The following is a 110,737-nucleotide window of genomic DNA, read 5'->3' as shown; positions in this document are numbered from 1 at the left end:
TTTTGAATATTTATAAGGATCTTTTATCATTCTACGAGTAGGAATAAAATAAAAAAATGAAAATTTTAAAATAATTTATTTTTGTTTACCTATAATATGTTACTTTGATTTAAATTTAAATAAAAATTTATTCAAAGGTAACAATTTAAAAGATAAAAATAAAAAATAATTTATTTTTGTATAATTAAAATAACTTATTTTCTTAATTTACATAAATTAAAATTTAAATAATAATTTATTTTATAATAAAAATTGGTTTGACTATACATATTAATTATGATATTATTAGAAGTAAAATTAAAAATTATTATGATATTGTCTTAGACACTATAAAAAATATAATCAACTTATGATAGGTCTTTTACCTATCATTTTTACTATAAGTCATACATAATCTTTCAATGTGCAATTTTTTAAAAAAAATAAGCCAATATTTATTCTCTATAAGTTTATTTTATTTTATAATTTATTATCATGTATGTTTTAAAAATAAAATTTAAAAATATTTTATGCAAAATTCGTTATTTCTTGTGATTTAAGATTTTAAATAATTAAAATTATCCATCAAATTATACACATATTTTTTGATAATTTGTATAAATTAAATTTGTAATTTTATTTGCAATAAAACATTATTTTTTATGATTTATTATTTAAATTTAAATTTTATAATACAAGTAATTACTCTTATATACACACACACAAAAAATACAAGTAATAAATGATATGTAGAGTTCTTACATTTACCAAAAATATTATGCCTTGTATTATTTTTTTATTATGAATCTCATATTTACAAATATTTTTATTATGGTCCCATACTTATTTTTATCCCCGCATGAGAAATTGTTTTTTTTTTTGGATGACCCGTGTTGGATTTTAGTTTACAAGAATTATCTTTTAAACAAATATATGGATGAAATTTTTTTTGGATCCCCATTAGATTTTAGTTTACAATTTTTTTAAAAAATATATATGGTTATTGTTTAGGATTAATGCACAATTTAGATTTTGAACTATAAGTTCAAGAGAAATTTAAACCCTAAATTTTAAAAAGGAGCATTTTGAATCTTAAACAATTAAAATTAAGATAATTTTACTTCTACCATTAATTTTTAATAAACATTCATCAAGTTTATTTGAAAAAAATTGCACTTTAAACTCTAATTTGACTAACATTTGTTAAAAGTTAACAATAAAGTTAAAATTATTCCAACTTTAATTATTTAAAATTTAGAATGCATCTTTTTAAAAATATAGTATTCAAATTGCTCCTAGACTTATAGTTCAAGGTTTAAATTGTATATTAATCATTTAGTTTTTTAAAAAATGCATCATAATCAATAATAATTCAGTAACGAAAAAAAGTACGTTTTGTATATTATATCAAGTTTTAAAAAGTTTTTGAAAGAATGCGTAAGTTTTTTAGTTTGAATTGATCAATGAAGGTAAAAATTATAAACCATAACTAAATGCTTTTATGATAAATAAAGAGGCAGAGAAAAAAATATATGAAAAATAATCTATGTTACATTTTTTCCTAACAAAGAATGATAATATATTTTTTATCAATATTATTATGAGATTTCATTACGTCAAAAAACAAATAAGAAAAAAATATGAAAGCATGCTTATAACGAAAGATTATATTATGCTCCTATTATTGTTATTGATAGCCCGTCAAAACCCTATCCAACAAGAATAAAAATAGTCAGCTTGACATATTCTCATTCATACCCATCATAATTTCTATCAAAAACTACTTTATTCATTATTATAATTTATAGCTTTTTTTATATAATTTCATCATCATTATCACCACCATCATTATTATTTACCTTTTGTATTCTTTCTTCTCATATTCCAGGAAATTTGTAATATTATTACGGGTTAATATATAATTTAAACTTTAAATTATAGGTTCAGGGATAATATGAATCATAAACTTTTATAAAAGTGTATTCTGTACACTAAACAATTAAAATTAAGGTAATTTTATTCTTACCATTAACTTTTAATAAATCTATCAAATTAGGGCTAGAAGTGCAATTGTCTTTAAATAAATTTGACGAACCTTTTGTTAAAAGTTAACTATACAGCTAAAAGGTTATTCTTTGAGTCCACCAGCATATCAAGTTTATTGAAGAAACCCATAAAACTCTATCGAGAAATTGGGATATCACTGTTCGGCATATAAATTGAGAGAGAAATATAGTGGCAAATCACTTTGCAGAGCTCACATTGCGTAGCTCACCTGGGTTTCATAGGACTTTTACTCCGTCCTCCGATGTCCTCTGATGTTTTATACTCATTGCTTGTTGCTTCTAATAATCTGAATCAACCTCAAGCTGGCTGTGTCGTTTGGTATAAAAAAGAATTATTTGGATTCAATGATACATTACCTGTTCCAAGTTGAATCCTTTATGAAATGGTCGCTCAAAAATGTATAAACTATACATTCCCTTTATTTTTTTTATAAAACATATTCCCTTTATTTTGTTTATTAAACAAACTTTTATTTTTAGCTTGTTTTCATATAAGTAAAATTATATTTTTCAATAGATATTTATTACAAATTTTTTAAATTATCACCCCTTATAATTTTATTATTCACATTCATAAAAAATAACTAATAAAAACTTAATTATTATAATTAATAAAAAGTATTACAATTTAATTCTTTAGTTTTCCAACACTAACTAATTTTATTGTGTGATGTAATTTATTTTCGCCTTTACAAATTGCATTATCTACAGTGACACTCGTGAAAATCTAACAAAGTCAAAATCCCACCGAAATTAGTGCAATGACCATGAGGCGAGTGCGAAGAGCCCCAAAGATTCCGAGTTTCAAGGAGATATTCGTCATTCCAATAAGTAGCTTCTTTAACACCTGGCAATTACCAACAAATAGCAATCATACGTGGGACCCTTCTCTCTTTCTGATCACTGACCCTTACGAAAGGACCAGAGGAAAATTCAAATCGAGTTTTCAGTACATCACCATCTCAGGATCCGATTTCAATCATCACGTGGACATCCAACCCGGAAAAGTAAACGGGTCCTGTCAGAGGACGCCACATCAATTCAAAAAACGAAGGGAAGCGTCACGGTGCCAACATGCCACAACCTGCACGGACAAATCACGTTCTTCCACGTGTCCAGAACTTTTACGAGTTCGCAGCCTTTCTTACTTACTACGTGGGAAGTCTCTCTTGTGCTCGTCAGAATCTTACTCAAATTCCCTCGTTCCGTCACTCGCTCTTCGCTCTTGCCGTCCCCGGATCCCGGTGGAGCGTTCCAAGATTCGAAGTCAAAGCGAGGATTGACTATTGAGAATTCTGGAAAAAGATTATGCGGATACAATGGGGAATTCGAATATCGATTTCTAGCTCGTTACTCCGCAGAAATATCCCCGGGCAATGGAGCTTGGAATCGCCGGTTATGTGATCCGGCGGTTCTGATATTGATCATGACCGATCGGGTCACTTGGCTAAGATTGATCTCGCGGAAGCGGAGAATTTATATGAAGCTTCCGGTTTTATGAAATATCCCGTTGGTGTTTTCTTGTTTTACAATATCGGATAGATATTTGTTGAAATTTTTGGCTTTTGTTTTCGGCACTTCTTTGTGTTGCAAAAGTGTGAGCTTCATCCTCATCTCTGGTTGGAAGGATGTCGTCAAAAGTCGTGTATGAAGGTTGGATGGTACGGTATGGCCGAAGAAAGATCGGCCGATCGTTCATCCACATGAGGTACTTCGTGCTTGAGCCCCGTCTTCTCGCGTACTACAAGAGAAAACCACAGGATAACCGGGTTAGTTCACCATTTTGCTGACAGTTCGTTCTTCGAATTTTTAGTTGTTATGTTAATTTTGCTGAAGTTTCGGTTTATGGTGCTTTCTTAACTCTTTTTCGGGATTTTCACGTAAGAAATGACATCTTGTTAGAATCTTTTCATATATTTGCGTAGATAGAAAATGGGTCCTTTTTTTTCTTTTGCCTTTTGTTTTTAGATTTAATTTTAAGAACATAATGATGGTTTTGCCTTTCAACTGTTCGAAATTATACTTTCAAAACGTTCTTCTTCTTCTTCTTGGAGAATTTCTAATTGTTCTCTTGTCAACTTTACTGGGACGCGGTTGTTGGAGAAGCTGGCCACAATGTTAGCGACTAATTCTTCGTCTCTGATTTATTAGGTTCCAATCAAAACACTGTTGATTGACGGTAATTGTAGAGTGGAGGATAGAGGCTTGAAGGCTCATCATGGACACGTGAGTTCACGAAACTTTTTTAATATTTTCCTTTTTGGTATAAATACATGCTGTAGAAGGAGCCTGATGGCCTCAAAGTGTTAGTGGACGCCTGGATGGCGTATCTCCAAAATTAATTGTTTGCTTTGCATGATTTTATACTTGTCCTACGGTTCTTGTATTTCTATAGTGAGTATAATGCTGTTGGGAAATAAAAATGTGCGAAATGGAAAACTAGAACGTTGTGGAAATTGTATGAAGGCGTATGTGATGTAAAGTGCATGCTAGGATAATGACTAAAATATTAAATGGTATGCAGGAAGGTAACGGAGAAATATGATCTTCAACATAAGATGAAGTTCTGAGTAGAGAACTTTGGCTGACATGGTTAACTCACAGAATCTGTTATCTCAGACAAATTACAATTTCATCTTAGATTAAAGAAAGACGAATTCCCATTATACAAAAAGGAATTGCAAAACGGCAGGCTGAGACATTTTCCTTAAATGTAGCAGCAAAAAAGGAAAGATCAACATCAACATTAATTATTAATTCTGATGCCAAAGGACATCATAAGTGGGGCACTGCCACAGAGATTTTTCTCATCACTCCTACCAAGACATAAAAACCTGATAAGAAGGAAATGCTCCATGCTCTGATGGCATGCAAATTACTCACCAAATACACCAACTTGTGTATTCCAAGTATAGCCGCTTTCAGGTGCTAAGGCAAAAGTAAATGTCATTGTTTTAGGCCTGTGAACTAGCAACATCTTATCTTATTTATATTAATCCCACTAGGTTTTGTTTCTCAGATGGAATATGTGACTTTACATGGAAATATGCAGGAATTATCATCAAGTTAGGTCAAAATAACTTGATAAGATGGCTATTTTACTGGCATCTGAGCAGGGTTCCCATTAGCTTGCATTTTCTTCTGCATGCAGTGGATTAGTCTTACTGCATATGTTACTGTTACTATTTTAATTAGTTAGTCTGTTTATGCTGTCTATGGACATGCATACTATTATCAGTACCCATACAGTGGAATTAGCAATATGCCTGTTCCCCTCTTGATGCATTCAGTTACTAGCGGTCATATAATTCTGAGTCATAAGTGGAGAGGAATGAGTGTTTTCATCTTTTTTTTTTTAATGAATATTTCTGGAAGTGCAAAAGTTGCCTCTGCTATAAAGAACTGTTTGGTAACTAGTTGCACAGGTGATTTTGTAACTTTCTAGCAAAGTTACTTCCACGTTGCTTTGGTCAACACCATGTTTTGACTAGAACCAACTGATTACCATACACGATAATTTGACCTGGAGATGCTGCTTTCTGAATAGCATAGCCTGTGTTTCAGTAGTGGTCCTCTTTGTATGTAGTTTCATTTTCTTAGAAACCATTATTTCTCTTCTAAGTGTTATCAGATAAACTTGTAACTCTGTTTCCTGATCCCTCTAATTTTGACCCTTTTCATATATTTTTTTTCCCTCTTTTGTGCAGATGGTTTATGTTTTGTCTGTTTACAACAAGAAAGACATGTACCATCGGATGACAGTGAGTTTCTTTTTCCAATATTCATTTAATGAGCATAAACTTATACTCATATGCCGTTGGCTTGTATCAGATCATAGTGATTTTTGGGTTCCTTTTTCTGTCATTTGTGTCATGCAAATATTTATTAGTTGGGTTCTAATTGCAGATGGCGGCATTTAATATTCAAGAGGCACTAACCTGGAAGGAAAAAATCGAGTATGTAATTGATCAGGTCTGTTTCAGCAAATTGCATTATCTTGGCTTTCTAAATTTGATACAATATTCATATTTCTACCTGTTGGTTAGGTTTTATATCTCCCTTAGATATATTAGCTTTCAAATTAAAAGAAATTTCTTAATGCATTACTTGATGGTTTGTTATCTTAATTTATATTCTTTTAAATCCATATTGTTAGGCCATGCTTTCCAATTCATATAGAATCTCACTGTTCAATATTTAATTTGTGTAGCATCAGGGAGCACAACCTGCAAATGGCAACAAATATGTTTCTTTTGAGTACAAATCTGGGATGGATGATGGGAACACGACTTCTTTCTCAGACCATGAAAGCCTGTAAGTATTTTTGAGGTTTTCTCTTTTCACTTGAATAATGAAGAAGGGTGCAACTTAAAATGATGAAATGCAATTTGAATATTAGTGGCATATGTTGTGATTTAAATTATGTCCATCTCCCTTTAGATATTGTTGGCCGAATCTGATATTCATTCTTTGGAGATGCAACCATAATAGGACATTTGATGCATAATTGAAAAAGATTTAGCTGTCTTTAAGTTTATTATTATTATTATTTGCATTGCAAATATCTCCATTCTTAAATTATTTGTGGAGTACTATTTTATATTGTGTATCCTTCTACATGTTTATGATAGTAATTATATTTTATATCTCTTCTGGTTAAGTGTTCAGGAGGATGATCTAGTGGCACATCCCAACTTGTTAAGGAGGACAACAATTGGAAATGGTCTTTTATTTGCACTTTGACTTATTCGCTTAAATTTACTTTGCTGGAATATGTATTTAAACCTTTTATTTTGTGATATAAAGGTCCTCCAGCATCCGTTTTTGACTGGACACGGGAAATAGACTCTGATTTGTCAAATCAAAATAGCAATAATCAAGCATTTTCAAGAAGACATTGGCGTCTTTTGCAGTGCCAAAATGGTTAGCTACATTTGGTTACAGTGTTTCAATGATTGACTATTCTTTATTTACAAATTGATTGATGTCTTTGCTTTTTGGGTTGGCAGGACTTCGTATTTTCGAAGAACTTCTTGAAGTTGATTACCTTGTATGAAACTCTTTTTGTCTTACTTTCATTGAATTGTATGATTTTACCATTTCATTGGACGTTTTGGTCGAACACAATCATCATCAATTTACTCTCTACGCAGCCCAGGAGCTATAGTAGAGCAATGAAGGCAGTTGGAGTTGTGGAGGCCACATGTGAAGAAATTTTTGAGCTTGTGATGAGCATGGATGGATCACGGTTTGAGTAGGCGTTCTGCATATTTATGTTGGCTTCATGGTTGCTGCAGTTTGACAAATTGTAGTGTTCCTTTACTTTTTGAGAAATATTGCCATGTTTATCACTGGAGAGTGATTATTGATTGTAGATTAAAATATTACAATAGCGTCTGGTGATGCTTCTAAACTTTCTAATTTCTAAACATGATGATATGTTGAAGATTGAGAGATGGTTGAAGGAGAGACATTGTTCTGACGAACAATTCAGCTGTATAATATGCGTAGTTTGAACAATTTAGTGGGTTAATAGGGTGGCTGTTCCAGTTTTTATTTGATTTCTAAGTAGCTACTGCATTGGGAAAAGTTGTATTGATAGTATCTTATTACTACATGTGTTTGTTTTAAATATGATACTTTCTAACATATTTCCCTCGATATGATTATTAATTTCCTTGAATAATTTTTTTATATTGCTTAGAAATGCTTAAGCTTCCAAGCCTTGTACCTTATGCCAGTATAACTACTTGAGGCTTGCACAGGTCAAGCATGCCTTTTATTGTACTTGTGTTAAGAAAATGAATGAAAGGATCCTTTTTTTTCCTGCTGAGATATTTTATGTCTCATAGAGTTTATGTTGTGGAGAAATTTTGTAGTCTCATGATGTTTGTGCACGTGTAGGTGGGATTGCAGTTTCCAAGATGGTAGCTTAGTCGAGGAGGTGGATGGGCACACAGCAGTTCTTTATCATAGACTTCAGCTTGATTGGTTTCCAATGTAAATACAATATACATTTTCTCTTCTTCCTAGTATGTTGAATTTGTAGTTTATACAAGAGTAAACATGGGCTAACAGTTGTGTAATGACTTGAAATTTCTCTTATGCACAAACTGCAAAATTACTTGAATTTTATCCCTCCCAAGGCAGAATCACGTGATACTTTTTGATAGTTTTCTTAACGCATATAAAATGCAATCTTAGAATATATTATATATGTACTTGAATGTTGAACAAGTTAAACATTTGAAGAGAAAATGGATCTTTTTATTATTGATTAAATGAAGTCAATACATGATGATACAAGAACAACAAATATTTTCTATAATTGGGCTAAGATAGATTTTTTCCCCTTCTGAAATTTGAATTGGGCCTGAAAAATCTAAACTTAATCTGGGCCCAAAAATTTGTTTTTTTAACTAGCTTTAGTTCTAATTATTTCAATTCTGGACAATTATCTCTGTATTTCCCATCAAAGTATTCGCAATTGTTTATTTTAAAAATATGGCTTAGGATGGCAATTTTTTACAAGGTAACGTCATTTGCACTTGTATGCTCAATGTCTTTATTATGGCAGGTTTGTATGGCCCCGTGATCTTTGCTATGTACGCTATTGGCGCCGAAATGATGATGGAAGTTATGGTAGGTACCTTGCTATTTTTGTCCAAAATTGCAGTATCTATTCTGAAAATTTGCACTAATGTTTCTTCTTTCTGTAGTTGTCTTATTTCGTTCTAGGGAGCATCTGAACTGTGGTCCACAACCAGGATATGTCCGTGCCCATATTGAGAGTAAGATTGTTCTTTTTCACATATCTATGCACGCACACACATAAAGAGTCTATATGTTAAAACCTATAGTTCCTCTTTTCCCCCCTGGAATTCATTCATTTCGATTGATTTATTAAATCCTAACAACCTTTCATCTTATCGCTGCTTAAATGGATGTAATATCATAGTCTTGAGATAGGAATAGTTCATCAGTTGGAAAATGTATGCAAAAGCTACTAAGCTGCCTAGGGTATCTGTTGCTTAGCCTATTGTAGTTGTCATATGTGGAAGATTTAAGTTTTCCCTTTCTGACTTGAATGATATGTCTGAAATATTGCCATATTTGAAGAGATGCATACGAAAATGAAATATGGGTGGTCCGGTCTTGTTACTGTAATCTTCATTATGGTACATGTTGACCAAGGGTGACCAATCAAACTGGATTTATTTTGTTCTGAGCCAAGAAGTCAAGCAATGATTTGGGTCCCTATCCAATAAATATTTTTAGAATTCTCCAAGAAGGTCATTCTTTTAGTTTAGGAACATGGGTTGTTCATTCTTTTGTGGCCTCAACTGAAGTGACAGATTTTTTTTTTTCCCCTTGTTTGGGGTTGGGGGGGGGTCCATTTGAAGTAACACTTGATCATTGTGATAACTTGATGACTTACAATTTAAATGTGATTAATAGGATGCACTTAAAAGTTGAACCTAAGAGAAATTAATACTTCTCTTTCTGGAGAAAATAAGTTGTCTTCATTCATAGCATGCTTGAAATGTGTGCCAAATTTATTTTTAGGCTTAAGAACTGTTTACTTCAGGTGGAGGATTTAATATTTCCCCTTTAAAATCTCGAAATGGGAGGCCAAGGACTCAAGTTCAGCATCTTATGCAGATTGATCTTAGGGGATGGGGTGTGGGTTACATGTCGTCTTTTCAGCAACATTGTCTCCTTCAGATGTTAAATAGTGTTGCTGGTGAGTTATTTCCAACCATGTGTTTGCTTTGAAATTCTTGTGGACCGTTAATGCTATTTCTTTTCTCATCATAGTTTCACTTGCTGTTGAGTTATTTAACATTATGTATGCTATTTTTAGTGTTGCTGGCTTCTTTCATCTCTATTTTTTGCAGAAGGTTTGAGGATTTTATGGGGCCAGGAGTGATAAAATGGTTGGTTCTAGTTTTTCACTCAAATTGAATTTACTTACATAGTATGCTAAGAAAATCTGGTTGATTTGGATTAATCATAGGTTTTTGTTTTCTATAAAAGCATAAATTCCTTCCTTATCACGAGAATAGATCTGCAGATGTTTTTGTCCGTAGTCAATAGTACTGGGGCTTAAGTTTAAGACTTGGGCGACTTATACTTCCTATTGCCCCTATATTTTCATGGTAATGTTATCCTGGATATGTTTTGATTCTACACATTCCACTATATGACCTTTCAACATGCAAATATTGCTTGTCCTGCATAATATTGATACGGTCTTTTTCTTTCTTTTCTTCTTCTTTTTGAACAGGTTTACGTGAATGGTTTTCCCAAACAGATGAAAGGAATGCTCCTCCACGTATCCCTGTTATGGCTAACATGTCCTCAACAACCATTTCTTCAAAGAACACTCCCAAGGGCCATGATTCTTCTGTTCATCCAACCTCTGTGGATCAAATGAATGCTGCCAGTAGAAACTCTGTCATGTTGGATGAATACTCTGATGAAGATGAAGATTTTCAAATTGCAGAATCTGAACAAGAGGTCGTTTTTGTATTCCCACCAATCTGACCTCTATAATTTTGGTACAAGCTACATAAATTCTAAGCATGAATATTTTCAGGTATACTCAAATGGGATTGAGAATGATGTCAAAAGAACAGGTGGCTGCTTGCTATAATTTCTTTTTTGGAATTATTATAATGACAAATCATACAGACAAACTAACAGCAGAGATTAGAGGAAATCTAATCTTTTTTTTTTTTCCCTTTAAACTGAAGCTGTTGTGGAAGAAGAACCAGCAACGGAAATTGACTTGTCTTGCTTTTCGGGTAATTTACGTCGTGATGATCGTGATAATGCACGTGATTGCTGGAAAATTTCGGATGGAAATAACTTTAGCATCCGAAGCAAGCAATTTTGTTTTGACAAGTCAAAGGTCCTTTCCTGTTTTCCTGTTTTGCCTTTTGACTTGAAATCTATTACCATGTTTGTATGTTCTTATTTCTTTGTGGCAAACTGTATATAGATTACTGCAGGAAAGCACCTGATGGATCTTGTCGCTGTTGATTGGTTCAAGGACACAAAAAGAATGGATCATGTGGCTAAGTGCCAGGGATGTGCAGCGCAGGTGAGTATTATAAAGCTAAATCTTATTTTCTATGCCTCATGCTTCAGTTTGAATATCAAGAAACTGCTTGATGAACTATTGTTCCTTGTTCTTGGCTTCCAATGATCTTTTAAAGAAAGGTTGTATTTTATAACCACTTTGGCTTGCTTAGTTGACAACCTTGCAAATTTGTACTGGGGCCATTTATAATTTTTAACCCTAGTTAAGGTGGTATATGTAAGATGCGGAAGTTTTGTTTTGATATTCATCAGAAATCACTTTGCATGTGGATTTTGGATACCAAGAATTTGAGTATGACCTTTGAATCTTATATGTATTCTGTTACTTGACGAAGATTCTTAGAAAGTATAGAGACCTGCTGTAGGCCTGTGTATATTCGCATAGATTTTTAGCAGTGCTTTTTCTCATTTTTAAATAATTTATTGAGTTGATTGATTGTTTATTACTTTGGAGGATACAATTCATTGTTCTCTTTTGGAATTTATGTAGGTTGCATCAGAAAAAGGACTGTTCTCGATTATCTTTAATCTTCAAGTGAGTTTCTTCTTCTGAGTCAACTTCAAAGCTGGACAATATTGATTTTTGAAGTAAACAAACTGATGGAACCCTCTATTCTGATAAGCTTTAAACAAGCAAAAACCAGAAAAATACACTACAAATGGGACTGAAAATAATAACAGCTGGATTACAAGCAAAATAAGGAACTGAAAGTACATGAAACAGCAACAAATTCACTCCACCAAACAACAACACAAAATATATATTACTCACTCACATCATAGACTAAGCAGAAGATAAAATGATGAAGAAAGATGACTTCCTCTACCCCAATACACTGGACTTTTGAGAGGCCAGAACTCTCCTCACCACTCTCAATATTCAAAATACTCCCCTCCCCTTCTGGCAGACATGGAGGACTCCCCCCCCCCCTTCTTTTTCCCTTACAGCCAGGACCCAAAGAATAACCTTTGACCTGGCAGTTTTTGTTTTTCCCCCGTCTGTCATTATCTTCTTAATTTGATCCTCTAGGCCTTGGCAAATCAGCAGCTCTATCACAAACCCATTGTTTGACTTGTAGGTGCCCGGATCAACACACTATAGTATGGTATTCTATTTTGTGACAAAGGCATTGGTCCCTGGGTCTCTCTTGCAACGCTTTGTTGATGGTGATGATGAGTTCCGTAATAGCAGATTGAAGCTCATTCCATCAGTGCCAAAGGTATTTACTAACTTTTGTCACCAGTGCATCGGAAAATTCTTGTTTAGGACTCTAGTGCTGTTGAGCCCTTATGGCCTTTGCCCAATTGCTTTTGTAAGTTGTAGATTTGTCAAGCTTTACCCTTGTGGTCCATCAGAATCATCACTGATGTGCTTGCTTACAGAAGCATTCAGATGCTTATCTGCATGCATATTCTGGGGTGCCTCTCTTTTGCGCCTGGTTTGTGTAAATTTCTGTATGCGCTGTGTTTGTATGCGACCATCAGTTGATCATTTTTCTATATTTCTGAAGTGGTGATCCACCCCCTCTCTTTGGGGTTTTTTAGTTTTTTTTTTTTTTTTTTTGGGGGGGGGGTGTGCCTTCATGGATGCATTTGGGGATTTGATGGTTAGAGTGTTTGTCACCTTACCAGCAAAATGCCAAAATACCAGTTCAATCCACCAGATGGTGTAGGAGGACGCCTTTTTGTTTTTTCCGGTTTTGCATCAATTCTCTCTCCTATTTTGTTCAATAATTTTCTGTTTTCCTTTCTCAGTTTTTTAAAACAATTTTAACTTTTTCTTAATAGTTTCAATTTATTTTATGTCAATCGTCATGTTTCCTTGTATCTTGTTAGTTATGACTACTGTTCTGACTCAAAAGGCTACAAAGGTATACGTTGATTTTCTGACCCAAAATATGCAGGGCTCATGGATTGTGCGCCAAAGTGTTGGGAGCACTCCTTGTTTACTGGGAAAGGCTGTTGATTGCAACTATATTCGTGGTGCTAAGTATTTAGAAGTAAATGTTCATTAAATCTCTCAATAAATTATTCTCTTTCTGATTGTAGGAAGTTTCTTTATAATGAATGGTGAATGCTGTCTTCCTTTTCTGCTATGATTGATAAAATCATTGGCTTCAATTTGTAGATTGATGTTGATATCGGTTCTTCCACGGTTGCCAATGGAGTTTTGGGGCTTGTCGTTGGTGTAATTACTACATTGGTGGTTGATATGGCTTTTCTTGTACAGGTATGTTTCCTTTCATTGTTATAAATTTTACATTAGTAACAGTGTACGTGTTAGCAAGAAATGGCATTTTAAGAGGTGGAATCGGATCAGACCTATTTTCTTGCTGAATTTAATTTGGAACTTTCATACTGATTATGGGAGTTTAATAACTTCGACTACACAGTTACCAAGTTAAATGTAGTATGTGATGGAGAGTTGGTTGCTACAATAATAGTTTGAAGGAGAGATTTAAGGAAAAGAGGTTCCTCTATCTTAAGTCATTTAGTTCTATGTTCCTTGTATGTTGGATGGGTCCGAGAAAAACTGCTGGCCCTGGGGTTCTGTTAACATCCCCAGATTAAATGTTTCTGCTAGAATTCCGCATGCAGTTTTGCATTTGCAATGAATTTGATTGCCAATTTTTGCTAGAATAGGATGGATTTGAGTTGTTTTGGTGCAAGATTTAATTTTTGGAATGTAAAAATGTCATTATTCTGCATATCACTGTCCTGATAGCATGCATGACTGTGTGCACGAGAGATGAATGAAAATGATCATGGCACTCCCTCCAGTCCTTGTTAGAAAACCCTTCCTCATGATTCTCAATATAAGATCCTTTGTCTAAAACACTAGTTTTTTCCCCTAAATATCCTTCCTGATGATTTTCCAGATACCTTGAAAGTATTATAGCTTATTTCAACTTGATTCCTTAGTCTGTGTAAAATTGTATATCTGCCCAAGGACTTCAGTACTTCACAAGTTTCATCCATGCATTCAGCGGTGTCCTGCGAGATGTTGGCGTAGCTATTAATGTAAGCTATTAATTTCAGGCAAATACTACTGATGAGTTGCCAGAGCGGCTTATTGGCGCTGTTCGCATTTCCCATTTAGAGCTCTCATCTGCTATAGTCCCTAAGCTGGATTCAGATCCATCATGAGTGATCAACAAGACGTTTGCACAAAATCATTTGTTTCCAATATCAATTTGTACCATTTTTAGTTCTATTCTTTCTGGGATTTGGGTAGGTTCAGTGTAATCTGATTGGGTTTCACCATGAAATGATTAAAGGAAAAGAAAGTCCCTCTCTTTCGGTTCATGGATTATATTTAGATTCAGTTCCTTTTTCATATAAGAAGATTTAGTTCTTTACATCTTTCACGAAGTTTTGATTTAAGAGCATTAATTTTCAACTGATACATGAGAAATCTGTGATTTTTAATTTGTAAATTTCAAGTACTAGTCGTAATCAGTGAGCGGTCATGTCATGCCTTTGTTAGTAAAATCTTGTGCACATAAACGATACGCGCGCAGCTTCTTTGAATTTTCCACGATTCTAACTTAATGGGGTACTCGGCCAAAAAAAAAAAAAACATTAATGGAGTACGATGTCAACTGTTGCTGCCTCCCTCCTTTATTTCATCATGAATATGCTAGCGAATAGTGTGATACGTGTCGAATATTTGCTTTTGCGAGAATAAATTATTCACCAGTTTCCACAGTCAATTTCCTACAACGGATCGCATAATCAACAAACTTTCCCCTAAGATGTCAAAAAGTGACGTTTTTTATTATTATTAATAATTTGGATCTAGACGCGAATGCCATGGTTGCGAACAATTTTCGTGTCAGTGAAAAACTTTAAATAACATTTTCATTTTCTCACCATAGACTCTGAACATATCGTATGTTAAAGACGCGTACACAAACCTAAAGCAATTTCTGGTTCACATAATCTTTGAAAGCATCCAAAGCAGCCTGAGAACTACTCGGGAAGCCATGCTGAAACTTCTCGCTCAATTTCTCAGCTCTCCTCTTCATTTCTTTATCTCCCATCAACCTCTCTATTCCCTTCACTATATCATCTTTCTTCACCTCTGCCAGATTATCAGATACTTTGTACCCCACCTTAAGGTGCTGCACCACCAACTTGGCATCATGGTATTGGTCGCCCCTTATGGGCCATGCCAAAAATGGGACCCCACGTCCTAGGGCCTCCACTGTGGAGTTCCACCCACAGTGGGACAAGAACCCACCTGTTGATGGGTGACTCAGTATCAAGAGCTGTGGAGCCCACCCGCGTATTATCAAGCCCCTTCGTCCGACCCGACTGTCCATCCCGTGTGGAAAATACCCTTCTGATTCAGGTTCATCCGACCCGGGTTTACTTCCCACCATCTCAGGAGGCGGACCCATCCTGCCCGCCCCGGGTTGGAGAACCCATATAAATGGTTGGTCCGATGACTCCAGAGCTCCGGCTAGCCGTGGATACTCCTCCATTGTAGGGCCCACCTCGCTTCCAAATGACACGTACAGTACTGAGCCTCGTGGCTTTGAATCCAACCATTGGACCACCTCATCTTCCGTGATGCTAGACCGACGGTTCGTTCGAATCTCCCGATCGTGGAGGAGGGAACCGGCCGATTTCCAATATTTTTCCGGGAGCAGCGGACCAACGCCCCAGATCGGTTTGCCAGTTTGGTTCGCTACGTAGTCGATAAAAGGTGCCTCCAGATCGCTACACGTGTTGAACAGCAACGCGATGGCTTCGCGAACCTCTTCCACCCATGGTGGTTGGCCCCCGGGAGGGGGCGGTCCCATGCGTCCTGGTCCACCGGGAGGGGGCGGTCCCATGTGCCCTGGCCCACCGGGAGGGGGAGGTAAAGAAGCTCCGACGCCTGGTGGTGGTAGCGGTGGCGGGCCGTGAGGTCCCTGTTGAAGATCCGAAAGCGTTAGAGCCATTTCTTGGGGTAACCCAGGAAGTAATCGGATCTCGTCGGGTTTTAGGTCTTCCGGGTGGGCTTTCCAGATTGCATACTCCAAGGCGGCAGAGCACGCGCCGGAAGTGAAGAACGCCACCCTGGGCACATGGAATTTGTTGAAAGCCTCGAGGATCCAACTCATCATGACGTCGACGATGGCAACAGTGCGCCTTGCTGAGTTATCGAGTTGGGCAGAGAGAAGGTTTTGAAGCTGTTGAAAATAGTAGCCTTGAATTTTGTGAATGGAGTGAAATGGGTGCGAGCCCTGTTCCGGTGGAGGCATGGGAGCGGCTGGAATTTCCGCGACGTGAAGTAAAGAGTATTGGTGGAGAGACGAGGGAAGGAAGGAGGAGAGGTTGGAGGAAATGACGAGAGTGACCTTGACATTTCTGGAAACAAGATGCTTGCATAGCTCAATGGTGGGGAGAAGATGGCCCTGGCCGACGAAGGGTACCACCCAAATGTCAACCGACATGTTGTTACAAGGTTCAGAGCGATGAGTTCTGATTCTGAGACAGCGAACTTTATAGGAAGGAGATGAGGGAAGAAGACGACGATGGGGTTTTACTGGTAGAATTGAGGAACTTTTTGACCGTTAGGTGTGAGGAAAAGCAAATTATGGAAACTGGGTTCTTTACTTGCTTTGGTTTGGCTTCGTGATGAAGAAAAAGAGGTAGGAAGCAGCAACTTTATGAGCTTCTCGTATGAATGAGGTTATTGGTCTCTTCGGATGAACAATCAGACCTGGACGGCCTCTTAACGAAACTTTATCTTCGTGCGCTTTCACTATTGTTTTTTGATCGATAAATTAGGACCACTTATATTTTAGGAAGAATTTCAATTAAGCTCTGGCATTAGACTTAATTTCAGATAGATTTAAAAATATTTTAAAATTTTAATTCAATTCAAATAAAAAATCAAAAACATTTTAACGGTAAAAATATTAAAATATTACATTAAATTATTAATTATTAATTTTTTTATTTTATTTATTAATTTATAAATATGAGTTATAAATTTTATAAGTTGATATGTTAATAATTGTATAAAATTTAACATCAATTTTTCAATCATAAATAACAATATCAATTATTAAATATTAATTTTATTTGTTAATTTATGAACATCAATATTAACAAATTTTATAATTTATTAATATTAATTATAAATTATTGACAATCGATACTAATATTAATAAATTAATAAATAAAATTAATAAATTAATAATTAATATTATTAATTATTTAAAATATAATTTATAAGTAATATTGATAAATTAATAATATCAAATAACTATAAAACAATGAGAAAGAAAAGTCAAAATGTTTATTCTCCTATGATACAATTACAAAGACTTCGACCTTTCTTTTTGTAGTCAAAGAAATTACAATAATTCAACCACATTCTATTACAAATGAAATAGACTTTAACGTAGTAATGGGCTCGAACCAATATCTCATACAGTTTTAATACATGAAAGGTATTTTAATCTTTATATTATTAAATATTTTTTATTTTCTTTGTATTGAATTGAAATTTTAAAATATTTTTAAATTCACTTGAAATTAAATTTTTTTTGAGATCCTTAACTGAAATCCTCCCTATATTTTATTTTATTATGACTTTTATTTTTGCAGCAATGCTCTATTTCTTTTCGTGCATGCTGTACCTGCGTTTTCTTTTTCGTGGGATTTTATGCATAGAATCTGGGGAAAATGACAATTAAATATCGCACATGGCCATTAATTATAATTAAAAATTTTAAATTATTAAAATTTCAATAATGAATCATGATTTTTACTTTTAAAAAAAAAATGAGTTTACAAAATTATCTTTGATTACTATTATGAGTTGAGATTTGTTATTAATCTTAATTAAAAAAATTAGGATTCATGTTGGAAATGTGATTAACAATAAGTTCAACTCATAATAGTAATTTTAGTAGTGTCTTTTTTAATTTTTTAAGTGATTTACCTATATATTAATAAATATAAAAATTTATAAGTGATTAGTTTAGCTAAATTTTCAAGTGATTATCTATATTTATAACTACTTAAAGTTTCACAAATGAATTTTAATTTCATACTGGGAACAACTCATTTCTAAATATGGATCAGATTTTTTCAATTAAAATTAACTGTAACATCCCAATTTTTATTTTTAGGAATTAAGTAACAATACAAAGGAATTATTTTATGGTAATTAGAAATTATCATGTAATTATCTGAGCTAAATTTTAAGGTCTTAATTCCAATACATAATTTTTTAAAAAATGAGAGTTAATAAGGTTAAGGGGGATTAAATTAAGCTATGTAAATTACTTTTACACTTGAGTATTTCTAATTATATAAATATTATTAAAATTATATTCAAGAAAAATATAAAAATTAAATATTTAGCCCTTGGGATTTTATGAAAGTCTTGGAAAATTATAGAAAATTATGAAAGATAATTTGATAATTTATAATATCATGGTACATGATTTTTGAAAGCAAGTGGAAGAAAAACAAATTAGGAACATGATGAATGTGAAAAAAGAGAAAGAATAGAGAATAGAAATGAATGAGTGACGAAGAAAGAGGAGCGGGGGAAAACAAGGGATAAGAAGAGGCAGAAGATTTGAGTTGAGGGAGCATAAAAAAAGAAAAGAAGAAGAAATTATGGGTGTCGTGGGACACACATCCAAATTTCAAAACCCACCATACCCCTTCTCTCCTCTTTATTCCTCCGCACCGTCGAACAGAGGAAAAGAAAAGGATAGAGTGAGCGTGCGCAGCGATCGTGGGAGTGATTTTTGGTTCAAAACTCTATTATAAGATATTTTGAATGAGATTTTAAGTTTTTTCAAACTATATGAGTGCTCTGAATATTTTTTTTAGCCACATAGTCTCTTTAAATTTTAATTTCTTGACTGTAAAAAACTTAAATTTGGTATACTTTGAACTTATGCATATTTCAATTGATTGTTTAGTTTAGTGGATTGATGTTTGAACAATAGTCTGTGTGGTTTAGATTTATCCAAATTGTTAATTTGAGAGATTAAGGTTAAGTTTTAATTGAAAAAATTGTGATGCATAAATTTTGTGGTGTTTTATTTGAATTTAATTATCTATTTTGGTTTAATGAAGGTTATATAATGATTAAATGAATTGGTTTTGAGTTTTATGATTGAATGTGAATATTAGTGATTTTTGTAGGTATTATAGATGTTGGAATTTTAAAATTAAGGATGATTTGGAAAAATTATCATTGTTTAATACCTATAATGAGTGAAATGAGGTTATAGAGTGATAAAATGTAATAAGGATGGAGAAATTTATTTATGGTAGTGAATTGAAATTTTTTTAAAAAATAAAGTTTAGAAAAAATTGAGATTTCTTTGTAATGATTAAGAATTTTTTTGAATTTAAAATGATTGTAAGGTGTTAGAATGATGATTTGTGGCCATGAGACAAATTTTTTATTTAGGGATATTTTGAGTGAATTTATAGAATGAAAAAAAAAAGAAAATGATGATACTAAAAAAATTATAAATTAGATGCTCCTTACTTATTAATGTTTCCCAGAATGTTAGAATTTTAATTCGTTCTCCTCCCTTTCGAAATGGTACATAATAAATTAAAAGTGTAAGTTATCTCTTCTAACTTTAAAATTAGAGTTGTTTTATTCTTTTTCAAACTATATATTACAATACTATGCATGTGTAAATTGTTTTTATTGATGAAAATTGTGGTAAAAAAACATTATAAAGAATAATTTATTAATAAAGTCACAAAATAATCATGCTTTAATTTATAATTAGTGTTGCTTCACATTAATTGTATGTTTTATTGAAAAAATTTGTGAATCTTGTTAAGAAATTATTTCGTTATGATTATGAAAAAAATTATGAAATGATATTTTTAAATTTTTTTGTCAAGTGAAATGTTATATTATAATATTATTGAAAATAAAAAATTATAAAAATGAAACGTACAATTGCACAATGTTGAAATGAGATTGTTTTATTTTTGTTGAGTGGGCCAAAAATCCCCTAAGAAATCATGCCAACCTGGAGAAGGGCTCTTTCAGATTGTTAGTGGGCCAACAATCACTTGTTTGTCTCTTTAAAAAAATAAAGAGAAGGGCTCAGATTCTTAGTGGGCTAGGAAAAACGACTAGGAGTGTAGTAAGGATTTAACATCAGGACCATATCAGAATCGTTCTAGTAGTTAAGATTTTTTTTTTTTTTGGCCAGAAAGTTAAGAAATTGAGACAAGGGATAACTTAAGGTATTTATCACACATTCCTATTCTATAAATAGAGGAGGACCAATTTTAAATAGTATTGCGGTTACTTTGTTGCTAAGGCTTGTGCCGTTAAAAGGGACCCAATAAACTGTGCTGCAATTGAGGCCATTCATATTTCTTTGACTTTTGATGTGGATCCATGCCTTGCAATTGCTGGAATCTCAAGCTGACGGAAGAATTTCAAGAGCAACTTCCTTAAGGGATGGCATATCATCCTGCTGATGTACACACATAAATTTATTCCCCACGCTTCTGAGGACCTTCCAGGGTCCTGGATAGCACCTATTTAAAATACAGCAAGTTCATAATAAATTAGTGACTTGAGCATTTCAACCCTGCGATTTAAAAAGGTCTGGCATATGAAGCAAATATTGGAAAATCGACCAATCTAACAGTGTAACAATATCATTGTCAGAAATTTCCTCTCTCTCTTCTTGCAGGATCATAATGATTCACAAGAACATTGCAATGTTAACATTAACAACCTACTAAGGATAAAATGCAATTCAAGTAGCTGCCAGACCTGAAGAGCGTTCCTCCATTGCGGCCCTTGAAATTATGAATGTAATACACGGTTTCCATCACAGGCAGGAGGGTCTTATTAAGTGCAGCAAGTTTTGGATAGAAAAATGATGGATAATCTTTTCATACATTCAAGGACAATCAAGTTTCTTTCACTCAATTAAACCATATGATGCTAAGCACCCTCTGCCACCTTTCCTCTGTTTTAATCATTTTGGAGTCAAAAAAGGGATGGGATAGGGATCAAACCCAAATACAAGTAGTTCGTTGGCACTCAAGTCTTGGTGAAATATCACATGAACCAACGATCTTGAAATCCAGATCTTCTATATCCATATTATTCCATTTCTCTTTTCGAACACATAACATGAATATAAAGATCTGATTTGAAGAGTTGGTCTATTGCTTCATTATTTAGTTCCACAACAATGCATGACAGATTTTTTTACCAAGAAAATCCTTAATAGAAGCTGGATAGGGAAAGGTGAGACCAGTTCAAAATATAAAAGGGCATTGTAATTTGTCAAAGGATACACCCCGATCTTATACGATCGAGTTCTCCATTAAAAATGATCAGTTTCCTTGCAGTGTTCAAGACTGCCTCTTTGTAAAGTTCTTCCACCACAAGCATTTCTGAAATAGAATGGAGCAGTCATGAAGCTTCCATTACGAGTATCAAGAAAAATAAACGAAGTTTGGATCTACCATTGACATTAAAATACGGATAAGCCACCAAGAAAACTTCATCTGCTGGCTTCACTCTATCTGCCATTTTCACTTTCTCAAATAAACCAAAATCTTGAAAAAATGATGGCTTTGTCAGATAGTCCAACTTAAAAGAAGCTCCAGCAAAGACTGATTGTCTGGCAAATTTAACTTCGCTAGCCTCTGGAAAAAACTGATTTTGACAAGTTTGTATTCGTCAATTTCACACAGGAATATGAAACTGGGGTACGACAACAGCTTTTATCTAACCATCTCAACAGAACAAGACAGACTTTGAAAGGCGGCATAAAATTTGTAGATACACAAATGAAGAAAGACGAGACTCCATAAATGATAGCTTCAGAGCCACTTGAACCAATGAAAGCGGTAGTGCCCTAAGGATAAAATCTATGGTGTAGAGACATAATTAACGTCATGAGCTCTGAATAGTGGTCTAAAGGCAAAGTTACTCTAGAATAAACTTCCAAGTTAAAGTGACATAAATGCAAGGAGCAGTGCTTTTATGTGCAGAAAAAAGGCATTATTTTATAAGGATGCCCTTGGGCACAATGAAGAATGCTGCTCAGAATCTAGAAGATTACTATTCTTGTTCGTGAGGCTTTCTCTGGGCTAATGAAGCGGTCACAAAATTCTCGAATCAATTGCATACTCTCAGTCATCTCTATTCCGCCTTCGCCATCACCTGATATTGTCAAAATGGGAAAAATTAATCCACAAACAAATGGTAGCAAAGGGGAAAATTGAAAATTCAATAAAACTTGATTAAATAGCAAAAAGGAAACTTAAAATATCATAGGTGAGAAGAACCTGGCACAGACTGAAGTCCAGCTGTGGGGAATTCAATCTCCTGTATAAGATTGTTGTTCATTACTACCTTATAATACTCCCCTCCTTTCGTGTGTGCAACTCTCATTCTTGATTAACAATGAATTAAAAAACCTTGTGTAACTCACCATTAGCTGTTTGTTATTCTTCATGGCCAGTTCAACTGCTACTCTAATAGCCTGTTGGTTGAATTACAAAGACAGACACAAATTTTTAGTGTTCCAACAGCATCTCTCTCTGCGTGAACATGGCAGAGAAGCCATAAATTTTACATTAGTCTGGACAAGCAATAATCACCTCACAATCAGCTATCAAATTTAAACTTAAATTCATTATGCAACTCCTATATTCGACAAAATTTAGTAGCGACCTTGCATGGTTAGGCCTAATTTTAGTCTTTCAAAGGATTCGAATGGTCTTATTACTATCATAAAATCACTCATACGCAATTCATTTCAAGAACTAAAAGCTAAATGATATTATATTATGAGACGAAATAGTCAGTTTATTCGATATTTCATACGAGTGAGGGATTGAAACTTACTTGTTCCAGAAGCTCGCGTAATCGTAGGGAAAGGCACATCAGTCTTCTTAGAAGACGCACTACCATCTCCCAACACAGAAAAAACAGATAATCTACGAAGTCTAGGTATCCTAGAAGCAGTAATTCCTCGCATGCTAATAAACTCATCAAGCTTCAGTGAAGGTGTTCCCGAATTGACAACCTACAAATTCAAATAAACAATCAGGGAAAACAATTACAAGCATGTAAGAAGCTTCGCCACACAGGAGGATCACAATACGTGCGTACTATAAGCAAATTAGAGATTTAATTTATTTTCTTAATAAATACTCATGGAGTAGGATCACGATGTGGAGCAATGCGCTTCAAGTCGGATCTAGGTTTCATGGGAACCAAAGAGTGAAGAGAAAGAGGAGGAACAAGGCTTACCTTGGGACTTGAAATTGGAAAGGAACGAACTGGAATCGGAGAAATAGAAGAAATGGTGGCAGTGGATGAGGCCATTTCAACATGAACCCATCATTCTCCCGGAAGCGCCAATAAGTGTCTGAGACGAAGCGGCGTGACGGTAACGATATATCCGATTACCTTACGCGGGAGAACTCAATCTTAACACCTGGCAATAAATAAACTGTTTTCTTACTTTACCTGTTTTTATATATAAAATATTTTTAATTAAATTTTATATATTAATACAAGTTTGTTATTTAATTAAATTTATGTAAAAAATACAATAATTTTTATTTTATATTTAATAATATCGTAATGATAGTAGGAAAAATATACAAGTAATAATTTATTTTATTTTTTAATATAAAATAAAATATTTAATTATTTAAAAATATCAATGCCACCTCTTATATTGAAATAAAAAATAAATTTTTAAAAAATATCATATATAAAGATGGAGATAGTGTTTATGAGTTAAATAAACTAGTCTCTAGAATAAAAAATTTTAAAATACATTTCATTTAATATTATCTTATTTAAAAAATATTAAATAAAGAGAAAAATATAATAAAAGGGAAGGTAACATTAATGCAAGTATAATTAATAAAATTTTATTTTTACCAAAGTATCTTATATTTTAAGATATCAAATCATTTCCAAAAAAATTATAAACTAAAATAAATGAATATCTTGATAAGAATTAAATGAAAGGTTAAAACATATTTTAAAAATCTAACCTATCTTTGAAAAAATAAATTTTTTATTTTTAAATTATATAAATTAATTTACTAGCTTATGCATTTAAAATGGGAGGAATAATATTTTAGGATTCCCACCCCCCCCCCCCCAACAGATCAAAACATAATTCATCTTTCTCCACATAAGTCCAAATCTTTATCATAGACCCGTTGCTTACCGAGATGAATAGAATGGAACTGGTTGAAAAATTAATGATAAAAATATATCATGATGTGATATTGTAGTTCATCATGAGGAGTCATTATTTTAAAAAATTCATATAATCAAATTTAACCTTAACTTTTAGGTCGAATTCAAGCCGGCCCTGTCAAACTTAGCTAAAATTACCAACTATACATACATATAGAGTCAGTAATTTCAATAATCGAGCTTATTCAGATCAAGCTCAATTTGAATTGGGCTTAAAATAATCTACATTGTTAAAAAAGCTCATATAGTCAAGTTTAGCCATAACTTTTTTTGGTAGGTTTGGATTAACCCATCAAGCTTAGCCTGAATTATTAACTCTAAAGAAATGAAATGGAATTGGTTGAAAAAATTAAAGTAAAAATAAGATGATGAAAGGGGATTGGTGGGAACATTCTAAGGGAGAATAAATAATTTAATTCATGAGGTTAAAAATTATGATTTATAATATTTTTAGAAAGTATGATAATTCTCACATTCGTAATGCATATTAAAATTTTTTATCATGCTTATCATGAGAGGAATGATGATTTAATTCATTTTTATCTTAATTTTTTAATCAATTTCATTATGTCCCTTTCTAATAACCAAACAAGACCTTAAGTTTTTTTTACATTTAGCATAAATTATTAGATAATTCAGTCCATTTTTATTCTCTTTTGTAATCAATTGCATTTCTTTTTTTTTTTAGCAAAAATCAATTACATTTCATTTCTCTTATTTCCAACTACAAGCAGATAGGCCATCGTCTTTATTAATAATCATTGGCAGACTTGATTATTATTATTTCACTCAACTCTTGTGCCAAACAATAATTTCCTTACGAGAAAAACTCATACTTAACTATTATTGCCACTGTCATTATCACTGAAATAAATATTTGAAAATGATAAATTATATGAGGTGACTGTAAAATCTCACTTTTAATTTTAGGGAAAATGACATTAACAATTAAAAGATTGAATTAAATTTAAATAATGATCAAACGATTTAGAAGTTCAAAATATAAGGATAAAAAATCTTTTAGTAGATTGGTTTACAAATTTAGTACTCACACTCTATGAATTGCAACCATTAAAACAAGTATTTGCAAGTAGAATTTATTAATTTATATAGAAAAAAACTGTCAAACATATCATCATTTTCAGTAGTTTGATACTCCCATTCTTTTATATGCAATCGCCAAACATGAATGTACAAGTAAAATTTGTTAATTTGTGAAGGAAAATGATTTTCAAGCAATGATATATTTGACAAGCTTTTTTATAGATTAGCAATATCTCTTATAATTTTTTGTTTTGAGAGCTGGAAATCATGAAATGAAAGTATCAATTTTTTAGACCAATTCATTGAAAGACCTTTAATCCTTATTTTAAATTTCCAAAAATTTTATTTAAGTTTAATTCAATCTTTTTAATCCTTTAATAACACTTCCCCTCTGTTTTATGTATTCCTTCAACATTAAGTAGTGGAATTAAACAAAATTATGCACGTCCATTTTGTTGCCAGGAGAAAGGTAAATATTTTTAATACATTTTGTAGGAATTGGGGACTACTACACCAGATTCAAATATTTTCACTTTCTATCTTGTCAAGTCAAAAAAATATTGAAAGTAACTTTCTTCAACATGATTTTTTTATTAATAATATAACAGCCCTCCTCAAGATCTCACCGTCACCCGAGGCGCTGGACACTCTTCCCCCAGGCCCCACAACAGGGCGACCCCACCCCTTACGGTGAGCATCAGGAGACAAAGGCTTTCTCGCAGTAGTGTGCAGGATTATTCCCCTTGCGGAGAGCCTCCCCAGGTTCGATCCTCCAACTTCTCTTACATAACAAAGTTGAGGCTGAACCTGGTACCATTGAACCGCACCTTTTAATGTAACAGCCCTCCTCGGGATCTCACCGTCACCCGAGGCGCTGGACACTCTCCCCCCAGGCCCCACAACAGGACGAACCCACTCCTTACGGTGAGCATCAGGAGAGGTTCAATGGTATCAGGTTCAGCCTCAACTTTATTATGTATGAGAGGTTGGAAGATCGAACCTGGGGAGGCTCTCTGCAAGGGGAATAATCCTGCACACTACTGCGGGGAAGCCTTTGTCTCCTGATGCTCACTGTAAGGGGTGAGGTCGCCCTGTTGTGGGGCCTGGGGGGAGAGTGTCCAGCGCCTCGGGTGACGGTGAGATCTCGAGGAGGGCTGTTACAAATAAAGCTATATGATCAAATAATTAATTTTCTAAAAAAATTGATTTCTCCTTCCCACCGTATTTAACAATGGCTTGCTCTCACTATCTCTTCCAGAAATTCAAAAGTAATCAAATAAGTGTGTGTTTGAATTAAAAAAAATTTATAACTGAAGTTAGAACTCAACTAAGGTTAGCACATGGAGATTGGGAGAAAAGTTTGTAATTATAACGTAATTTATATTTGAATACATTTTTTTTAAAGTTAGTTGGATAAACTAAAATTTATTTAGATAATTTGATTCAAAAGCCTGTTGCGATATATAATGACAAAAATGAATGTGAGTTTTCTTGTATATATTTTTGTGATTAATTTGATATTTTTAGAAAAAAATATTAAACTTAAAATTCTAATTTTTTAGAAGAATTACATTAAAAATATAAAACACATTGATAAATAAAAAAATCTTAATTTTAAGAAGGTAGAATTGAATGATAAATATTCAATTGTGAAAAGCAAAAATACTTAAATATATTAAAATATCCAATAAAAAAGATTATTGATATCCGAGTAATATTTATAAACACTAGCAGGGAATTTTTTCCCCTTAATTCACTGGTAAGAGGACTGGTCCAATGGGTCTTGAATAGAATAACCTATTACTTATTTTTTATATCAAAATGCCACTTTTTCAAAATTTGTGGTCACCTGGTAGTAGGGCTACATATGGGCAGGGTTGAGTAGATGATGGACCCCATGGCACGGGTGACATAGCATTAATGGCAACGAAGCCTGAGGATGGTAATCATGAGCATGGTGACATAAAAGGAGCCCAATACTTCCAATCCAACGTACCTAAAGACCCATTGCAACATATTGGAGGTCCAATGACAAGAGCCCGAACCAAAGCCATGAAGCAAGCCTTGTTCAGTCTTGTGCAAGAAGTTCAAGAGCTTGGAGAGCATTGGGGCACTCCGCTCAAGTCCAAAGGAGAGCATCTATACGTGTATAATGTATTTAAGATCCAAACTCATGAAGAGTCAAGCCCAAGAGATGCAGACCTTAGCCCAATGCAAGGAAGACTACAAGTTGAGCCTCTTGCATGTAAGGAGGCATGAAACCCTAGTAAAGAAGTCAAGGGTGGCGTGATTTCAAATCCTTTATGATCCCTTGATTGTCTCCTAAATTATTTCCTATTTTAATGGTCCTTTGATTTGATTTTCTATTTTGAGTCTAGTCAAAGATTAGAATTAATTATAATATTAATTTCTAATTTTGTAATCCCATAATTTTAGGATCACATCTCCTAAATTATGTGGCTGAATATTTTATCATTATTTCTCCTTTTAGTATTAGGAAATTAGGGTTTTAATTTTAGGAAATATTTTTCTATGAGCCTATATAAATTAGGCATGCTCCCTATTGTAAACAACACAGAAGTTGAATGAAATTATTCATTTTAGAGTTTATAACTCTTGTGAGCCTTAGTGCTCTGTGGTGGTATCCCGTGTGAGAAACCGACGTGATCAAGAGCGTGATCAACTCTTGTGGTGTCTTCGAAGGTTGAGGTTCCTAGAGGCAGGTGCTTTAGAGGATCTTCTCCTTGATCATTATCCTATTATTTACTTCATACCTTTCTTTATTTCCGTCATAAATTTCATCCCTTTCTTTTTGTTCTTGTGTTTTTGTTGTTTCAGGGTTCTATCCCTAAACTAGCACGATTCTGCTTCCGCGTCCTTATCAGTAGAGCAACCCCTTAACCTGATGCCCTGCCCTAATTGTGTTTGGGCAAAAAAATCATGCCCAAAGCCTGACCCTACTTGAAAGATGCCCATTCTTGGAGGGGTTAGGCGAATAAGGTCAAGCAATGATCAGGCCCTTGAGCTAAATGTCCAGTACTACACTTTTTGGGCACTTAAAAGCCTTTTGTTGAACCAAAATATATTAAGATTGGGCTCATAATAGCTACCAATAAACCATGTACAACAACAAATAATGAGCTTAAAGTAACTTAGACAAGAAATAAACAAACCTAAATAAAATCTAATTCATACAAATAAAACGAGATTTCCTCAATCAAGCCAATCAATTGAAAAACAATACATTCATGAACACTAAACAAGTTAAATATAATTATAAAGTTTGAGACAGCAAATTCCTTGATCCCTATACCATCGTCTATTGCTCTTCCTCCTTCAAGGTTGAACCATAAACAACCTGAAATAAAAGAATAAGAATTAACCAAAACATCAACAAAATCAATAGGCAACAGATAATTTTGATTTTAACCAAAACAAATATCTAACAAAGAAAGAGAAACAAACTAGAGATGAGCTTTAGAGCTAAGGAGACCGAATACGAGCTCGAACGAGAGACAGTGGTGATTGGAGACGCACTGGAGCAAGAGAGAGTGGCGACTGGAGATAGAAGAAGCTTGAAGATGGAATGGCAACTGAGAGAGGGAGACAGACTTGATCAAAGACAGAGTGGCAATTGAGAGAGGGAGATGAACTTAATCGAAGATGGAGTAACAACCGGGGACAAGATGACCTTGCCTTAATCGAGCGAGAGAAACCGGAGATGAGACGAGGTGGAGCAAGATAGACCAAATAAGAGAGGCATAGATTGAACCGATGGTCTTGTTCAGGTGTTTCAATTTCATATTTGAGTTAGGTCTTAAGGTTTTAATATTTTTTCCATTTATGCCCTCATCAATTTACAAAATGACATTATATATTAATAATTTTTTTAAAAAAATAATTATACCTCAGGTCGGGTAAGGCCAATTGGTTGGATACCCTAACCCTAAACCTTACCCAACCTAAAGATCAGGTTGAGCTAGATCATGCCCAATCAATCTCGAGCAAGTTTTTTTGGGCTTAGGCTGGGTATTTTTCCCTCAGGCTGGGTCGGGCATACTGGGCCATTGGGCATTATGCACAGCCTTGCCTAGTAGGTAGCAAATATCCATGATTATTATGCCTTTTAGAGAGAGAAATTTGACAAAAAGCTTAAAAAACATTAAATACTATATGTACTTACCGATAAGCATTGAAAAAGCTCTATCAACCAGCTTTACTAAAAACAATCTTAGATGTTTTCCACTTATTTGCATCCAAACAAAATTTTTATCTCGTAATGAACTCTTAATACTCCCAACTAAAGTTCGGGTCATCCCAACTTCAGTTGGAAGATAATTCGAATATACAAATCAAAACATAAAAAGTAATAAATCTCAAAGTTCTAAAATGCAAATTGTATAAGAATTTACAATGATAGTTCCCCTATTTTTAAAAGCAGGGGAAACAAAATGGGGCATATTAATTATTATATTGGACGAAGAAGAAGATTAAATATTTTTGTACTTACCAAATGTTACATAGATACATCCCTTCTATGCAAAGCATGTCACACTTTTTATCATTTGATCACTCAATGTTCTGAAAAATTTAGGGCAATCTCATAGATATTTTGGGAATGTTTTTAGTTTTTTTAATGTAATTACATACTTTAAGATCTGAACTTGAGACCTTTGAATATGTTAATTTAACTTTCTTGCCCAATTGAATCAATTAGTCATAAGTGCAAATCACACTTTTTGCATGTATGTGTTAGAGGTTAGAAAGCAAGGCACTTTTAAAATGGCATAATCTCTCTAGCTTTTTAACCTATAATTAGCTGAGAAATGTGAATCCAACTGAACAATGGATGTTCTAATAAAATATATTGAAGTCGATATGTAATAATTCAAAAATTAAAGTCAATTTAAAATTTATAATTAGATGACACATCTTTTATGATGTGTTAGCAGCTTAGTTGGAATCCTTCTCGGTGTCTACCTTTAGGTCCTTCATTCGAATCCTCTTGGTACAAGAAAAGAATTTTATTTTTATTTCAGCCTTTGGTGAAATTACCTTTATGCCCTTGGAAAAATATAACAACATATTAGAATTTATCTTCCTCCCTATCTGCATTTTTGGGTGCTATCATAAATCAGAGAGAGAGGGAGAGCTTTTTTCTCCCTTCGTCCTCTTTCATCCCTCTCCAGTCTACCTCCATTGTTGAGTCCTTCGCTAGCGAGTATGGGTACACTAAAATCTTCCCCTTCTTCCTTAGTCTATGTTATAGTTGGAAGGCGAGAGAGAGAGAGAGCTATACTTTTTTCTCCCTTCTTCCTTCCCTTTGTCCATCTTGTTATCCATCGGTGACCGTGGTGTGCCCGTCATTTGTGCTAGTGGTCAAGCTTGTGATTCTTCCTTCTTTTCTCCTGCTTCACGTTGTCTACTGTAGCCGGCATCTTCTTCCTTTTCTATTTTGTGTCAGTGACGTTTTGCATGTGTAGGGGAAGTTCGAATCCTTCAATTCATTTCCTTCATAATGGCAATTGCTAGGAAAGAGGTTTAAAGAGTAAGATATTGTATGGTTTGGTTTTGAATTCACACGAGACTTTGATTAAATTTTAAGGAAGGAAATATACATTAGATTGAGCCATTGAGTGTGATTATTGTACTAGTAATTAGAAAGGAAGCTAATTCTTGCACATCACTTTAGTTTTAATGTTCCCTCGGTTCATAGGTTTTCAAAAATTTAGACCTATATCAAGGATGAAGGAAGAATATTGTAAAGCGAAGGGACCATGAACAAATTGAGAAAGAAATGGGTGACATGATTGTAGGATTCAAATGGGTTATATATTGATAAGAAGATTCATAGATGTGAAAGATCCTTCAATGTCAAGTTATATATATATGTGCTATTTCGTGTTTGGTGCTCGAGTATTAATTGAATTTTTGCTAAAAACATGTTGAAATTGTTCAATAGAACTTAGTTTTTGATTATGAGAGAAGGATCTATGGGATGATTTTTTTCCATTGAGAAAAGGAGCCTAATATATACATGTGTGTGTGTGTCTTGTTCTTTGGTTATATCATAAATTTGTTATCATTGCAAAGATTAAGTAGTAATTAAACATGTACTAGTAAACTTATATGAGTAGGGCAATGGAAGTGTGAAGGAGTGCCCTTGAACCCTATGGGTTCCGTTAGCATTGGAATGTTGTTATGTTGTTTTTAGCTGCTAGGCATGTATATTTTTATTCTCTTACATTCCATAGAAAATCCTAATAAAATGCATAAAGAAATAATTATATAGAATTAAGTATTATTCAATCTTCATTGCTGAAAAAGGCCTCTAAAACTAAAAGGGTTTTTAGAAAGTATTTGGATACATATTTGAATGTGAAATGCCACAAGTATTTGATGAATATTTGAAATTGAGATTATAATGAGAATCCTTTTATTTTTTAAAGAATTTTTTTAAGCATATAAGAGTCTATGGAAGAAATTTTCATATATTGAAGGGTTGATTTTTGATATACTTGGAAATACTTGTGAAGAAACCAAACACAACACGCCTGTTATTCGTAGCCTTTGAGCTACACCTGTTATTCATGGCCTTTGAGTTGTGCCTGTTATTAGTGGCCTCTGTGCTACGCTTTTTATTTGTAGCCTATGTGTTGCGCATGATATTCATGACTTTAAGCTATATCAAATTTGTTGCTTACCCTTATAGACTATGTATTTATGCTTGGTTTTTGTGGTCCATGAGCTATGCCTAATTGGTGATTTACCTATATGGGTTGTGTGCTTATGATAGAAATCTTGCATTATGTGAATTACTCTAAAGGAACTTGTTTTTAAGAGAAAGTGTTGTTTTTTTCTTCTCTAAGTTTCCATTTTTGAAAATCAATTCTTATTGTGAATTTTTGGATAAGTTGATGCCAAGATTTCTATTATAATGTCTATTTTGTTACTATAATGAATTCAAAAATATGTTTCAATCACTTGTTGATTTCTATCTTTGATACCACAAATGTATTTAAATGTGATTATCATAAATTAATAATACCACTTAATTGTATTGGTAAACATGCTTCCATGTTGATTTATATTGTCTTATATGCACTAAAGATTTAAAACATATAAAATAACACTCTCTATTTAAAAATGTAAAGTATTTTTAACCGAATTTTATCCTAATAAAAGTAGTTACTTATTTTCAAACTAAACGTTTTTTTTTATATTTATCCATATTTAATAAAGTATTTCACCATGAAAAAAATATAAAGTAATCTATTTAAAAGAGGCATTTTTTTTAAAAAAAGTAATGATTATGTCTTAAAAAAATTAAAAATGTCTTACATGTTTTAATATCTAACCTCTAAAAAATGGCTCATATTTTTAAATAGAGAGAGTATAGTTTGATTATTTTAATAATGAGCATTGTTATCATGTGCTAACTGAATTATTTGTATTTTAAATAATAAAAACGTACCACTTCCTTCATTTGCATTATAAAGCGAATTCCCTTGTTGTATAACTGTAATAAGTGCTACGGTAAAGTTCAATCTATGGTAGGCTTGTTTTATGATTTTGTTGTAGTTAAGAGTCGTTAAAAAAAAAAAAAACCGTAGGCAAGATATCCATTTCTTTAATTTATATTATTTAAAGATTGAGGGAAGAGTTCTCATATTTTGTTCCAACTAAAATTTATAATTTTCCTAAATATTTTTTATTTTTAAGGAAATTATTGATCAAGCTTACAAAGTGAGTTTTTTTTTTTTTGGTATTTCATGCCCATCACACTTATGGTTGGTGGGACATGACTCCATTAGTAGAGTTTAACTTGAAATGTTGTTTTTCATTGAAATAAAATTTTTTTGAAAAAAAGAGTTTAACAGAATAGGTGAGGGGGGGCTAAGCAATTCTTAATGCATAGACTTCAAAAGATCAATACTCTCCAAGTTGATTAAAATTAATCCTACACACTCTTCTTTGGCTAACTTTTAATACCTTAATTCACCTAGACTTTCGCTCACAAATAATAATAATAATGATAATAATAATAATAATATACACACGCAGCCACATTCTTTTATTTTTGACAATTATTTTTCTTGTACAAACCATAAATTAAATGTGATAATGTGACATTGACAAGGCGTGAATGTTATTTTAAAAATTCAATATATTTCGCAATCGCATTATGAACATGGCACCCAAGTCTTTCGCTTTTGTGTGTGTGTGAAGACTTTAATTATTAAAGCTAGAAGAAATGATGCGAAATTTCAACAAGGACGACTTTTAATTTAAATATCACATCAATCACGAATTTAAACTAATTAAGTAATAAGTAATTCCAGGTTACAAAAAACTAATTAAGTAATTCCATTTAGTGTCATGTCATCATATCGTCATGTTGCATCAGAGTGCTTTTCCTATAATTGGGCAGTCGGTCGATGATATCTACAATTATATAATTTCAATTATTAATTAACTCAGTGTTTAATGAAAAAGGTAATTTTATATGGCATCCACATGCTTGCATGTTGAACCCTTCGGTGCCTCTACCTAATAACCTAAACCTAATCATCATGACCAGCCATACTGTTTTACTTTAATGGAAGCAAATTTCTAAAGTTGCTATGACTGAATTTTTGTGAATTTTTTTTATATTTTTCTCATTTTATTATCTTTTATAAAACTTAATTTTTTTCAAAAAAATTATAAATTTGCAAATATTCAACTTCGGAGGATCTACACTCCACTCTAATTGCGGCTCGGTTTTCAAATGCCACCAACTCAAGTTCAAAGAATTCAAAAACAACTAGTATTAATAAACAATTGGTTCCAATGATAAAGAATATATCTATTTAAATACGAGATTGAATTCAAACTCATGTGAATATAGAAAATATCATTAGAAGATTGTCTTTAATTATTTTCGATAAACAATAATGTTTGAATATAACTTAATCGAATAGTTATATGAAAAAATAAAAAACAATTTATAGGACTTTCTTTATTCAACAACTTACATCCAAATATCTATATATTTTTAGTGTCACACCTAACCCCACCAAACAAAACAGCCACTATTTTCTTTTGTTCGGGAAAAAAAACTACTATGGAATGCTATATAAAATCCTCAAAAACAATGGGGATTAGAGGGGTGGACGTGCAGCGCATAGGCAGCCCCCCCTTTTTTATTTGTTTATACTTATATAAACATTTTGCATATATATCTATTTTTTTATTTTTCAAAAACATTTTTATATTAAAGACAATTCTATTCGAGATATTATTAGGTACTAAATGTGACACTTCTCTCAATGAAGATTCAAAATACTTTATCCATATTAAATTATAAGATACTTTTAAAAAAGGTTCAGCATGCTAAAATATAAAATACTTTGAAATTATTAAAGTTTTATTAAATAGGCCTATTTCAATGCTATTCTTTCTCTTTTTATTTAATTTTTGTTCTTCTTTCTTTTTAATATATTAAATGCAAGGTATTTTTAGAAGTTAATATTTTTGTTTTAAAAAATAAAATTATTAAGTGCATTTAATGATATTTATTAACATATAACATTTTATTAAAAAGTATTTTATAATTTGAGTTGCATGGAATATGTATCTATTTCAATCACGACTCTCCTTGTTCCGAAATCATTGCTTTATCCCAGCCAAAAATAAGGCGAGCGCATATTAAGCATTTGACAATTACTATCCATTAACCACTCACATGAAACACACCAATTACACAATATTATTAATTATAACATTATTGAACAAAGGAGTAATGATGAAATAAGAATATCTTTTATTGTTGAGAATCATTTCTGTGCAAGTGAAAACACCTCTCCCCCTATATATATATATATATATCAAACATAGAGCATAAACTAAGCAAGAACTAATTCTATTGCTGTAAAGCAATTTGGTTTTTTGTCCTGAATTTTAAAATATATAAAACTAATATATAAAGATTTTTTGTCAGCTAATATATAAATATTTATATACACATATGTATATAATCTGGATTGTTTGATGGTCAGATTTATGCTCATAGATATATTCTTATTGAGATAATTATATTCATGGCATGGTGAGACATTAAACGTGAATAACTCTCTTATTAAAAATTCAAATTTTGTTAATTATATTATGAAAGAAGAGCCTCTTCCACTAAATTTAATCTTTATTGGCTGATTTATTTAAAAAATCGACTAAAGTAGTTTTTGTAGAATCTATGGCTCAGAAGTAAAGCGAAAGTCTTGTCAAAAACGGAAGTTGGACACCAACCCGTGACTGGGAAGAGTAAATTGCACTGCAAGGAATGTAATTTAGACAATTTGAGAACGGTGCTGTAAAGAAAAGAAATATTTATCAATATGCTACATTTTAAAAAAATTAAACACTACAAATTTAAAATTTAGTTTTCGTGAGATCGAGTTTCAATCTTTTTTATAGAAAAGTATAAAATTTGACTTCTATCCAACTAAATTCTATACTTACATTTTTTTAAAAAAAATTGATGTGATGTATGGCAGGTTAATTATACCTATTATAATTTCACTTCAACATATGATTGTGCTTTATAATTTTCCTTCCCTTCTTCCCCCTATCGCCCCTCCCTTCTCTTCTTACATGGATGTATGATACATTTGCAATGTTATTTGACCAACATGTATTTGGATGTTTATATACAAAACAATTATGATATTAATTTTATAATTATAATTATACAAATTATACGTCTAAAAAACAATACTCCTAAGGCTTGTTATTATAAAATAATTTTAATCAAATTATATTCTTGATGAGTTAATTAATTGTCTTTGAATTATACACTCTTTTTATATTTGCATTTATTTAATAAAAATAAGACCCTTCTATTTATAAGCAAGAGATGGAGTATTGTTTTGATCATATTTCTTAAATATTATAGTATTTTATTTTTAAAGTATGTATATTTAATATGGATAAAGTTAAAAACTTGTTAAATTTTTTAGATAGAATTAATGAGATTTATAAGTTCTTTTCTTGATTTTGATGAAAACATTATAAGTGATTTATAAATAAAAATAGAATAATACTCTTCATTGTGGATGTAATTAATAATGTTCTTTAGTTGAAATATCCTATTAAATAAATACAAACATGAAAAGAGTATATAATTTTAAGACAATTAATTAATTCATTAAGAATATAATTTGATTGAAAATATCTCATAATAACAAGTTTTGTTTTGAAACGGATAGTTTGTATAATATAATTATAAAATTAATATCATAATTGCTTTATATATTAACATCCAGATACATGTTAGTCAAAAAAGCCCTAAATACATCACACATTCATGCAAGAAAAGAGGAGAGAGGCAACAGGAGAAGAAGGGAAGAAAAATTATGGAGCGTGGTCATATGTTGAGGCGGGATCATGATAGACATATAACCTGCTACACGTCACATCAATTTTGTTCACCTATATATATATATATATATATGTATATATATATATATGTATATATATAAAAGCCTTATATACAGGTCTCTCTGTTTGGAGAAGGAAGGATATAGCTAGGTAGAGAAGAGAGAGAAGGGATGGGGAAGAGCAGGGTTCTGGTGGTGGGAGGCACAGGGTACATAGGAAGGAGGATGGTGAAGGCGAGTCTTGCAGAGGGCCATGAGACTTACGTTCTTCAGCGTCCTGAGATAGGCCTTGATATTGACAAACTTCAGATGCTCTTGTCCTTCAAGAACCAAGGTGCTCGTCTCCTTCCGGCCTCTTTCTCCGACCACCACAGTCTTGTTGACGCCGTCAAGAAGGTCGACGTCGTCATCTGCACCATGTCCGGCGTGCACTTCCGGAGCCACAACTTGCTGATGCAGCTCAAGCTTGTCGAGGCTATCAAAGATGCCGGCAACGTTAAGGTACGTTATTACCATTTGGCAGAAAGATTATCTTTATTCAAGATCTTGTTAGGTTTAGCATGTCTGGTTCTCAATATAAGTTAATTTTTTTAAAAAAAGATTCATATGATCTAAAATACTAACGTCCTCTTAACTTACAAGACATTTCTCTTAATAAAATTATCCTTATCAATGAAGTTACTTAAATACAAATTACAATCTTAATTTTTAATAAACTTCCAGAAAGTATCATTCGTCAATGAGAGTGACAATGAAAGAAATTTTTTCAAGGATTGAAATAATGAAGAGTAATAATATTAAAAAAATTATCATTAATAAAATTTTATTTTTTTAAATGACGTCTCTTATATTTTAAAACATTAAATCTCTTTAAAAATGTTTTATAAAATGGGATGAAGAGAGTATAATTAAGTAAATTTTATATCGTTAAATGCTTGTTATTTTGAGAGTTAATTATAAGAAATAGAATTAATAATTAATTTTTTTAAATATGGATGTACTGATATAGTAACTTATATCTGGGATTAGAGGTGGCAGTATGTAATTAAGTATAGAGAGTTTAAATCTATTTTATTTTTTTCTCTTTATTTCCTTTTTTTTTAAACTAAGAGATCAAGTTAAATTATAATTATTGAGCTATATTTCACCATTGAGTAATAAGAGAAAGACTCACTCAAATTAAATGATAAAGTCCATACTATTTTATATGGATAGAAATGGAAAAAAAAAAACAAGAAATGAAATAGATTCACGACCAATTCCAAGTATAAAATACTGAGATAGTATTACTTTTTTAATGACTGGGCAGTTCAAATTAAATATTGTGAAGTTCATTGCGTGCATGCTTAGCCATGTTGAAATAAAAGATGAAAATTTTGTTTGCCAACTCGGTGGAGTCTGATTATTTAATTAAAAGGCGTTATAGAATAATCAAATAATTCAAACTTCAATTCGGCGACATCAAAGGTACACACCAACATCAACGTTGACATATTATGCAAGTTAGTTCACTGTATGCTATAAAATCAATATATATCTATTTATGTTGGCATATTATGCAAGTTAGTTCACTGTATGCTATAAAATCAATATATATCTATTTCGAACAGCATTAAAATCTAATGTATCTACACATCTAATCTATTCTACATGTTTATAAAACATTAGGACGATTAAGGGGGGAAAAAGATATCACCTTCATTCCATTTTCTGGAACCCACAGCCACAGAAGGCAACAAAACATAATTTAATAAGTTTGTGTTTGACTTTTAATTTATTAAAAGTTCATTTGATAAAAGTCAGTTGTTGTAACGAAATTTATATTTAAATATATTTTTTTAAAAGTTAGCTTAGTATATTAAAAATTGTTTGAATCACGATAATAAAATGTGCTTTTAAATGTATAATTATAAAAAAAGATATTGATTTATGATGATTTGTAAATTTTATGATACAAATGTAATATATTTAAAATATTTAAAAAATATGATAAAGATTTTAAATAACATAAAATTTAATTTATAATGCTAAAAACTTGATCTCTAGTTATTTATATTTTTTAATTTATAATTTTAGAAAATATGATAAATATTTATAATTATTATTATACATGAATGCTAAAAATTAATATGATTAATTATTTAACTTATAATGCTAAAAACTTGATACCTAATTATTATTATTAAAATGATAATTACATTTTTAATAAATTAACTATTTTTTAAATAAAAGAATAAAATATTAAACTTGGAGTAGAATGATAAAATAATATCTTATTTTTTAAATTCACTTTTCAAAAGTTTTAAATAGTTATATTTTTTAAATTTATTTTCAGTTACTGTTAAAATGTGCTTTTAGGCAGTGGCAGAGTTAGGACCCTAACTGAGGGGGTGCGATTTAATTTAAAAAGATTAATATTATAAAAATAAAAATTTAATAATTTAAAAATAATTATATACATTACAATAATAGATTGAGGTGAAAAGTAATCACCAAAAAATTATTATTTTGTGATTTCATGTTTTAAAATTATATTGTTGAGCAAGAAATAAAAAGTAAATAATCAAAAAAAATCATTGTGAAAAATTTGGATTTGATTTTGTAATTAAAAGGTAAATAATATTTTTTTTTGAAGGTTGTCTCATGTATAGTGAGAGTTTAATATTTTGTGTTAAAATTTATCATGCTTAAACTAAATTGTTATGGGTTTGGCAAATTTGTAATTAATATATTTAGATCTTAATAAGGTCTTGAGTAATCTCAAATAATTAGTTAAAAATAAAAATATAAAATATAAAGATATGAGGTGTGATTGTATAAAATATTAAATCTTCCACTCTATACTTACAATTTTAGTCATATTAAGGGGGTGCATTTGCTTTTTCTCAATTAAAGGTGGCTGTGCCACTGCTTTTAGCATATATTTTTTTTAAAATATTTAATCTAAATAATTTTTAATTTTTTAAAAGTAAAATTTTAATTTTTAAATATGAAACGCAACCAAATCAAACGGATTTTAAGTGGTTGAGACAAATTGGTTGACTTTTCGTGTGAATTTCCTTTCACACGAGTTTTAACGGTGCGTCTTGACGTCTTCAATTACAAAATATTGTATTTATTTGAAGTTCTTTACAAATCTTTAAGAAAGTGACAGTGTCCGTGTCAGAAGAATCCACCATTCAAATAACATTTATTATTGAAGTAGGTAGCCGTCCATCTCATTGTAACGGACGATACATACTAGCCTATAGCTATAGCTATGAATTAAATCCTTTTGCGCACGTCAGCCATGTTGCTCCAGTTGGATCGTACCACACGGAGATAGTGCTCGCCCAAAATAATCCCACTCGGATTATATACGTACGTCGAAATATATATATGGGATCTGGACATATAATTAACATATTAATTGTTAATTAATTTATGGTGCAGAGATTTTTGCCGTCAGAATTTGGGATGGACCCAGCTCGTATGGGGAAGGCACTGGAACCTGGAAGAGTGACGTTTGATGAGAAGATGGAAGTGAGAAAAGCCATAGAGGAAGCCAACATCCCTTTCACCTACGTCTCCGCCAACTGCTTCGCCGGTTACTTCGCCGGAAACCTCTCTCAGATGTGCACCCTCCTCCCTCCCACTGACAAGGTCACTCTCTACGGAGATGGCAACGTTAAAGGCAATCTCTTCTTTTCTCTTCCATGCCCATCATTTAATTTGCATTCACACTCATACACAGAGGGAACTTGCTTGGTAGGGTTGATTTCGGGAATCTCAATGTTTTTCTCGCAGTTGTGTATGTGGACGAAGATGATGTGGCGACGTACACGATCAAAACAATCGATGATCCTCGAACATTGAACAAGACAGTGTACCTAAGACCACCAGACAACATTCTGTCCCAACGAGAGTTGATTGCCAAGTGGGAGAGACTCTTGGGAAGGGAACTTCACAAGTCTTGCTTGTCTGAACACGACCTGCTCTCCTCCATGAAAGGTGAGCTTCCACGCACCTAACATATATATAACGATAAAGGCCAGTCATCAATGTCAACGTTATTTAAACTCGAACTGAATATCCGAATTTGGTAAGTGTCCTTCAATCCTTTCACCAAGTGAGTGTTTCGCATGACTTTATAGAAATTATTAATTCACTTGAGTGCTTGTCGAAAATGTTGGCACAAGATATAGAGAAAACATTAATAAATGATATATAGCTTTATCATTTGCTATGCTGGCCTGTATATATTAATCCAATGATTTATATAGTTGCAGAGAAATGGTTAAAATGTATTGTTATAAAATTATCTTTTAGTTCACTGTTTCATTTATTTTTAGTCAAGTTTGAATTTCAAACGTTGATGATAATCCAACTATTATAATGTGAACACTTAATTGAATGAAAGGATTTGAAATGCTTATCAAATAATATGGATCGAGACTGAAACTGTTAAACATAGATAGTCATCAATTTCTAACAAATCAAAAGGATATATATATATATATAGTGCTGTGTCATGAGCAAGGTTTATAATATAATGATGAGTGTGATTGAGGGGGCGTAGGTGAAAATGCAGGCATGGACTACGCGGGGCAAGTGGGAGTGGGGCACTTCTACCATATATTCTATGAAGGATGTTTGACCAACTTTGACATCGGAGACGACGAGGAAGAAGCCTCCCAGCTTTATCCGGACGTGAACTACACGCGCATGGACGACTACCTCAAGCAATATCTCTAGCCTGATTTATTCATCATATCATAAAATATTACTGCATAATTAACTGTTTTGTGTGCAAGTGATTTTTTGACTTTCCCTTCAGTGCTTTTTGCATAATCATGTGTGTTTTGCTTCGATGTTTGCTTCATTTTGCAACTGAATCATTCCATTGCCCTTTGAGTCGACGTGATTCATGTTGACCATCAAAACAGATGTTGTATTCACTTCATCAATCATGATGCTTGACCACTCATTTCCTGCCACGCGTACATGTACAATTTGGTCAGATCTCCCTGAGCAAGAGCACCTTACCTCGGCCTTTGAGATAATTCAAATCTTCTTAATTTTTCAAATTTAATTTTATTAATAATTTTTATTCAGCATATAAAAAAATATAAAATAATATCAATCTCACAAATGTTGATTTATAAAAACTAACTATATCGCAATCTAGCTTGTGTTTTATATGATGTTTAAGATAAGTTGTTTATAACTCATGCATAATATACTTTTTATATGTTTTGTATTGTAGAGTATATATTTTTTATTTAAAAAGTAAAAAAAAACATTATAATAACTTAATAAGCTCAACCTAACCAGATGGGGTGGGAATAGATAGTGTTCAAAAATTCAATTCTTTCGTGAATTTTAAATTGGCATAAAAAAAATGCATAAGCATTTGTCGTAATATGAAAGGAAATATGATTGCCTAAATGCGAGATTTTGAATTTAAATTTGTGTGAATTCAAAATAAATCTTTGAAAGAAATATCCTCAATTAGGCATAATAATACTCAAATATAACAAAACTGCATAGCCATTTAAAAAAATAGTATGAATAGTAAGAGTTTTCTCTCTCTTTTTAATCAGATCTTCAAGTCATAAATATCTTGTGTATATGGGGAAAAAATAGTACGGATGACCTCAATATTTAAAGAGAGATTAATCCTTGGTATTGACGTGGAGAATATTCATTGTCATACTAAAAAAAAATATCAAATCCTACCTGTATGTAATAAAAAATGATATTTTTCTACTACAATATTATGAGTCTTAAATCACTTTAATTTTGATGAGTTTTCTGGTAACTAGACCTCGAATTCAAACGGTTGTGCATTAAGGTTAGTAATTTCTCTTCATGCTCACATAGTCAACCTGTATATGTAAGTAAATCAACTAACAATAATCCCATTAAGGCGATATACAAAAAGTCAACTTTAAGGCTCTCGATCAATCGTCCAAAAAAAAAAAAAAAAAGATGATCAAGAGTCAAGACACACAGTTGATCCCAAATTAACTCTTTTTTTTTTTTAAAAAAATAATTGCATGTATTTTAAATTCATTTTCACTTATTACATTATATTTATATGATGCTAAACTCATTTTCACTTTTAGCACATCTATCTAACAATGATGGTTGGTGGACACCGGCCTGTCTTTTCGTGACAGCTTAGAACTTACCCCAATCAAAAGTTAAATTACTTTCACACCAGTTTAATAAATACTCATTTTATTTAAAAATATAAAATATTTTTAATTAAATTTTACCTCAATAAAATAGTTATTACTTTTTAACTAACTATATTTTTTTATATTTATTTTTATTAAATACTCTATAATAAATATAAAATTATTATTAATAGAGGTACTTTTGAAAAAAAGCAATGATTATACATCAAAAAATAAAAAATGTCTTACATTTTTTAATATTAAACTCTTCAAAACATGCCTTATATTTTTAAATGGAGAGAGCATTTTGATAGTTTAGATGTTTTAAAAATTATAAAAAATAGTAACATTAAAGCGATTAAATAAATAGATTTAAAAAGTTTGAAGAATTTTATTTAATTTTAAATGATTCAAATTGTCCAAGCACCAATTGCCCCTACATCAAAACGGAAAGCCCCAGTTGTTTATTTTATAATATATTTAGTTTTATTTAAATGTAAAATATTCTTTTTGACTCAGATCACAAGACATTTTTATATAAAATTACACATATCAAAAAAACTCACTCCTCCTTTCAAAAATATAAAGTATTTTTTAAGGAGTTGGATATTTAAAAATATAATATATTTTTAATTTTTTGATGTGTAATTATTATCTTTTTTTAAAGTATCTCTATTAATAATAGTTTTATATTTATCTTAAGGTGTTTAATAAGAATAAATATGAAAAGATAATATTAGTTTGACAGTAGGTAATTACTTTATTGGAGTAAAATTTGGTTAAAAATACCTTACATTTTTGAATGGAGGGAATATTAAATATACTTTGCAACTTTATTTTTTCAAAACAAAAATATAAATTTTTTTAAAAATGCATTTAATTCAATACTCTATTTATGAAATAATATTAAAGAGAGAATATAATAGGAAGGATAACATTAAAAAAATATCATTAATAAAATTTTATTTTTATAAAAATATATTATATTTTGATATGGTAAATCTCTCCAAAAGTTTCATATAATTTAGGCCAGAGAGAGTATCAAGTAAATTAATTCCCCATATGTATGTAAAAAAGGGCTCATCTTTAGTGCTCATCATTGTGATGAGATCTAGATTATCCAAATTTTAAAGCATTATTATACATTTATTAATAAAAAATTATGAAATAATTTTAATAAATTTTTTATTTTTAATATGATTTAGATTTAATTTGGAGAGTCTAATTTAATATTAAAATTTTTATAATTGCTATATATTGAATATTTAGATGTACTCTCTATAAAAATTTTAATATCCATATATAGAGTACATATGGATATTTAATATATAGCAATTATAAAATAATTTTAATAATTTTTTATTTTAATAAATATAAATTTAAAATAATATTTTAAATTTAGACTATTCAAATTAAAATTTAAAAAATTTAAATTTTATCACATTGATGAGCACCGGGTCGATGTAAAAGAATAGTTTTCATCTAGTTTCGGTGGAGAGCTGATTAATTACTTAATAAACCTACTTCTAGATTTAATTGACTGTTCAAACTTTGAAACTTAGGTAACAACTACAAATTTCAGAAAGAGAAGATTTGTTGAAAAAAAAATCTCCATCGAAAAAAAGGCACACGCACACGCGCACGCGCACGCGCACAATTAATAATATTAATTTGCATCTTGAGACAAGCAAGCATGTAGCAGAAGAAGAGAGCAAAGAAAGAAGAGTGAAATAATTGAAGCAATGGGGAAGAGGAAGGTTCTGGTGGTGGGAGGCACAGGGTATTTAGGAAGGAGAATAGTGAAGGCGAGTCTTGCAGAGGGCCACGAGACCTATGTTGTTCAACGTCCTGAGATAGGCCTTGACATTGACAAGCTTCAGATGCTCTTGTCCTTCAAGAAGCAAGGCGCTCGTCTCCTTCCGGCCTCCTTCTCCGATCACCGGAGTCTCATCGACGCTGTCAGGAAAGTCGACGTAGTAATCTGCGCCATGTCCGGCGTTCACTTCCGGAGCCACAACTTGGTGATGCAGCTCAAGCTTGTTGAGGCCATCAAAGATGCTGGCAACGTTAAGGTAATTAATAAGACCATACACCTTCATGAACATCACCATATATTAATTTCATAGCTAAGATTCATTTAATTTTAAATTTGTATTTCTATATTCATGCGGCCAAGAGAGGGTGGCAGAAGAAGAATATGTGACTATGTGTATAGGTTGTCAACGACTCATTTTTTATGCACCTGAATTTCTTTTATAATATAATAAATACTTTCGAGCATAATTTGGACTTTCACAGTTCAAGCCAAAACAATAATGATATTTACAAAATAATAGTAATTTATTTTGTTCTTTTAAATTCAGATTGGTTAATCAATCCTAAACTCTCAAGCATATATCCTTAAAAAGTTGAAAATACCTAAATCCTAAAATAAGATTACGAGAGAACGAAAATTTGCAAACATCATCACACACACAATAACTGGCTAATACTAGTATTATTGTACAATTTCTTTATCTCCTAAAATTTTATCATTTTAATTTAAATACCCCCTATAAATTATGTGCATGGCTTTTTTCTTCTTCTTCTTTTTTTTGCCTGAAAGAACCATTTTTATTTTTTTTATGCGTTAAAATGCATTTATTGCTTTAGAAGTATTTCTAGAAGAGCTATGACCACCTAGAAGAAATCATGAAGTCATATTTTTTTTTTTAGTATAAACTATTTGGTATTCTAAAATATTTTGAATTTATTATCCATCCTAAACTAATTCAGACCCCTCACGAGGAGATCTTATGGTGGTAACGAGATATCGATAAAATAACCTATTTAAAGTCGTGTTAATTATCACGTTTATCAATCATTAGGGTTTGAACGCACGCCTTAGGGAATACCAGCCGTAGTCCTTTCCAACTAGATCAAGTGCTTATCGGAAAATCATGAAGTCATGTATTATAGCACATAAGCTTTCACCCTTTTAAATAGTCAATATTAAGTTAATGTTGGGTTAAAAAAAAAGTCTTCTAACAAAAATATTGACTACTAAAAATAATAATGGACCAATTTTAAAAGATCATATGTTATTTAATTTTTAAGATGCGTATTGCATAGCTCATCCCCTCTGACCATTTTACTGGTGATGCAGAGATTTTTGCCGTCCGAATTTGGAATGGACCCATCACGCATGGGACATGCACTAGAACCAGGAAGAGTCTCTTTTGACGACAAAATGAGAGTGCGAAGAGCCATCCACGAAGCCAACATCCCTTTCACCTTCGTCTCCGCCAACTGCTTCGCTGGCTACTTCGCCGGAAACCTTTCTCAGATGGGCACCCTCCTCCCTCCGACCGACAAGGTCACTCTCTACGGAGACGGCAACGTTAAAGGTACGAAAATCCTTAATGAAGGCAAAAACGGGAGACACAGGTTTATTATATCTTTTTCGCTCAAAAAAAGAAAAAAGGAAAAGGTTTATTATATATTTGTTCTGTGCAGCTGTTTATGTGGACGAAGATGATGTGGCGACGTACACAATCAAAACAATCGACGATCCTCGAACTCTGAACAAGACAGTATACATAAGACCTCCTGATAACATTCTGTCCCAGCGACAGTTGATTCACAAGTGGGAGAAACTTTTGGGAAGGGAACTTCACAACTCTTGCTTGTCTGAACACGACCTCCTCTCCTCCATGAAAGGTAAAAACCCAACACCATCAATGTTAAACTTAGTCTGTACAATTTGATCTGTCAAAGTAAATGCAGGGTACAGAAATCAGATTGATAATTGAATCGATTAAGATACTGATTATGAACATGACATTTCATTCAACCGGCTAGTCGGATTGACCTGGTTTTCAATATCACGGATAAATGACAGCTGGCAAAAAAAAAAAATGCAGGTTCGGACTATGCAACGCAAGTGGGAATTGGGCATTTCTACCACATATACTACGAAGGGTGTTTGACGAACTTCGAAATCGGGCAAGATGGAGAAGAAGCATCAGAGCTTTATCCGGAGGTGAAGTACACGCGCATGGATGAATACCTTATGATCTATCTCGAAGCTTAAACATCAGCTCAGCAGCAATTCCAAGTCCATATTTACTGATAAACTTTGGTTAATAAATAAAACAACTAGGGAGAGTATGACAGATGACTATATTATAAAGCTGTTGTATATTCATATTTGCTTTGACTATCAACTCTGTTCCATTTTCCAAGTGAACTTCACAAAATATGCCCAATAAATAACTCTGAACTTGTAACAATAAAATCTGTGCTGGAAACAAATGTCACTAAAAAGTAAAAATAACATGCGCTTAACATGGTCCTGTATTATCAATATCATTCATCCTCATTCGGAGTCAAAGAAAGCATCAATCTCTGTCAAGCAAAGTTACTAAAGCAGATCGGAGGTTTCTTTAATAAAGATTTTTAGCCTGGCCTATATATGGACTTGGTCTTTTTATTAGCATAAGTTTACCTGAGATATATTTAAAAAAAAAAAAAAGGAATTTACTTATCCTAATTTGATCTTTTTGGAGAACATCAGTCAATGAAATTTGAAACTAAGATCTTAGATGCTCACGATGTCTTCCAAGACAGAGAAACAGAAGTCTATCAGTAGCAAGTTATGCAGAGGTTTCTGTTGAATGTGAAATGTCTCAAGATAAAGAATGTGTTTGCTCTCATTGAGTGTTATAGTAAAGGAAATTGGAACTAATGAAATTGGTTTTCCTTAGAACAGAAAAGACAATTTTATATCTTCATATTTATACTCGAGAGACTTAACAAAAAAAAAAATCATGAAGAATATATCTTCTCGTGATGGGCACAGTACAGCTCAAAATTTTTTTTACACTCTGTATGAAAGCACCTTGGAATCCATTTCAGCTGCACCTGCTGATACAAAGTCATAGCTACCTTTGATGTTTAAGTCAAACTGTATTGAACCCTCTTCAACCTTAGGCTTCCGGTCCTTGAGATCTTCTCCCTCTGTTTCCGGGTAAATTCCAAAAGCCGATGAACTGTGGGCCTTCTTGTAGAAATCATTCATTCCCATGATGTTTTCTTTGTTGTCTCTGTTCATGTTCTCCATGAAATTGGACAGAGCAGAGTTGAAGTCTGTCAATTGAGCTCTAGCTGCTTCCAGGTTTTGTGGTCCATTCATGTCCAGGGAAAGGCTCTTCTGTGCTTTCTCAAGCATGGCTTGCAAGTACTTCCCTTGAGCCTCTATTCTCATCTGCAATTTCTTCTGTACCTATTGGTAACAATGAAATTTTTGCAAATAAAACGAGAAAATTAACAGCAAATTCCAATTATTTGACAAGGAAGTTTTGTATGAAAATTCAGTAAAAATATGCCAAGTGAATGTAGTTAACACCTCGAGCTGATCTTCCAATTGCTTTTGAACTTCGATCCCACGCCTCAGTGCCTCTGCTAATGGGATTTCCCTGATTGGTTTTTGCCAACCAGTTAGTAATTGATTTGTTACCTTCTGAAAAGTAAGGCTTTGGAATGGATTGTGTATCTAAATTAACCATAAGTTCCGCCAGTTCTCAAAGCATGATAATTTACGTAAACATATTAAACACAGTTTATAACTCACCTCTTACACATTTACACATTTATCCATACTTGTCATAATATACTTATCTTTTGCAAATCACATCTACCCAAACATTCCTTTAGACTAAAGGGATTCAGTTTTCAGTTCAATTCAGTTTTTTCCAAAAAAAATAATAATAATAATAATAAAAATTTTGGTTGATCAATTCAATTCGGTTAGTAAGATTTAAAAGCAAATAGATCAAACGGACCAAATTATTATATATATATAATTTATTAATTTATACATTATATTTAGTTTATTAATTACTTTATTTTATATATAATTTATTAATTTATAAATAATATGTGTGTGTAATTAAAATGGGCTATTATCACCTTACAAGCCCAATTTTATACATAAGCCTTATCTGTTTTAGTAGGGAAAAAAACAAATTTGGCCCAAATCCAAGCAGTCTCACATGAAGCCCAAAAACCAAATTAACCAAAGAAACCAAATTGTCAAATTTTGATTCATTCCTTGTTTGGTTTGATTACCTTATTTGGTTCAATTCGGTTTATATTTTTAGTATTGTTTGGTCGATCGTTTTTACATATTTTGGCACGAACCAAACTGAACCGAATCTTCCGATGTTCACCCCTTACCTTTAGTTAAATTCAGGGTACTCTGTTTATATGCTGATTCAGTCTCAAGGAACTTTATTAAGTTCTCAGAACAAGTATCTTAATCATAACCTCAAGTTGTCAGAACAAGCGACAGATTCTCAGAGCAGAATAGTAAATATTTTTATAAACTAACTCGTGAAACTGACTAATAGATGAAGGCAATGAAGCTACATTTTGGGTTAGACTTCGACTTACTCTGTTTGGTTATTGCCTCTGTAATTGGTGTTAGGCCCCGAAGAACGATCACTAAAATGTACATATGCACCTCCTACAAAGAAGGAAAAAAAAAAAAACAGTCAAGGAATGTTACAATAGGAACCTCCTCCAAAATTTATATAAGTAGAACTGTAAAGAGGGGCATACTATTATTTTTATTCTCTTTGTGTTGTTCCTCACTGTTTTGCTTCCGTGCCTGCTGTCCAAGTCTATATTTCTACATATTAACAAGCTTTGTTATATAACTTGTTTACTTTTGAATGGGAAACATGCAGTGATAGCTAAGAAAAATTGCATCATCGAAGGATGTAAGGCAAATGGGCGAAAGAAGCAGTAATATATAACAAATATACTGAACAAAGCTACCACAAGAGCAATTTCATTCATTCATTCTCTTTTTTCTCATTTCTTAGCTCACATCCTACTATCCTTATTCACTAACGATTTTCTGAGGCAGAAGATAGAGTTTGGAGTCTGATTACCTGCAAATGACTCTTCAAATGATACAAAGTTAAGCCTTTCAAGCCCATCAGCCTCAACACAGACTTGGGAGTCGCTTCTGAACACAAAGTAAACCCATTTTTCAAACTAAAGTAAACTACGTTATAGTAGAGAACTTTTGGTGCAGCAAGCAATTTGAGCAGAGTTTGAAAATTCCAGACAACGGATTATATGCTCTGAAAAAACAGAGTTCAAAAACTTCACAGAGGAGTTTGGCAGTTTGATTACAACTTTCAGGTCTCCTTTCCCCAGTTATACATAGATATCATATCAGGACCAAAATTTATAAATAGCCACACTAAAAAAGGGAGAAAAACAAATACAAATAATGAAATTGCCAAATGTCATATGGATGAAGATAAAAGTGAAGCAAATACCAATATGCCCAATTTCGCACCAATATATATATTCTAGACTCTAGAGCAAACAGAATGATCTCCTAATAAACAATCTTTTCTCTTTTATCCTCTTTGAATAGTCAATTCTAACCTAACTTTAGCTTCAGTTATAACAACTTTTGAGAGCGATGAAAAATTGACAGATCAAAAGAAGAAGAGTACGTACTGTCGGGGCCACCAAGCTTGGTGACGGCATCGACAAATCGATCGTGAAGATCAGCCGTCCATCTGAGCCTTGGCTTTGGGTCTCTGGTCATCACCACCGCATTCTCAAACCCAAAATTCCCTCCTCCTTCATAACCTCTCTCCATCACTCTCGCTCACTTACACCTGAACAACACACTTCGATTTTCGTATTTATATCTCTTCCTACACAATCAATCTTAATCCCAATCCGAATCGCACTTGCTGTTTCTGCTTTATATTTCAGCTAAGCAGCGCCTCCGTTCGATCATCAGGTCCCAAAAGCAACACAAAAAGGAAGTGATCAAAAAACCCAATAACAGCGATATCACTCTCACAGAATTCTACTACTTTCACAAGAACTGAAGCGAAAAAACCCACGAACGATCTCTGGTCTCGCAGCAAAATGATGCGGAATTGAAAATTGAAACTCAATTGGAACCACCCAAAAACGAGAGAAGTCAGAAACAATTCAGAAACGAAAGCGTGAATGCGCTGCTACGTGGGTTTTTGTAGAATTAGCAAATTCAATGTACAATTTGTTGAAACGAAACATGTTAGAGCGAAGCTCGGCGACGAATCTGAAGCAACATCGTGGCACCCCCATTATTCAATTCTTCGCTCCAAGGAACCACTGTGTTCCCCCGTGAGCGAGCTTACTTGCTACGAACGTCCACCGTTAGATGTGAACAAGTCACCCAAAGCGCCATAATCCAACGGGAGGAAATGGAATATGGAAAATAGAGGAAGTTGTAGAAGAAAAAATTGAAGCGACACGTAGATGCCAGCGTGGAATGTTCGGCGCCGAACAGGGTAGACAGAATATTCGGCCCATTGAAGTTGGACCCAAGGACAAGAGCTGATGGGTCCTACGAAGAAGACACGTTTCGATATGTCCGCGAGAGAAATGACAGCAGGATATTGGCACTTGAGATGTTGGCTCCGTGATAAGCTCCTACTCTACTCCTTGGTAAAATACTAATTAATAAACACAAAAAAATTAAGAGCGAAAAATAAAGAGATTATTCAATCTAATAGTTGTGATTATTTGTTTAAATTACAATTTTACTTCTCTTAAGGAAAATTAAATCTAAATATCCTTCTTGGCCCAAAGAAAAATCCAGACACTCTTCAATTGAGCAACTGACCCCTCAATTTTGTGTCCCTGTATATATATATATTTGTATTCTTTATCATTCTTTTTATTTAAAAAACCAATTTCCTTAAATGACAAATACCTTTTTGTTGTCTTCCTATTCTTTTCTTCTTATTCTTCTTATTTTTTAAAAAATCAATAATTGTTAATTGACCTCTTGTCGTCATCTTTTCATATCTACGTGCCAAGATTTTATTCCTTATTACAACTTCTTTTTCATTTTTTATGTCGAATTTAAAACAAATCAAGTTAACGGATCAGATTTGGCATTCAATCTAAGAGTTTGCATCTTTCAGCTTCCCCCTTGGCATAGAGTTAATATTCGTTCTGCTACCTTGACTTTGATTGTTTTGGAGTAATTTAAAATAAAACGAATTAAATTAAATTAATATATAAAATACACCCTTAAAACTATTTTTCTCAAAAAACTTAATCTAAATGAAATCAATGGGAATGGGAATGACAAGAAAAATAACTTTTTCACAACAAAAAATCAGGGTAAATTTCCTGAACATCGAATCGAAATATAAATTTGAAAAAAATTCCAAGTATAATTTTCTTCTTTTCTTTTTGGGTCAATAATACCAAATTCAACTTAGAAGAAATAGTAAAAATGTCTAGCAAGATGACAATGTACAGCAAGAAATGACAATAGCATGGACCTTTGAGAGTAGGTGCACCGTGATTGAATGCACATGATACCCCGAAACACCTGTCCAGCGATAGAATCGAAGAGCGAACAACATTGTCTGTCTCATGCGCAAGAAGAAAAATACTGTCCGTCCGGTAGTGCTAAACAGATGGTGGCAATGTTTAAAACCGCGTCCAAAGGGCATATGATGTTTCTATGAAAGTTGACCGGTGAGACAATACTTAAATATCACACAAGGCAACCTTTGAATCCTTTTCTCAGGGCAGTTTCATCCAGATTCCTTCCTATGAACACAAGCTTGTTTATCCTCTTCTCCTCAGGTCCCCACGTTTTTCCTGGGCACCCATCCATCATGGAATGCACTCCCTAAATGGGAAAGTTGATGATGGACATGGGTATAGTCATGCATTTCGAGAGAGTAACACAAAAGAAAGCAATTATATGTGAAGTCTATGCCTATCCTTACACTCATAATTTCTTTTTCTCTTTCCTTTTCGATTGAAGTTCATGTGAGTTAGGTCTCGAATGTTCATTAGGGTTAGAATAGGCTTCACAAATCCAAGACTGCTTATAACGATTGAAGTCACGCCATTGTAAGATAGGAGTCAATTTTTTCATGGCCTTAACTTCTTTTGATATCTGGTTATTGCTCAAATTAAATCTTCTGCATTCATACATTCAACATGTGTTTGGAGTGTAACACAAAATTGTTAAGTGTGTGTGTATTTTCTCTCTATATTTCTTGGTTCAGACTTTATGCATCTACTTTTGAGAATTCAAAGTATTGAGATTGATTTTTTTTTTTTTTTGCCTAATTATAGATCAGAGTATAAAAGAATTGCAAGAGGGAAATGGAGACAAGATAAGATGAAGAGAACCTGCAATACATATCTTTGATCAGAGCCATCCACTGACAAGACCCCTTTCATTCTGTATAGATCCTCTCCTTTTTCTTCTACCAATCTCTCGAGCCAATCATCAAGCTGCATCATCCAATGCCAAGAAACGGTAGATCATGATTAGCTTTTAGAAATCACATGACCATAAAATTATCGAAATCTTGTTATATAACTGAGTCAAACAGTGTACCTTAGGTTTGAAGGTCATTTTATAAAATTTCTTAGGTATCATACGGTGTTTGTACATGTCAATGACAAGGGTTTAATTTCAATTGTCTGATAAACAGATGAAAGCTAATTATGGAATATAATGCGCCATATCTTTATCTATACATTTATACATTTATAAAATATCGCATTATATATAAATCATGAATAGTGCAGCAAAAACAAAATGGTTTGTATTGGGCATCCTGCCTCTCTCTATTCTAATGGTAATTTTTTATTCTATCTATTTGAATTTGAATTTTGAATTTCTCACCCAAAAATTTTAGTCAAAACAATATATCCTTCAGTCAAAAAAATCTATTGGATTTCCATTTATCCCACCAAGAATCTCTCATCATTTTGCACCCTAACAGGAAACAAACTACAGGTATACTCTTAAACTGACTTCAAAACTGAATTGACATCGTAAAAGCATCTGCAAGGAATGAACAGTCAAAACATGTAGCTTCATTGAGGGCTTCAAAGGAATCTTTTACGTCTGCATATACAACGATTACAGATTGTTCAGACACTAAAAAATATGCATTAAATGATTCGTACACAAAAAGAACAGCTGAGGCGCAATAATGAGTTTGAAACTCTAACACATCAAGCAGTCCAGAGTTTTATATTGCACAAATACACCAAAATAAACATTTTTGGTCTAAGATAATGCAAATGAATAGATCCGTTAATTGTACTGATTTAGGACCAACACTTTGTCCTTATTTTTTAGGGGAAAAGGAATTAAAATTACCTCATCAAGATCAAGGGTTCCTTCGGAAACAATACTGACACTGGAGACTGCAGAATCATGCTCATGGTCATGATGATGATGTCCTTTGTGTTCTGTAACCACATTCACAATGATTCAGATCTGAATTGCATGTTAGTTACATTCATGTTTGTAACCAAAAAAGGACCTCGAACATCAGTAAGTATATCTACTCTTAAAGAGCAGGGGGCCAAAAAAAAAAAAAGGACAAGTTTGCTTTTATATGCATTGCTTACAGAGTTCTAATAACTAGGATTGAACTATATGAAGGGGGAAGGAAGTTAAAAAGACTAGAATGAAATTCAGATAAGGCAAAGTGATGACTCAAAGCGCACAGGAGTCATAAAAAGAAGGCATGGAGAGAGATATCCGCTACATCAATATAACGCAATAACATAAAGTTTCACATTAATCAAATTCATTAGATCCATCTATCTTCCAGTTTAATATGTTTCATGTCACATCAATCAAATCCATGGGATCCATCTATCTTCCATTTGAATATATGTCAACAAATGCTATGGCCAACTTTCAGAATATTTGAAATAATAAAATACACATACAATGAGAAAAAGGGTTCAGGAAACTACCGTGCCCAGACTCATGATGATCACTTGAAGAGGATGAACAATCTCCATGAACCTCAGATTCAATTCTACAATATTAAAGTCTTTGATTGAGCAACAGAAGAAATTTGAAGAAAAACAACATATCAAATATGCAATATTCCTTTAAAGTATTACAAAGGGGTGAGACTTGAGAGGAAACATAAACTAAAAAGATCTAAAAGAAACAAAAAACATGAATACCTCTCAAGATCATATCCTCCCACACCCAAAACAAAGTCCACATCAACAGATCCAAATTTAGCTTGCTTAATTTGTGCCATCCCGTTGATATGCTGGCAACAAAAATATTGCAAAAGGACATGTATCAGAACTTATGTAGAGGAAACAAGTAAATGCACATACAGAAGTCTGGTAAAAAAAAAAATGCATATAGAAAAGTCCATACATGAGATAAGCACATTCCATTTTTATGAATAAAGGTTGACCTTTCTACACATCATCTTTCTGAACACTGTCATACTGTCTTCCCAGTTTAATTAAAAAACACATGATGACTTCACAATCGATATAAAAAGAAAACATACCTTAATTTTCTTGGTCAAAACCTCCAATTCAGACTCAGTCACTAAATCTATCTGCCAAAGACAATTTATAAAATAAAAAAAATTTGAATAATATAAAACAATGTTGAGGAGCAACCAGAAGACATTAGACAATCACCTTGTTCAAAATAATACGGTCTGCATATGCAACTTGTTCCACTGCCTCATTAACCACAAACCTTGGTTTCACTTCATTTAAATGCTGCATGGCATGTTTGGAGTCAACCAAAGTCACAACTCCATCCAGTTTCACATGCTGAGAAACCAGTTCATCACCGCAAAATGTTTCAATAACAGGAGCTGGCTTAGCAAGACCTGCAAAAGCAGATTAAATTGCATGGTCTAGCAAACAGTTTGATACACCAAACAGATGCAATTACTAAAAGGACTCATATTTATCACACCCTGAACTAGCAGGCACTTGGCAGTATATGGTAAGTCTAAAGTCTCCAGAAAAAGTTTAGGGGCCATGAAGATGAATCTGATTATTCATGATAATTCAGAGGATTAATGATGATCTTTTAAGTACTAGATGTAAACTTGAGGCAAAAAGAGTAGGATTCATTGCCAATCTTATACCTTCATCTTTCCATATTCTCCCATTTTCCTTATAATACCGTTTTATATTTTGTTTCAACCTATAACAAAGAAAGGTATTTCTAACAAGTGAGAAACCCCAGAAAATTCCTGACTCAACTCTTCAGTTAGTCTAGGCAAAAGTGAATATACAATCTTCAACACCATAATTCCCTCTGAACAAGTTCTTTGAACTTCACAAAAAGTTCACATACCTGTGGTTTCTATAACAATATGATCAAATTGATCTCGTTTTTTTCTTGCCAGTTCCAACAGCATTTTAACTAGATCCCCACGCACAGTACAGCATAGGCAGCCATTATTAACCATGACAATGTCTTCACTCACAGAAGAATGACTAGCAACCAATGATCCATCAATATCCACCTCACCAAACTGCATTTATAGCAACAGTGAGACAATCTCACAAAAATCAAAACTCCATACAAAAAAGGCAAGGTTCCCCAGAGCACTTGGCTCCCTCCCATTTCTTTTTTGGTTACATCATGACCTCGTATAGTTTACTTATAAGTTAAATCACAAATTGCTCCCATCATTAGCATGTTGATTGTTGACTAGTTTTATCACAAAATATATTGCATTGCTCAATGCCCTGATGTACCGTAAATCGCTAAGTCCCAACGACTAGTTCCAACTCTGAGTCATCACCACAAAAGATACTCATACTGAGAGTTTATATTCAGTACCAGTGCTAAGAACTCAATCCATCCCAAGTAGTAATTCCAAATGATGTGGAATTTCCAAAATAGAAAGTTGTGTATCAAGTTAAACAAAGCAAGAGTAGTCAATGAACAAAGAACCAACTGCAAACAAAGAAGGAATTCAATAGGCAGGGGGGATTCAATACCTCGTTTTCAATGACGGCTATCCGCTTGCCATGCTGGGCCGTCAGAATATGATTTAGGAGAGTCGTCTGCATAAATCATGCTCGCTTACATTCCAGGGACGGTAAAGCAATTACAAACAAACAGTGGAATCTGTATATTATCTCTAAACTACACACCATAATTATAGAAATGAAACAAAAGTAAATAAATAAATAATACAGGATGTCATCAAGAGCCATTAGAAAAATTAAACTCATTTGATATTCGCATAGAGGAATATTACAACCCGACTATAACCAAAGATAAAATTGAAAATGACAAAAAAAGTGGGAAAACAAATAGACAAACCAACCTTTCCAGAACCAAGAAAACCTGTTATCACAGTAGCCGGAACACGATTATCACGGGCGAGCGCAGCAGCGCCAATTTCATCGAGATTGTAATTTGGAGCGCAGACCATGCCCCTGCAATCTCCGGGATGAGAGTTCTGAAATTTTCGCGCATCAAATTCTCGGGAAACGAATGAATGGATGCTTCTGGGGAATTGAGAAACTGAGCGAGAATGTTTAACAGAAGGTTGAAGAAGTTGGAAGAGGATTTTAGCAGGAGTTCTTAAGGTCAAATACTTGGTCACCATTTTTGTGGGAAATGAAGGAAGAGCTCAGACGCAGTCCTTCGAAGGTGGTGACTCGCTTAGACGAGGGTTTTAGCCTTGTCTTTAAACCTTCGACAATATATATAGATACGGATGGTGAAAGTACTCCCACCACCCAAAAAAAAAAAAAAAAAAAAGCAAGAGAGATTAATTTAAATATAGAGATTATTTTGAAAAATAAATTATGCATTCAAAGTTTAATGTATTTAATAGAAAATGAGAAAAAAATTACTCAGGCACAATATATATGTATATATACTTTCAAAATCTGGGGGAAGAGGAATATAGAAATACTTGTATTCATTCCAAGTGCTAATAAATATTAAAGTACAGAACACAATTATTTATTTATTAGCTCCCAACTATGAAGATCAATTTTTTGGACTCAAATTATAAATATAATTTAATGGCTATAATAAAATAAAAGTTTAATGATTAGTTTTACTTTTTAATTTTACTTGAAAGGTTACTAAATATTTAAATTTAATCATAAATTAATTTTATTTCTTAATTTTAAAAATTTACCCCTCGATACCCTCGATGCTAACTTGTCATGCATTTTTCCATTATATCAATACCACATTTGAATTCTTCAATATATATTTATTATAAAATGTTATATGATGGGTCTCACCATATTTTATATTTTTTATAATATATATAAAAAAAATTCTACTTTTGTCTTCGTCTCTCTTCCATTAATCCCACTCTCACTCTCTAATCTCTCCCTCTCTCTTCTCTCTCCTTCATTTCATCGACCAATGAGGACATAGACGACGATTCTTTAGTTTCTCAAAACTTGCCAAGAACAATAATCCGACGAGAACGCAGATATATTTTCTTAATTATAAATTAATTAAGAGCGTTTGTCTATACGAGCTTCTTACTTGAAGAGCTTCGAAGCAACAGCTTTGGCAGAGCCAGCCAGCAATGCTTCTTATCTTCACATATCTTCGCATTATTCGCTTCCACCATCGCCATGGGCACTCGCATTCATTAATCCCGAAGCTTTTTGTATGTCTCCATGAACGAAGCGCGACTCCGATACGTCTTCACTCTTCCTCCCCTGTGTGGCCCAATCAACTGCATTCCAAATTGAGCTGTACACATTGTCATGGCATCATGGCGTCCTCTTGTTTCAACGGAATCCACGACCAACAATCATGGCATTCACATGCATGCAGGGTCCTTCACGTGGAGGAGAGAGAAAGTGGCCAGGGGAGAAGGAGAAGGAGGGAGATAAGAGGACTATGAGGTCTTTGAAAACTCAAGAATGGAGAGAAGGGATCTGGTGAGCATCGTCCGGAGAGAGAGAAGAGAGAGAATGTGAGGGAGGAGATAGAGGCCAGGCGAGAGAGGATAAGGTGATGAGGTTCAGTTGATTGCAAGCGAGGCACCGAGAGGTAAGTGAGGCATGGTGCGATGTTGCTGGTGACCTGACCGCAAGTGATTGCATCGGCCATAGTTGCTCCAACAAGAGCCACGCACAGAACCACCAAGCATGCCACCTTCATGAGCGTGTGACGAGACAGCGAGATGGGAGACGGAGAGAGGAAGTTGGGGGTGGGGGAGAGGAGAAGGACACTCGTTAGAGATGGGTGGTGTGCTACGGCAGAGGAGGGGGAAAGAGAGGCGGGTGGCCATGCAATCAGAGTTGTAATCGAAACGAAAGGGAGTGAAGGAGACAGAGGGGAGAGGGAGGAGAGGGAGGGGTATTTTTTTTATATTATAAAAAATATAAAAAAAGATTACACCCATTAGAAAATATTAAATCATTTAAATGTGGAACTAAATGGTAGTATTGGAGAGGTTGACACGAGGGCACAGAGGCAATGACTTTAAGGAATAAATTTAACCGACAACTGAGTTTAAGAGATAAAAATAACCTATAACCCTAAAATAAATAAATAAGGTTGGTCTAATTAAAAAGCCCATGCCAACTCAGATTTACGTGAGTGGTAGAAACTTTCTTCAATTAAACAAATGATTGAGACTTCACATCCTGTTCCTTTTATGTTCCAACGATCTTCACGCTGCCTTTGATTCATGATATCAGCTTTACCATGATCAATTCATGTTTTCTTTTGAATAAAATTGCAAAAACATAATCATAGTTACGATCATAACACATTGTTATAAAAACCCAACAAAACGAAACAAAACAAAAACAGAAGTCTATACATATAAATTAATGGATATTCAAATGAATTCCCCAATTGTTCTCTTAATTTCTACCCTTGTTCCGTCTACTTGAGACTACAGTCCATCCATCGTCTTCCGTTTCAGCTGCAGCCTTGGGTATGGACTCCTTAACTGGCATTTGCATTTCTACTACCATATTAGAATTATCTATAGGTCTGTCTTCATCCTCGTCATCATCTTCATCGTCCTCGTCATTATTCACAACCTAACGAGGCAAATATGTCAAAAGTTGTTACATCAGTCAAAATCAAGCAGACGATGATCTGATTGTTTCTGTTCACAATCAAGGATAATAACCAGAAACATAGTGTGCACAATCTTGAACATACTTGTTCAACAAACATAAATGGCAACTCACAAAAACCTGTAAATTAGGAATCTTATTATGAGAATCAGCATGCCCGTGAATATAAATCTTTCACAACGGAGAGAGGCAGAGAGCAATGCCATTTCTTCCCTAATTTCTCTTCCTCATACAGTAAGATCATTAGTTTCATCAGGTTAAGCAAGCTAATTCATATATTTTCATATTTAAATTAAATGTCGCGATTCTTTGCTTATTTTGAATAAATTGTTCTATCCGATGATATTTGCCGTGGGAAAGGGAACGCAAATGGCAAAGCCACCCACAAGGATGTAAGAAATGGGACTAGTGATTCCAGCAATGAAGCAACTAATATACGAATTTTGAGATTTTCGAATCACACAATGATTGTCACTAGAATGACATGACAGCTCTGAATCACACGAGTTTCTAATCTCAGTTCTTACATATTAGTAAAGGCCACATCTTATAATTTTCAGCCACATTAAAAATAACAATAATAATAATAATATTGCGTTAACCCACAATTTCTTGTCATCATTTTATGAAATAGGGCACCAAATTCAAGCACCATGCCAAATGATGCTCCTCCCTCTCACCAAATTCCGTCGGGCCCCAAGTTGTAAAAGCTAAGCTCGTTGTATACATCCCAACAGATAAATATACTTTATATAAGCAATATAATTATAAAACAGTACTTCTGTTTTAAAAATATGATGTTATAATATACCTGTATTGCATGAGGGCGAGCAGCTTGTTTGAGATTGGCTTCCCTTAGAATCTCAATGGACCTGAAATTACCTTCAAGACATTCTTCGTGCAGAATCATCAGTTTCTCGGCTACCTGCAAAATCATCATTAACATAAAAATGATGAGATAAAAGAAAAAAAGGTATTTGAGTGAAATAACAGAGTCAGGTAAAAATTTATCAAGCAAAACCCCATCAGCAGGCATCTTAGCACAAATTCAAGTTTAATGAGTAGCCCATTGAAATAGAAGAGTTCTCACAGGAAATTGGCCAATGAAAAATAAAAAACTCATGAACGTGACATGCATATAAAGCTAAGAATTTGAGCATCCCAAAAAATGCAGTTAGCAGACATAACATGGCATTAATTATTAATAAACTCAAATAAAGAAGGGTTCTGACAACCCAAGAGGCCAATATATGCCTAAGGAATATTAATGCAAACCCACAAAGTTGATCATGAGACTCATTCTCAAAAGAGGATGATGTACTATGAACAATTAAAGAGGAATAGAGTTAAATCTCTGTCAACACAAGCATGTGTTAACATTCAAATGTTAGCAATATAATGAAATAAAAATTAGTTGATGCCATGATTCTTCTTATTAAAATTAACAACAAATTGTAACCATATATAATTTCTGATATGAGAATCTGAAAGCAACTATAACCAAAAAAAAAAAAATACCTCTTCGACACTGCCATCCTCAACCTCCATGTTGAGAGAAAGCATACCTTCATCGAGCATGTTCTCTAAGTCATCGATATACAGAGGCTCTGGGCAACAAAAGGTATTAAAATCAGCAGTTAAATTAAATGTGAATACCACATCCAAATATTAAAAGATACTCTTTTATAAATTATCATCCTCTCTGAATCAAACCACAATCAACTTCAATCTAACTTTCAATATACTATATATACGAATAAAATTGTACAACTCTATCTTAATATTGCTTAATCATAAACAGATTCAACCAAATATTACTAACTTAAGCACTGGCATATATACCCCAGGATTCTGCTTTTTGATAACACAAACCAAGTAGTTTTATGTGTTCCAATAGAAAGAGAAGATAACCTTTAGATTGGGTGAACCAGTTAAGTAGGTCGCTGCCAAGTCTTTCAGCCTTTTGGCAAGACTCTCGGCCTCCCCATTCATTCTCAACAGCCATACGGAGAGCAGACCAACGATGAAGAACCAGAGTTATCCCTTCGTTGAAAATAGGGATCGAGTCTGCAGGTAATCTTCGCTCCATCTTTTTCCCTGAATTATGTCAATGCAAAAACTCTTGCAGGAGCAATCTAACACGGACCAGATTTTGGAACAACAAAAAACAAGAAATAAATGTACCAAATAAATAAATAAATAATAATAATAATTAACTTTTATCATGAAAACACATGTGAAGATTACTTTATGCGACATAATTGTCATTTTGCAAGATAGTTTTCCAGTTAGCATAATCTTTTCCTGATTTTAAAATTAAGGCACCTTTCCTACTTACACGTTAAGAAAATAGTAGAATACACCTACACTACAAATTATAAACAAAACCACTCATTGAACCATTCAATGTCAGCAAAACAAATGACGACCAGAATTTATAAATTCGTGCATCATCACGCAAGTATAGAATCAAAGTGTAACAGGTCAAAATAGTCAGATTAAAACCGAGTTAGTTTATCCAATAACTCTTGAAATCATAATCATGAGTTACAACCAAGATTCTAAGGGTGAATTTCCGCTAAAAACAGAACTGACAACACTAACAATCACACGCAAGTTTTTCTCATATAATGAATCAAACTATCAAAGTACATAATAAGGAGAGAAGATATCAAGAGTGCTTAAATAAAGGAGAAAGGGGAAGACGAGGTATTAATCTATAGCAGACCAAGAGGAGGGAGAAGAGAAAGGTGACATCACAGGAACTCTGGAAGGCTGCAATTTTTTTTTTTTTACAAAAAAATCATGACCTGTTCTACACTTCTAGTTCTGCCTGAGATTTCGATATAACAGTTCAAAATTCATCATCAGAGGAAACAATCCAAAATGTTACATACTACATTCATCCACCCATAATCATAATCTTCAAATCAAACACCACCAAGCCTACCAGGAATTTTTTTTTTTTGGCCACAAGTCAATCACTAACCAATTATAAGGGTGTCCAAGAAGAACATTTAGAATTGATTTATCAACTCAAAGGGAGTCATAGCACAAAGCAAAGTTCGGCCCGAGCAATCTGACTCCAAGACACAAAACCAGCATATAAAGAAGGCAAGTTGTTGCTGTATAAATCAGGCATATACGAACGAAGCATGCACAAGCAGAAAAAGAAAACTAGAAGAGGTTAGATCAATTTAACATACATAAAACGCACAACACGAAACAAACCTCAAAACAAGACAATAAAGAATAGAAGCACCAGACGAGCAGCTTCTGAGTTCCGACACCGCGAGTTCGAGAGACGAGACGAGGGAGACGATACTCTTAGCCCGTTAGCCACCGAGGGCCGACGACGGCGAGGGTCGATGAAACTGAGAAGAAGCCAGGGACGACAAGAATGAGATGCGAGTTACGAGAGGTCGACAGGTCGAGAGCAATAGTACGAGACGCGGTCGGCGAGGGTTTCTGAACAACGATGACTGGAGTAGTGGAGCTGGGGTGCCGAGATGATAATCGTTGATACGCAGCGTCGCAAGACTCGCAACGGACTCGGTTTCGGTGGTGCTCAGCACCAAAACACTGCCGTTTAGCAGTGTTTTTTTTTTTTCTTTTACTTTTTTTAAAACACAAATTTATTATAATGAAAAATAATTATTATAAAATTATTATTTAAATATTTAATAAACTAATAAATATTAAGATATTAAAATTAAACCTGAATAGTTTAAATAAAAATTTTGGTCCGGCCATTGAGAACTCTATTAAAAAAAATAAAAAATGATCTGAACAATTTAAAATAAGAGTTGAATCTAGTAAAATGAGTCACTTTCTTACACGATAATAAATCAATGTTTGAATTTCTATTAAAAAAAGTATCTATATTTAATACCTGACTATACCTTAAATGATATTATCTCTCATAAATAAACAACTATACAAAATTAATAAAATAAAAAATATTTTTATTTCTAATTTTAATATTTTTAATACAATTCTAAACTGTTTAAATTAAAATTTATATATGAACTATTCAAGTCAAATTTTAATGAGTTAATCTCTTCATATTTAATTTTAATATCTTAATATTTATTTATTTATTAAATATTAAAATAATTATTTTATAATAATTATTTTTTATTATAATAAATGTGTAGTTTAAAAAAGCAAAAAAAAAAAACTGTCAAACGGCAGTGTTTTGGTTCTGAGCACTGAAACCGATTCTGACACATAGCAAGTTTTACCCGTAACCTCTCGTGCTTATAATTTTATTAAATTTTATTTTTGATCTTTCTAATTTTTTTAATATTTTTAATTTCTGTACAAATTAAAATAATTTAAAAAATAAAAATTATAAAGGCTTAGAAAATAAAATTCATTTATTCTATTTATAATTATATGAATTGAAAATATTAAAAAAAACGTTAAAAATAAAACACGACAAAAGATTGTATTTTTCCTTTTATATATATATATATATATATAAAAACTTATATACAAGACGGGACTGGCTGCCCAATTTTTTTAACACAGGCTGGCCCATTAAATTAGCCTGCTCATTTTGACCAAGTGTGTCATACCAAACCTTGAACAAATAGGCCAACTCTGCTTAGTCAGGCTTGTAAATAGATTTCCAAACATGTCGTTTAATTAAATAAATATACTATCTAAAAGGATTTACCTGTTTCCATTTGTGAGTTAAATATTGTATAGCAGATGATATTTGGACTTTGGAGTGCATGTCTCTCTGTCTCGGAGCTAAGCTAAGAAGTTCATCTAACTTCCAAATCGGGATCACATTCTGAGCGCTCTGATCTTAAATCCAAGACAAAACATAACATATCTACAAACCAAAATGAGTGAAAGAAGGGGAACACTATAATATAGCGAACCTACAGGCTACAGGCAGAAGAGAGGAACAACGACGGGTTACTAATGGCAATGACGCAGTTTATTATAGAGCAAGAACAATGATGGAGAGGGCTGAGTGGGTAAGAAAGAACGCAAAATGGAGGTCCGTTTCATCATTAAAAAAAGATGTGAATGAAATAAATTTAAAAAAAATCAAAACAAAAATTAATTAAGTTATCATTTCTTCTCATAATAAATATGATAAAATTTAATATTATATATTGCATATGCAAATTATCACACTTTTCCAAAACCTCATGAATTATGATTTCAAATTTCAAGAATTAAATTACCATTCTTCCTCTTAAAATATGGTTCACCTATCCTTCATATGATCATTTTATTTTTACCTTATTTTTTTTAATCCATCACATTCTATTCTAACAACCAAACATGATCTCAGAGTGTTTTTTAAACATCATTAGCAGAGGCGTTCTAAAAAATTCAAAAAGATCCTTCACCGACATTTTCCCATTCGTCCTTTTTCCTCACCCTTTTTTTCTTCTCCGTATTCCCAGTATTTTGCAACCATTCTCTCAAATTCACACTTTAACAATTTGATTCTCATGCCACACGCCAAAAACAAAACCTAACTTCGCATTTAAAATAAAGGATATATTATATAACATTAAAATTTGGAAGAATTACTTTAAATTTTAATTAAGATGATTAATTACTTTCAGATTTAGTGACAACATTCTGTCACTCTTCTAAACTCAATTATCAATGGATTTGTGTGTAACTCTCCCTTAAAATTTAAAAAAACCACTATTCATGAAACATAAATAATCAAACTCGTCCATTAGACTCAATTAATGAATTAAGTAATCTTCAAATAAAATATTTTACACAGTGCCGAGTTTAAGAATGCTCGATCCTATCTGCGTGTGCATATTCTATTTTATTCCTTGAGGGGAAAAAAAAAAGATTTGAATTATCTGTTGCTCTTCCTAATGCCCAAATTCTTGGCCATTCATTAGGAGAATTTGATGAAAGGAGGAATGACACTTAAGTCTAAGCATCTTAAATTAATAACAGTTAGATTCCCAGCAAATTTTTTCAAAAAAATAGATTAAAAATATCAGTCCAAATAATTACAAATTCAAAAATTTTAATTGCAAATAAGTACTTAAATATCAAATGTAACTCTTAAATTATAAATATCTATACCAGAACATCCATTTTCAAGTATTTCCCATAACCAGCACATCCAGCTTTGCACATTGGGAGCAGATTTCAGGTGGCACGTCTTGATTTATCTTAGTCATTTTAAATTCAATTCAAAGTGAAAGGTCTTTCATCATAATTGTGCGCAATCTTGTATGCAAGAACAAGTAGCATCATTAGTGAGAAAAGCAGCTGAGATATTACAACATCAATAATAACGCTAGCGCCTAATAAGAAGGTAATAATAACAATGCTAGTTGTACAAGTAGAAGAAAAATTTAAAAAAAGAGAAGAAAAGTCAGTGCCTCTGGTGCAAAAGTGAAGAGGATGTTGTCAAACTGCTAAAAGTGCCCTTGCCAAGGCAGCTCTACAAGAAAAAATGGATTGAAATGGATAGGTTAGGAAAATTTTAACATCAGTGAAAATGAATTAGGATGAATCCTCGTCAGTGCTGCCTGGTTTCTGACTATTTTTCAACTGAATATAATTTGAGAGAGAGAACTTGTGCGGGAGAGTGAGAAGTGGTTCATCTCCACTGAGCTTTCTATATGCCATCCCTAAGGCAAATCCTAAGGCCCTTGCCACGGGAATGGCAACTGCATTTCCGACTTGACAGTACCTGGAAATAATTGTTTTAAGAAAGAAAGAAGTAATTCAACAAAAAATTTATTCCTAGTTTAGTTATAAGAGGGGACAAGGACTCGTTTTAGCTATTTCTGAACAATATCCATTCACTACTTGAAACCTTTTAAGAGCAGGAAATAATAAATCTCAATATGACTCTATAAACACAAGTTAACCGAAGACATTGAGGTGGATCCAGGCTTGATATGCTCAGTACCCGACATGTTAACGTGTCTTTTCATACTTCACAAATTTAGAACTCGGGTTATTTACAATACATCAAGCAACTGACAATAGAGCATGCATCTAATTGTAGGGTATTTGTCAAAATCGTAGCTTCGTACCTCTTGCTAACCGTCCCACAGAACTGGTAGTAATCAGGAAAACCTTGTAACCTTGCACATTCTCTTAAAGTGAGCATTCGATCTTGTTCAGGATGTAATATTGCCTACAAATGTTTGAAAGAAAAAGCAATAAGAAATCTGCACGAGAGTTATATCCAAAATCAAAGAGCGAAGCAAGACCTGGGAACGATAGTTTGGGCAGGTCAGGACAGTAGAAATGGTCTCATCCCACCACAATCGTGAAAATGGCCTGCATGTATAATATATATTGATTAAAATTTTAAACAACACCAAGAAAAGTAACCTTACAACGCCATTAGACAAAAAACAGCTCACCTCTTAGACTTCCCTTGCTCAAAAGTGAAGCAAAAATCTGGGACCTAAGCAAAAATATAAAAGCAAGAGAGCAAGATAAAAATTAAGTCAATCTAATTCAATTTTGGCAAGAACTAGAAACTTGAACATGAATTATAGTTTCTTCTTCAAAACGAGGGCGCTAAATAATGTGAAGTTAACCTCACCAAACGAGGGCAACAAAAGATTTACCAATAGCTTTCCAGATGGTAAGAGCACTGGCTTCTCAGTTGGGTCCCGCCTAGCCACATTATCAGCTCCTACAACTACACCAGGTAGATCACGGAAATTTGCCCCCTACAGTATAAGTAAATTCAATGGTATAGAGTTGGCCAAATACCCACACACACATTCAAAGGTAGAGGAAATGAGCAAAAAGTTGAAGAGAACATTTTGTCCATATTGCCCAACCTTAACTTTTGGAATTTGACAAACACGCGAGTGGTTATCTTCATCCATATATTGGCATCGGTGATCATAAAGTAAAGGTATTTTATCTGATCTCCTATCTAATGTCGACCCAGTCATCTCTATTCAAAGATGAAAAGCATAAAGATGTAAAATTAGAATAAATTTATAAAAAATGAGAATAAAATCTGCAGGCACAAAAGTAGATGAAGCGACTGTCTAGGAGCTTAGAGACACTAAATTGAGTTTTAGAATTAATTACAAAGAAATTTCACATGTGAATCCTCAGATTGAAGATGAATAAGAGCTGAAATTATACAAGATAAAGGAAAATAATATTTAGCTTCACCACTAAACACAGTGGATTTTTTTTTTTTTCCATTTAAATACAATCAACTGGATCAACATGTTGACTACACCAGTCAAACAAAGTGTCATCACTAACTATCTAGAAACAAGATCTCCGAATTCAGGTTTGATTGCTCTACAATCAGCCAAATGTATTTGTTAAAGTATCTAAAGAGCTCCACTGCCTAAGATGAAGCATAAGAATTCTTTGATTGTTTATTTGCAAGAACGCATTCTTAGTCACAGCATCACAGGTTCAGCATAAATGGAGCAGGCAAGCTACGTTACATGATACAAATACTGTTTCTTGATTAGTTTCAAATTTACAATCAAAAGGAAGGCAGTATTACCATATTTAGATGACCTTATATATCTTTGAAATTCAGTTGCTGGAGGATTCTGGTATGACAATTCTTCACTGTTTTCACAGTAGGTGACCTAATGAAACGATAACATTAAATTCACTGAAAATTGCTAAACAGGAAAAAGGAGGCAAAAAAATAAAACATGAAGAGTACAGCTGGCAGATCAGAGATGGCATCTTGAATAACAATAGCTTTTTCCAGCTCACGAGGTTGGCCTTCATCCAAAGCAACAGTATTGCGCTGCACATAAAGAAAAAAATCAACATAACTGACAACATTTCTCATTCCTTTTGAGAATAATGTTCAATACCTCAAATTCTGGAGGGGGCCAATATTTAACAATAACTTCATGTGTTGGCAATGGAAATTGAGGTAAAACCTGCTAGAAAATAGAGAATCATAAAAATAAGAAAACAATACGTTCTAACCCATTAAAGGGAAGCAAGTATGCTCTTGTAAAAAACATTCAAGGTAGAATAACTAGAGACAGGATACGATACAAGTTTAGAAAACAGCGCCTAGACGCACTTAAAAGAGACTGTGGGCAACTATTCAGAAGATAAACAAGAGCTGAAAACGCTGGAAAAGAGGGGGGGGCCCATCCGGTGGGTTTAATTTAGAAGTTACCATACATTTTCTAGATTTAAAGTTACCATAGATTTAAGAGCCAAACCTAGCTTTAAACACACTCAAATACACACACAAGCACGCGCGCGCGCATATTGTTTAATATCAACTTCTTTAAGATATGTCCAAGTGATTAGAGGGTCAACCTTGTCGTTAATGTTTTAACCCTTATTCCTGACCCCTACTTTATTGCTATAAGTACATGATTCCATGTCTAAGCAAGTGAAAAACTCTCATTCAGGTAATTTTTCTATTTCTTTACAAAAACGTTAGGACAAAAAAAAAAAAAGGAGTGTAACAAGACATATAGGGCTTGTTTGGCAACCCATTCTAGGAACAGTTTTTTGTTCTCCAAAACAAAAACAAAAAAAATCTGTTTACTAATGTATTTTCAAAAAGTATTTTACAGAGTAAAAAAACAAAATATTGTTTTGCAAAATAGAAAAATGAAAACATTTTTTGAGTGTTCTGGGATTATTGATCTGGAGAATAAAGGAGAATAAAAAAAACACTCATTTCATTATTTTTTTGTTCTCAGAATCTACAGAATACCAATTCTCAAAACAATAAAGCAAAAGTAGTTTCAAGCAGGCTCATAATTCCTATTGGCTTAGATCAATAATCAATTACAATGTAGATTAGGTAAAAACTTGTAAGCAAATGTTTATCTTTGTTTATGGTTTAAATAGCTAATTATAATGCCAAATTGAAATAATTGACTCACCTCCCTGCCCCAAAATCAGGAGAAAATAAAGGAACTAACCTCACTAGGATGAGCACCCCACAAAAAAACACGCAATCGAAATTGTGGAAGACCATAACACCCAGCAGCAACTAATCCAAGCCTTGCTTGATAATTCAGATGAACCAAGCGACTTAATGCGTATCTTCCAAGTGAAGCCTTGTCAAATTTCAATATGTCGGCAACATTCTCCATTAATACATACTTTGGCTTCAAGAATTCTACTATGTCCATGAAGACTACTATCTGATGGTTTCTTTCATCATCCAACGGTGATGCAGCATTTCTAAAGCGGTTATACCCACTGATTCCTTGACAAGGAGGACCCCCACAAATAACATCAACAGCACCCTGCAATAATTTTAAAAATTAAGAGTTCTACTTGAAATGCGGCAAACCTCAGGCTAATATCACAACTTCACACTTCATGATACTACTTACAGGAAGTGGCAAAATTTTCAATCCCATTCCCTTTCTCACAAAATCCCTCAGGCATTCCTGACAATTTCTAGAAATACAAATTCAATAAGTAGCTATACATCATGTAAATAAAAATTATTAAAGAAAGAAAAGGGAAATACCTCAAGCCTGCCATGGGTTCCCAAGTATCTTCACATGGACCATAACCCCTCCAGCGCACCTATGAAATAATCAAGAAAATGTAATTGCAATTAACAATGATTCAGAACATGATTAAAACATTTTGCTCAGAACCAAGCCAGTTTTGCCGCATAATGCTATCATGATTACTTGTAACCACTCAAGGTCAACAAAACCAACTGTTTCAAATAGAAAGCCAAGCTGAACCTGGCCCAGTTTGCCATTGGCTTTGCTTGTAGTTTTTCAAACAGAAAACTGAGCTGGACCGAGCAGAAAACCACTCAGTGGTTTTGCTTGGATGCACTGGTTTTTCTCCTAAAAATTGCAGTCAGAGGATTCAAACAATTTCCAAAGCTGTTAGCTAACATACATAAAACACCATTTTATATCTTATCTATTCCGGAAAACAGTTTCAAACCAGTAATCATGTGTATTTAGATGTTATTTATTAAAATAATACATAATATATTGTTTAGTACCAAGTCTTTAATATTTTCATCAGAATAATTCTTTTTAATAGTGGCAGAAAGTGGTCAAGAAGATTGGGAAGGTAAAAAGAATCCTATAAACAAAGATTAAACCACGTAGGGTTGCATGTCTTTGTTGCCCACTGTAATTGCTTTTTATTTGATCATTTTGAGGAAATTTTAATGCATATCTGAGTGAACTTGACAGAACTGGGGGCCCACACAAGGGCATATGGTGAATTCTTTCTATAATAATGGTTAAACAACTATATCTACTGAATTATTTCAAGAAGAAAAACATTCGATGTTTTTTTTTTTTTTGGGGTGTGTTTGAAGATTTATCCTCAATCTGACAATTAATTGAGTACCTTAAAATACAGGCCACGCTTTCCTGTTTCACTTGGATCACCATAGCATATATCAACAAGCCTAGAAACTTCAAGTTCATCAGGAGAAATATCATCAGCTTGAGGTCCCTTTTGCATCTTTTCTTCTGATCTCTTGGGTCGTAATAAAACTGTTCTTTCTGCATCATTGACCTTATATCGTTTGCATAGTTTTTCCCATTCCTTCAATAGCTCCAGAAAGTCCTCGGCAGATTCATTTCTCACCTAGATAATGAACAAAGATCACAATTAAAGGTTAAGATATAAAATATCTTGATTGTAGCAGGGGATAGTCTTTTCTTACATGTGTTTCTGGATGATTTAGTTTCAAGCTTTCACACGCAGACCCATCACTATCAACAGCCCATTTCTGGCAAAAGGGACAAAAGATCAATCTAGAATAGGTTATATACATTGTTGAATTCACAGATATGAAGAAATATGTTCGAGATAAAAATTTCATGTGCAGTACCGTCACAAGGTTAACTGAAGAAACTTTGGCACCCAAGCACAATCCAGTTGACATACCACCACAACCAGAGAAAAGATCAAGTAATGCTAATTCTTCCTTGTCTGATTCAGAACTAGATATACTAGTCTTGTAGGTCAATTTTGGGAGAGTCTCATGAGCAACGGTTGATTGTGCCTCGCCACACTTTACATCACTGTCTGAAGCAATATGCATATGGCTGTTAGATAAAGCGTAAGACATAAAAATAAAATAATAAACAACACACACAAAAATTACATCAAAACATCTCAAATGGCATTATTTATAACAAACATATAAAGCCACCGTTATTTTTAACCATATGGTTTACTTACAGCTAAAATTAACCATCAATAGCCCACCCCATACCACCAACATAAGCAATCCAAAATAGCATATGTAGAATTGTGACCAAAACATCAATTAGTTGCTTAAAATGAGCCAAGAAACATGAAAATTTGAATGCACATGATGGTGTTTGAAACACTTCAAACAAATGGCAAGACTCAGTATTGATCCTAAGAAAATTCTGTATTTTGATCACATGTTTTCAGTGGTATTGAGCTCAGGATGTAGGGAATTAGGGATTTGACTCCTTCACAAACAAACTCGAGGGAAAAGGGGCACAGCAACACATGTGCTTCTCAATGGTCTAATAATGTCCAATGAGGTTAGAAGTTGACATTTTCAGTATTTCTTTTCAATGAATAAGGGGTGTTTTGTTATATGTCAAAGTCAAATTGCTAAAATTATAATAAGGCCTTACTTCAAGAGGGTGAAATACCAATAGCATCCTAGCCTCACTCATGACTCACCTGTTGACATGGATCGAAATGTGGAGTAATCCACACAATACTCCATATCATAGTAGAAGTCAGATGGTAAAATAGAAGTCAATTTCAAGCCAACCTACACAAGTCCCAAAAAAAAAAAAAAAAGAGGTTATTGCTATACACAAATATAGAACAATAAGCTTCATAGGTTACAAAAGGAAAGTAGCAATTACATGTCAAGTCATGAGATCATAAAAAATTGTATGACAAAAACCTAAAAAAGATTTGCCATACCCTGGGTTTAATGTATGTTACATTGGCTTTTGCAACAATGCAATCTATCAAGTTATCATTCATTATTGATGAATAGAATAAGCGTCTCTTGTCATGGAAACCACCTTTGTCTTGGACAACCTGAATATCAAATAAAATCAGCAAATTATTTGGATCATTATGGCACAGCCAAGTCAATACCAAGACAAACTTACAGTATCTTCAATTCTGTAAAACCATTGGACTCGGAAATAATTTTCTCCATCTGTTGTTTGGAAAAATTCAACAATCTTGCCAACATGATTTTGTTCACCTTCACCCTGTAAGGATCACTTCAAATATAAGGATGACTTGCATTGATACTAGGCGCATATGAAATAATATATCTTTTGTTCACCTTCGCCCCTTATAGAAGTAAATTGTAACTTATCTTTTATTTAAAAGCAAAGATGACAGGAAACAAGATACAATATATCAACTCATCCATGTACTTTCTAAAGATTAACTGTGACTAGAGGTTGTTAGAGGCACTAGTTCTTCATGACTGGCAAGTATGAAATTTAAGTTGAAAAAGTGACTCGCTAGTATAGTTGATGTATTCATTGTATTGGAACATACAGTACATTATTCGTTCAAAATATTTCAAAAAAATGTCTCAAATCCTCCTTAAAACAATTGAATAGTCACCTTCACCAAGGATTTTGTGCCATATATCACTCATCCACCACATAAAGAATACTCTTTAGTACGTGAATTGAAAACCCAAAGGGTGAAGGCCAAGACTAGCTCCCAGAGGTTATACTATAAATCAGTAACTGCCTTCCAATTCAACCAAAAGCCCAAGAAGACTATCAAGAATCTCCCAACTAAATCAAAGCAAGGAAAAATACAGTGAGAAAGGCATTTATTGGCTTTAGAATCAATAATAAAACTATTATAATTAAAGACATAAATTTAGATGACGCAAAATGTCACATCCAAAAAACATGGTAAAAGGGTTTTGATGTGGCTAAAAATGAACGAAAATTTAAAATACATTTAGTACAGGACAAGTGTATCCTCAAATAAAGAGTGCAGGAAATGAAGTTCCAGTCAGATGATTTGTTGCTGGTTGCACAAGATCAAGTCAAGGAACCAATACATTTTCTTGGGAAAGGGGTTTCATAGAAGGATGTGAAGCCGTAGCAAATAAAAAGGGATAGATTGTATATGAAAGCTGGAACAGAAATATTATGAGTGATCTAACCTAATAAGAGTTAACGAAAGCAACTGAGACTAATACTTGAGTTAAGATTTGTATATTCGAGTTGCGGCTAATCTGGTCAAACCACATAATTGATCTTACCTATCAATGCAACAGGAATGAACAGGGAAAAGATGAAAAAAGAGAGTGTACGGTTTTTAGAATGATACACTTACTTTAATGAATGCACAATCACCAAGACTATAAACGTAATTCCCAATTCTGGCTTGGGCATAATGGTGATCCACATTGATGATGGTCTCATCTTCTTCATCTTCACTATGAAACCATCAATACCAAAAGAAACAGATAAAGAAAAGAAATTAAAATTTGAGTAATCTGAGAAAGGTAAGGTAACCAAAAAAAAAAGGCATTATAGAGGAGAGTCTGTGAATTGATTAATACTCACTTTATTTTGGTTGTTTTACCTTTAAATTTTTTATCCTGCAAGTGACACATTCAGCACAAAATATACATATATAAACAACACATTGATAACTTAATAGAAATTAAATTGGAATATTCTTGTCTATCGAGCACAAGATGAAAAGAGATACATGCGAAGAAATGCCATATAATGAAAAAGGAGTATGTTTCTAATTCTAATGGCAGGCAAATGATGTTAAAAGAACCAGGTCAACAACCTTCAATTCATAGCGCCATCCCCATAGTTTGAGAGCTTCATCATCAGGCATTGGATCACCAATGAAGGAAGCAATGCTGCAGTCATTCTTACTTTTATTTGGTAAAGAAGCAGAAGTCCTAAATTTTTTCCTCCGTGGGTTTTCATCTAACTCAGCCAACGCAAATGAGTCGCAATTTGATATGCAATTTACATCATCAGATGGGGGCATGCTTGACTCTGAAAACCAGCTCAAGCAATTTTTATTGGGAATGCTAGGAGTCAGACTAGTTTCCCCTGAGGTGGTTGCATTTTTTGAATGCTTTTCATTTGGTGAATTAGACAATTTGATAGAACCACATCTTGCACTTAAACCTCTCTTTTTTTGTTCAATTACTTTTGAGGTTTCCTGTTGTGGCAGAATTGTCTCTGAGGTTTCTTTCTTACTTGAAGATGAAAGTCTTGGAGATCTTCTAAAGGTCAACCCACCCAATAGTTTCACATCAAGGTTTTCCATAGATGCATCGCTACCATGCTGTCTTGTTGGTTGATTAAGTCTGGGGAACTTCAGCAAGTCCTCTGCACCAGAACAATTTAAATGACAATGTTTGAGAGACACATTCCCCTTATTACCGTTCTTGCTGCAGGAAACTAAATGGAAACTGGATTTATTGCTTGACACATCTCCAAGGTAGCCCTTTTCAGTTTCAGGGGACTTCAAGAACTTCTGTGGTGATATATTTGGGCATAATTTTTCAAAATCAGATGGCGTTGATGCGAATCTAGGAGATCTCCTCAAGAACCTTGCCCCATTTGCAGTTGTTTTTAGGTCTGCTAAGTCATCACTGCAAGAACAAGCAGGATTAATTGGTCTAGAATTAAAACAAGCAAGCCTGCTAGAACAGAAAAGTGAACTGCCAAACATGCTTTCCAGTTTTCACTCACTTCAATTGTAAATCTTGACTCCTACATCTTTGCCACTGCATAACTCAAGAATCAATACACAATATTGAGTATGGAAAGTGAATAAAACTGAAGATCTGTCAATGTAGAAATTTGGAGGAAAACAGAGCTGTAAATTGGGTGATCAAATTATAATGGATGGGACAAGTAAAAATAATTACATACTACGTGACCAAGTTTTTAAAAGCCAAAACACATAAAGTCAGGTAAAACACGTAAATTGAAGGAACGGCTGAAGCACTTCAGATTGAAAACATAGAAGTCAGGTAGAACAACACTGATAGAGAGGAGAAAAGCCAAAAAAACTAAAACTTATTACCAATTATTACCAAGTCATGGACACAGTGACACAGAACACAACGCTGATCATGTGACACACAACAGGCTCTAGACAGGATTCTTTTTTGAAAGTGTCCTTTATATAAAGAGGAAATTTTTGGGAGAGGCAAAATAAAAGAAGCCACTCCTAATTTGGAAAATAATTGACAGTATACATATACAAAAATAAGAGAAATATGTTTTTACTTTTTTTACATACGCAAAGCGTGCTGTAAAAAAATTTAAAAAAATAATAATAACAATAACTAAGTCGAAAGAGGACACTAAGTTTTTGTTTCATAGTCTGAAAGTAATCAAACACGATTATACCATTTATGCGTGAAGCGTACTCGTAGACGAAAACAGGCCCTTTTTTTTTTAATCAGTAAACAGACCTTATCTCTTTTACCCGAATCAAATAAAAATAACCAATTATCAATTAATCAAATAAAAATGTATCTATATATTTATATATATATATATATAACATTATAAATAAAGGAAAAGAAATGCCCGATTTCCCTAAATAGAACGGTGAAAATGACCCAACAAGAAAAGAGGAAAATAAGAGAAATAGCAAAGCTAAAAAGCAAAATCTGTAATTTTGAGTGACACACCTCAAGAATGTCATAGTTAGATTTAGTTGCATGATTTTGAGAGCCAGTAACAATCGCCGGCGCTGAAAATCTCGGAGGCCGTCTCAGCGGCTTCTCACCCGACTTCGTCGACTGGAGCTTTCCCGAACGGCTCAGAGCCTTCGTGAAGGCAATTTTACCGGATGGGCCCAAATCAGAACCGACTAAGCCTGTCCGAACAGCTGCATTGTCTGGATTGAGCCTCGGAGATCTCCTCAAGTCATTTGCATGCTTTAATCGCACCTGCTTCAGCAGCTTTCTGGGGGTATTCCGACCCATCACACTGAGCTCTGAGGTATTCGGCGAGTCAGAAACAGATAATGTGTCAATTGGAGTGAACCTCGGCGACCTTCGTAATCTGAGCTGAACAGAACATTCAGGGGTAACGATCTTCAAGGGAAGCGGTTGGATGATACCGGTAAATTCAACAAGAGCGCGGGATTGAGATCGGGATTTGGATGTGGATGACGCAGAGTTAGATTTTCCAGAATGTCTCATTGATTGCGTGGACGGAGATGGAGTGAAATCAACGGAGGTCGCTGAGGTGCACGTTTCAGATCTCTGAGTTCCGACGCATTCCGGGTTTCCGACAAACTCAGCAACGCTCAGCCCCTCTCTCCTACTGACAAAGTAGAAAAAGCTCAATAGGGAGGAAGTAGCCAGAGTGCAAGTGCGCTGAGATGCAATTGTGTCGATTACTAGATTGGATGACACACTACCACGTGGACTCCCAAAAATGGAAAAACAACTGTGCAATTAAATCGTTGAATCTAGTTGACTGCTTGCAGTGTCTGGGTTAGTAATTAAAGGAACTTTCAGTATAAATAATTTTATAATATTTTTTACTTGGTATTATTATCATGAGAATTTGTGGCGCCTCCTCCTAAATATCGAAGACTAACTATTCATTTCTACCTCATTTATTTAAAAAAATTCCAATTGGTTAAATGTAAATTGGCTTTATGAATGTCATCAAATATTTGATGAAAGTTCAAAATTAATTGGGATATTGGCGGGAAAAAAATACACTTCGTGACATATTTATGAAAAATAAATACTTTCAATTAATTTTTTATTAAAGTGAGTTAACTATTTATTTCTTATAAAAAGATAAAGGGGAGTACGTAAATATATAAAAATCATGAATAATGAATTTTGTCTGCAGTTGTTGTTTTCCCATAGTAAGTTATAAAGGCAATGCAACTTCTTTTGACTTTCGCGCAGTATTTTTTGTTTTTTAGTTTAAAGTATGTACACTTTTGTTTTCCACCTTTTCTATATTTTTTCTTAATAAGATTAAATGTTAAAAAGACAGGTACAATTTATTTTTGGGAAAGTAACCATAAGAGAGGTACAATTTCTTTTTAGGAAAAACAACTTTGGTTACATAAATAGTTAAAAAGACAGGTACAACTTATTTTGAGGGAAAAATTTTGGGAAACGGACAATAAAACACCTTCAATTTATATAAATCATACTTTAATCTCTTAAAATATTATAATTTTATTAAAAGTTTTGGAGACTTTTTCATTGTTAATGAATTTATATAAATGATTAAATTATCATTATTAAAAATAAAATGATCACAAGTTTTATTTAAATAATCATAACATTCCTTCTTATATTTATAACAATACAAAAGTAAATTATAACTTCGTATGTCACATTTCTGATATTGCTATAAATGTTGGAAATAACAAATAATGATTACAAGTTTTATTTGAATAATTACAACTTTTTTTTATATTCACAATAATACAATAGTAAATCACAATTTCGCATGTCAAATTCTCTATATTGCTATAAATTTTGAAAATAGCAAATAATGATCACAATTTTTTTCAATAATCATAGTCTTTCTTCTTATATTCGTAACAATGCAATAACAAATCACAAGTTCACAAATCAAATTCTCAATATTGCTATAAATGTTAGAAATAACAAGTATTGATCACAAGTTTGTTTCAACAATCACAGCTTTTCTTCTTATATTTGTAATAATGCAACAATAAATTACAAGTTCGCAAGTCAAATTCTTAATATTGTTATAAATGTTAGAAATAACAAGTAATTATCATAAGTTTTATTTAAATAAACATAATTTTACTTCTTATAGTCATAATAATATAACAGTAAATTATAATCTTGCATGTCAAATTCCTACTATTACTACAAGGACAATTAGATCATTTATATAAATTTATTAATAATAAATAGGTTCTCAAAAAATTCAATAAAATTATAACATTTTAAAAAACTAAATTATTATTTATATAATTCATAAGAATTATTGTTATTTTTCCAAAAAATTTTGGTTGCATAAATAGTTAAAAAGAAAGGTACAACAAAAATTTGCAGAGCACGAAATTTTTTGGTAAAATTATGAATAAGTCCCGAGCAAGATCCTCCCTCTCTTCTATTTTATTATTTTATAAAATATGTTTAAAGATGATTTGATATTTTAAAATATATAAAACATTTTGAAAAGAAAGTTTCATGATGATAAAAAAGATAAAGGCAACCATTGAAAAATATTGCTTAATCTCCTTATGGGAAATACTGTACAGTCTCTCTTTTGCAGGTAGAAATGGATAACGAGAAACAAATGCACCTCACCCACCCTTAAAATATGCTAGAGCCAATATTTAAATTTAAATAATAAATAAATAATAAAAAAACTCCCTACTTTACTCTTGACCTCCCTCTTCTTCTTCATTATGGAACTAAGTAAGTACTTAAAGCTCGTTCGGTAACTTCACTTTTAATTTTTTAAAAAAATATTTTTGATACTTTTAAAAAATTAAAAGTTATTTAAATATAAAAAATGTAATGAAAGCACTTTTATGAATGTGTTTTGAAAAATTTATTGAATGTAGATTTATCCAACTTAATTTTCCTTAACTTTTGAGATGTACTTTTCAAATGTAATTTATTAATTTATTGTATAACCATATTACCCTTGATTTTTATATAAAAAAATTGTAGGCAATTTTTGATAAATTGCATGTATAAATAACTAAACACACACTTATTGTGAATGTGGGTTAAGATAATTGAAATGTGAATTTGCTAATTTTATTTTTTGGTGAATTTGAAGTTGTAGGTTGGAGTTAAATTGTACTACTTTTATAAATAACCATAATACTCTCATTATGTTTTTTTTAGTATTAACTATATCCTTTTTTATTCTTATTATTTAACATATTAAATTTTATGTTACTTAAAATTTTTTCATTTTTTAAACATTTTTAATTTATTATATTTATATAACAAAAATTACCAATTATCATAAATCAATTTTATTTTTTGTCATTGCATATCCAAAAGTATTTTAAAAGCATAAATTTTTATTAATCCAAGCAACTTTTAATTTGTCAAATTAATTTTTTGAAAAAAAATATATCCAAGTACAAATTTTGTTACAATGATAAACTTTTAACAAATTTAAAACCAAACACACACGTAGAGTTTCTTCTTTGATAGAGTGACTAAAATGGTGAAACTCCAAATTTGTCTCGTAGGCTCTACAATTTTGAGTGATGAAAAAGTTTGGTAAGACCGTCAACAATTTGCAAGTCAAGTGGTATATATTGAACTGAAATGGTCTCTGACAAAACTTGATCTCACAAAATAAGCATCTATCTTGATGTGCTTTGTTCTAACATGATGGATAGGATTTGAGGCCAATGCTATTACACTTGTGTTGTCACACCATGTTATGGAACATGCTTGATTTTAAACTTCAACTCATATAAATGTAACTAATCCAACATAGTTCAGTAGGTGTGTCAACTAATAACTTGTAACATCCTAAACTTTTAATCTAAAAAATAATTACTGATTAAGGATAAATTACTAAATTAGTGGATTAATTGTATAATCATGGTTTTGGATGGTGAATTAACATTTTGAGCTATTGGACGCTTGTATGATCAATATCGAGTGAAAAAATTGCAATTTGGAGCAGAGTGTGTGAGCTACTATGATAATTTTCTAAACACATGCATAATGCTCTGTGGTGTATGAAGCAAAATTTGGATAAATGATGCATGGCCCAGCTTGTGAGGAGAGAAGGAAAAGGGAAAAGAATGACAATGAGGAGAGGAGGAAACATCTCTTTGCTAAGGCAAGCAGTCATGAATGCTTGAGAGTTTATTTCAACCTGTTGCTTACTAGATAAGTTTCACACGTTCCTACTCTCCTATTCCACCCTAATTTCTCTTAGTTTAAGATATAAAAAAAATTAGATTGGAGAGTTTTAAATGGTTGTTTACTGACCCTTTAGTTGTGAAAATATTTGTGGAAGTTAAACTAAGAAATTATGACTAGCTTAGTGATTAAAGATCAACCCAAGATATGTCCTCCTCTTTTGCAAGATAAACAACAATGAGATTGTATTCAATGTCTCAACTAGTAAGAATTTGAATTACCAAATCACTTTGAGAGATTGAATAGCTAGCAAGTATTAGATTATCGTAGATGTTTTTCATCTTAGTCAAACAATCCTCTGTCTAAAGGTTTTTTCAATTTTATTTTTATAATATAATAAAACCATACCACATTATCAATAGTTCATCTAATAAAATTGCATCAATTCAATTAAAAACAATAACAAGTTTTATTATTTTTAACGACTCTGTTTTTATAAGAGAATGCACAAATAACGCTTGTATGAATGTCAAAATCAATTTATATTTAATATCATCTAAATATTATGTTTTTATTATATAAATTATGAATAGTGTGGTGTGCTAGATCTATTTAAAAATTTCTCATTATTCAAATTTTACATGTGGATTTATAAATCAACTTCCTATATTTACAAATTAACATTTTATATTTGTAAACTAACTTCCTAGACTGGTCAAGGGCTAATTTAATCATTTTTCAAGTGTAAACTTTGATAATTATCCACCTTCACTCAATCTTGAAACTGTTGGAGATTGTTGGAATCGAAAGGTAAATTTAAAGTCTGAGCCTTGCCAAGAACACTATCCTTAAGAGCTATTCTGTCACGCTAGATTGTTCACAAGACAGCTCCTCAGGATTAAACAGACTCATCCTGCAAATTAAGCAAGGTCACAGAATAACAAAGACTAATAGAATATACTCAAGCAACACAATACATAGGAGGGGCTTGAGAACTCTAGAGCTTGGCACCAGGTACACTGCACTCCTTGGGTGATATATAGTCACAATTAGAAGGTCCCCTTAATAAACCATCAAATATCGATTTTAAAATAATTAAAATAAATTAAGCCTCGTAACTTGGGCGATTTTAAACATTAAAGTTTTTTTAAAATAAATATTAAGCCCTTTTAATGTTATTAAATCAAATTAAAGGTGATTAAAATCCTTCAAAGCTATAACTCCAAGTTGGTAAAAATAAAATTTAAGTAAGGGTTATAGAAATCAATATTATTAAATTATAACAATTTCTTTTGAAGTATCCATGAATATTTTATAATATCCAAAAATCCCCCGCATATTTTAAAAAGAAAAAAAAATTCACAAACTATTTTATATAAACAATTTTGTAATTCTACAAAATAGTTTCCAAAAGTTAAGAAAATCGCCTAGTATGCCTTGTACCACATTCAACTCACACGTAGGGAAAATTAATAGATTTCAACTACATTTGTATGAGTTTACTTCTCTTCCAAACTAATTTAGTTGCTCAATTCCACACATTAATATATGTGTACTAAGTCCTCCATTTATCATGGGATGTTCCTTTTTGACACAATTACAACTACAACTACAATTGCCCATATGTGTCAAAAGACCACTATCATTTGAGTCATTCACACGAAAAATGTTCACTTTAAATTTGGTTTCTTTCGACTTGAATCAAACCTGGATCAATAAAAATTAGCACACAAAAAAGTCGGTGTAATTTCGTTATTGAATCAACAAATCTTGAGTGTGTATTAAAGGTGTTATTAATCGGATTATACCCTCACAGTCTATGCTGTTAGCAACAGTTTTGCACGTTATCGGCCATGCGGGTGCCTAATTTTAACAAATACTTTAGAGATTTTGCCACGATCTCATATGAGGAGCCTCACCCCACATTCGTATAAATGTTTTCATCAAGTATATTTGTAATGAATACATCATCCATAAGGACTATGAAAATATTAAGAGTTTTCGCTCAGCCTCCAATCAATGCATTCTAATACTTTCTTAAGCCATAGGAAGGGACATAAATTTAATGCTAACAGAACTAATAAGTGACTAGTTCTTATCCATTGAACCTTCTTCATGGGATGTTCAGTTACAAAAGTTGGGTTGCCATTACTGTTAATTTCAAATTGGCTTAAGTCCCATTCCCCTCGACATGTAAATAATTAAAATTCTTTCCCAGGGGCTAGTTAACGGATTCGTTAGATTTACATCTGATCTCACGTAATCGATTGAGATAACTCTCTTTTTTAACATGTTTAATTATATCTCAATTGATATTTGCCTATGTCATTATTCTCTTTACAATAACTATTGCCATTTGGCAATTACAAATCATCGATATAGCTTGTGTCGGCTTTACTCATAGTAGAATATTCATTGAGAAATTTCTTAACTGCTTAACCTCGTTATTAGCTAACTTCAAAGTAATAAACTCTAACTCAAATAACATTTTATTTGATTGCCAATGAATTTTTTTCTCACTTGAATATAAAATTCAGTTAACATCATTGTATTATTTTAATACAATGAAGATCCATTATTCATGATACCAATATTTATAGTATCTCTCAAAGGAATTGACTCATCCTCTTATGAGACTATTTGATATACTTAATCTCCATGCAACATAACTATATTATGGGATTAACATTAATCAATACAGCAAACTCTCTAAAGTTTGTACGTGCATATTTAGATTGAGCAGTAAAATCATCCCATTTTCATTTTTAACCATGTTAACATTATGGGAATACTTGTTGACATTAAATGTTAGATTTTTTAAAGTAATAAACTCTATGATCCTATTATTATATTTATTTTCATCACCACTAAGGGTGGATAATCACTAGTTGATATTCTCATGTAAATAAATAATTCATTTAACATTCATGTATTTTATACAACAAGGATCTACTATTCACAATCCCAAAATAATGAATATTTATGTCAAAATAAATAGATCATGCACCCATTTAAAATAAATTTATCTACACTAGATAAATAATTAAATTGTGTACCATCATTACAATGATTGTTTCAAGCTAAGCCACAAAAATTGCATAATTAACAAATTTCTCATCATGCAAATAATAGCCTCCTCTTAATTAATTTTTCTCTAAATCACAATATAATAATATCTCAGTATTTATAAAATGAGGCTAATAATTCAGTACAGGGTATGTTTTGCAAAATACCCCCACACTGTTAAATATTTCACCCAAATGTATAAAAAATATTTTCATACCTTATTAATAATAATTCTAATTAAATTAGAATCTCTTCATATAATTTCCTCCCATTCTAATTAAATTAGAATTTATCATATGATATTTGATAAATTCACTAATAAAAGGCCCAAATTTAATGCCATATAATTTTCTTTAGGGCCTTAAAATCAGCACAAATTCAGTTGAGACTAATCACACTTATGACACTTAAAATCATAATATAACTTTATGACACTTAAAATCATAATATAACTTATTTTCACACTCATGTAGTCATGTGGCCATCATCGTGAAACAAATATTATGTCTCAATGTTGCCAAAATTATAAAACCCACCACAAATATATTTATATCTACCAAGGTGCATACTTTACCACACTTTAATTATAATCATAATGTATATCATCATGACAAAGAATGGCAGCAATAAAAGCAAATGAGATAGGATAAAAAAACACAAATGCCGATTTGCACATACACGTTCACAAGAGTTTATGAGTCTTGAAAACATATCATAATTAACCTAGGTTTTGCAAGTAACATATATTCAATTATTTTATCACCAACTGTTGCGGCCCTTTTCAAAAAGCTTTTGAAACACCATTAAACATAATAATAATGGCAATATATTATTAGCATCCAAGAGTTTTATAACGTTGCACTCCAGCCTTAATATAAAACTGAACGCTAATTCAATTACATTCAAACAATAGGAATATAACAACTATTGTCCATTCTTTTTTATACGCACAATATATAATTTCAAAACTTCCTCCAAACGTTTTTTTAATAAATTTCCAGTAATTGTAAACGGCTTGACATATTTAAAACATCACTGACTACTACCTTGGCCATCATTATTTCCATCATATCAGCAAACATTATTTTGCATTTCAATTCAGAAAAGGCCTCAACTAAAATTCTAACTTTATGTTACCATTATTCCATTCAGCCAAAACACAGATCCTAAATATAATATTTTACGGATCATTTAATAAGAAAAAGAACTCTTTCCGACTGCAGTGTAATCTTTACCCATTGCAAAAGATACACGTGCTTCCTAACTTCAGCACCAATATACTGGTAAAATTATAGGTTGAAGTATGCATGCGTACCTGACGAGGCAAAGAACCAAGACGTGTGAAATAGTCTCTGGACAAGATGTTTAAAATAGCACATCCACGCATCTCTCTCATTAAGCCTGCCATCAATTTGAATCACTGCACTAGATGGTATGTCCAGCTATCAATATGGGTTAAACTCAATACTCATGAAATCTCTCTTTGTCACGAGCTCTTTGACATCTCTTCACTGAGTCCAAACCTACCAGGTTTAGTACAATTAAACAATACCAACATGTTAGGTATAATTCTTAAGATTGTTAAAACTGGCAGGTAAATTTAAAGTCTGAGTCGTGCTAAGGATACTGTCCTTAAGAGCTATTCTATTACATTAGATTGTTCACACGGCAGCTCTCCAAGATTAAACAGACTCATCCTGCAAATTAAGCATGGCCACAGAACAACAAAGACCAACAGAATATACTTAAGCAACATAATACATGGGAGAAGCTTGAGAACTCTAGAGCTTGACATCTAGTACACTGCACTCCTTAGGCTATATATAGTCACAACTAGAAAGTCCCCTTAATAAACCATCAAATATCGATTTTAAAATAATTAAAACAAATTAAGTCTCATAACTCAGGCGATTTTGAACATTAAAGTTTTTTTAAATAAATATTAAACCCTTTTAATGTCATTAAATCAAATAAAAGATGATTAAAATCCTTTAAAGCTATAACTCCAAGTTGATAAAAATAAAATTTAAATAAAGGTTATAAAAATTAATATTATTAAATTATAATAATTTTTTTTAAAATATTCATGAATATTTTATAATATTCAACAGAAACGTCTCTTCTCCTTTCATGGCTCCAATCACTCTCCCAGAAGCGGTGCACGACAGCCACGACCAGTTCTTTATTTTTCTCTATTCATAAGAAACAAAGAAACATATTGCCCAAAGCAATTTTTCCTGTTCTGTTTTTCTTTCTCATTCTGGTCGTACCTTTCCGTTAAACACACACACACACACAAAAAAAAAAAAAAACGGCAATTGCTTAGATCTTAATATAATTATTGTTTGACCATAATTTACTCAAAAAAAAATACAGAAGTGAATTGAATATCGCTAGTTGAAATAAACAATAAATTTCATATTTGCATTAACCTGAAATTTAAAAAACAATGTTTTACTAATTAAAATCTGACATCCGTGGCCCAACAGAATCTGAGCTCAAATTAAGTTTGGTTTCTTATTTGATTTTATCTTTAACCTTAATGAAGACGTTATGAAAGTTTTTACCCAAAAAAAAAAAAAGACGTTGTAAAAGTTAATGTTCCATTCCATCCACCGACCGGCATCTTCCCAGTCCCCTGGCAGAGAAACAGAAAGGTAAAAACGACGGCCAGTAAAAAGGAAATAAGTAAAAAGGGTCAGGCGGAAAGCGTCTGCCAGCCAATTCACATCGGGTCCTGACTCGGCCACTAGGCCAAGTTAGTTTGAACCGGGCCGAGCAATGGGCCCAACAATCAAGTCCAGTATGTTTAGTGAACCTTGAACTAGGACAGTGCTAGACCCAATGTCCGAATCTGTCTTGTACAGAAATCTTAATTCACGTTTGAAATAGCAATGATATTATTATTAGTATATTAGTAAAAGCTGAATATCTTACATTCCTCACATGAAAAGAAAGTATACCTTTTTCTTCATAAGCCCTAGTACCCCAAATAATTTAATTAGCATTTTGCAAGCACTTCTTTGAAGACATGCCTACCATCAAAAAATTAATCATTATTATATGCACACGTCTCAAACTCAATACTTCTGATTAAGTTGGATCAATCTGTAACCAATTAATTAAAGTACCACACAACTTTGATTGCTTAATTACCTGCGAAAATCCTGGAAAATAGGAACTAATATAACTAAGCGCACAAGTCTTCCTCGAGTTAATCATATGTATCGCCGCTAGTGTAATTAAATATTTTATTTGTAAGCGGCTGAAAAAGACAATTATTATTCATAGACTGTCATGGGGCTCTGGTCAGTGCAGGGAGTGGGAGTGTGGGATGTGTGGGCCCATATATCTGATGGATGTCTGATATGGACCATCATATGAGTCAGTGGGGGGAAGCCATCGTGAAAGTGAAACTGTGATGCATGCTTTGATCCTTGAGCGCATGTTTATATTTCAGTTTACTTATGATAAAAGTATATTTGAAGAATCAAATTATTTATTAAATTTGATAAAAGTATATATTAAATATAATTTAAATGTATTTTTAAGGGTTATCTCTTGTATCAAAAGGTATGATCATAAGAATGGGTGCCACAGGACAAAAGGTTCATTCGCGGCTGTATGTGTGACTACCAATTTATCCTAATCTTGTATTTTTTTAATGGAAAATGATATTTTATATTCACAAGAATGAAGGGGTCTATAAATCTAAAAAGAATAGAACAGAAGACGAAATGTACTCAAAAAGGTGGAGATTAATCTTTTTTTCCCGACTAATATTGTTTTTTTTTTACTGCTTTCTGTTATTAGTATGTGTAATTTCTTTTTGATAATCAATAAAATTGGCTTGTTTTCTGTAAGAAAAAAATGTAAATAATCTTATTTGTTTTCCACACAGAGTCTTATTTGGATCTTATATTAAAAAATAAAATAAAAGGTTGCACCGCATGTTGAAGATGGGCATATGTTGCTACACTGTAATAGGAAAACTATGGTGGTAAGAGCTGGGAGATGGAGCTGAAGCGCAGTCTTGAGGATGGGGACAAGTACGCGGATTGCTCGCTTAGTCGAGGATATAACGTATGTATAACTTATGCATTTTGTGAAGACTTTGCCTTCTCGTCATTAAAAAAAATTGTTTGCCTTAAAAGATTAAAAATTATGTGATTGTTATTTGAAACGTATATGACACTTTTTCTGTTTCAGGATAATTATTATTTTATTCACATTTTTTAGTTTAATAATACATTGCAAAACAAATATTAATTTTAAAAATGCCCCCAATTCCAGACCCAAGTTAGACAATTGAAGCAAGATGTTGAGCAACAATAATAAGTGTGTGTCAAATAAGGATTATAATCGATTTTTTGAATTAAAAAAATAAATTTTCACTTTATTACCCAAACATCAATTTCCCAAAAATCGATTTTTTCTCAAAGCAGTAAGATTCACCTTCTGCGTCTTTTGTTACAAAATTATATGAAAAAATTATAAAAAAAAGTCCAAAAAAAATTACAAGAAAAGTATAAAATTTAATAAAAATAAAATCAAACTCTTTTTTTTTCTTTTTTTTTTCTCAGCAAAATTCAAACTTTACTTAAATTCGTATCAATTATCACTCTCTACTTAACATTTACTATAAAATTAATTTAAATAAAATATTAATTGGTAGAGGATATGTTACCAAAATTCCTAAGCAGTGCTCAACATTTTCGACAAATATGGCTTATATTCATGATGTCATTAGAGATCAACTTGTATATTATCATCTTCATTAGTTATTCTAAAATTGATGTTTGATATTTAAGAATTAAATTTTTTCTTTTATTAAATTTATTTGAATTAAGATATATTGAGTAATTGAGTTATTCATTTACGTAAATTAAAATTGTTGATATTAATATAATTTAAATTTTTATAATTAGTCAAATATATAATTTAAATAATATATTTTACTTTTTAATTATTAGATATAAATTTATTAATAATTTAATTTTGAAAAGTAACGTCCTTTATGATAATTTATGTAATTAAAATTGATTCTAAATAAATTATCTAAACATCTTCAATCCTATTAAAATTAATTTTTAAAAAATAACATCGTAATAGATTACGTTATAACTAGGAGTGAGCATTTGATCAGTTCGATTTTAATTTCTCTAAAACTGATCGATCGAATTGTATAAAAAATTTGGATCAAATTGAATCAAAATACGTAACCGAACTGAATTTTAATGATTCGATTCGATCAGTCTATTTAATTTATGAGTTTTGATTTGGGTCTATGAAATTTAATAGTTTATATATTCTTCTATCTAATTTTTTTTCTTGATGTTGAAGGCCCAAGAAAAAAATAACAATCTTATATTATAATTTATGAAAAAATTAATAAGATTCAGTATTGCACTAAAAACTAAATTATAGAAATAAAAAATTAAAATATCACATTAAATCAAAACAAATACTATTACTGCAAGTAGTAGAAAGATGTTTCTTACTCATCTAGATGAGAGTTTATTCACATTTTCAAAAATATGAAAGGAAAAATATGGATAATTCAGTTGGTTTAGTTTATTTGATTTTTGAATTCTCAGACCGAATCCAACCGATCAATCAAAATTTTCATTGAAAGAAAACCAAATCGAACTGAAAAACTAAATGGACTGAATGAAATAGATAAAATTCAATTTGATTTAGTTTGATTTTCAGTTTTGATTTAATTTTGCTCACCCTTAGTTATAACATAATCAATTATAATTAAAATCTATCATTTAATTAATTATTTTTATAATCTATTGTGTCCGACTGAAATCCAAATGGGCAGTAAATCTTGTCTTATTAAGTGAAGTTAACTATATAGATTGCATGTCATTTTGATTTATCAACAATCATGTATTTGAGTATATTGTTAATCTAAAGATATTATTTAATAACTCTTCTAGACGTTTTCTTTTATTTTTTCTCACCCCTCTTCACAATACTGGAGACTATATATTTAACTATTCTTATCGGTGTCTCACATAATATTTTTTGTATATGTTTAAATTATCTCTGATAAGTTTTTATTATTTTCTCATCAATAAATGTCATGCTCACTTCTCATACATGTTACTTCTCATACATGTTTATTAACATGTTTTATATTTTTATATATATTTACACATTCCTCTCAACATAATTATCTTTGATATTTTAAATTTATATTTTTATTGTCCTTTTAAAATCTAACATTTATTATCATGTGACATTATTGAACTGATTTTTTTGTTTAAAATTTATTAAGTACCTGCCCATCACAAGTAAGAAATAGCTCATGTAACCTCCCTCCATTTAAACAAAAGGAGAATAATAGAATGATAACAGACAGGGCTGGCCTGAGTCCTGAGAAGACAAAAAAGCGGCCCTATGGGGTGTTCCACTTTAGGCCCCATGTGGCTGCATCCACAACTTTCTTTGCTAGTTTTCCCCCCTAGTTTTAATCATATACAGGATAAAAAACTAAAACAGTAAAATGTAGATTTTTTTTCTTTCAAATTTGATTCTGATCTATGTACTTTATTTTATTTTAACTAGGATTTTATAGTTTGATTGATTAAATGTGTCAATCCTTGAAAGTTAAAGTAAAATTAACAAATTTTATAAAATTATATAATTTTAATTAATTACAGATTTTCCATAACTCAAAATTTATGTAAATAGGTCATGTCTTTTAAATAATTTGTATATATATAAAATTTTTATAAAAATAAAAAATCGTATCAAATCAAATTTTCTTCTTCTTCTTGACCTAGAGTGTTAAAATAATTTTTTCATGAAATTTAAAACTGATTTTGCTTTGAGAAATTTAATCATTTATTAATAATTTTAACCCTGAAAATTTAGTATGTTTAATCAATTAAACTATAAGGATTTGTTTAAAATAAAATAAATTACAGGGACTAATTTACAATTTAAAACATATACAGACTTGCAGATTAATTTTCTCTACGTAATTAATAATAATAATAACAGCCATCAAATAATAAATAATAAATATTTTAATTTGCATAATAATCTCTTTTTTTTTCCTGCTAGAAGCTAAAACAAGCCCGAGACATGCCAAAATTGCAAATTAGATGCAAGCAGGCAGGAATAAGAAGAACGAATAGTGATGACTGATGACACACAAATTAAAAGAGAGAGTCGGCATGACATAACATGTAAGCACGGGATGAAAATGAACTGAATCAAAAGGTCATGTTGCTTTCAAGCAATCTGAACCCACAATTTCTCCATTTGTCCAACACCACCGTCAAGTTAGCGTCAACTTACAACATATAAAGCCACAAAATTTTGTTAAGAAGCTTTTGTTATGTTCCCTGCAAAATCATTCCCCACAAAAATCCTCTAAATTATATACATAACTCTTGAATTTTAAAGTATGAGGAGATAACATTTACAGCAAATCATTCAAGCGTAATATAACAGTAATTTTATTTTTTGCTGCTTCATTTGAGTACCTCATATATTTATTCTAGGCTAATTTGGTTGACAGCTTGCTAGCACTCTTTCGAAGGGCATACCTATCAAGAATTTAATTGTTGCTATCAGTGATGGAATCAGGATTAGGAAGTGCGAGATAATTTAATACTTTTTAAATAATAATTATACTATAACTAAAACAACAAAAGTGGATTGATAATCATTTTTTCTTTTGAAAAATTACATTGAATATGTTAATATAGTTTTTTATGTAAACATGTTCTTCATATTTTATCTTGATTATTAAAATATTACATGTAAAATAAGATTTTGTGTCCAAATAATTTTTTATTTAGTTCAAATAGTAGAAAATATTAAGAGTATAGGGTGAAAAGTTGCAAAATTTGCATACCTTATTTGTAATTTTTTTCAAAATGAGGGGTTTATTTGTCCACCTCAATGATTGTGTGGCTATGCAAACTAAAAATAAAATTTAATAAAACTATGAGGATCAATAATTATATTATCTCTTTTCTTAATGTATTCTATCTTACTTGAAAGATAGTAAAGTACATTTTTTAATAAAAATTTTACTGTTAACCTAGTATTTTCACACAAGAAAGGGAGACACGCACACCTATACATATATATATATATAATACATGTTAATGTTGGGTTTAACTTAGGATCTCTTCTAACAAAAAAGGTGATATTATTATTAGGACAATTAGTCATTAGCAAGAACGTAAGAAATAATTGGTGGCCAATCTAATCATCATTATACTCGCATCCTTCCTCAGTCACATAAAATACAGAGTATATAATATTTATAATTTTGTTATCATCGTGTAATAAATAACCTGTAAGATCCATATTGATATGCATTTTTTAAAAAATTATATTTAATGATAATTCAAAAAAATTATTTATAAATAAGAATTAATAGTAAGAAAACACAAGTCACATTCTAATTTTAATAATAATCTATTTTGTATTAATTCTTGTTTGTGATTAATTTTTTTTCAGTGATCTTTGATTGTAATTCTCCCTTTCTTTTTTTTTTTCATTTTAGAAAAAAGAGTCCGTCGCTGAGCTTAAAACGTCAAAGTTATCGTTTACTGCCATCTCACAAGTTACTAATTAACACGGACACATGTTGGACATGGATAATTTAGATTACATCTAGACGTTCTAATTTTTTTAAAATTTCAATATATATATATATATATATTATTTTAAAAGGTTCATACTATTTAGTATTTACTTCTCATTCACACAGCTATTCGTTGTGACGATGTGTTTGTGAACCTGGATTCTAGATTTGCCTACGAACTTTTCACGAACTAGCCAGACAACAAAGTATGTTATACAATGTATTGCCTAAACCAAGTGTGATTTAATTTGGAGCAAAACAAGCCTATGGTTGAGCACCCAGTGTTGCAAATAACGCACGTACAAACAATTGTCTCGCATCAACTGGCTTTAAAAAATCTCATCGAACAATATATATATATATATATATAGATGAACCCATAACACTACTTTACAACATCAAGGAGACATAAACATATAAATATTTATATGAAGACACAGACGGAATCATAAACAATAATATAATATTTTAAACACTTGTCGTCTATTACGAGTATTTTATTCACCTATCACAATTGATGTTCCTACTGGCCTCTCCGAAGCAAACTGTTATGCTCTGAACGGATATTTTCACCGTTACGTGCGTTAGCCTCTCGGAAATTTCGACAGGTACGTCTAGAATTAGTATTATTTAATTAATTATTTAATATATGTTAAACTGTCGGCATATATAAAAGTACCTCTTTTTTTTTTAAAAAAAAAAAATCATCTGGTCTCTCTTTGATTCTCGTTATCTAGTTTTTATAATCTTAACTTAGGTGCAATTTAATCCCTTAACCTTAATTTATGACAATGGTTCCTAAATTTTTATAAATTTAAAATATTAGTTTCTAATTTTCAAAATAACTTTAGCATTTATAATTTTATTTTTTAAAATATACAGGTTAATATTTTAAATAGTTAAAACTATAAGAATTGAGTTATACTAAATTAAAGTTTCAAAATTGAGTCAAAATTATAAATATCAAATTATAATGAGTTAAATTTTAAAGATTAAATTACAATTAAATAAAAATTAAAATTATATATACAAAATATATGATTATTTTTCTCGTCAATTTTAAACGCATTTTGAAAGCATGAAATAACTCTTATCCTTTGTTCCTTTCCAGAGCGTTATTGCGTTTCATCATCATCATATATTATTATGCCTATATTTTGTTGAGAATATATAGCTTATTATAAAAAGCCCGAGAAGTAACTCAAGAAACAATCAATTGATTAACTGTAAAAATCAATCAAACAAGTGTTATGAGGGAAGATTTAGCTAAACAGGTGGATGGATTCCGTGAAATTAGCTGGCTATTTCCGAAGAATAAATATTGATCGGGAAAAGTTATATCGAGAGGTCCCCAAGGGCTAATTAATATTACTTGTGCATGACTTGAAAATTGTACTTAAATCTCGATTGGTTCAATTTCACTGCTTCTTTAAAAGTTAATATATATATATATATATATATTTGACTCTCTTTTCATTTAAAAATTTAAGATATTTTTTAAAAAGTCAAATGTTTAAAAATATAAAATATTTTTAAATGTTTTGAAGTGTAATTATTATATTTTTTTTTAAAGTACCCTATTGGTGAATGACTTTATATTTATTGTAATATATTTAATAGGGATAAATATAAAAAAATATGATTAGTTTGAAAGTAGGTAACTATTTTATTGAGAGGTGAGATTTAATTAAAAATATTTTATATTTTTAAACATAAGGAGTAATATATAAGTTGCTTGCTGCATGCTGCTCTATATATTTCATGAATTAAAATTACACTTATTTTTTAATATTGCCTTTTGATTTGAAAGATAAAATGATAGGAAATTAGGTATTGTTCATTTTAGTAATTTGTTATTTGTTCAAAAATAATTGAAAGAACATAACTTTAAATTTTTGTATTTTGCTATTAATTTCTACACTTTTTTCAACATTTTTAATTTCTATATTTTTATTTTTTATTATAAAATTTTTTAATGAATAAAATATAGAAACTTTAAAAATACCTAAAATAACAATAAATAAAAATTTAAAAATTTAAAATATATAAAAAAAATTGTAAGAACTAATGTAAGTAAAGTATAAGAATGTGAAATTATGTTTTGTCAAAACAATTTAATAACATCTTGGTATCCTTTCAGTTCAAATGTCGTATCTTTCCGTTATCATAGTTTCTCTCCAAGCAAGAAAAAAGAGCTCACACCCTTTATTCTATTCAAAAGCACTATTATCTTTGACCCTCTCATTATTTAGTACGTTAACATCAATATGATGATGCATGCTAGTTGATGCATAATGATTTCAACTTTCAGGATAAAATTTCCATTTCATTTCCTCAGTTACTTTACAATTTACGTTCATAAGAATAAATACTTACTTGTAAGTAGAGATAAAACTAATAATTTTTGAGTAAACAAAAATTACTCCTGCATAGTGCTGTATTTCTTGCGTTATTATTTTTCTCGAAGCATAAATTTGAAGAACTTAATTAATATATATTTTATCAATTACAAAATGAGTCATATTAAATTTTTTATATATTAAAAATATATCCACCCATTCTATCCGTAGCAATCTAATTTAAAAGGATCTCTGCTTTTTCTTTTTTTCTTTTTTACCACAATACCTTAGAGAATAGTAGTTTTTGTTACTGATAAAGTATGCTTTTTAATATATTGAAAAAATATATTTCATGAAACACGATCAAATCAGATATGTTTCTTACTAGAAAAACGAACCATATTCAAATTTTTACTTTTATTTTGATCATGAGCGTCCTCATATTGAAAAAAATCTTATTTGATATATGGTGAGGTGTTAAAGGTGATTTGCACTTTAATTCATCACATTGTAATGGACTAACCACTTTCATATCCAATTCCCATTACATGATTAAATGCTAAACACAATCATGAGATTTTTTTTTAAATATAGAGTCTAATAATTTGAGCAGACTAAGGTTATTCAAATCAAATTTAAAATATTTGAATATATAAAAAAGTTTATATAATTAAGCTCAATTCTAACACCTCAAGCTTTTGAGATTATTCGGGCTAGTTCAAATAATCAAATAGTTAAATATCATTTTATTTTATTTTTCTTTTTAGCTAATTTCAATTTTTTGACTTATTTTAATAATAAAAAATTTGAATATTTGTGCTTTGTTAATTCTGATTTGTGTTTGACTCAAAATCTTTTTAATTTATCTAACTGTCTCGAATAAGATTAAAATAAAAAAAAAGTTATAAACTTTTTTGTTCGACTTTAAAATTTTTTGAATTTGTTTGACTTCATCTATTTAGCTTTGCTTAAATTACGAGTTCTATTTTTTAAAATAGAATGTCCAACCTCTACTCATTATGTTGGGAGGTGAGTGACCCACCAACTATTCTATTAGATTCAATTTTGTTGGTCATATGTTCTTTTAAAGATTAAAGTGTATTATTATTTTTATTTTTTTAAGAGTATTAGATATTTTTATATTAATGAGTGAGATATTTTTTTTTAAAATTATTTTTCAATGGGGAGGGGACTTTTGTTTTTATAAAAAGTGATTTAACGAGGAAAATTTATTTAACCCTTTCTTCTTTTGGGTAAGGTAGAACTTGAGATTATATATATATATATATATATATATATTTTAAAGAAAAAGCAGGAATCATTTTAACCAACTAACCGTGGTAACAGTGAAATATAAATTTCACGTGGAGGGTCCCGTACATGAGATATGTATCAATGAATCCTTTTCCTCAACCTCACCGTAATATTAAAAACCCAAAAAAGCGCAGAGAGACTGAGAGCGAGTGAGGCAAAGAGAGAATTATGCCCAAATGCCTTGCAATTAATAACAAGGCCCTTTCAGTCCCTTGAAAGTTGAAACCTTCGTTAACCCAGCTGTGATTTCTGAAGAGCCTCTCTCTCTCTCTCTCTCTCTCTCTCTCAACGTTTCTTAAACACATCCCTCTCCATCTTCCTCGCTCGCCATTTAGCTCACTTCTTCTGTGCCTCACAGAGGAAAGATCAGAAGAGCGAAGAACCTAGTTTCTGTTTTTCCAGATGAAGGAAGTCACTGTTGAGGCTGAAGGGTCTAAGGACACTTCGAAGCGAAGTGTGCCTCATGAAGGAAACGCCAGAGGAAAACGCGGTATGGGTTCTTCGTCGCCGGACATGCACAATACGGCCTTGAAGATTCTGAGAGCCAGGGAATCTTATAATGGCTACGATCAAGAACAAGAAAAGCCGTCCAAACTCGAACTTCTCGCCTGGTATTTGTACGAGTTTTGCTCCTATTTTGTTCAGACCGTTCTCATTCCAGTCGTTTTCCCTCTCATTATCAGCCAGCTTCAGCAGCTTCCTCCAAACTCTGCTTCAGATTGGACCAAGAGCCACCCTGGATTCTCCTGCTCCGACAAGGAGATCACTCTGTAAGTTGATTTTTCTCTCTAGATTTGGAAAATTTGACCGAAATTTCCCCCCTTGTTCTTAATTTTTTTTTCTTTCTTTCTTCCTCTTTTGTTTTTTTGGCGAAATGTGCTTCTTCTTTTTTTTGGTTTGTTTTGTCTTGCTTCTCTTGCATCTGAGAAATTTCAGACAAATGCATGAATAGTGCTTCAAAAATTTCAAAAGGGTTTCAGAGGAAACGTGTATTGTTTCTCTCAGAGCAGAAGAAAGGAAAGTTTTCGAATTTGAAGTCTGAGAGGCGTGAGAACCGTGCATAGGGTTCCATCATGGTTCGCAATCATCAAAAGCAGTGTTTTTCTTTTCCCTTTCTTTTCTCTTTTTCATATATATATATATATATATATAGTTGCTTGTTTTTTCTGGGGTGTTGCGGCCATCTCCTTTTCATACTTCACTCCCACTATACTCCACAATTAAAGATTCCTTTTTCAAGATAGAATCGGTAACCTCACGCACTTGCATCGAACTTCCACCACATTTATTAACCATTCTCTCTTTGATGTGCATACAAGCTATGCTATCTCGTGTGTCCTTAGCCACCACCAAGAGGGCAAAAAACAAAAACGAAGAAAAAAGGTCTTCCTAGGAAGTTTCAACATGTCTGTCGGATTCGGACTCAAAAGTCACCACATTTGAAATTTTTTTTACGCTTGAGATAAGTAAGACGTTGGGTTATTTAACTATCCATTAATTGCAGTTATCACATTTGAATAATATTTTACAGTGAGTGAGCTTAAACAGAAGAGTTATAGAACTGACAACGTGAATGAAACGGTCCCTCTGTATTATTATTTGTTTTCCTTCTGCAAACTAACCGTTTCACAAATATTTTACTCTAATTTTTCATTGTTTACGAATTACAACGTAAATTCAGCTATACTCTTAGGTAGAACTAGTATCATAGGTGTTGGCTATAAGATTTATTGACGGATCCCTTAGAAAAGTAAAACTCACTCCGTGATTAGAATATCATGTCCAGATTCTTTAACATAATCTTTTGAAAGTTTCTATTTGAATAGTAGTAGCATTAGTACTATGAAAGTTTGGAATTAGATGTGTATATATATGTTGTGTTTTGTGTGTTCATTGCAGTTATAGTAAGCTCACACTGAAAACCATAAGGACGAGTGGTTCAAGATTCTCGTCATTGGAGTGGACGTCAATAGGTTGGGCTACAGGTCTGGCACTGGCTGCTCCAATTCTGGGCTTCCTCTCCTTCCATCTTGATGGTCATTTTCCGGCGCTCATCACAGCAGCTGCCACCGGCGTCGGTGTTTTCTTCTGTCTCCCGGCGGGATTCTTCAAGGTCACCAAGATCTTCATCCCTTACATTGCATTCATTGTAGCTGCAAGCACAGTTGCCATTGCCTCTCACACCCACCACCTTGGCCACATGATCCGTGCCTTCACCGGACCTTCCCTTAAGAAAACGGAATTTCACATTAGACAAGGAGTCTCCGGCTGGCTCTCCCTCTGCGCCACCGCAGCTGGCAGCTTTGGTGCCGCCATCATCGCGGCCTTCACTTATCACATGCTCCGGGAACCTAAAGACCATGAGTTCATAAGCCTATGGGTAGTATCCATCTTCAGTGGCCTCATATGGCTTGTGGGGATAATCCATGCTATCACAGCCATTAACAGAACCTCAGATTCCATGATCTCGATCTCGTCAAAGTTCCATCCTTTTTCCATTTTTAAATACCCTCAAGGGATCGGAGCCATTGTCAGTGTCTTCCTGTCTTCATTCACCACCATGTGCATCTTCATCTCAGGAGTCATCTTCGTTGTTGGTGATCTCTGCATCAAACCACTTCACTTGCTTGCTTTCTGGTTGATGTACTTCTGCTTCCCTCTGGTTTCTATGCCTCTACTTCAACCTCTTCAACAAATAATCAAGGCCAGTTCAGTGAAAATGCAAATCCTGGGATTCCTCCTCTCAATCCTATCTTCTGGGTTCGCTTTCTATTTCTCTGATTCTCACTGGAAATGGAGGCACCTTCTGCTATTTGGAGCCATACAGAGCACATCAAATGGAATCCTTTATGCATTTGGAAGAGCCCTGGTTCTAGACTGTGCGCCATCAGGGAAAGAAGGAGCGTTTTCAATCTGGTTCGCTTGGATCAGGGCCGTTGGGTTGTGCGTAGGATTTGCAGTCGGGTCGAGCGTTCCAGGTCAGATTCGCGCATCGTTCGGAGCTGCATTCTGTGCTGCAATGGCGGGCATAGCTGTTCTGCTTTTCGGGAATGTTAGTGATGTCGGAGGAGCTGAAGCTGCGGGGCATGTGGTGGACGATAGAAGTGAGAGAGACACGCATGTTTCCAAGGAAGCAGCAATGCATGTTTGAAGAAACTCCATGAAATGAAGCAATAAAAAGGTTTATTCTTTATTTGCAAATGACGAAAATGGTGGTGGTGGTGGTGGTGATGCATTGCGAGGTCGTGCGGGTGAAGGAGGAGGATTAATATAAGGTTTCGTTTCATGATGATTGATTAGATTGTACGTACTTAATTCGACAATTGTTGTTATTGTGAAATTATGGTTTGTGTATGCTGAGGATTTTGGGTCAGGGTCTTGTGTTTGTTTATACATTATGTTTACACATTAATCATCTCACTAAGGAGATTAGAGTGTGTTCTTTTTAATTAAATTAGTTTAGTCGTCTGAATTTAATTTACGTGATTTGAATTTCATACTTAGCATTTTATATTTTTCATTATCATAATTCAACCCTTTCCAACGAGATTCCAACCTCTCAGATCTCACATCCCTCTTATTGGAATGGTAATTTAATTTTTTTTTTCGGATAATAAATAACATTCAAGTTTAATTTACTTTTTACAACTTAAAAGGTTGTATTTTATTTTTTTGCCAAAAATTTGAAAATTTTGCAAACGAGTAAGACAATGCTAAGGATTTCATATTATTATGGGTCCTTACAATGGTTTTGTTCCTTTATCTTTTCTGGCTGATTATTTAGAAGCTACTGATATGTAATTATTTTTGTGTGTTGTGTTTGAAATATTTTATACATTAAAAAAACATAATTTAAACCAAACGGCTCCTGTAAAGAAAAATAAAAAAATGATAGTAAAATTTTTTAAATTATATAAATGATATTTTGATCTCTCAAAATATCATAATTTTCTTAAAATTTTTTGAGACTTTTTTTTATTAAAGAATTAATACAAATGATCAAATTATTCTTAATTCAAGAATTCAAATTTAAACTTATGAATCGCTATTGTATTTTTTTAATTTAAAAAAAAATTTGTGAATATTAAAATAAAATTAGTGAATGATAATTAATAATAATTTTCTAGTGTTATAATAATGAATATTTTAATTAAAAATAATTTAATTATTTATATTAATTTTTTAATGATAGAATAATTTTTAAAAATTTTATTAATATTATAATATTTTGAAGGATGAAATTATTATTTATATAATTTTTAAAAAATTATTATTATTTTTTGTAAAAACAAAGAGAAGCTTTGAAAACTTGGGGGTGAATTCTGGATTGCCCAGCATGAGTGGTCCACATTCGTCCAGCTCTTTCTCCGACAATAATGACCCAGTTGACTTGGTCAACTCTGTCTTTTCCTCACTTTTCCTTCTGGTTATATATATTGGGAAATTTTAAATTAGACACTTTTCCACGTCCACTTCAATTTATGCGATTTCCCCCTGGATCTTGCTAGCGTGAATTTTGAAATGGACGGTCAAGATTGGATGATCGAAGCATGTATGAGTGCATGCTACTTCTAATCTTATTTATGAGGGGCAGGGAGAAATTATTTTTTAAAAAAATTAATTATTTAATTCTTATAATTTTTGTTTAATTATAATTTAATTTTTATAATTTTAACTTAGTTATAACTTAATTCTTAAATTTTATCTCTCACAACTTAATTCCTATAATTTTAATCATTTAAACATTGATAATTATATTTAAAAAAATAAAATTGTAAATATTAAAAATATTTTAAATTTTGATATTTATATTCTTTACAAAGATTAAAAAGGTTTAGTAATTTAAAATAGAAAAAACATAATCTTCAATCCTTATAATTTCGTCAATTTTACTTTTAATTTCTATAATTTTTTTAAGTGCTTTCAGTTTCAATAAAGATTAAAATCACTAAAAAATTAAAAATTATAAGAACTTGAAAAAAAAAATCGCCTAATCTTTCTAAAATTATAGAAATTGAAAATACTAAAACAAAAACCATATGGATTAAAAACAAAACTCAATGAAACTATAAAGATAAAAAATTTTCTTTTCCTTTAAAATATTGGTCATGAATTTTAACATAATTTTAAAATTTAAAATTTTATTTTTTAAAATATGATCACTAATATTTTAAATAATTATAAATATAAGGATGGAATTATAAAAGTTAAAATTTAAGAATTGAGTAACAATTGAATCAAAATTTTTGAATTACGATGAGTTAAAATTTAAGGACTAATTTACAATCAAATCAAAATTATAAATATTAAATGATTAATTTTTTAACTTTTTATCCCATTTATAAGCTATATAATTAATCTTTTATCATACGTTTTCCTTTTTACCTTGCATTAAAAAGATAGTGAGAGAAATTATGTTATGAAAACATATGTTTTAGGGGTAAATTTAAAAATTTATTGAATTTTTTGATAGAGTTAATGAGTTTTAATTTTTTTAATTATAATAAAATATATTGAAAGTACCTTATAGATATAATTGAAATAATATTTAACTAGCTCCTGACTAAGAAATAAAAAAAATCATTTTTAAACAATACTAATATATTGAGTTTTAATTAAAATATGACCTCAACCCTTTATAATTTGATTTGATATCATTTATTTAGCATCAAAACTGATAATGTATTTTAAATTTAGAAAATTCAATATTTCATTCGGATTAAGCATACTAATAACGTGGTTACGTAGATAATACCCATAAAAATAACATAAAACAACATAATTTTCCATTGCTTTGTGAGGGTGGTGACTGATGGGAATCAAGACAAAATATAATCACTAGAAGTTGAATTATGTCTGAAGAATCTTTGTTACTTGCCTCTGCTCTGCAAAAGCTGTTCCATTTGGACTATTATATAAAACCAACCGGAGCTTCAGAAATTAATCAATGATAATCTTTTGTATTAAAGCTCAATTTGTCTCGTCTTGTCTGTCTGTCTCACAACGGGCCGGAAATCTGAAGCAATGAGTTTTGTGAAGTTGATCTATTACAGTAATGTGGTCCTTCTATCTAGTATTTAAATGAAACAATATCATCTCCTTGAATATCACACTAAAAATCAATTTAATTTAAATAATAAGTAAATAGGACAATTAATAATAATTAGAGTGAAATAATTGATCTCTCTTCCATTTTAGTAAATAGGACAATTTAATAATAATTAGAGTAAAATAATTGATCTCTCTTCCATTTTGTTAAAATGATAGAAAGCTCTCCTCTATTTTCAAAAACTACATTTTATCCAGTCTTCAACGCTATTAAAAAATATTTCATTACAAATTCTAAAATATCTATACTATTTGTAATTATGTTAAAAATTTTAAAACTACTAATTTTTCCTTATGAACTAATTGTTTACTCTCTCTTCCAATTAAAAAAAAACTTTAAATAATTGAGATTTTCAATATTTAAATAAATAATTTAAAATTTTTGTGTTGAAATTAATGAAATTAAAAACTAAACATAAATTAAATTGATTAATTGATTATATCAAATTATTATTTTATAAATATTGTGATCAGAATATTAAATTTTTTTGAATCTGAATATTATTTTAGTCAATTTAATTATTTATTTTTTTAAACAATTCTAAATAAATACATTTACATAATAAAAAAATAAAACATAAATGAAAAAATAACAAAATATACATCAACTTTTTTTGGATAATTTGAATAATTTTTGGATAATATATATTTTAAAAAAAATATTTTGACTAAATATATATGATTTAATGGTCAACTAAAGTTTTGGTGAATGAAAATAAAATATTAAAAATAGAGAGAATGGTTGGGTTTTGTTACTTTTCATACTAGGAGATATTTATATATATTTCAAGGATAGAAGAAAAGTAATTATAATAGAGGTGAAATAGAGAGGTCACAGTATTTTACTCTGATAACCAAGGCTGCATTGATTCATCTTTTATCATTTAAATTAAATAAAAAAATTAATTTTTTAATGCTTTAATTTTTAACTCATTTATAACATAGTCTCTTAATAATGATTAGTTATAATTCAATTTCTTAACTTTTGATTTGCTTATAACTCAATCCCTCAATTTTTGTTAGTTTTTTTTTATGTTGACTTAAATCTCACATCAAAAAACAAGATATGGTAGTTTAGAGTAAGACATGAGCATTTTTTTTATCCCTCTTATTTGATAAGAATAATTTTTTAAAAAATTTAAAAAATAAAAACTGAATTATAAGTAAATTAAAATTTAAAAAATTAAGTCAAACAAATCATAGTTGAGGAATTTAGTTAAGAGTTAAAGGATTGGAAACATAATTTTTTTCAATTAAATACAAGAAAACATAATCTTTGTAATTTTTTTTTTTTTTTACCGTGACGTTGTTGTAGAGCTAGGAGAGGAGAGAAGAAAACACGCAGGAAAAAAAAAAAAATCAAATAAATCACCCGAAAACTTCCATGGCTTCGACGATTGTTATTTTCAAGACAACGCGTAAAATATTTCATTACATTTGTATATTTATATTTTTTACACAGAAAGTTGAGGTAAATTGCACCCAAAAGCTCACTACAATCACGACATATTTATGGACTTAAAAGAATGCTCATGAATATACATACACATCAGTCAATAATGAGTTGTTTGCATCGACAATAGAATTTAAACACACAATTTTAAAAATTATAAATTAAATTTTTATCAACTGAATCAATTTTTATTAACGATCGTACATTTATATAGATTCATAGCGGAAGTTTCATTATGTTGTTGGCCTTTTCTAGCACTGCTTTGAATTGGTTGGGCTCGAGGCAATTCCTCAGCCCAATTTCTCCCAGCAGACATCTGAGATGATGTGGCTTTCACCGTCTTGTTTTATAATTTTTGCTCCCAAGGTTCTGAGCATCGTTGTGGTCTTGTGGACCAATTTTGTAGCCTTGTGCTGTCCCCACGTCCTTTTCTTTTTCTTTTTCTTTTCAAGAATAATTTAATATGTAATATTATCAATTAATTTATATTCAAATCAGGCCTCTGTCTTCTTACTTTATTTTAGTTCTTCATTCGTGATCTCTTGATTCTTGGGTAAATTTCTACCATCCATTTAATTTAAACAAATTAAATAATAAGACGGTGAGTGTAGAAGACATTAAGAGACTTAAAGTGAATTAGTGCGGAAGAGGGTTGAATAATTATGATAGAGGTGGACCGAGCCGATGCTGTGATAATAAGAAGGTGCGTAGTGGAGTGAAGGCACAAATTTGCACGCTAAAGCAATAGATTAGAGCCAGCCATTCAGGCATCCACAACTCACAAACTTATTTAATATATTATATTTAATAATTAATAATTAACCGTTTGTGTCCACGCAATTGCTTTTTCCTCCTTTGCTTAATACCCCCCAACCGGGTTTTAGGGGATATAATTGTGACTAATCACACTACTCCCTTCAGCTTTACAATGAGTTGCTTTTTTTAACCATTTCACAAAGGTTAAGCGAAGCAATCAATTAAAAGTAAAGGTTAAAGGATAAAAATGTTCATCAATTATTTTTTTCAAAAACGTTTAATATCTTTAAGTGAACAGGAGTGAAAAATGCCCATAAGTGCAATTTTTTCTTGACGGTCAAAAACGACAAATGGCAATTAATTTTGCAGAATGGGTCCCATTGTGATGACAGGTGTCAACTTCCCATGCTCTACTGTCCGCTTTCCCTACCCTCCCCTCTCGTTTTCATTTTCTTCTCTTTTCTCTCTCTTCAACCTATCGACCCTTCGTCAGCTTCCAATCTCTCCTTTTCTTTTCTTTTCTTTTCCGTGCTGCAGGTATGGCACGCAACATGGCGTGTTTCTTTCTTGCATGAGAGAGAGAGAAGAAAAAGGAAGGTGCAAGTGTTGCTACGTGATGGAAAAGTCTCTTGGGCGCTACTCTATGACACTAGACGCAAGTCCATGCACGCGAATGCCATTGAACACTGTGAACGAACTTATCATCTTTTCAGATTCCATTATCAACGCTCTCTCCAAGCCTCAAGTCCCACCCTTCACCCTCTGCGGCCATCATCTCCGACTTCTTCCTATGCTAGACTCACAGCCTCAGCGAAGGGACCTCTCTTGCACTGCTCGTTCATTGCTCTCTTGACATCTTCTGGATCCAGACTCACCGCCTCTAGCTTCACTGAATAGTGACGGCACCATCACCCCTCGCCACTGCATTTGCTGCACTGGTCATCCCCCGGTAATGCCTTCGGAAGTCGCACCGCCCTTGAGTCATTTCTGTCGACGTCGACACTCTCGCTCTCCACTCGGCGGCATTCTCAGACTAAATCTACCGCTCATATCGACGACGACAGGAGAGTCATCTCTCCCAAAAATAATCCGACTCTCTCCCTGTCTCACTTTTGTTTGTGGCTTTGTATCTCTCATTCCCTTGTCTGTCGTTAACTCGCCATGTGAGTAGGTCTCCCATTCCTTCGACGAACCAGCAAGCAGAAGTTGGGTTTTGGCTTGCCGGACTTAAGGTGCTTCCCGTTGACGAATTCGATGGTCTGAGATACAAGGGAGAGGGATTTGGCTTGGGACACGTGGCGATGATTGAAGCAATTCAATGGAAGTTGAGCTTTTTAACGATTCTGGGACTGTTGTATTCATTAAATCAAAGTCATGGAGATTTTTATACCGACCCTTTGTCCATGCAGAAGTCCAATTATCTTGTCTAACCCAATTGAACCCGAATAAAACCGATCTACTTCGGTCAAAAATTGGTTCGAAGGGTCAAAGAGATCAGATTAACTTTTTAAGTTAGACGGAGACCAAACTCTTAGATCAACAAATTTAAGTAGTTTGAAGTTTTAACGCATCATTTCCTTTATTTATATTTCACCTTTTTATTTAATATAATATAATTTGTTTGTTGCTAAATGTTGAGATGTAGATCAGATATGTTTTGTTGAAATTTATTGAATGTTATTGTTATTATTGAAATTATAAATTTAAATCATTTTGATTATAATTAAAATATTTGTTATTGTTCTTGTGGAAGAATGTAATGGATTTTTTATAATTATAAATATTTTTATTATCTTGATTGAGTTTATTAGGATAAAATGAATCGTTGCTTCTCACTGAAGGGAAAAAATCTGAGTAAGTACTGGATTACTGGGATTAGTCTTTTGGTCTTATGAACCAAATTCGATCTTATTAACTTTTGGGTTATAATTAGATCAAACTATGCTACAGGTTGTCTAACCTAATCCTTTTTATAAAAGAGACTAGACTTCAAGTTAGGCAAATGTCCAATCTCAGCCATTTCTTTGTGCAGTCCTACCGTTCCTCACTTAAGAGTATTGGTACTTCTAGAAGAAAATTTCATGAATATTTTTGCCTTTAATTCTAAAAGTAATTTATGTTTTTAAATTTTTGGGTTTAATGTGACATTGCCCCTTATTATTAACAAATACTAACTTTAACAATTAGCTGACAAAATAATTATATTCTTGATCCTTTTTTGTATTTTTTGTCCTCAATTATTTGTAATTTTGAGTCATTTCCTGTATTTTTTTGTAACTTTTAAAGTACTTTTTTTATTAATTAACAGTTAAATTTAACTTTTGTTCATAGTGAGGATGGCATTGTATCATTTTTAAAAGCTAAAAGAGAATATTATATCAAAAATAAATTTAGAGTCCCAGACACTCCATACCTATAATTTAAAGATGAAATTTCCCTTTCACTCTTAATTTTCTTTTTATGGAAATTATCATTGTTTTAAAATTTGCACCACATACCTTACAAAAACAACGTTTAAAATTTCGCTTAAGTTTTTTTTTAATAGGCAGTTCGTGTGCATATTTTAACAAGTGATTTCTCAGTCGAAAAATGTAACATCCCAAATTTTAATTCACAGCTATTAAGGGATTAATCAAGTTTAATTAACTAAGGATAGTGTCAAAAATAAGAAGAGAAGGGATGAGAAAATGTAGAGCATTGGGAGAACTTTGCTAGGGCTTTGATTCTAAGAAGATTAGAGACATTTTGAGGTTACCAAACTCTAAGTGTAAGTTTCCTAACCTCGCTCTTTTTCTCCTTTTCCAACCTATTTTCTTGAAGTTTTTGTTAGGGTTTGATAATAAGAGATGATTTTCGATTCATATAGATTATGATTTCAAACTCATTAATTCAAATGGAGTTAATGAGAATTGTTTGAGATATTTAAACTTGATGATAATGAGTTTATATGTTTTGGTAGTTATGGGCTCATTAATAGCTGAAAATGCCATTCATTATAGTGGACAAACTTGGTTAGGAAGCCATTAATGACAATGTGAGAGTTTAATAAAGCTATTGGGAGCTAAAGAGAGTTAATAAACCTAATGAATAAGTCTATATGAGAGAAACAAGGGTATTGAGCATTTTAAGTGTAAAATGAGAGTTTGGAAGTGTATATTTGGCAATGTTGACAAGTTAGATTTGGTTAATTATAGATTAATCATTTGAGGATCGTATTTGGCTTGAGAAGCAAGCTTAGAAGCATGTTTTGAGGAATAAACATTTAACCTCTCAAAGGTTTGAGGTAACCGAGAGAATTTTATCTTGAATAATTGTTTATTAATTGCATTATAAAGTGAAATATGTTTTTTTGTATGTATATTTGTGATTGTGAATGTGTAAGCATGTTATGAAGCATGTGATCATGCATTTGCTTTAATTTGAACTAAAATTAATTTCAAACTACAATATTGTATTGAAATGAAAAATTTATGATGCGAGATACATGATATGATGATTGTAAGGTCACCCTTACTAATTCACTATTAACTCCAAAATCAAGATAATTATGAGACTATCTCGATTGAATTATTAAGTTTATAAAATTTACATAAATAGAATCCCAAGTTTTCAAAACTTAATATACTAAAAATTATTTCATAAACTAAAATCAAAGCAAAACATTTATATAAAAGCATGGACATCATATAAGGTAAGACAATATCAAGTTGGGATTAAAATAGCAAAAATATTGATTCTAAAAAAATACGCTACAGTATAAAATTTTATGTTGTGGCATGTGCTGTCAAGATAGATTTTTTGGCCGAACTTCCGACACACACCAAATCTCCATTCAATATTCGATTAAGGTGATCTAGGTGTCTATAGAAAGTTTTCTTTGAGATCTAGCTAATGACAATGGTTTTACATTCAAATATTTTATCAATCAAAAGTTAGACAACAAAATACAAACTTACTCATTTATGTTTTCAAAACATAACAACGGTGTCCAAAACTCAATTCAAGTGCTATAAGCCCACAATAACCTTTAGACCATACTCAATTGACTATAATATACTCGTGTAATATACCACAATAATCAAATGACACACATATCATATTTTTACTGCTCAATCCCTTGATCATAAAACATAAGGGGGAGCCAAATCATGCAATTACATATCTAAATAACTATTATTCACAAATATACTCACTCTTTATTTGTACAAGTATTTTGATCTTATACAAATATCTCAACTAAAAAGACACCACGAGCATTAAGGCCCAAAATAGACATTTCAAAACTCAATATTTAATGGTACAATTATAACAAGATATGAACATCCTAATTGGTAATATTATGACAATTACACATTAATCAAAAGTAATTGAGGCATTGTAGTAGGAAATTTGAACTTTCAATTTCAATGGCAAGTTGCCAATACCACATGGATTGACAATATCTACTTCTCTCCCTATAAGTAAACTCTCACCTCATGATCATGTCATGCATAATTATACAACATGTAGCATGCATATTCTTATTCATCAATAGCATACAAATCATTGATACCATTTTTATCATAATAGGCTCAACATCTTTCCCAACACAATCACATTCACACAATATCTCAGTTTACAATTTTCATCATATCATACTTGCTCAATAACTCAAAAAAAAAAAAAACACACACACGCAAAAATATTGATACATCATTCTCGTCAATTCAACCACATTTACACATATCGCACAAAACTTATCACTTTGCCACCATTTGCATCAAGACTTAGTTTTACAAATATCATATATTTATCAATCAAAATTTTTCAACAATAATCAATTGAACACACAAATATACAAACTAAATTTCCCCTCAATTATCTCAAACCTTTGAGAGATCAAAGGTTACCTCTCAATCACAACTTATTTTTTCAAGTTAAATTCAAACTCATCAGTGTTTCACGAGATTAGTCTATAATTTAACATTAACATTCATTACAATGATCATCAAAATCACTATTTCTAATTTTTAATTTTATACTTTAATGACTAAATTCTTAACTACAAGATCAACCTCACATCTAATGAATTCTTTAACTCCCATTAACTTTATTTTAACTCTCAACCCTTTAGGGCATACTTTCGTTCATAATTGAAAGCCCACTCTTATGGATGCATAAAGCCACTATATCTAGACTTAAATAACTCAAATAACTCTCAATAGTCTCATTTAAGCCAATAGATTTGGACCCATAACTTTAGGTTTGAAAATCATCATCTCCCAATCTCAAATCTTACTACCAAAACATGTAGAGAGAAGAAAGAGAGAGAAGGAAGGCATACCTAGATAAAATTAAGCTCTAATCACCTTCAAAATGTGCAAAAGTTGATGTCCTAGCAGAGAAATTACTCTCTTTGTCATCCTCCCTCTATTTCTGGCCTTCTCTCCTTCTTTTAGACCTTTTTTTGCATTTTAAAAAAAGTTAATTCTAAAAATTGTGCTACAACATAAATTTTTATGCTATAGCATAATGCGTTAGGCTAAAATCTAATTTTTTTTTACAATTTGAGCCTAGGTAACCCAATTCACTTTCAAACTCAATCTAAAAGTTAAAAAGCCAAACCCAATAGCTATCTTTAACTATCCTCAAACCTATTTACACTTAAATTTATATGTTTACCTTTCATTAGCTTAATTAATCAAGGGAATAATTTTTGGGATGTTATAATAATGATGTGGTTGTATTAGTATGTGGTCATGACATGTGAGGTTAAATGAGAATTTAAATTAAGTATAAAACTGAGAATGAAAGTAGGTAAGGTTGTGAGAATAATATTGATGCTTACTTGGGTAGCATATTATCATAAGCCCAATGTGTTGATATTAAAATAATGAAATTTGAAATGAGTAAGTATGGTATATTGTATGATCAGTGGCTAGAGTTCTCATAGAGAAAGGAGTAAATAAATTTTATATGGTAATTATAACTGCTTTTTAATGCACGAAGGCTAAGCCTTGTCCCACTGTTTGTCGAGAGATTAAAACCTAACTATCTTCACCAGTTTATCTAGGAGGTTGGCTTAGGGTATATGACACCTCGGTGATTCAAGAGTGGGGAAAGATGTGGTTTGAGAATGAGTGTTATGATTTTTGATCGGGTCACACCTCATAATTAGTGAGCTTAGGTAGTTTAATCACACGAACGGAGCCCTGTTTGATATTATAACCCACGATTTCAGTAGAAGATATAAGGAGGATATAAAAATAGTTTGATCATGCATATATGTTTATCTAACATGTCGCATAGTTGTTAAGTTTGTAGTAAGTTGAGATAAAAATTATGCCACTAT

At 32.0% G+C, this 110,737-nt stretch overlaps 10 protein-coding genes across 17 annotated transcripts; 4 read left to right on the top strand and 6 right to left on the bottom strand.

Moving 5' to 3' along the window:
• The first annotated feature begins 3,211 nt into the window (after positions 1 to 3,211).
• Positions 3,212 to 14,511, top strand: LOC129310705 (protein ENHANCED DISEASE RESISTANCE 2-like). The gene is made up of 22 exons (XM_054952622.1): positions 3,212 to 3,814; positions 4,197 to 4,271; positions 5,753 to 5,806; positions 5,952 to 6,017; positions 6,256 to 6,359; positions 6,707 to 6,768; positions 6,852 to 6,968; positions 7,055 to 7,095; positions 7,199 to 7,299; positions 7,950 to 8,045; positions 8,623 to 8,687; positions 8,765 to 8,836; positions 9,634 to 9,789; positions 10,333 to 10,565; positions 10,645 to 10,684; positions 10,802 to 10,959; positions 11,050 to 11,151; positions 11,641 to 11,685; positions 12,230 to 12,370; positions 13,055 to 13,150; positions 13,279 to 13,380; positions 14,190 to 14,511. Exons 1-22 carry the CDS (start codon positions 3,674 to 3,676, stop codon positions 14,295 to 14,297), a joined length of 2,175 nt encoding a protein of 724 aa, XP_054808597.1. The 5' UTR covers positions 3,212 to 3,673; the 3' UTR covers positions 14,298 to 14,511.
• Positions 14,512 to 14,977: 466 nt separating this feature from the next.
• Positions 14,978 to 16,854, bottom strand: LOC129310706 (scopoletin glucosyltransferase-like). Its single transcript, XM_054952623.1, has one exon. The coding sequence runs from the start codon at positions 16,592 to 16,594 to the stop codon at positions 15,068 to 15,070; it is 1,527 nt and encodes a 508-aa protein (XP_054808598.1). The 5' UTR covers positions 16,595 to 16,854; the 3' UTR covers positions 14,978 to 15,067.
• A 3,410-nt stretch (positions 16,855 to 20,264) lies between these two features.
• On the bottom strand, positions 20,265 to 22,730 carry LOC129310592 (uncharacterized). 2 transcript variants are annotated; one of them, XM_054952481.1, is made up of 7 exons: positions 22,610 to 22,730; positions 22,464 to 22,503; positions 22,238 to 22,338; positions 21,636 to 21,828; positions 21,465 to 21,563; positions 20,932 to 21,049; positions 20,265 to 20,690 (listed from the first exon to the last, which is right to left on the bottom strand). In XM_054952481.1, the coding sequence occupies exons 1-7, from the start codon at positions 22,631 to 22,633 to the stop codon at positions 20,570 to 20,572; spliced, it is 696 nt and encodes a 231-aa protein (XP_054808456.1). In that variant the 5' UTR covers positions 22,634 to 22,730; the 3' UTR covers positions 20,265 to 20,569. The 2 variants fall into 2 exon arrangements, with proteins under 2 accessions (XP_054808456.1, XP_054808457.1); XM_054952482.1 differs by having other exon boundaries at positions 22,596 to 22,669.
• Positions 22,731 to 36,981: 14,251 nt separating this feature from the next.
• On the top strand, positions 36,982 to 41,839 carry LOC129310698 (isoflavone reductase homolog). Of its 2 annotated transcripts, none has more exons than XM_054952612.1 (4): positions 36,982 to 37,364; positions 40,296 to 40,536; positions 40,650 to 40,853; positions 41,422 to 41,839. In XM_054952612.1, the coding sequence occupies exons 1-4, from the start codon at positions 37,035 to 37,037 to the stop codon at positions 41,595 to 41,597; spliced, it is 951 nt and encodes a 316-aa protein (XP_054808587.1). In that variant the 5' UTR covers positions 36,982 to 37,034; the 3' UTR covers positions 41,598 to 41,839. The 2 variants fall into 2 exon arrangements, with proteins under 2 accessions (XP_054808587.1, XP_054808588.1); XM_054952613.1 differs by having other exon boundaries at positions 36,984 to 37,364; positions 41,434 to 41,839.
• A 2,868-nt stretch (positions 41,840 to 44,707) lies between these two features.
• On the top strand, positions 44,708 to 47,225 carry LOC129311401 (isoflavone reductase homolog). The gene is made up of 4 exons (XM_054953696.1): positions 44,708 to 45,096; positions 46,170 to 46,410; positions 46,520 to 46,723; positions 46,927 to 47,225. The coding sequence occupies exons 1-4, from the start codon at positions 44,767 to 44,769 to the stop codon at positions 47,094 to 47,096; spliced, it is 945 nt and encodes a 314-aa protein (XP_054809671.1). The 5' UTR covers positions 44,708 to 44,766; the 3' UTR covers positions 47,097 to 47,225.
• A 506-nt stretch (positions 47,226 to 47,731) lies between these two features.
• On the bottom strand, positions 47,732 to 52,090 carry LOC129311402 (myb family transcription factor PHL11). Its single transcript, XM_054953697.1, has 6 exons — positions 50,543 to 52,090; positions 49,960 to 50,036; positions 49,625 to 49,694; positions 49,457 to 49,529; positions 48,411 to 48,480; positions 47,732 to 48,287 (listed from the first exon to the last, which is right to left on the bottom strand). The coding sequence occupies exons 1-6, from the start codon at positions 50,685 to 50,687 to the stop codon at positions 47,883 to 47,885; spliced, it is 840 nt and encodes a 279-aa protein (XP_054809672.1). The 5' UTR covers positions 50,688 to 52,090; the 3' UTR covers positions 47,732 to 47,882.
• Positions 52,091 to 52,243: 153 nt separating this feature from the next.
• On the bottom strand, positions 52,244 to 57,541 carry LOC129311400 (uncharacterized). Of its 3 annotated transcripts, XM_054953693.1 has the most exons (11): positions 57,196 to 57,541; positions 56,864 to 56,929; positions 56,211 to 56,391; positions 55,538 to 55,734; positions 55,402 to 55,452; positions 55,058 to 55,149; positions 54,839 to 54,903; positions 54,231 to 54,322; positions 53,457 to 53,486; positions 53,246 to 53,350; positions 52,244 to 52,733 (listed from the first exon to the last, which is right to left on the bottom strand). In XM_054953693.1, the coding sequence occupies exons 1-11, from the start codon at positions 57,478 to 57,480 to the stop codon at positions 52,596 to 52,598; spliced, it is 1,302 nt and encodes a 433-aa protein (XP_054809668.1). In that variant the 5' UTR covers positions 57,481 to 57,541; the 3' UTR covers positions 52,244 to 52,595. The 3 variants fall into 3 exon arrangements, with proteins under 3 accessions (XP_054809668.1, XP_054809669.1, XP_054809670.1); XM_054953694.1 differs by lacking the exon at positions 53,457 to 53,486; XM_054953695.1 differs by lacking the exons at positions 52,244 to 52,733; positions 53,246 to 53,350; positions 53,457 to 53,486 and adding an exon at positions 53,493 to 53,972.
• Positions 57,542 to 59,444: 1,903 nt separating this feature from the next.
• LOC129311403 (uncharacterized) lies at positions 59,445 to 63,482 on the bottom strand. 4 transcript variants are annotated; one of them, XM_054953702.1, is made up of 5 exons: positions 63,207 to 63,482; positions 61,856 to 62,079; positions 61,463 to 61,551; positions 60,756 to 60,869; positions 59,445 to 59,905 (listed from the first exon to the last, which is right to left on the bottom strand). In XM_054953702.1, exons 2-5 carry the CDS (start codon positions 62,031 to 62,033, stop codon positions 59,723 to 59,725), a joined length of 564 nt encoding a protein of 187 aa, XP_054809677.1. In that variant the 5' UTR covers positions 62,034 to 62,079; positions 63,207 to 63,482; the 3' UTR covers positions 59,445 to 59,722. The 4 variants fall into 4 exon arrangements, with proteins under 4 accessions (XP_054809677.1, XP_054809678.1, XP_054809673.1 ...); XM_054953703.1 differs by having other exon boundaries at positions 61,856 to 62,041; XM_054953698.1 differs by having other exon boundaries at positions 63,176 to 63,481.
• A 2,652-nt stretch (positions 63,483 to 66,134) lies between these two features.
• Positions 66,135 to 77,524, bottom strand: LOC129310880 (DNA (cytosine-5)-methyltransferase CMT2-like). Its single transcript, XM_054952780.1, has 24 exons — positions 77,520 to 77,524; positions 76,587 to 77,352; positions 75,634 to 75,668; positions 74,711 to 75,533; positions 74,476 to 74,510; positions 74,243 to 74,345; positions 73,039 to 73,143; positions 72,845 to 72,964; positions 72,593 to 72,686; positions 71,760 to 71,956; positions 71,592 to 71,657; positions 71,270 to 71,512; positions 70,416 to 70,474; positions 70,276 to 70,342; positions 69,856 to 70,185; positions 68,776 to 68,844; positions 68,619 to 68,705; positions 68,451 to 68,538; positions 67,756 to 67,874; positions 67,537 to 67,641; positions 67,327 to 67,370; positions 67,171 to 67,240; positions 66,991 to 67,094; positions 66,135 to 66,641 (listed from the first exon to the last, which is right to left on the bottom strand). The coding sequence occupies exons 1-24, from the start codon at positions 77,522 to 77,524 to the stop codon at positions 66,452 to 66,454; spliced, it is 3,924 nt and encodes a 1,307-aa protein (XP_054808755.1). The 3' UTR covers positions 66,135 to 66,451.
• Positions 77,525 to 96,237: 18,713 nt separating this feature from the next.
• Positions 96,238 to 99,566, top strand: LOC129310350 (uncharacterized). Its single transcript, XM_054952171.1, has 2 exons — positions 96,238 to 96,859; positions 97,989 to 99,566. Exons 1-2 carry the CDS (start codon positions 96,492 to 96,494, stop codon positions 99,238 to 99,240), a joined length of 1,620 nt encoding a protein of 539 aa, XP_054808146.1. The 5' UTR covers positions 96,238 to 96,491; the 3' UTR covers positions 99,241 to 99,566.
• Positions 99,567 to 110,737: the final 11,171 nt, after the last annotated feature.

This window comes from Prosopis cineraria, unplaced genomic scaffold (genome assembly GCF_029017545.1).
Source record: "Prosopis cineraria cultivar Desert tree isolate PC_DT_omini unplaced genomic scaffold, ASM2901754v1 PC5, whole genome shotgun sequence".
Classification (NCBI taxonomy): Eukaryota; Viridiplantae; Streptophyta; class Magnoliopsida; order Fabales; family Fabaceae; genus Prosopis; species Prosopis cineraria.
Note: the sequence above shows the minus strand (reverse complement) of the source record. Positions and strands in the feature narration are given on the sequence as shown.

What these genes read in the sequence shown, in the direction of transcription:
- LOC129310705 (XM_054952622.1), top strand. Translation starts at nt 3,674, where the DNA reads ATGTCGTCAAAAGTCGTGTATGAAGGTTGGATGGTACGGTATGGCCGA. An exon ending in GAATGATGTCAAAAGAACAG is followed by an intron (nt 10,685 to 10,801) that starts GTGGCTGCTTGC and finishes TTTAAACTGAAG; the next exon opens with CTGTTGTGGAAGAAGAACCA. An exon ending in GCCAGGGATGTGCAGCGCAG is followed by an intron (nt 11,152 to 11,640) that starts GTGAGTATTATA and finishes GAATTTATGTAG; the next exon opens with GTTGCATCAGAAAAAGGACT.
- LOC129310706 (XM_054952623.1), bottom strand. Translation starts at nt 16,594, where the DNA reads ATGTCGGTTGACATTTGGGTGGTACCCTTCGTCGGCCAGGGCCATCTT.
- LOC129310592 (XM_054952481.1), bottom strand. Translation starts at nt 22,633, where the DNA reads ATGAAGAATAACAAACAGCTAATG. An exon ending in TGGACTTCAGTCTGTGCCAG is followed by an intron (nt 22,339 to 22,463) that starts GTTCTTCTCACC and finishes TGACAATATCAG; the next exon opens with GTGATGGCGAAGGCGGAATA. An exon ending in AAGCCTCACGAACAAGAATA is followed by an intron (nt 21,829 to 22,237) that starts GTAATCTTCTAG and finishes TGTCAAAATCAG; the next exon opens with TTTTTTCCAGAGGCTAGCGA.
- LOC129310698 (XM_054952612.1), top strand. Translation starts at nt 37,035, where the DNA reads ATGGGGAAGAGCAGGGTTCTGGTGGTGGGAGGCACAGGGTACATAGGA. An exon ending in AAGATGCCGGCAACGTTAAG is followed by an intron (nt 37,365 to 40,295) that starts GTACGTTATTAC and finishes TTTATGGTGCAG; the next exon opens with AGATTTTTGCCGTCAGAATT. An exon ending in CCTGCTCTCCTCCATGAAAG is followed by an intron (nt 40,854 to 41,421) that starts GTGAGCTTCCAC and finishes GAGGGGGCGTAG; the next exon opens with GTGAAAATGCAGGCATGGAC.
- LOC129311401 (XM_054953696.1), top strand. Translation starts at nt 44,767, where the DNA reads ATGGGGAAGAGGAAGGTTCTGGTGGTGGGAGGCACAGGGTATTTAGGA. An exon ending in CGGAGACGGCAACGTTAAAG is followed by an intron (nt 46,411 to 46,519) that starts GTACGAAAATCC and finishes TGTTCTGTGCAG; the next exon opens with CTGTTTATGTGGACGAAGAT. An exon ending in CCTCCTCTCCTCCATGAAAG is followed by an intron (nt 46,724 to 46,926) that starts GTAAAAACCCAA and finishes AAAAAAATGCAG; the next exon opens with GTTCGGACTATGCAACGCAA.
- LOC129311402 (XM_054953697.1), bottom strand. Translation starts at nt 50,687, where the DNA reads ATGGAGAGAGGTTATGAAGGAGGAGGGAATTTTGGGTTTGAGAATGCG. An exon ending in CAAGCTTGGTGGCCCCGACA is followed by an intron (nt 50,037 to 50,542) that starts GTACGTACTCTT and finishes CTTTGTGTTCAG; the next exon opens with AAGCGACTCCCAAGTCTGTG. An exon ending in AGAGGCAATAACCAAACAGA is followed by an intron (nt 48,481 to 49,456) that starts GTAAGTCGAAGT and finishes AAAACCAATCAG; the next exon opens with GGAAATCCCATTAGCAGAGG.
- LOC129311400 (XM_054953693.1), bottom strand. Translation starts at nt 57,480, where the DNA reads ATGGTGACCAAGTATTTGACCTTAAGAACTCCTGCTAAAATCCTCTTC. An exon ending in GGAGGATATGATCTTGAGAG is followed by an intron (nt 54,904 to 55,057) that starts GTATTCATGTTT and finishes TTAATATTGTAG; the next exon opens with AATTGAATCTGAGGTTCATG. An exon ending in GAACCCTTGATCTTGATGAG is followed by an intron (nt 53,487 to 54,230) that starts GTAATTTTAATT and finishes ATGATACCTAAG; the next exon opens with AAATTTTATAAAATGACCTT.
- LOC129311403 (XM_054953702.1), bottom strand. Translation starts at nt 62,033, where the DNA reads ATGGAGCGAAGATTACCTGCAGACTCGATCCCTATTTTCAACGAAGGG. An exon ending in CTGGTTCACCCAATCTAAAG is followed by an intron (nt 61,552 to 61,855) that starts GTTATCTTCTCT and finishes TTTGTTGCCCAG; the next exon opens with AGCCTCTGTATATCGATGAC. An exon ending in CTCGCCCTCATGCAATACAG is followed by an intron (nt 59,906 to 60,755) that starts GTATATTATAAC and finishes TTGCCTCGTTAG; the next exon opens with GTTGTGAATAATGACGAGGA.
- LOC129310880 (XM_054952780.1), bottom strand. An exon ending in CTAACTATGACATTCTTGAG is followed by an intron (nt 75,669 to 76,586) that starts GTGTGTCACTCA and finishes TGAGTTATGCAG; the next exon opens with TGGCAAAGATGTAGGAGTCA. An exon ending in TGTGGGACGGTTAGCAAGAG is followed by an intron (nt 66,642 to 66,990) that starts GTACGAAGCTAC and finishes AATTATTTCCAG; the next exon opens with GTACTGTCAAGTCGGAAATG.
- LOC129310350 (XM_054952171.1), top strand. Translation starts at nt 96,492, where the DNA reads ATGAAGGAAGTCACTGTTGAGGCTGAAGGGTCTAAGGACACTTCGAAG. An exon ending in TCCGACAAGGAGATCACTCT is followed by an intron (nt 96,860 to 97,988) that starts GTAAGTTGATTT and finishes TGTTCATTGCAG; the next exon opens with TTATAGTAAGCTCACACTGA.